The following is a 109,460-nucleotide window of genomic DNA, read 5'->3' as shown; positions in this document are numbered from 1 at the left end:
GTGGGGTCGTGAGTGTGCACTGTCAAATATTGATGTTTCAAAGTTACTGATATTTGCCTGTGTGATCTGCAGTACTTCAAAAAACATCCCAGCTGCTTGGTCTGGACTCTCAACCTTCAGGTCAGCTCTCTGCAGTGAGGAATCCTTTCTGGGCCTGCAGGTTTCAGGAAGCCTTCCCTTAGCCTGGGAATGGGAGCTGAACTCTCCAATGGAGGCAGCTCCTCTGAGGAGGAAGGGGGAGGAGGCCAGGAGTGCACATTCAGCCTCCAGGGGAGCCACCTTTAGGTGTCCAGGCGCAGGCACGGAGAGGTTGTCCAAGGCGGAAGGGGCTGCAGAAGACGCCACTATCCTGCTGCCAGGGTTTACAGGCAGTGAAGCAGCTACCTCAATATGTCTGAGGTGCAGTGCCAAAGGAGGCTCCGACTGTCAAGGGAAACAGTCAACTATATCTGTCAGATGATTGGCCCTGAGATCTCCGCTATCTGTGTGGATGGGCACCCCATGCCAGCGGCTCTAAAGGTCACAGCTGCCCTCAATTTCTATGCCTCTGGCTCCTTCCAGGGCTCGGTGGGTGATCTTTACGGTGTCTCCCAATCAGCTGTCCACACTTGTGTTAAGCAGGTTACAGATGCTCTGTTTAGATGGGCATTGACCTTCATCCACTTCCGCTGCAACCAGGCAAGCCAGACACAGCAAGCCAGAGGCTTCGCGGCCATTGCTGGCTTCCCCCGCGTCCAGGGTGCTATAGACTGTACGCATGTGGCCATCAAGGCACCACCAGGTGAGCCCGGTGCCTTCATCAACAGGAAGGGCTTCCACTCCATGAATGTGTAGATAGTGTGTGATCACAGGATGCTAATTCTACAAGTCTGTGCAAGGTACCCAGGCAGCTCCCACGACGCCTACATCCTCAGACACTCCCAGGTGCCGGGGCTCTTCAGTGCTCCAGCCCGGCCGGATGGATGGCTGCTGGGTGACAAGGGCTATCAGAAGGTGGCTCATGATGCCTCTCCGCCATCCAAGAACAGAAGCTGAGCAGCGCTACAATAGGAGCCACGGCACCACAAGGGCTGTGGTGGAGAGAGTCATCGGTCTTCTCATGATGCATTTCCAATGCCTGCACCACTCAGGGGGCGCACTCCAGTACCCCCCAGATCGTGTGTCGGTGATAGTGGTTGCATGCTGCGCTCTCCACAATCTTGCGCTGGAAAGGGGGGACACTCTGGACGATGAAGATGTTGATGCAGTGGCTGTAGCTGCACATGATGAGTCCAGCAGTGAGTCCGAGGATGAGCACACACAGGGAAATGCTGAGGGGGTAGACGCTGACCCAGGCATACTCCAGGGAGGCAGGGACACCCGGGAGGCTTTAATCCAAAAAACCTTCAGCTAGCACATCGCAGACAGACCTCCAGGACAAGCCTGTAGGTTCCATAGTCGAGACCTAAGTGCAAAATCTGCCTGGTTAAGAACATTAACTAAGGTCCTTGTTAATAAAGCTGAATGTCCCACAAAACACTCTTTACATTACTGGAAACCATCCACCTGCAGAACAAAAGTGGCACTCTCAGCTATGATGACATGTCTGAATTTAATATCACAACCAAAGAAACTTAATGTAACAAAATGAAAAAGGTGTTAAAAATCACACCAACTTATAAAGACCTCATTGCGGCCAACACAAAAGCACCAGTGATAAACCCGTGCTGTGCCTAAGGTGCCTTATGTTTAGGTTTCCGGGTGCTATGTCTTGGTGCTGCCCCCTCGCTGGGAGTGGCATCTGAGCCAGCCTGCTGACTCTGCTGTCCTGTTGGCCTCGATGACTTTGGCAGTCGTCCTCTGGCCCGTGGAGCCTGTGCTGGCCCTGCCTGGGAGGGAGCTGCCAGTTCCACAGTTGGCACCTCCCCAGTCATCGCAGCCTCACCAGATGATATGGTCAATGGCAGAGGAGTGGAGGAGCTGCCGCCCTCATCCGGAGCGCCCTGGGAGGAGCCCGCGGAGATCCAGGCAGCTGCTGCGCCAACGTGAGGTCGCTTCGGACCTCCCTGCTCACCGTGGATGGATGGGCACCGAGCTGGGAAACTTGATGTCCACACCATCTCCCACACTGACACTGACCAGCTGAGGTCAATGCCGATGTGAGGATTTGCTGGTCCGAGCACATCCCCAAGAAGCCCTGATGGGTTTCCTGGAGTAGCCTCTCCATGAGAGTCGCCACTCTCTCCATGGAGGATGCATGGCGCTCGGACATGAGGCTTATTGCTTCAGCGATAATCCGTGTAGACTCCTCCACCACGGGGACCAAGCCAAGCATAGCCTCATGTATCTCCCCCAGATACTCCCGCACACCCAGCCGCATTTCCTGCAGCTGCTGCATTGCGGATGACTCCAGAGGCAAATCATCAGGCACCAACTGAGCATGTGCCTGGTCCCCTGCAGTCCTCCAACTGCTGGTGCCATGGGCACTCTCTGTCTCTGCCAGCTCCTCCAGGAAATGTGAAGTGCCCTCACCGCTGTGCCCCGGGACACTAGCCAATGTTCTAATTCCCACTGAGGTGCTGGTATCTGCGCTGGTGCCTGCCTGGCAGAGATGGTGTGACGCTGGTGAGACTTCAGGGCCTCAGGTGTGAGAGGGGGTCTCTGCTGCTCCTCCTCCCGGCCCTGCTCCACTGATGCTGAAAGGAAGAACAAGGACATTGGATCAGTTAACGTGGAGACAATGTCAATGTGTATCCCTGTCCCCCGGATTATTATGCGCCCATCCTTCCATAAGCAATGGTCAAACCATTTTGCAAACTTCAATCACTGAACATTCAGCACTGCCATTGCTGTTGGGAGAACAATGGTGACCTCATTGCTGGGCAAACATACCTGCCCGTGGCACCCCAGCCTCACCGACACTGGTGGACCTGGGCACATGGCATCTCTCCAGAACTAGGGCCTCCTGCTCGAAGAGGCTGAGAATCACTAACTGTGCCGGCCCTCTGCCAGTCCTCACACGCTCTGCCACGTTATGAGCATTCTTCTCCTGAAAATGAGAGACGAGCATTGATTAGTGAAAATTACACATGGACTCTCTCCGCGCACGACCCACCCCAACCAGAGTGGGACATTGCAGGGCTCCAGTGTCTCCTCACCCCGCTGCTGCCGAACACTCACACAAAGATACTAGGTAGGCCTGCCCCCAGCCTCCCCGCCCCAACCCCCTTGGCCAAATGCTGCCCACATCACGTCAGGCACCACACGGTCCATAGCAAGGAGGCGCAAGCACGTGAAGCACAGAGGAGAGCAGATCGATCGGTGCCAACGCCACCTTGAAGCTCCCCTCCCAGCATCTCATCACCCTGACTTTGACATGTCCTGGAGTTCCAGCCCTGCGCCCAGGTGCAGCTCCTCCAGGTTGCCCCAAAACAGTCATGTGGGTCTCAGTGTACCACATGCTGCAGGGGCAGAACCCATCTCTTCACCACCCTCTCAGGGTGACCTCGGCATGGGCAATATCTGCTGGCCCACCCAGCGAAGGACACAGGCTATCAATGATTCAATGCAGTCACTACACTCAGACTTGGGTGGGGGGGGGGAACTGGGGGGAAAGCCTACCTGTTGGGTTAAGTGACCATTGACAACATGGTATGCACCCTTCCTGAGCGCAGCAGGTCATTGAAGCGCTTGCCACACTGGATCCAGGTGCGCTGCACCACATCGCGGGAGCTCACCACCTCCGCCACCTCCTCCCAGGCACGTTTGGTCATGTGGGGGGGGGGCCTCCTCCTCCCGTCCTGGGGAACCAGAACCTGCCATCATGCTGCTACCTCCTCGAGGAGGGCAACAAGGCAGTCATCCTAAAAACGAGGGGCACACTAGCCCCCCTGCCCTGCCCTCTGGCCTGGCCTGCTCACCAGCAGCGCCCTGGGGAGCCCTTCCACTGGACATGATTCACAGCCTTCGCAAGGCTGCCTGTGCGCTATTTGAACAGGCCCCCGGGTCGCCATTGGACCCGGTGGTCATTGCAGTCCCGCCGCCGCCCGCCCACTCCTGCTGTCCTCAGGAGCCGCGATTCGCACTGGGCGGGCCTCAGTTGCCCGCCTGCGAAAATGCCCACCCGTGCCCGCTCCACCTCCCCTCCCCCCCCACCCCGCCAGCCAGAAAATTCTGCCCTTAATGACCCTGTAAGGGGACGGGAGGGTGGTTGGGGGTGGGTGAAGAGCTGTTGGCAGCTCCATCGCTAACTGATAGAAAAAATCGCTTCAGTGCCCTCACTATCATTAATAGGGACGGCAATTAGAAAAAAAACTACTGCCCTCACCATATGTGAAATAGCTATAACAGTTGGTGTGCAGTATGTTAGGATGTAAAATTCACTTGTGGATTGAAATCATTATTTTAGGCTGCAGTTTTGGCAGTAAAATCACCGCTTAGGGTGCATTAATTTTAATACAGCAATGTCAAACATAGTTGATATGAGCCTTTGTTCCTTTCCAAAAATCCTGGTTATTTTGATTCTTTCATTGCCTGGATTTCAGGTCCACCCACTAGTGCCTGTTTTCGGTTGGTTGAAGGTGGGTTGTCCGGCGGGCATGTAAATATAACCTGGTTAGCCCACTGCCTTCCGACCCACCCCATAAAACAGTGGGCAGGCCAGCACCGAAATCGGCAGCCCGCCCGCCATTTTGTAAAAAAAAAAATTCAGGGTCAACTGAGCTTGTTAACGAGCCAATTGACCCAAATATTATGCTGCCCAGTTGTCATGGGCAGGCAGGGAGGAGCTGACAGGCTGTTTTTTTAACCCGACTGGTTAAAAGGCAGGAAGGAAGGGGGGCTACGTCCTCCAGGTGTTGGGGGGTGGTGGGGTGGGAGAGGTGCCCTGTTTGCATATTGGGGGCAGCCCCCAAATTGATACACCCCCAGACCCGCTTTGTGCTTCCCCGCCTGGTCTCCAAAACCAATTTCCCCTCTCCCCCGCCATCCCCCATCCCCCTCTCCCTAGGGGACCCGATCTCTTCCCCAGCCTAAAAGCCCGCGACTTATATTAGTCCGGATCCATTGCCGTTCTTTCCAGGGCCTGCTCACAATCCCAGCAGCATCCACAACGGAGTTCTGGCGCTGCTGGGAATGTTAGATGGCCAGCAGCTCTCAAGGGCGGGACTTCCTCTCAGTGAGGGGCGCAAGTCCCGCCGCTCTCTGCTCGTTCCGGCCACCCTCAGCATGTTATTTCTGCAGGGGCAGCCGTTTTTTTTTAATTGGTCAGTTTGAAAACAGCTTTTGTCATGGGGGGTTGGGGCGGGGGAGGGGCGCAAGCAATATGCCCCTCCCGTAAAATCCAGCCTTAAGTGTCAGCTGATAAACTTTTAACATCCATATGGTTCCAAACAACTAAATGCAAATAAAATCACCAGTAATACGCGTCCACCATTAGATTTGTCAATCAAAAATATAGTGTATTTATTTAAAGTTCTTTTCACAGAGTGATGCTCCTGCCAGGTTGCAGTGACTTACATTTCGGTATTAGACCCAAATCAACCCTAACATTCATGTAACGTGGTTCCTCTGACTTGCAAACTGGCCTTCAGCGAGCACAGAATTCGTTCGAATGAGGATCCAACATTGTGACAGGATTAACCTCTACTGGAACATTCACAACAGATTGTACCGAGCAGTTCCATTGGACTAAATATGTTCATGGGAATCTGGCAAAGCTGGATCCTGTTATATTGCAAAATGGAAGACAGATGAGTGAGCCCTCTAAACTGTGTAAGAATCACTGATTATATTAATCATTACATATAATAATTGCTATGCACCATAATTACCCTTTTATAATAATCAGAAACTATGTACAGGTATAATAATCATTGTGTGTAATTAATCACCATGTAGAAATATCATTACATATAATAGTCACTATGTTAATGGCATGTCATTGATCATATCCCTAGCCATCTGCACCTGGAATGCAAAATGATTGTTATTCAATTCCCAGAAGGAATTTTAGCTAAGCAGAAATGTAGTTGCTAATCTTGATTGAAAAAGAACTGGTGGACTGAGTTGCCAAACAGAGTTAAGAGAGACGGCAATTACCTTTGTCTCGCTATTCATCTCTGGAAAAGGCAGCCAGAGGATGACTGATGTAACCAGAAAGACATCGGCCAGAATTTTCCAGCACCCCCACGGCGGGGCCGACGAGCCATTGAAATCTCTGCTCGCATCGGCGGGACCGGAAGAGCGTGAGGGGCTGGAAAACTCCGGCCATAATAACATAAGAAGTAAGAGCAGAAGCAGGACACATGGCCTCTCGCGTATCTCCACCATTCACTACAATCATGGCTTCGCTTTCCTGTCCTATCCCCATGTCCCTTGATTCCCTTTTAGTGTCCAAAAATCTATCCATCTCGCTTTTGAATAAACTCAACAACTGAGCATCCACAGCACTCCGGATAGAGAATTCAAAAGAAGCGCAACTTTTGAGTGAAGAAATTTCTCCTCATCTCAGTCTCAAATGGCCAACTCCTTGTTCTGAGACTATGCCCCCTAGTTTGAGGTGCTCAAGTCATTTCATAAATATGAATTGTTATTGTTTTGAACCATCCAGATTACTTTGGATTGGTTTTGTCTCTTGTCTGTTGCTTGAACCCCACCCCCCCCCCCACCCACCCAAGTTTAAATGTAATCTGCAAAGTTAAATACAGCTTTATTTTAGCCAATACTAATAACAGAAATGCTCCAGCACTGACCCTGATAACACTTTGAAGGTGACTCCTCCCACATCGTATCTTCATTCACAACCAGAGTTTGTTTTCTCTGTATTGGCCAATTGTCAGCGCCCTGAGGTTTACCCCCTGTACCAGGCTTTACAGCATCATGCACTAATCCCCATGTGGCACAGGATGAAAAGCTGTGCTAAAATCTAAATACGTCACATCCACAGAATTTCTGTTGTCAACAAAGTCTGTAATTGCCTGGAAAAGCTCCAGTAAATCTGTCAGGCAAGACCTTCATCTCATAAATCCACGCTGGCTCCCTCACCATATAACACCTATTCGAGTGTCTTATTATCTCCTCTTTCACAATGTCTCCTAAAATTTCATCAAAAACACACAAGCTGTATGGCCTGTAGTTCCCTGGGTCATTCATGATCCCTGTTTAAAGATTAGTGTTCTCAGCTATATTACAATGATCAGGTGCCTAATTAATCTCACTCCCCGCTCCTTCTCCCATAATCCTGCACATTTTTTCCCTTCAGATATTTATCCAAATTTCTGTTTACATTCCATCAGGAGGTCTTTAATGTTTCGCCTAGAAAGGCAGCTTGCACACAACACTCTTTCAGTGGGGCTGCAAATTGAGTGTTAGCCTGCAACCTACTGCCCAATGGATCGGGCTCATGTACTGGGCCAGACCCACCAAGCAGGCCAGGGTCACCTCGCTGGGTGACAGGAGGATACATATGACAGCATTCATTAAGACTTTTTTTGTCCGGTACATTAAACAAAGGGTTTATTGTTATGATCCGTGAGGCATGTAAATATATGGCAGTAAACATGAGGTCCAGAACATTAAGAGCATGAGGTCCACTTAAGGGAGCGACTATTGACGCTCAAAGCAACAGAGTATTTTGTATAGATTCACAAATTGATAACAATCATTCAAAACTACCTTTGATGGGCAACTTTTTCACTGGCGTATTGTTTGAAGAAGGGCAGGGCAGTTATCCCTGGTGTCCCTTCAATATTTATCCTTCAATCTACACTTTTAAGATAAAAGATTATCTAGCAATTACCTCATTGTAGTTTGCAAATTAGCCACTGTGTTTCTTACAACAGCGACTACACTTATAAAAGTACTTTAGTGGCTGTGAAGCTGTTTGGAACATCCCAGGGATTTCAGGAGTCTTTCTTTCATGTCTGAGAACGATTTTACTACTGCATGTTTATAAGGAATGATAACTTAGTGGTCATGTTACTATATTAATAATCCAGAGACAGGAGTTCAAATCCCACCATGGCAGCTGAATTTAACTACTGATAAATAAAATCTGGTATAAAAGCTAATATCTGTATTGATGATGGTGAAACTAACAGATTGTTGCAAAAAACCAGCTGGTTTTCTAATGTGCCTTCATGGAAGGGAATCTGCTGCCCTTACCCAATCTGTCTTATATGTGACTCAAGGACCACAGTAATGTGATCGGCTCTTAAGTGCCCTCTAAAATGGCCTAGCAAGCTATTCTGTTAAAGGCAATTAGGGGTTTGCAATAAATGCTGGTCTTGCCAGTGACACCCACATCCTGTGAATAAATAAAGTCTTCTTCCCCTCAGTGCATCCCTATATCAGATTTGTAGGCTCTTGAGTGCAGACTTGCCGTCATCGGGTGCCTGATTCAGTGCGGCGCCCTCTACAGGGGATCTGTAATGAGTGCGAACCACTCTTCAACAAATCAGATTGAAGAATCTCACTGATTCAAACGCATCCACTTGCACAGAGTTAAAATCAGGCTTGCAGAGTCTAAATTAGGAAGTACAAATCAGAAAGTCTAAATCTGGAAGTATAAATTCTAAATTAAGAAATGTAAACACAAGTATAATATAATTTTTTTTTTAAAAAAAGAAAAGTTATGTAGTTTTGACATCTCATGCAAGGCTTTGTGACAATCAGGTCAGCAGATTATTAAGGTACCATTACATTGAGCATAAATAATACCAGGAATGCCCCCTTCAGAACTGTTACTGGTTTGCAAAAGTCAATAAGGAAGGAACATGCATTTATATAGCACCTTTCATGACCTCAGGACATTCCAAGGAATTTTGAAGTGTGGTCTCTGTTGTAATAGAGGAAGCATGGTAGCCAATTTATACACAGTAAGCTGCAGCAAATAGTAATATGATAATGGCCAGATAATCTGTTAGTTGAGGGATAAGAATTGGCCAGGGCTTCAGGAAGATTTCCCAGCTCCTCTTCAGAAGAGTACCAAGGGATCTTTTACCTCCTCCTGAGGAGCAGAGAGAGTCTCAGCTTAATGTCACACCCCAACTTTGGTACCTCAGACAGTGCAGCACTCTTAGTCTCTGGCGCTCATGCGCGAGGAATGGCCACCGTGGGGGACTGCACCCAAGGAACAGTGAGCAATTAAAGAATCAGAGTCTTCTGAGGGAAGGGGAGAGGAAGAAATGGATTGCTTAAAAACACTACATTTAATATGGTACAAAGGAAAGCAATCAGCAGAACATTATACTGAGACTTGAGACAACCAGAGTGACAATCCAGAAACAAAAATATGCCACAAAGCTGTTGGCAACAAGAATAAATACATGTAAACAGCAGAGAATAGAAAAATATACTGAGTTGTTAGATTGAAGATTTATATTTGCATTGTGCTTTTCATGACTTTGGTGTGTCCCAAAGTGTTTTACAGATAATGAAGTACTTTCCGAAATGTGCTGTTGTAATTTAGAAAATGTGCCAGTCGATTTGCGTACAGAAAGCTCCCACCAGCAGCAATGTGTTCATGACATACTAACCTATTTTCAAGATTTTGATTGAGAGATAAATATTGGCCAGAATACCAGGGTGAATTCCCCTGCTCTTATTTGAAGTAGTGACAGGGGATCACCCATGTCTACTTGTGAGAGCCTGAATTTAACATCTTATCTGAAAGGTGGAATCTTTTTCAACAGCGGTGCTCCCTTAGTACAGCACCGGAGTGTCAGCTCAGAGCTTTAAATTGAAGTCTCTGAAATGGGACTTCAACCCACAACCTTGTGACTCAGAGGCAAGAGTGCTACCCACTGAGCCACAGCTGATAGTATGTACCAAAGCCTACTCAATAGGCAACACAAGCCAAACAGCAAAGTTCATAAGTGAAGCAAAAACATGTAACAATAAGCAGTTTACAGATAAAATAATAATGAACAAAGCACTCAAAGTCCATGAATGAAACACAGAACATGAGCTGTTTTCTGTTTCTGAACAAAATAGGTGCACCCCCAGTGACATCCCTTTTAAATAAAGTGCCACTTTAAACCCACATTACATTTAACAGGGAAGCTGAATAAACACATGAAGGAGAAAGGAGTAGAAGGATATGCTGATGGAGTGGGATGAAGCAGAGTGGGAGGAAGCTTGTGTGCAGCATAAACATTGTCATGGACCTATTGAGCCAAATGGCCTATTGTGTATTGTAAATTCAATATAATTCAATCTAATTCCTCCTAGACTTTTATGTTGCATCATTACAGAAGTGTGCAGTGGACTCTGAGGCACAAACTACATGATGCCAGGAAAACATCAAACAGTTTCTTTACAAGCCAGCAGCAGAATATTATGAAACAAAGGGATCAAAGAATTCTCTTCACTCAAGGAGTTTTGAATGTCATTTTCAAACTCGAATGCACTGAAGGATTGATGTACTCCAGTCTTCAGTACAATCAGGATGTTAAGCCTTGTTTGACAGAATCATAAACATACATCAGTTTGGTCGGCACCTTCAATTTCAGCTCATATGATAGATCGCTACTGTAATGTCCCCATTCAGTATGAACAAATTTGCCTCTTCAAAATAGTTTCAACATTGCACTTGATTTCCGAGAGCCTTTAAGTTCCGTGGGCACTGGTCGCCTTCTTGCAACAGGCCCGAATCAGTTCAAAGAGTTATTAAAGAGTACTTACTGTACAATCATGAATGAATAAAGATCAGTTTCCAGTTACAACTGTGTTTTAACATCATTTCAGTTGGATTACTCTCTTCTCATTTTAAACATGGTGCACTGGTGTAGGGAAATGGGGGGGGGAGGGGGGTGCATGAAAGAGTTATTAAATCCAATGTATGAGAAGTTAATTAATATCAGCAGAGACATGGCCAGTAACCTAAAGTGTTTTGCAATCAAATCATTTGATTTTTGTGTGTCCCCTTTTCACTGAATTAAGGGGTTCTGATATTTTTTTCCCCCAAAACTGGCAAGTTCCAAAATCCAGCATGGACTCAGTCTCGAAGTTGCCCAGTGCTGAGGCACTCTACCTGTCGTGACTACAGGCCTTTTCTTCAGACAAAACAGCTTTGCTGAGCAGCATGAACAGGCAGAAAAGTTCATGCGATGATCCGTGTTTCCAAAGGCAGGTTTGCCAATTAGTTTGTACTGCAGCAAGGATGCCGCAGGTAAGGATGCTTTTGTGGGAAGTGCAGCAATTTGAGTCATGGCAACAGCAGATTTTACATGTGCGCTGGCATTATCCAGCACTACTACACCACCACCTCTCTTAACTCCTTTCGTTTAGTCACACTGTTTTTCTCGATAACTCCTACAAGTAGGATTTGACAGTAGTATATGTGTTTCAGGGTAAGCTAGATAAATACATGAACAACAACAATAACAACTTGCATTTATATAGCATCTTTAATGTAAGAAATAATGCACCAAAGCATCATAAAGCAAAACTTGACACTGAGCCAGATGAGGAGATATAGGAGTAGATGACCAAAAGCTGAGTTAAAGAAGTAGCTTTTATGGAGGAGAAATAGGAGGAAAGGCTCAGAGGTTTAGGGAGGGAGTTCTAGAGCTTAGCGTCTTGGCCACCAAGGCTGGAGAGATTAAAAACAGGGATGCTCAAGAGGCCAGAATTGGGCACAGATATCTCAAGGGTTGTGGGGCTGGAAGAGATTACAGAGTTAGGGACAGGCAAGGCTGTGGAGGGATTTGTAAACAAAGATGAATCATCAAATCATAGAATGGTTACAGCACAGAAGGGGGCCATTCAGCTGGTCATGTCTGTGCTGGCCCTCTGTAGGAGCAATTCACCTAGTGCCACTTCCCTGTAGCCCTGTAGACAGTGCATTCTAAATCCTATCACTCACTGCGTGAAGAAGATTTTCTGCATGTCGCCATTGCTTCTTTTGCCAATTATCTTAAATCTGTGTCCTCTGGTTCTTGATCTTTCCACCAATGGGAACAGTTTCTCCCTGTCTACTCTATCCAGACCCCTCATGATTTTGAATGCTTCTTACAAATCTCCGCTTAACCTTTTCATCTCCAAGGAAAACAGTCCAAACTTCTCCAATCTTTCTACATAACTAAAGTTCCTATGCAATGGAAGTCCCATTCTCGTGAATCTTTTCTGCACTCTCTTTAACGCCTTTACATCCTTTAAGAAGTGTGGAGCCAAACCAGTGTTTTATATATACAGTTTAACATAACTTCCTTGCTTTGTACTCTATGTCCCTATTGATAAAGCCTAGGATGCTGTATGCTTAATTAACCACTCTCTCAAACTGTCCTGTCACCTTTGATGACTTCTGCACATATAAATCCAGGACCCTCTGTTCTTGCACTTCCCCCTTAAGAATTGTATCCTTTAATCTACATAGGCCAGGGTTTTTAAGATGGCTAGGTTTCCCTTCCCGCCATCCAAAGAGTTGGAGGGGAACACATTCCCACCAACACTGCCAGCCCCACAGTGATTTCACACTCCAATGAGCATTAATTGGCTGTAGGCAGGACTTCCACCCCTCAATCTGATTAGCCAACAGCTCTCTAGTCCCTGCAGTGACAGAAGCTGCAGTGGACAGGACGGGGACTGCAAGAGAAGTCCTGCGGTTACCGGACCTTAAGGGGGGAAGCCCTAAGTTAAAAAGAGGCTGCTGATGGAGGCAACCCCCACCACCCACCAATAAAGGCCTCAACTGGAGCAAAGGCATTTAGGCTGAGTGAGGCCTCATCTGCCCCAGCATAAAATTGCAGAGAGGTTGGAGCGTGCAGAAACACAGCAGGAAGCCCATCCGTGGAATTTTTCGCTCATCCCCCGCCAGTAGAGGAGCGTAACATTCAGACAAGTCTCCCCCGTATTATTCTGACCAAAATGAAACACATTACACTTCTCTGCATTAAATTTCACCTGCCACTTGTCCGCCCATTCCACCAACTTGTCTATGTCCTTTTGAAGTTCTACATTATCTTCCTCATGGTTCACAATGCTTCCAAGTTTTGTATCATCCGAAAATTTTGAAATTGTGTCCTGTATACCAAGATTTAGGTCATTAATATATATCAGGAAAAGCAGGGGGTCCTAACACCAACTCCTGGGGAACTCCACCATAAATTTCCCTCCAGTCCAAAAAACAACTGTTCACTCAGCCAATTTTGTTTCCATGTTGCTCCTGTCCCTTTTATTTCATGAGCTCTAACTTTGCTCACAAGTCTGTTGTGTGGCACTTTATCAAATGCTTTTGAAGTCCATGTACACCACATCAATAGCATTACTCTCATCAACCCTCTCTGCTACCTCATCAAAAAAACACAAGAAAATTAGTCAAACACATTTTTCCCAAAACAAACCCATGTTGGATTTCCTTGATTAACCTTCAATCTCCCATGTGGCTATTAATTTTGACCCTAATTATTGTTTCAAAAAGCTTCCTCATCACCAAGGTTAAACTGACTGGCCTATAGTTGCTGGACTTATCTTTACCACTTTTTGAATAAGGGTGTAACATTCTCAATTTCCCAGACCTCTGGCACCACCCCTGAGTCTAAGGAAGATTGGAAAATTATGGCCAATGCCTCCACAATTTCTACCCTCACTTCCTTCAGTAACCTTGGATGCATCCCATCCAGTCCAGGTGCCTTTTCCAATACCTCCCTCCTTATCATTTTTAAACCCTTCAAGTGTCTGAACTACTTCCTCTTTCACCAAGATTTGGGCAGCATCTTCCTTGGTAAATGACAATTTAAAACCATAGCGTTGTTTAACTGGGACCCAATGTAGGTCAGTGTGCACAAGGGTGAAAGGTGAAGAAAACTTGGTACGAATTAAGACACGGGCAGTAGAGTTTAGAATAACCTCAAGTTTATGGAGAGTAGAACTCAAGTCGATTGATAATAAAAACATGTATATGGCTTTCAGCTGAGGCAGAGTGGAGTTGGGTGATGTTACGGAAGTGGATGACATGTCTTAGTGATGACATGACTAAATGTTCGGAAGATCATCTAGGGGTCAAATATGATGCCAAGGTTGTGAAAAGTCTGGTTCCGCCTAAGACAATTGCCAGGCAGAAGGAAGGAGTGTGTAGCTAAGGAACATAGTTTGCAGCAGGAACCAAAGACAATTACTTTGGTCTTCCCAATATTTAATTGGAGGATATTTCTGCTCATCCAGTACCAGATGTCACACAAGCAGTGAGAGAGACGACATTTAGAGACAGTGGAGAACTCAAGGGAGGTGTAGTGGGATAGTGCTGGTTGCCTCCAGCATACACGTGGAAACTGATGCTGGGTTTTCGGATGATGGCACCGCAAGGCAGCATGTAGATAAGAAATAAGGAGGAGGCTAAGGATAGATCCACAGAGGATATCAGAGGTGTAAGAATGGGAAGAGAAGCCAATGCAAGTGATACACTGGCTACGATTAGATTAATAAGAGTGGAGAGGCATTGGTGGAGAATGGTGAAGTCAGCTATATCAAGGGCTGCAAACAGGTCGAGAAGTACAAGGAGAGATGGTTTACCTTTTATGCAGTCACATGGGATACCGTTTGTGACTTCGATAGGAGCCTTTTTTGTCACTATGGCAGAGACGGAAACCTAACTGGAGAGATTCAAACACTTTTTAAAATGCATTCATGGAATGTGGCCATCACTGGCTAGGCCAGCATTTATTGCCCATCCCCTGGTTGCCCTTGAGAAGGTGGTGGTGAGCTGCCTTCTTGAACCGCTGCAGTCCCATGTGGTGTAGGTACACCCACAGTGCTGTTAGGGAGGGAGTTCTAGGATTTTGACCCAGCGACAGTGAATGAACAGCGATATATTTCCGAGTCAGGATGGTGAGTGACTTGGAGGGGAATTTCCAGGTGGTGGTGTTCCCTGTGTCTGCCGCCCTTGTCCTCCTAGATAGTGGTGGTCGTGGGTTTGGAAGGAGCTATCTAAGGAACCTTGGTGAGTTCCTGCAGTGCACCTTGTAGATGACATACACTGCTGCCAATGTGCGTTGGTGGTGGAGAGAGTGAATGTTTGTGGATGGGGTGCCATGGAGTTTGAGGAACATGAAGTTTGAGGAAAGATGGACACGGGTGTGAGGTGAACAGATGTTCATGAGGTAAAAAGGAATAAAGGTCATTCTGATGAACTGAGATGAAGAAGGATGTTAGGGAGTTTGAAGGGTGTTCATATGGGGTGTAAATGCCAGCAAAGGCCAGTGAGATCGACAGCCTGTATCTGTTATGTGTTATACTTGGGCCAATGCTATTCATCTGTGCCAGCTATATAAGGGACTGCCGCTCATGAATCGGCCTCTACAGCCACAGCTGATGTTCAATGCAGAGGTGGCATACACCTTGGGCGCTGTCCATCATCTCCCAAGAATCACAGAATTGTAACGGTGTAGAAGGAGGCCATTCGGCCCATCGTGTCTGCACCGGCTCTCTGAGCATTTTAACTTAATGCCAATCTCCTGCCTTTTCCCCGTAACCCTGCCCATTGTTTCTGTTTAAATAATCATCCAATGCCCTCTTGAATGTCTTAATTGAACCTGCCTCCACCACACTTCCAGGCAGTGCATTCCAACCCCTAACTACTCATTGTGTGAAAAAGTTTTTTCTCCCCTCACATTTGCATCATTTGGAAAACACTTTAAAACTGTGCCCTCTGGTTCTCGATCCGTTTATGAGCAGGAACAGTTTCTCCCTGTCTACTCTGTCCAGACCCCTCATGATTTTGAAAGCTTCTATCAAGTCTCCTCTTAGCCTTCTCCTCTCCAAGGAAAACAGTCCCAACTTCTCCAATCTTACCTCACATCTCAAGTGTCTCATCCCTGGAACCATTCTTGTAAACCTCTTCTGCACTCTCTCCAATGTGTTCCCATCCTTCCTATAGTATGGCACCCAGAACTGTGCACAATACCCCAGCTGAGGTCTAACCAGTGTCTTATATAAGTTCAGCATAACCTCCCTGCTCTTGTCCTCTATGCCCTTATTAATGAAGCCTAGAATACTGTATACTTTAGTAACAGCTCTCTACCTGTCCTGCCACCTTTAATGAGGAGGATGGATATCATCTCTGTGGTTAATATGATACAAAAGTTATGAAACCAAGCCAGATGGATAGGAGTTAAAGCACAAATCAGCCATGATCCCATTGAATGAGGAAACAGGGTTGAAGGGTTGGCTCGATACAGAAATCGAGGCTCCCATGATTGACATCTCAAGCAAACAATCACAGGAGACGCTGAGCAATTGTGACGTCACCACAGTGCTGCGGGTGATATCCAATCATGGAATGCTTGGAAGGCGGGACAAAAAAGAGAAAGGGGCGGGTTTAAGAGCGCAGCCCAACGGGAAGAGACCTGATCTTTAAACCCCGTCCCCTTCCCGAAACCGGGGAAGGGGGGGAGGTGCAAGAGCCTGAAGTATTTTGATTGACGTTCGAATCGACCAGACAGAAGGTGCGCCTGGCATGTCAGGACGTCCGGGGAGCCGGCGCACCAATAGACAGCGAGTAGGGGCGGACCATTGCAACGAGCTAGAGCGCAGCCTCGGCGGTGCTGGCTGAAGAGCTGACGGTTGTGGCAGCCGCTCAGTCGCGAGCGGAGCAGCAGCAGCGAAACCACGACGACTCCCCCCCCTTGCCCAGGCCTCCAACGCCTTCACCCGCCCCGGCTCCAAGCACTTGGTCTGTCGCTCTGCGAAAGGTCAATCAACGGTGTCCGGCTTCCAGTCTTGAGAGCGAGGTGAAAGGCTGAAGTTTAACGTTTCTCCCTCCTCTCCCCTCTCCTCTCCCCCCGACCCTCCCCCCCGTTGTCTTGCCGACTCGATCCGTACCTTGCAGCCCGGCCGTGCCTGCTTTCCGAATTCCCTCGAGACACGCAGCCGGCGGGAGAAGCGGGCCTCCGCTGCAGCTCGGCCACCCTCCCCTTTGTTGGGGGAGGGGGGGTGGGAGCTGGTGTTGGTGAAGAGGCGAAGGCGGCCGAAACAGTGATTAAAGAACAACAACCGTCAGCGGGGCCTCGCGCCGAATCGGCGCGTCATGGGTAAGTGCTGCGCGTTTGCGTGCGTGTCGCGCGCGTGAATATGAGCGCGCGCCCCCCCCGTAGCCCCTGGCGTTGCGGGGGTGAGGGTGGCGGAGAAAAGGGGGAGACATCGCTGCGCATGCGAGAGCCCCGGTTTCGCTCCATCCCCGCCGGGCATTGTCGCGCATGCGCTCTCTCTCTCCCCCCGGGGGGGTTTACCGCACATGCGTGAGACCCAGTTGCTGCTCCCCTTCTCCCTGGCCGGACACTGCCGCGCATGCGTGTCTGAGCCGCCTTCTCCCGGGGCGAGGCGGTGCCCGCGTGCTGCTGCAGGAAGCAATTTCCGCATTGCAATTATTAACAGGCTTTGCCATAAGTGATCCACGCTGATTTACTGATGTATCCAACCACCTGCACCCCGGGTGCAAGCGGATGCAGTCACCTTTAATGTGTGTACTTTAAATCTTTTAAATCTTAATGTAGTGCGAGGATTGCTGTCTCCAGTGACTGCTGCTTCCGCTTAAACTACCAAAGAACAAAATGTCAAGGTGGGAGAAATGCTCCTCCAGTGTTACATCTGAATTTCAAGGAGGGCAGCAAAATGCAAGCATCACTTTGCTTTGTCTCCGTTCCGTCCTCTCTCTCTTTCTCTCCTCTTCTGCCCCCGCCCCCTGGCTGTATGCAGTTGTCCTTTTCCGGGCAACGTGAAGATCAATCCATTGCCAGGATGAATAAACTGCACTGTTGTGTTGACTTGTGGAGTATTGACAGCAGTTTTTACACCCTGGCTTTGTGTAGTCTTCTCTGAAGTCGGAAGTGTTGGCACTGGCTTTCAGCACCCTTTGCTGAAGGTGGGGAGACCAACCAAAGATTTGGTTCTGATTTTTTTTCTCTTGTAAGAAAGTACCCAGGTGTGTTTGTTAGATAATGGAGTCAAACATGGTTGAGATGCTTGATGCTCCCCTCTCAACTCACATTGAATAGCTACTTTGGAGAGATTTTGGTGCTTGAAGTAGATGCTTGCAGTAGAAGGGGAAGGGTGGGGCAAATCCAAAAGAACCCCATAAAGTGACATTGGAAACTTAGAAATGAGAACATTTGCTTTTTTCCTATTGAGCTACGCATCAATGCACAAAGATGATTTTTGTTAATGAAGTTTTCAGTAACCCAGCTAACTGTATGAAGGTAAAAGTAAAAGCAAAAAACTGCGGATGCTGGAAATCCAAAACAAAAATAAAAATACCTGGAAAAACTCAGCAGGTCTGGCAGCATCCACCCTCACACCTTCCTCTCCCTCCCAGAACCATGATAGGGTCCCCCTTGTCCTCACTTATCACCCCACCAGCCTCTGCATTCAAAGGATCATCCAACGCCATTTCTGCCAACTCCAGCATGATGCCAGCGGCATTCCGCAGGGATCGTTCCCTCTGGGACACCCTGGTCAGAATTGACTGGGAGATGAGCCTAGCAGGAAAGACAGTGGAACAGCAATGGCAGGAGTTTCTGGGAGTAATTTGGGAGAAACAGCAAAAATTCATCCCTAGGAAGAAGAAGCATATTAAAGGGAGGACGAGGCAACCATGGCTGACAAGGGAAGTCCAGGGATAGCATAAAAGCTAAAGACAAAGCATACAATGCGACAAAGAGCAGTGGGAAACCAGGGTATTGGGAAGTCTACAAAGACCAACAGAGGACAACTAAAAAAGAAATAAGGAGGGAGAAGATTAAATATGAGGGTAAACTAGCCAGTAATATAAAAGAAGATTGCAAGAGTTTTTTTTAGATATATAAAGGGTAAGAGAGAGGCAAACGTGGACATTGGGCCACTGGAAAATGACGCTGGAGAAGGAGTAGTGGGGAACAAAGAAATGGCAGAGGAACTGAATAGGTACTTTGCGTCAGTCTTCACGGTGGAAGACACGAGTAACATCCCCAAAGTTCAAGAGAGTCGGGGGGCAGAGGTGAGTATGGTGGCCATTACCAAGGAGAAGGTGCTAGGAAAACTGAAAGGTCTGAAGGTGGATAAATCACCTGGACCAGATGGATTACACCCCAGAGTTCTGAAGGAGATAGCTGAAGAGATAGTGGAGGCGTTAGTGGTGATCTTTCAGGAATCACTGGAGTCAGGGAGGGTCCCAGAGGACTGGAAAATCGCTAATGTAACCCCCCTGTTTAAGAAGGGAGAGAGGCAAAAGGCGGGAAATTACAGGCCGATTAGCCTGACCTAGGTCGTTGGTAAGATTTTAGAGTCCATTATTAAGGATGAGATTTCAGAATACTTGGAAGTGCATGGTAAAATAGGGCAAAGTCAGCATGGTTTCATCAAGGGGAGATCATGCCTAACAAATCTGTTAGAATTCTTTGAGGAGGTAACGAGCAGATTAGACAAAGGAGAGCCAATGGATGTTATCTACTTGGACTTCCAGAAGGCCTTTGACAAGGTGCCACACAGGAGGCTGCTCAGTAAGATAAGAGCCCATGGTATTAGAGGCAAGGTACTAGCATGGATAGAAGATTGGCTGTCTGGCAGGAGGCAGAGAGTGGGGATAAGGGGGTCCTTCTCAGGATGGTGGCCGGTGACTAGTGGAGTTCCACAGGTGTCAGTGTTGGGACCACAACTTTTCACTTTATACGTTAATGATCTAGATGAAGGAACTGAGGGCATTCTGGCTAAATTTGCAGATGATACAAAGATAGGTGGAGGGACAGATAGTATTGAGGAGGCGGGGAGGTTGCAGAAGGATTTGGACAGGTTAGGAGAATGGGTAAAGAAGTGGCAGATGGAATACAACGTGGGCAAGTGTGAGGTCATGCACTTTGGTAGGAAGAATAGAGGCATATACTATTTTCTAAATGGGAAAAGAATTCAGAAATCTGTAGTGCAAAGGGACTTGGGAGTCCTAGTCCAGGATTCTCTTAATGTTAACTTGCAGGTTGAGTCGGTAGTTAGGAAGGCAAATGCAATGTTGGCATTTATTTTGAGAGGACTAGAATATAAAAGCAGGGATGTGCTGCTGAGGCTTTACAAGTCTCTGGTCAGACCACATTTAGAATATTGTGAGCAATTTTGGGCCCCGTATCTCAGGAAGGATGTTCTGGCCCTGGAGAGGGTCCAGAGGAGGTTCATGAGAACGATCCCAGGAATGAAAGGCTTAACATATGAGGAACGTTTGAGGACTCTGGGTCTATACTCGATGGAGTTTAGAAGGATGGGGGGGGATCTGATTGAAACTTACAGAATACTGAAAGGCCTGGATAGAGTGGATGTGGGGAAGATGTTTCCATTAGTAGGAGAGACTAGGACCCTAGGGCACAGCCTCAGAGTAAAGGGAAGACCTTTTAGAACAGAGATGAGGAGGAACTTCTTTCGCCAGAGAGTGGTGAATCTATGGAATTCATTGCCTCAGAAGGCTGTGGAGGCCAGGTCATTGAGTGTATTTAAGACCGAGATAGATAGGTTCTTGATTGGTATGGGGATCAAAGGTTACGGGGAGAATGGGGTTGAGAAACTTATCAGCCATGATTGAATGGCGGAGCAGACTCGATGGGCCGAAGGGCTAATTTCTGCTCCTATGTCTTATGGTCTTATATGAAAATATTTCCCAGTTCTACAATGTGAAGATTCTTAATTGTACTTTCAGATTGAATTCAAGACTTGAATCCCACACTTGTCAATTCTACATGTTATGTATTTGAAATTCTTTGTAAAATGTAACAATGTTATTTCAAGCACAGTGCCGTTAGTTTTAGCCAGGTGTTTCTTTAGTTAGGAAATGTAATAACTGGCCTGGATTTCATGGTCAGCAGCAAAATGGTGCTGCTGTCTATAAATCTCTGTGGCATGGATTTCCTGACTCCTGACATAAGTTAAAGTTTGGTGCCAAGTTTGAGGAGGGAGGGGGGGGGCGCCTTCCAGGCATCCAACAGCAGAAGTGTTATCATGCACGTTAAACAGCCAATCATAGTTAAGTATTCTGATAGACAGCAAACCAGGAAGTAAAATACACTTGATTTTTCCTCTAAGTTTTTTTTAAAAATTAGAATTTAAATAAATGATTGGCATATATGCATGGGGTTCAGGTAAAATATAAACACAACATTGTTTGAACTTTTTTAGCATAATTGAGAAATTTAACATTTCAAGGGTTTTTACCACGGAACACCCCCCCCCCCCCCCCCCCCAGCCCCCGCCCCCAGCAACAAACAGTTGATGAACACCCACCAGGAACATTTTTTTTAAAGCCAAATCTGCTACAGTCCTGGACCAATGTCATTAAGAAAACTTGGCTAAATCCTGTACCTTATTATAGAGATGAAAAATAATTGCATCAGTATTTTCTATTCATCTAAGCTGTAGACTACCACCACACTTTTTAAGTATTAAAAGCCAAGTAAGCTGATGAACTTTTTTAAATTCATTCATGGGACGTGAGCGCCACTGGCATGCCCATAGAGATTCAATTACATTACCACTGCTGAATCCCCCACTATCAGCATCCTGCAGTTATCATTGACCAGAAAATGGACTGGACTAGCTCTATAAATACTATGGCTACAAGACCAGATCAAAGACTAGGAATCACCACCTGGAAATTCCCCTCCAAGCCACTCACCATCCTGACTTGGAAATATATTGTCGTTCCTTCACAGGGACAAGATCATGAATTCATTCCCTAACAGCACTGTGGGTTTACCTACACCACATGTTCTGCAGCAGGAGGCAGTTCACCACCACCACCTCAAGGGCAATCATGGATGGGCAATAAATGCTGGCTGAGCCAGCGAAGCCCACATCCTGTGAATGAATTTTTTAAAAATTGTTGCCCATCTCCAATTGCCCTTGAAAGGGTGGTGATGTATCTGAGAGGACCATGAGTTGGGCCAAATTTCATCATGCTGCATGTAATTTAAATCAAGGGAAATGGTAAAAGCAAAAAAATAAATTTACTGTGCATTTAGCCATGGTATTTCCTGCAATATAATACTGCATCAGTAGCTTTTTTAAAATATTCCTTTCTGCTGTACAGACACCCAATTGCATTGAACGGTTTTAAACACAAATGAAATTTTGCCCTTTGTATGGTGAATTGTATGTTCCTAGTCGGGTGTTGCACGTCATGGAATTTAATCACATTTCTGCATTATTTTTTTAATAATACACAATAGACATGAATATGCTCTGGTCCTAACATGTTAAATGATGTATTTAATCAAGATTCTCTGTCTAAAGCAGTTTAATGCACCACTGATTCACTATTATGCCATATGGATCCAGCCCTGGTTGCAAAACGTTGCACACTGTGAACTGAGGGATGAAGATAGATGTGGAGAGAAAAAGGAATAGAAAAATTGGATCCCTTTCCAGTAAGATCAATAACCTAGCAAAATTGAGCAGGTAGCCAGTTTTGTGACACCTTTTGAGTTGGGACTTGGCTGTTTCCACGCTATACTTAGTATTCTGTTTATCTAGCAACATAGTGTGCAGGGCTAGGAGGGAATTTTGAGCACAGCTGGCCAGACCCTCCATTTTGACATTAAAGAAAAAAAGCAAATAATGACACTGACCAATTTTTTTAGCCTCTTAACATTTCAGTTCCAGTTAGTTGATTTAAAGAAAATGTTAGTTTCCTCAGGAAAAATCCTCCAGCTATTTTTAAACTATATTTTTCAGAGCAATCCACGTTATAATGCCATTTTTGCTTTAATGTTTTTCATTCAGGAGATAGCATGGCCACCTTGCATCAAGTAGCCTTTTAGCAAACTGTTTGGTTCATTTTAAAAACTTGGCCGTTGAAGTAAAAGTGAAATTGTTTATTCTTAATGGTTACATCTAAAGAACACAAGAAGGCTGCCTTATATACAGGATGAACTGAAACCATGATGATCCCTTTTGAATAATTGTTATAAATTGAGCTTCACAACATTGTTGGCAAAATGTTATTTCACTCCTTTCCCCTCCAAATTTTCTCCCTCCCTTTTTACCACTATTGCAATGTACCATTGTTCAACAAGAAGGTAGCTTTTCAGCATTAATGTTGCCTTATAGACTGTTGACATGAGATCTAAGGGTCAACTGATTATTGGATTGTGTAAAGGCACATTCTGTTTCTGACCCTGTCAATACAGGCTTGAATTTTCAAATTTGGTTGGTACCTTTCATGACAAAGTAGCAAAAATAATTTTGGAGCTTGGCAAAAGGCTTAGGAAAACATTGGACCTGTCTATTTTATTTAGAAGCTTTCCCTGGCATGCTTTTTTAAAATAAAGATTTACTTGTAGCATATGAATAACCACTTTCTTCCATTTAAAACGTTCTTTAAGAATATTTACCAAGTACTTCAGTAACGTTGGGAGATCACTTGCATCCAGAACAAGGGGAATGTGAAAAGGAATGGCCTCTATCATTGCCTCCTCTTTCTGTGTATGGCCATCCTCATCCTGTTTCTGGCAATTTAAGATTCAGTTAGGCTCGCAGTGTGGCGCATTTGCCTGTATTGGAAGTTACATACATTAATACACAGGGCCTTGTTCTTTGCAGACAGAAAAAACATGTACATTGTGCCTGTTTCAGTTAAACAAAATAAGTAACCGCCATTCACTGACTCATTCCTCCGGACAATGCCTTGACCAATCAGAATCAAGCTGCCTGGTTTAAATTTCAAACAATGCTTGGCAGTTAACTGTCAGTCACCATCACTGGTGCATTCTCCATGGCACTGCTCCTTGCCAACCAATCTGCACACTCTTAACATATAGTATAAATTGTTGTCCTCCCCTTATATTGGTATTTTTGCGAGTGTCCTGATGAGTGCAAGACAAAAATCTTAGACATGTTTTTTTTCCCGCAGTACTCAAGTTCTGTACTATCAAGCGACTACTGAGATTTTTGTTAAGCAAAGGCTTTAAGGGTTAAGGAACTGAGGCAGGTCATTGGAGTTGAGATGCAGATCAGTCATGATCTACTTTAGTGGTTCCCAAACTTGCCTCTGTGATGACTTTCTGGGGGGTTTTTGAAATGATGTGAAACTTACCAAGCATTTTTGTGCAGGAAGGCTTGGTACGCGCGCGAAGCAGGAGTAGAGTACATACGTGTAGTACAGAATCGACTCGTTGTCTCATCTAGGAGCGCTTTGTGCCGGGATAGACAAAGTCTACAGTGAGAAGCCAGCATACCCATCTCACTGATTATATAGGTAAATACCTGTTTTCTGAAAGGCGTTACATACAGGACTTTAATATTAAAGCAAAATACTGCACATGCTTGAAATCTGAAATTAAAACAAAATGCTGGACATACTCAGGCCCAGCAGCATCTGTGGAGAGAGAAACAGTTAACATTTCAAATTGTGACCTTTCGTCTGATGGATGGTCAAGACCTGAAACGTGGATGGAGGGGGGCGCAGGGTCGTATTACTAATTAATTTGAAAAGGCCAAAAAAAGTTTGAGAAGCATTGATCTAGAAGTTTGAGAAGCATTGAATGGAATAACAGGCTTTAGGGGCGAGTCCTGTTTCTATCTTAACCAAATGTGCTGAATCAGAATGAATGAAGCAATCAAAGCAAAAAAAACTGCAGACGCTGGAAATCAAAAACAAAAATACCTGGAAAAACTCAGCAGGTCTGGCAGCATCTGTGGAAGGGAGCACAGTTAACGTTTCGAGTCTGCATGACTCTTCAACAGAACTAAGGAAAAATAGAAAAGGGGTGAAATATAAGCTGGTTTAAGGGGGTGGTTGGGACAAGAGAGCTGGATAGAGGGCCAATGGTTGTGAATGAAGCAATAGTTTTTTTTAAAACGTTCATTAAATAGCCCTGCATAAATACTTGTAATATTTTGTATTTAGTGTAAAGTGTAGTTAAATCTAGTTTGTTTGCAGTTTCTTCAGAACCTATGGACATGGTCACTGTGTGGTCTCTGCCAATATTACCGTCATTTTCTGTGATTGTACAGCCATGCAAATAATTTTTCTCCATGTGATTTAGTGAATGTTTATTTGATCAGGTTATTAATAAATAATTAGGTGGACATAAAGGATCTCATCCTTTAATGTTTGCTGAAGAGAGACATGTTTCCGAAGCTTTTCATTTGCACTCAGAACAAATGCAAGACTGCAAATTGCTGGAGTTTTTTGTGGAACCTTGAAATGTGCAATTTTGACTAACTTTACAAAAGACTATGCTATAAAATATTTCATTGGCTGTAAAGTTCTTTGGAGCATCCTGGTATTGTTAAAGAGAGGGATACAAATGCATTATATATTAATCAATGAAATTTGAATTTTCCAAAAATCCTGAAATCAGCCAAATGTATACTGCTGTCGATGCTTAATTACAAAGGTGTGCTCCTAAGCATGAATTGGAGATTGTAATACTTTGCAAAATTATTAAAAGGGATATATCGAATTTCTGGGGTTCCCAGTTTTGTTATGGAGTGCACTCAATTTTTATAGTGTATAGCAATTGAAGGTACAGTGCATGATTGAAGTTAGAAACTCCAGGTCGATACAAACCTAACCTATCCAACCTTTCCTCATAGGACAACCTGCCCACTCCTGGTATTAGTCTAGTAAACCTGCTCTGAACTGCTAACGCATTTACATCCTTCCTTAAATAAGGAGACCAATACTGTACACAGTACCCCAGATGTGGCCTCACCAGTGGCCTGTATAACTGAGGCATAACCTCCCTACTTTTGTAATGAATTCCCTCACAATAAATGATAACATTCTATTAGCTTTCCTAATTACTTGCTGTACCTGCGTGCTAGCCTTTTGTGATTCATGCTCTAGGACACCCGGACCACTTTGAATCTCGGAGGTGAGTTTAGAAGAGTAAGAGGCAACTTGATTGAGACCATTACTATCTGGGGGGTCTTGACAGAGTGGAAGTGGAGAGGACGTTTCCTCTTGTGTGAAAATCTGGAATTAGGGGGTCACTATTTTTAAAAATAATGGGTTGCCCATTTGAGACAGATATGAGGAGAAATTTATTTGAGGAACTCTTCCTCAAAAGGCGGTAGAAGCAGAGTCTTTGAATATTTTTAAGACAAAGCTAGATAGATTCTTGATTAACAAGGAGGTGAAAGCTTATTTGGGGTAGACAGGAATGTGGAGTGGAAGTTACAATCAGCTCAGTCATGATCTTATTGAACGGCGGAGCAGGCTTGAGGGGCCATAGCCTGCTGTTGCTCCTAATTCGTATGTACATATGACATCAAAAGTGGTCTGCTGGGTAGCTTAACAAATTGGGCAAGTGATAGTTCACTGCCCTGAGGGAATGGTGATTTTTTTCGCATAAAGAGGTTTGCTCGTGCTTCTCAAAATCTGCCTCCCACATACACATGGGTGTATAAAATGCAGTGAATAGACTAATTAGTTCTAATGTGAAACACAAGGGAATTTGTATAATCAGACCAGAGACCTGAGTTGTCTATTGGTCTTTGTCTATTGGTTTTTATGGCCTTGGTTTTTTTTTAGTCCCTTATGCTGTCAAAGGTGTCTTGTGGATATACTGCAACAGACCAAGATGGCACTGTTACATAATCATTGATCGATGCAAGTTGCTATATTTCTCGTGATAATGCTACAATTTGTAATTTTTTTTTAGTATTATAAATTACCAAGGAAACTGCTAACTGACAAGTTATTCAATCCCACACAGTTCACTGTGAAGATGTTGGTGTGGCTGATCGAAATCTGGATCATTTGAAATACCAGATAATGAGAACAATTGTTGTTTTGCTTAGCCTACTTGTACAGTTTTAAAAAGGGTTACTTTTTAAGTGTTCATTTATATGAAAGGGGGAACCAGGAATGCAAAATTGATTTTTTTTTCTTTTAAAAATCACTTGTTGGGAGGAGTAAAGAAATTCGCTTTGTTATTTATTTGCCTTTTAATGACTGCTGTTGCAGTTTCTACATTGTTAGGATTCCAAAGAAAGAACTTGCATTTGTATGATGTCTTTTGCAATTGCAGGACGTCCCAAAACTGTTTATAGCCAATGAAGCACTTTTGAATTGTGGTCACTGTTGTAATGTAGAAAATGCGACAGCAATTTCTTCACAGCAAGGTCCCACAAACAATAATGGCCAATTAATCTGTTTAAGTGATACTATAATAAAGTATTAGTATTGTTAAAAATCATGTGTTTTGGGAAAGTATTGATTAATGGCGACGTTTGATAATTCATTAAGGTTCAAACTAAAATTAAATGGGAGTACAGTTCAGACATCTTGTGAATCAATAACAGCTCTTTTCCTCATTGTCTAATTCTCCAGCACCTTTACAATGTAACCTGAGGTCATATTATGATCCCTGTAGAAACCAATAACTTCTAAAAAGATATTTGAATTTCCAGTGACTGACTGGATCCAAGGACCACATAACAAGGTTTCAAATTATTAAGACTTTTACTGCAATAAACAATCTAAAACTGGAACAAAAATACCTGGAAAAACTCAGCAGATCTGGCAGCATCTGTGGAGAGGAGCACAGTTAACGTTTCGAGTCCGCATGACTCTTGAACAGAACTAAGGAAAAATAGAAAAGGGGTGAAATATAAGCTGGTTTAAGGTGGGGGGGTGGTGGTGGGACAAGTAGAGCTGGATAGAGGGCCAGTGATAGGTGGAGATAACCAAAAGATGTCTCAGACAAAAGGACAAAGTGTTGAAGGTGGTGATATTATCTAAAGGAATGTGCTAATTAAGGGTAGAAAGCAGGACAAGCAAGGTACAGATAGCCCTAGTGGGGTGGGGTGAAGGAATCGAAAAAGGCTAAAAGGTAGAAATAAAACAATGGATGGAAATCTAAAACTGGCATTGCCTAAATTCCCTGCAGTAGGCAACTTACTCTAAATTACAGAAACAATCCCCCATTTAACTTCTAAATGACCAAAAATCCCATTCTATGAGTTTACTTTGCTTTTTTTTCCTTAAGTGAACACTTCATTCCCAGGAACCATTTCAAAGCTATTCTCAGCTCCTGATGGCTTGCTTCCTTTTTCTTTTCCCAGCCAGATAACTTCTAATCCCCAAACTGGCATTCACAGTGAGGGTTACCCTGAAGATTCCTTCCTCTAGCCAAAGCTAGGTGAATCTTCCAGCCCTGTTTAAATCCTCACAAATTTAGTCACTTCAATCCGAGCACGAGCTTCCACCTGTATACTGCGTGACGAACAATAGAAACTAGCTGCCTCTATCTTTCCTCCCCCTCCCCCTCTCATATGTTTTTGCAGACTGACCATGTCTAAGGTTCAGGGATCTTTTTGGAAAACCTGCAACCCGATCCTACAAAGGCTTCCTATGGACTTCTCCCTTTCCAAAGTCTACCTCTATGGCAGCATGAATCACTTGGGCCTTGTATCCAGGGAGAAATGCTAATTAGCTACCCTTTAGACCCCCCCAAACTTCACTCTATCTTGAGGTAGCTTAACGTATAACCATTTACAAAATCTGACATTCCTAACACCTCCCTATGAGACTTGGAGACTAAGTTTACCCAGAGGCAGCACAGGTGCTCTTGCCATTGTCTGTAGGTGTGCATATGTTACACCTTTTCAATAAAACAATCAAGCCACTAACATTGTTCTCGAGCAGAATTCAGAGCAGGTCACATGACCCCCTTCATTCATCCATTTTGCCCTACAGTCCCAAAACATAACACTCATTCCTGGAATGAGCTTGTATCCAATGGAGTTTAGAAGAATTAGAGGCGATCTTTGTGAAACATATGAGAGGGCTTAACAGGATACTAAAAGGATCTTTCCCCTTGTGGGAGAGACCAGAACTATGGGACACAATTTAAGAATAAGGGCTCTCCCATTTAAGATGGAGATGAGAATTTTTTTTGAGGGGCATGTCTGTGGAACACTCTTCCCTGGAGGCACAGAGGTGAGGTCATTGAATATTTTTAAGGCATAGGTAGATTGACTTTCTTGTTAGTCAAGACTCTAAGGGTATCGGGGTGGGGCACGGTGGGTAGGCAGGAACATGGAGTTGAGGCCACAATTGGATCAGCCATTATCTTATTGAATGGCAGAGCAGGCTTGAGGGGCAGAATGGCCTACTCTTAATTCGTATGACTGTAACAATCTTATAAACTTTATTTGTAATGCCAATCATGCACGCACAATAGCTAGAGATCCCAGGCCCACCTGCCTGTTCTTGGACAGTCACCAGGCTATGTTCTCTTCAAGTGTCTTATGCCTCTTCAGCAACCCATGCCTCTGCCATTGGACACTATTCCCCAGCCAACCTCCTCTACCATTGTCCCACAATTGACTTCCTTTTGGTTACCTTCTTTAATCCCATTCTGGGGTCTTCCGCCCCCTTGATCACTTCCCATCCAACTTCACACTGTTATCCTTTTTAGTCCTTATGCTAATTTGAAAGCTCTTTCAAAGAATTGGCATATGCACAATGGGCTGAATGGCCTCCTGTGTTGTAATATGTTATGCTTTCCAGAATCTTTGATGGTTGCCTTTGCATTGAATCCATTCGTCACTTCAAAACCAGCATTGTCCCACACTTGACCCATGCATTCTCTCAATTTACTATGTTGTATCTAATCTCCCCTCATTTTCCAGGGCCTTTGAACTTCCAAATTCTCCACAGCTCCCTTTTTAAAAATTCTCCAACCAGTTTCATTGACCTGGTAAAAATTACTAACGATATCTCTGTCACTTGTGGTGCATTAACCCTCCTTGTCCTTCTCAGTGACATTCATTGGGTCGATCACGTCATTGTCCTTGACGCCACTTCTGAGCAGTCGTGTGGTTTTGTCCTTATTTATCCCAGTGCAATGCCAGTGACGCTTTCTCTTCTCTGCAGCAAAATTCCCTCTGAACTTTCCCATGGATCCAGCCTTGATTCTCTCCTCTACCTAATCCACAAGCTGCCCCTCAATGGTATCACCTATATACACAGGTTCACTGTCCAGCTTAACTCCCTGACCCTTGATCCATTGATCTTTTTGACATTATCATTGAGACAGAATCTACTCTTAATAAAATATTAAGCAAACTTGAATCCATTGTTTTCGGCCCTGCCAACAGCCGCACCTTCTTACCAGTAACTCCTGGCTCAAACGGCAGCTGATTATTTCAAACCTTGGTGTCTTCTTCAAACCAGAACTGAGATTGTAACTTTCATAATTTTGACATCACCAAAACCATTTAATCTCAGTATCACAGTATCTTCTGCCTCCACCTGTACCTAACCCCCATGGTTACTGAAACGCTTATCCACCTTTTTTGTCACCGATTCGAATGTTTTCTCCACTGCACCACTTACTGGTTTCTTGAGCTGCACCCTTCATGAGTTGCAACTTGTACAAAAATTCTACCCATGCTTCACATTCTGTCCTGTGCTAAATTCTCCTTGCCCACCAGCTCTGCCTTTGCTGAACTACACTGGCCCCCTGTTCCCCAGCATATCAAACGTTTAAATGCTCGTTCTTTGCAAATTGTCTCATTCCACCTGAATTCTCCAACTCTCTTCAGCTTTTTGCTGTCCATTTCCATGACCCTGGCTTTCATGCATTTCCCCCATCTGTTTGCTGAAGACTTCCTCAGAAATGGTGGAGCAATTTCAGTCCTGCTGTCTGGAATTCTTTTCCCAATCCCCTCTGCCACTCCATTTTTCTCCACTTTTTAAAAGAAAATCCTTCTGAAAAACACACTTTCAACCAAGTCTTGTCACCACATAGAATTTCCGCTTGCAGTCTTGATGCTGACAGTCTTGTCCAAAGGTATTTTACTAAGAAATTAAGTGCTATATAAATGAGTTGTTGTAATCTGACGGACATTGTTGCATGAATTATGCCACCTGTTCATAGTTCATATTCTAATATAAGACTACCATATGAAAATCACACTGTAAACATGATTTGTTGATATGCCATTGTCCTTAGACTCTTAAAAATGAATTTGATCAAAAATAATCGGTAATAATAATAATAATGTGGTTTTACTTCTACCTTAAACAAGTGGTGAAACAACTAATCAGCTTTCTTGCAAAGAGTATTTGAACAGCATTCAGAGATACTGATGCAAACAAAAGGATGTGTCATGAAAAAGGCTGCGAAAGTAGAAATATTAAAGCTAACCCCAAATGAGCTGGCTTTTTTAAGAAAACCTATCTTCAAATACTGTTCAAACTATGGTTCCATATGATTCATTCTTGAACAGGAAATGTCTTGTGGAACATTGCTACCATATTGAAGACTGTCTATGGTAACATTAACATTATTGGGGCGGGGGAGGAGTCAAATAATCAGCATGTTCTTTTTAAGTAGTTACAAGATTTGATCAAAATCAACTCACTTTTTGTTTTGTCTATCAAGCCTTGATAAACTATCTAAAATGATTTCTTGTTTTTTCCCATAGATAATCTAAATGATGCCCTACAAAAACTGAAGCTAACTGCTGCTGATGGTACATCAGATAATGTAGAGGGATGTCTTGACTGTTTACTCCAAGCCCTGGCTCAAAACAGTGAGTGGATTATGGGGTGTACTATTTATGCTAAGTACTGTAGCTGAATGATTTAAAGAAATATTGTACGTTCAAGCTGTTCAAAAGCTGGCTGTGCCATGGCTGACAGCTGATTATCTATGTCAGTCATGATCTCAGTTATCTTGAGAGTGTCCAGATTTACAGATTTTCCTATCAATGTTGCCCTTAGCTCATTTTTTAAAAAATGATTTAGTGTTGCTCTAATGCACATTGTGATAAGTAGGTTCATGTCTGGTTATCTCTATGGCAAGCTTCCACCTTGACTCTGATTCAGGTGGCATAGAAGTGGGTGTTTATTTCAGTTATTTCCCTGCAGGAAAAATCTAGGGCACTTGGCCAGGTTGCATTTGCAGAGACCCAAGACCAGTTCTTATGCCAGTCATCTTGAAGTATGGTTTGTAGCCTACAGAGAGAGTGCTTTTTGCCATCTGTTGTTCAGCCCTCGCTTTCTTTTACTTGAATTTTTAATAAATTCTCAGGAATAAAAATGGTCAGAGTATTTTTTTATTTTTGCATGGGATACGAGTGTCGCTAACGAGATCAACACCCCTAATTGCCCTTGAGAAGGTGGCGGTGAGCCGCCGCCTTGAATTGCTGCAGTCCATCTGATGTAGGTGCACCTGTTAGGGAAGGAGCTCCGGGTTTTTGATCCAGTGACAGTGAAGGATTGGAGATGTAGTTCCAAGTCAGGATGGTGTCTGTTTGGCAAGGAACTTGCAGGTGGTTGTTTTTCCATGCACCTGCCTCCCTTGTCCTTCTAGGTGGTTGAGGTCACAGGTTTGGAAGGTGCTGTTAAAGAAGGCTTGGCAAGTTGCTGCAGTGCGTCTTGTAAATGTGCTGGTGTCGAGTTTCTTGAGTGTTGTTGGAGCTGCAGTCATCCAGGCAAGTGGGAAGTATTCCATCACACTCCTGACTTGTACCTTGTAGATGGTGGACAGGCTTTTGGAGTCAGGAGGTGAGTCACTTACCACAGAATTCCCAGTCTCTGACCTGCTCTTGTAACCACAGTGTGACATGGCTGGTCCAGTTCAGTTTCTGGTCAGTGGTGACCCTGAGATTGTTGATGGTGGGGGATTCAGCACACGTACTGTATTTTCAATTCCTCAAAGTTTAGTTTCTGATAGTAACCTTGAAGTTACTGACTTTTTAAAGTTGCTGTTTTCTTAAGTTATCAAACACTCTGGAATCAATTATCTTAGCACCAAAACATTGTGGGCCCAAATTCTTGTTTCTGTATGCATATCTATTATCCTGCAGGCCCATGAATGGGAAAGAGGTACAAATATGAAAATGTCTGATAGGAAAATTGGTTCATTAAAACCTATCCCACGCCAAGATGGCTGGACCTTCATGGCTAAACACTTCACAATTCCCTCCATCCTCACTACTGCTCCTCAGCCATGTAATCACCTGGGATAGGTGAGAAAAAAAAGGGGGAAATACTCAAGTTCCTCTGTGGACCCCCATTAGGATAGCTGGTATTCTGCCATTCCTTCCTTTCTATTTAATGTCAGATAGAGGCACTTGTTTCTTTCTTGCTCCCCACTCTGGATAAGAATTTCGGGATATTCTATTTTAAGCTTTTGAACTTTAACTGTAATTTTTGAATATAATGAAAATATGTGTTGCTTTGAATATTTTTAACATGCATCATTTATTTATATTACTCTGCCCATGTTCTCTGTGGCGCTCACCCTCACTCAACTCCTTTCAATCTTGTCATTGTTTATATTTTGGCCTTGCCCTTGCCCACTGGTTCTCTGATCCATCTTTTGTGGTGCTACTCAGACCCTCAACTTCTTGAGTGACCTATCGGAATGTAACTCTTCCTTCAATTGCTTTCAGCATCCCAAAACATGGTATATCGCAAGCCCCTTAACTTACCCATATGTGCCAACCACCAACCTTTGGTTCCTCCAAGCTGCATTACCCCAGGTCTTTTTGTGTCTGCAACCCTCGTCTTCGTTTGTTCTGTTACAGCATTTGTTCCCACCAAGTCAATTCTTACAAATTTGACGAATGTCTATTTCATAGCTCATAGTGAGTTAGAGGTAATTTTTTAGTTCTGGAAAGATAAAGTTTAACTGTAGAAAATGTGATACATGCAACTAAAGCAGCTTGGAGTCTATTGCACCTAAAAGGTTCGGGTCAAGTTGGCTTGAGGGGTTAATTCATAGGACAGCTAGGTAGATAAGATCCTAAAACAGCAAGTGGGCTTACTTAACTAGAGAGCTGGAGATGTGATGTCTACACTGCAAAGAAGTACAGCCCAGAGAGATGCTTTGCTTTGGGGGGGCAGGGGGAGGTTTAGAGCTAAATTAGTTTAAAAACATTCAGTGAAGCCTGAAAGGATAGGTCGTCATGGAGATGGGTGGAGCTTAAGAAGGTTCTCTGATTTCAATTTTTTTCAGTGTGTTCTATAGCAGGGGAAGAGCCCATACCAAAAAGCTGCTGCTGTTAGGAGGGTCCAGGCAGTTACGGTTCAGAAAAGCCCCAGGAGCAGCTGGGAGGTGCAGTTTGGACCTTGTGTGGTTTGCAGCTCAGAAGCCCTGGGAGCTGTTTTGTGTAGTCAGGACTCAGAAGAAGTCCTTGGAGGCAGAGAAAGTGGTGGAATGTCGTTGGTTCCGTGCTGGAGACAGGGCTCTGAGAAGCTCGGAGAAGCCCTGGGAGCCATTTATAGCTCGATGCAACTGAGAGGCTGGAGTTTGGAGAAACCCAGGGGCAGTGCAAGTTTAGTGGAGCTAGCAGCCTGTGAAAGAATTGGAAATGAGCCAGTTATTAGAAGCGGGAGTGCAGCTTTGTGAATCCTGTGGAACGCGGTCTCAGGAGAGGAGATTTTATTTTTTATTCATCCATTGGGCATCGCTGGCTAGGTCAGCATTTATTGCCAATTCCTTGAGATGGTGGTGATGCGCTGTCGTCTTGAACCGCTGCAGTCCCTTTGTTGTAGGTACACCCACAGTGCTGTTAGGGAGTTCCAGGATTTGTTGTTGAGGTAGTCCGAATCGGAGCGGCTTTTGATGCAATTGAGAGGCTAGATCTTTGAAAGGGAGGAGTTGAAATCCCTCGAGGGAGACAGTTTTTTAACAAGATTTTGTAACTGGTCACTGAAGCCTGGTTGAGTTGTTGAGAAATCTATGGGATCTGTATTGGCTGTACAATGTGCTGTGTTTGACCACAGTTTGCCTGTTCATTCATATTTACTTTGTTAATTCTGAATGTTAGAGTAGAAGGTAGACATAAATTGTTTTACTTTTCTGACTTTTTGTAAAGTAAAACTTTTTGTAAAACCATGGAATATTGTGGTTTTATTCTCCTAGTGATTAACTAGGATTTCAAACTTTGTCTACCATAAATAAAAAGTTACTGGCCCCTAATTGGATTGTAACAAATATATGCAGCAGGTAATATTTTCCTGGAGTCGGGTAGCTCCAGATTAGCTGTTTGAAATTGTAGACCCATTTTACTTTGGGTGCTGCTGCTATGGAATGCCTGAATTTCCCATCACTGCTGTCACTGTACTTGCTTGGAAGCAAGGAGATCCTCCCAAATCCTTCTGTTTTGCTTCTTTCCATTTGACTTCTTGTAATGTTTTATGATAAACAGTACAGAATAATAAAGGTCTTGGGAAATGTTCAACTCCTGAGGGTTCCTCATCCGATACAGGAGTTCAAACCTTGACCTAGATTAACAAAAGCTGAACTTCAAAGTTCATCTTGGCAGTAACAGGTGTGAACATCTTAAGAGGGTTTTGTTGTTCATGTATAATGCTGCATACAAAACATTAATTTTGGAAAATTATTTTTCTGCCAGTTTTAAGAATTTGGGGGAATAATCTGATATGGAGAATACCTATGGATTGTTATCTTAAAGCATACCTAAAACAGTCAAATTAATTTCCCCAAAGTAACAAGAAACTACTAAAATGATGTAACAAATGGCCATCTTAGTTTCATTCCAGGTGGATAAATTCAGATTTCCCTACTTCAGTATCGATTAGATGGTTACATGAGTAGAATCATGGAGGTGAAACTCGAGATTGTCTTCCATGTGTTGATCACTCTGAAGAATTATCAGTCTAAAATTTCCCATTTACTGGTTTGACCCTGTGGTCCCTTGCCCTGTTGTCAATTTGAAGTAATTTGCCAGATTTGTCTTTTCCATATGGTTTACTGTCCTGTACACCTCTACAATCACATGTCAGATGCCTCCTTTCAACACAGAAACATTGCTCCAGCTCTTACTCATTCAGAGACTAAGACTCTAAGACTAGGAATCCTTAGTGCTGTTCTTTACACTGCTTCTAAAGCTCAAGGCTCAGTTTGACCATAGCCAAAAATTGAATACAAGTCAGAGGAGCTTTTGTAGTAGTTCATTCTTTTAATTTTGCTGCACTGCATTTATTGGGCCAGTAAGACCCCTAGATTTGGCAATTTCATCTTAGCTGTTTCAACTCTATATGGAATGTGCATTGGCAATTTTTCCTTCCTATAAGCAGGATTTTGTTTGTTTGAGCTGTATTACACTTCAGCTGCTATTGCTCTGGCCACTTACATATGTCACCCAACTTGGAGGAAAAGATCATTTGGAAAATCTTCTTTCTTTTATTCTTCCTGTTTCAGGCTGTTATATTTTCTACATCTCACCAGTTCAAATTGCACCCTTGAAGTATTGGAGTATTGAAAGAATTTCTTGCTGTTCAGTTTGGTGCCTGCTGCTGGGTTCTTTTTAGATCTCTTTCCTTTATTGATCAGTGTTTTAAAATATTTCTGCTTCCTATAATCATTCCAGTAACTCCAACCCCTGCCTTTTCTAGCTGGACTTTGAGGTTGTTTTTCCTCTACCTTGATTTGTAAATCCATTTAAGGTTATGCTCTTTTAAACCAAACTTGCTGCTTTTAATCTATCCTGCATGTGCAACATTATACTAACTTCTGTACTATATATTGTCTTCCTTGTAAAATTTAACAGTACTTTATTTTATGATTGTGAAGTAAATTTCTAGCCTCATCAGGCAGATAATGTATGGTATAAAGTGAGCTTAACTGCAGACTTGCTGATGAACTCCAAAACTGCTGATGAATTGCAAACTGGTGTATTTCTGATCTTATTTCCAAATTTGTTGAGACTTGCAAATCGGGCTTTGCAACACCACAAGAAACAAGTTGACTGCTGCAATTTCAAATATTGATTTCAAGTTGTACAATGTGCCTTGATTTTAAAAGTGCAAAATTAGCATTTTTGAAACAGGTTCAATAACCTGTCATAAGATTTCAGAAATGAAAAGGATGATGATTGTGGATGGTGTCATACAGCATACCAGAGGCTTGTACATAGGGTGAATAGCATGATGTAGTAGAATGTGTTTCAAGGCCCGTGGCGTATGCCATTAACATTTGTCTCACTGCAACAGGAATGTGTGGAGTGAAGGCCAAAAATTAGTGATATTGGGAAAATTAGATGTTCAAGAGCTTCTTTGAGACAAATGGATAGAGGCCTGGTTGCTGGCTGCTTGTCCATCAGGCTGCTTGTCCTATTGGCTGCAACTGATGATGTCCAGGGGGACACTTGTTTTTGACATAACCGAGGGAGGGTGAGTGGAAATACCTTTGCCAAACAATCCATTTTTCAACCTTTTTGAGTGACCATAAAAAACACATTTTTGTTGATTTTAAATGCAAAATAGGCATTGATTGACTTAAGGAAACAGCCCCCTTTGTAACCTTGAGTTGAGAAAAATCTTTGGCATTGAGATAATAGTGCATCTTTGAACATTTGAGGGCTGCAACATCAGCACTGCAATAGAATGTTAACTTAGCTTATGTGCTAGAAATCTGGAGTGCAGTTTGAATCCATAACATCCATAACACAGCTGAATGTGCCACTAAGTCAAGTTAATAGCAAGTGGTTAGAGAAACCGCACAAGCGCCGACAGCCAGAGTAGGAGCTGACTTTACAATTTTTACTTTTCCTGTTTGGTGATGTAATGAGTTACAGTGCTTCCAAAAATAGTGACTACACTTCAAGAAGTAATTCATTGGCTGTGATGTGCTCTGGGGCACCAAGTCTCTCTTTTTTAACACTGCCTCCTGCCAACACAAGTTGGCCACAAAGATGGCCGCCAGTACATTTCTACGCATTCATACTGGTCTATGCATATGCAGAAAACCAATAAATGCTGCACCCCAGTGCATGGCTTTGATTTATGGCCAGAGTGGGGAAGCAGGAACAAGAGATGGTGTTGCGAAACAGGAATACCTGGAAAAACTCAGCAGGTCTGGCAGCATCGGCGGAGAAGAACAAAGTTGACGTTTCGAGTCCTCATGACTCTTCAACAGAACTAAGTAAAAATAGGAGAGGGGTGAAATATAAGCTGGTTTACCCCTATTTATTTCACCCCTCTCCTATTTTTACTTAGTTCTGTTGAAGGGTCATGAGGACTCGAAACGTCAGCTTTGTTCTTCTCCGCCGATGCTGCCAGACCTGCTGAGTTTTTCCAGGTATTTCTGTTTTTGTTTTGGATTTCCAGCATCCGCAGATTTTTGTTTTTATAAGAGATGGTGTTGATTTATTGCATTGCCTGAGTATTTGCATATTCTGTACCAGGGTAATTAAAGCTTTCAAATACTGAAGAAAAAGAAACCCTCAATGCAATTGCATATTGAGTTTGTGGTGGAAAATTGCCCTGCATTCTGTCTTTGCTTGCTTTTTATTTATCAGCCTCTTGTGATGCAGAAGAGGGCAGCTTGCTGTATTGCTACAGCATTGCTGTAGGGAGTCCAATGAAAATTAGAATCCCCTAAGGGAATTGTATGAACTTGTGAACCAAGATTAGACAACTTAGGTTTGAATGGCTGCAAGTACAATAGGTCCCTTCACTGAAAAAGTGAAATCAGGAGTGTGGTGTACACAGACATCACCAGCAAATGGAACCTGTTGCTCGCAACGATGTCACGTCGGTACAACTGTGCATGCGTCACGTTGGCAGCAAACACAGCCTTTTTTATATGATAGAATTGCATTGTGGTTAGATACTTAAAATTTTTTTGTCAAATAAAGGAATGGTAGGGAGAATACGAGTTGCAGAATTTGGAGAAAGACAAATAACATGGGAGTGATTGGTAGCATAGTGGATTAGAGCGTTGCTTTAACTAGTTTCCAATTCAATTTAGATTATTGGGATGAAACTTTTGTCCCTTTTCATCGATAATGCTGTAAATTAATTGGACACTGAACTACCCACCAATTTGTCCAGATTTTTGTTGTTCTTGGACCAGAGGGATGCCTGATATGGGAAAAAAGCAGTTTTATTTTGTAGATTAGCAGTAAATGGGGATTTTTCTCTGCCATATCAATGCTGTATTTGACCAAGGAGCTTTCATTTTTTTTATTTTTTATTCGTTCATGGAATGTGGGCATTGCTGGCTAGGCCTGCATTTATTACCCTAATCGCCCTTGTTCAGGAGTTGCATGTAGGCCAGACCAGTTAAGGGCAGCAGATTTCCTTCCCTAAAGGACATTAGTGGACCAGATGGGTTTTTACAACAATCAGCAGAGGCTTCGTGGTCATCAGACTTTTAATTTCAGATGGGTTTTCCTTTAATTGAATTCAAATTTCGCCATCTGCCATGGTGGGATTCAAACCGGGTCCCCAGAGCATTACCCTGGGTCTCTGGAATACTAGTCCAGTGACAATACCGCCTCCCTCAGCTTAAGTATAAAGTTTACCAAGGAGCAGAAAAAAGACACGTATGCTTTTTTTTTCCCTTTCCAAACCGAAGGATTCAGTTGATTTCTAATGTGCCAAGTGAACTCATTTACTTGTCTGAAGGAAGCATCATGTAGCTCATAATCACTGGAAATGAACTACTAAGAATTCACAAAAGCAAGAATATTGAATGGTCAGAACGACGAGATAACGCTGCAAAAAGCTGCTTCACTGATGCAATCAACTCTTGTGCCTAGTGTATTGCTTAATTGCATGTTTGCAGTTTTAATAATTGGTGAAAGTTGAAATATAGGCATATTTTTAAAATACAAGTTGGAGAGTAGCTTTATAATGTAGTACTTTAAATTTAATTATGCTTGGCTGTGATTGCTGTACCATCTCTTAATAACCACAATGCAAAAGGCTTTCATTCTAGTAATTCAATTTTAAAGCAACAACAGCATCTTCTAAGTAGTACAGTAATGAGTTTATTGGCTCCCAATGACAAGCTACACTGAACATTGTACTGCATTACAGCAAATAACCTGGATATAGCAATTGAAATGCACCGCACAGCAATCAAAGTTGAATAACTGAAAGGTTAATATATTCTATTTTCACTTTCGTTGCCCCTCATGCTTGAAAATTGTGCAGCTTCAAGGTTGAAGCCCTTAGCTTTATCTGTGATCTTTCGAAGTGTCTGTGCACTAGTAGCTTTTTCTTAAGATAGTGCCTTCTGCATTTGCAATAATGCACAACTTTTTTTTTAAATGGAGCTAATGTTTCTAACAACATTAGCCTGGCATTCTAGTTGTCTAGCAATTGCAGCACTCCCAAAAATTGCAGGGTAAACGGGCAACTTGTTGATTCCAAAATCTCACTGAATGGTCAGACCTGTAGACTCCAGTTCTTATTAATGATTATAATCTTCATGTTTCCTACTGCATTTGCGTAATGGCTGAAAACAACTCAACAAATTGAAACAAAAAAAAGCGCTGGAAAAACTCAGCAGGTCTGACAGCACATGTGGAGAGAAAGACAGAGTTAACATTTCGAGTCCGTTTCACTCTTCAGTGTTCTGAAGAAGTCATACGGACTCGAAACGTTAACTCTGTCTTTCTCTCCACAGATGCTGTCAGACCTGCTGAGATTTTCCAGCACTTTTTTTGTTTCAGATTTCCAGCATCTCTGTATTTTGCCTTTATCAACAAATTGAAAATCTCCTTTGAAGGCATATACTGGCAAGAATGCCACTGGCTATATCTGAATAGTTCTCTTGCAGAACAAGAAGGCCCGAGTTCAATTGCAAGTGTTAATTAGCTATTTCAATTAGGTTGTGGTATAAATGTTACAGTTGAGGAAGGGAAATCTATCAGCATTGATGATTCTGAACCCCTTGTGACCAGAAATTTCACCGGCCTGCAGCCTTTGGCATTGGTGACCACACTATTTTCCTCCAGTCTCTATCCACTTTTGACTGACTGAGTGAGCCTCCCCTCATTTGGTTCTATTATCTGCCCAGAGAATTTCTTTCAAAGACTTGTTCCCACACCATTACCTTGAGCCCACCAAGGACCTATTCTGCAACCCCCATCCAATTTCTCAGCTTGATGTTACCCCTCGGCAGAACTTCCTAGACTCTGAGCACCTTGTTTTTAAAGTTCTTGTGCTTGTTTTCAAATGCCTTCATCGCCTCACCCCTCCTTATTTCAGGTCTTTTACATTCCCCGAACTCTTTATTGCTTTCTATCATTGGAACCTGTGCCTAAACTGCTGAAGCCCTACGTTATGGAGTTCCTTATCCACATTGCAACATTTGAAACCTACCACTTTGACTATGCTTTTGGCCACATGTACTAATGTTGTCTCCTTTGGCCCGGTGTTAATCTTTTTTTTGTCTGATTTATGTCTTGACAGTTTACTATGTAACTGTCACCTTTTGCGTCAGATTTGTTATGGCACCCCTTTGTGTGCCTCTTTGATTCAACTTCAAACTTTTTCCAATGTAAACCACCTTGCACCAAAATTGCTGTTGGACAAAATAATGTACTTTCCTTTTGAACCTTTTAGTATCTATGATCTGAGAATTTTTTTCTGGTAGACTGCACTGTTGCTTCCTGGTGAGCTATTCTGGCCCAAATTTCGAAGCAGATTATCCTTCCTGTTATGGCACTTCAATTATACACGCGAGGGAATTAGTGTAAGATGTGATGCATGTAATAGAGCTTTGAATGAGCTGAAGCTAATGAAGTATGGAGGCTAACTAGGCAAACATTGGAATAGCAAGTCTGGAGGTGACAAAGACATATGAAGTCTTGAGACTGATAGTAGGCAAGAGGAAGTCCCACTTGGCCTTCACCCTTGTCACTGATTTCAAAAATTTAACATTCGCATCCTAAAGTTTTGGCCCCTTCACTATATATATATATATATATATATATATATATATATTAGGGTTGCTGGTTGATTGGAAATCTGTATGGAAAATTGTGCTAGTGAGCTATTCAAAGCAGAAAAATTGCAACTTCAATCTACAGTAAGAACTTCACTGGTTCATACCAACCAGGATGGCACAGAGCTCCTGTGACCCATCTTGGCACTGCTCCTAGACTGGATCACAATGTGTTGATACTTAACTAGAAAATGTTTAAGTAGACTTTGGTTGAGGGCAGGATCAGGCTTGTCAAGGCTTCTTCGATACCAAACCCACAACCTCTGCCATCTAGAAGAACAAGGGCAGCAGGTGCATGGGAACACCACCACTTCAAGCTCCCCTCCAAGTCTCTCAACTATTGTGATCAGGAAATATATTGCAGACCCGGTGTCAGAATAAGGGTCAGGCTATTCAAGACTGATATGAGAAGGAATTTCTTCACTCGGAGGGTGGTGAATCTTTGGAATTCTCTAATCCTGAGGAAGCTCAATCATTGAGCATGTTCAAAACAGATTGATAGATTTCTGGATACTAATGATATCAACAGATGTGGGGATAATAAGGAAAAATGCTGCAAAGGTAGATGATCAGCCATGATCTGTTTGAATGCCCGAGTAGGCTTAATAGGCTGAATGGCCTACTCCTGCTATTTCCTATCTTCCTTCATCATTGTGGAGTCAAAACCCTGTCATTCTTTACCTAACATCACTTTGGTAGTATCTACACTTCACTGGCTGCAGTGGTTCAAGAAAGCAGCTCACCACTACCTTCTCAGACAATTAGGGATGGGCAGCAAATGCTGACCTTGCCAGTGACACACTAATTCCATGAATTAATAAATAAAAAGGCTCTTATGTATCCAAAGTTAAATAGTGTAATATTCAGTTTCTACATTCACACAGGAAGAATGGTCACTTGAATAGTATACTAGGCAGTATGCTGGACCAGTACCTGGGTCTCGTGCCTGCAAGAGGCTGGGAGAAGAGGAAAAATTTGTAATGTCCATGGTGGCTAGCTTGCACTCATGATATTTTAGATTAAAGGGCGGCCTCATGGATTAGACTAAATTTTCACATGTATAGAAACCATCTACAGTTTTCCCAATTTTTTTTAGGAATACTTGTAATCTAGTAATTTAAGGAAATTGTTTTGAGTCAGATTTCGCTCATGCAGGATGCTCCTCTGAATTTCTGAGTAATTTAAAAAAGTGAGCTCTTGCAGTCGCTATACAGGTTGTATAAGATTTACATCTGTGTCAATTCATTAAAAATTAGGAAGCAGAAGTGATCTGTATTCCTATCTAGCTTTTCATAATCCAGTCTAACCTGTCAAAGGTTGCCACTGAGAGAAACTACCTAGCTTACTGTTGCAAATCCTATGTCGTCCTCTGTTTTTTGCATGCAGTGCTCAGAGCAAGCATAAAGCTAGCATGCTCATATCTAATGCTGTTTAGAATTAACTGCAAAGAGCAACTAATTGAATGTATGTTTCTCCTAATCCCTTTCACTAGCTCTAATGGTGTTCTCTATCTGGATGTACAAATATAATGTATTCTTAATTCAAAGTTGTTTAACTTCTATTGAAATTATGCAAAAACCCTGTGCTGTTATATTTGAAATGATTTAATTCAAATTACCGATGATGCAGTGAAGTGCTGCAACTTAATAGCAATAGCTGCAGTGGCTAGGAATGTGAACTCATCCTTTCCTGGTTTCTAGAACCAGTAACCTGTCCTTTTAAAGGTGAAGCCATTTCCAAGAGAGGTGAGCTGATGGATGCAGAAGATTTCAGCCATTAAATCCTCTTGTAATTTAACACACGTGACATTTTATTTCTGTACATAATCCTAATTGCTCAACTATCTTGCTTAAACAGACTCTGGATTCCTTAATATGGTAAAAATAGCTCTAAAGTTTATTGGAACAACTTGAATTGCCTATTTGATTCCCTAACCAGTAGTTCCCTAAAACACATTTTGTTTCCATCTCTTTACACCTCAAAAACATTGGCAGCACTTTTACTTTCTCTCGCAGCCAGCTCCCAAGAACTTTTACAGTTATGAAGTTATGAACAATATTTTTCCTTCAAGATTGTTGAATATGAATAGTCCTTTTTCTGTGTTCCACCCCCACCCCCACACCTCCAATACTGTTAGCCATGCACAAAAAATTAGAACTAAAGATCCCAATATGTTTCTTGATCTTCCACGAGGCTTGGATTTCCAGCTGCTTCCTAGTGTTTTATATGAATGCATTTCGTATTGAGGATTTTCAGTGTACTGGTGCACCGATGTATTATGCTTCTGAGGGATACAGATGGGATGTGATATTCCACATCCCACTTTAAATTGCCAATCTCAATTGGACTGCACTGGGGAGCTGATCGGAAAGTGGGAAAAAAATCAGAGGATGATTGCCTTTAGGGCCCTTTCCCTTATGTATCTTGGATGCCAGCTTGTTTTTCCAGAGGTTGGAGAGGATGTCACCCACTCTGGCGCACCAACCAGGGCTGCAAGTCTGCTGAGAATTTGAAGGAAACTAGAGATTCTTATCCTCATCATTAGCGAGCTCCAAGTGCTGAATCACGTTTATCCACCTTTTGTTAAAATTAATAGATCCCCTTTCCCCACCACCTCAGATTGGAGCATGACTGGAACAATGATGAGGCTCAAAGTGAACAGTTTAAGAAGGACTTTCTTTTTCAGGGTACAGCTAGAGGATTGAAGAACAAAAGACAAAACCTCATGTGCTCTTAAGTGTAGCTATTGAAAGACAGTTGCAAATGTCGAAATTTAGTCGCAGATCTAGAATAATCTGTTAATCATTCTCTCAGATTCAATGAGTAGGGAGCTTCAGTTTAAACAATTGGTTTGTACAATCATCAATCCAGACTATTGCCAGTAAACTCTGCCTTGATTTCTATGGGATTTATACCTTGAGGCTTTTATAATTAATTCATTGTAACAGCAATGTTGTAGCTAATTTTCAGTGATTTTTTTATAACTTGATTCACAATATCGAATTTAAAACTAAATGAAATGATAGATATTTAGTGAAGAAAAATGGACCTGTAATTTAAGAGAATTTTTTGCTGTATGAAAGGATTAAAACTAATGACATCTATAAATCCCAAATCTCCTTGATTTGTAATTTACTTTCTCTTACCATCCCTGATTCTGATTCCAATGTAATATAATCTGGAAATATTAATGAAGCAGGTTTTGTGAAGATCATTGTTTTGAAATGAGTAATATATCTTGGTTGCTTTGACAGTACAACCACTAAAGATTGTGATTCTACTTAAGCACAAATGATGCCAATATTTTTGAGGTGTAAAGAGATGGAAACAAAATTTAAGTTACAGCAAAATGTGTTTTAGGGAGCCACTGGTTAGGGAATCAAACAGGCAATTCCAGTTGTTCCAGTAAACTCTAGAGCTATTTGTACCATATTGAGGAATCCAAAGAGCCTTTTTTAAAAAAAGGAAAGCAGAGGGACAATAATTATTGATGTGAAAGAACCGCACTTCCATTTGAAATCTGACCCTATTTACCAGACACATGCTCTAAAGACCCATACAGAAAATGTTACAATAATTTGAAGCTAACATAGTTAGCCTTTGACCTTCTAATTAGCCACATTAACTCTACAGCTGTTGATTTGCTCAAACACTTCCTCATCTCCACCTTTCATCCTTGTCATAGCAAACCCTCAGTCTTCTATACTGTCATTTCTCCAAGTATTTTTGCAGCCTCAAGTTCAAGAAGCACAAAAATGAGCTCACACCTGACAAAGCCATTCATCACCATGCATCTAGCAGGCCCAAATCAAGCATTACTGGGCCTCTCTTCTAACAAAACTACTCTAGGGTCATTCTGGAAAGCAATGATAAATCCCTGACCTCTCCACTCCACACAGCCTCCAAAGGGTTTCTCCCCTTCTCACCTAACAAATGCAAGGAGCTGAGGGATTTCTTTTTCACCAAAATAGAAGGAATTCTTATAGCTTACTCTCTCTTGTTTTCCAAGCCAAACCAACCTCCACACGCTTAAATCCCACATACTGCACCCCCTTCTGTCTAGTTTTTCTACCATTTTCTATATGCCTACTCTGAATAGATCTCCTTGCTCTGTCAATCCCAATCCAGAAACACAACACCCAACTTGTCTGGCAAATGCAAATTGACATAATAGTTTGCTGTCCTCAGATACTGTCCCCTGCAACCCCTCCCCTCCAACAGCCCTAATTTCTTCCTCAAAAGCAACACTCTTGAAATCTGTCCTCTTGAAGCTACCAATTGTTGTCCCTTTCCTTCAAGTTCTTCAGTGTCTTGTCACCTCCCAGATCTGTGTCCATGTCTCCTGCAACATCAGTCAGGTTTCTGTTCTTTGTAGTGCTGGAACAGCCCTAACTAAAGTCACAGCGCATATTACTTGTAATTATAACAGTGGTGTATTATCCTTTTCTCATCAGTTTCACTCTTTCAGCATCTTCTGAAATAGTCGACCAGACCATCCTCCTCTATCTCTTCTGTTATCCAGCTTTGTGAATCCCTTCACTTGGTTCCTTTTTTAGCAATTCAATTGCCGCAGAGCATTTTCACCAGTGGAGTTGTCTTTGTTCTTGCATGAATCAGCAGTGCCTCAAGGATCCACATTTGGCTTCCTTTCTCTTCCTCATCTATGGGCCTCCCCTTAGTGACATCAGATTCAGCATTGTATACTAATGACACTCTTGTTCCCACCGCTCTTTGATCCATCTGTGCTTTCAGCCATTGTTATCACCACTTCCCCTGCCCTAGCCACTGTTTTTGACATCCTATTCATCCCAAATCCTTTCTATCACAACGACCACTTTGTTTTACCTGTGTAACATTTTCCACTTTTGTCCTTATCTCAACCCATCTGTTGATAAAACTCACCCATTCCTGTCATTTCCAGTCATAACTGTTCCGGTGCTGTCCCGGGTAGTGTCTCATTTTCCATCTTTCAGCTGAGCCAGCACTCTGCAACCCATATCCCATCATGTATCAAGTCCTACCCGCCCATCATCCCTGCCTTTGCCTGCTTACTGTTCCTGTTTTTCAGCACCCTATGTTAAGTTTTCGTTCTTGTATATAATTAATTCCTTCCGTGAGTTTGCTCCTCCCTATCTGTAACTTACTCCAGCGCTGTATGCTGCACCATTGGTGGCTATCTTAATTTGTCTATACCCCATGCTCTGTAACTCTCTCCCTAAACCTCAGCACCACCTCCTTTTGTTAAGATTTTCCTTAAGATAAGGGGAGAAGGCGGGAGAATGGGGTTGAGAAACTTATCAGCCATGATTGAACAGTGGAGCAGACTCGATGGGCCAAATGGCCTAATTTCTGCTCCTATGTCTTATGGTCTTAAAAGGCACATCTAGATGTGAGCTTTTGGCCACCTATCCTAATCTGCCCTTTGATTTGCAGCTTTCCTTCCTCACACCTTCTTGAAGCATGTTGAGAAATTGTCTCATATTAAAAGCAACTTGTTGGTATAACTGATAGTTACCTATTTTTTTTTCAAAAAAGGTACAACTGGTTTACGAATTACTTAATTGTCATATAAGCCATGTGTAGATGTATAATTTGTAATCCTGTTTCCCAACAGATCTAAAGCTTCGCACATAAGAAATACATTTCTCAGCTAATTCTTTGTTGTTTACCATGGTTAAGAACATATACTATTGTATGCTATGACTTTGATTAGATTTGCTTTAATTAGTTATTGCTGTGTTTATTGCAGATGCGGAAACCAGTTTAAAGGTCCAGGAGAGTGGAATCCTTCAAGTTTTCCCACGTCTGTTGTCTCCACATTGTTCCTGTGTAGCAAAAGTAGCAAACATCATAGCAGAAATAGCCAAAAATGGTGAGGTTTTCAACAAGAACTTTCTCTGCTGGAACATCTTCAGTTTTGCACCTCATCTGTCAGTATGTTTTTGTTTTGTTTTATTTTTTTTAAACAGCAGCCTTTTATAGTTGCATAAAACAAACCCTGCAGTGAACATTTTGTTGGCTGTTCAGTGTAACAAAATAATAAATCTGCAATTTATCATTGATAACTGGACCCATTTTATTTCAAAGGCCTTTAATTAGAATAATTATTTGATGTGTAGAGTTACACACAGGAAGTCCAGAGTAAGTGTTTGCCTTCTAGTTAATTTAAATGGGTTGGAAGGCAGAAGATAACTGGTGAACATATGTAGATGTTGTTTAATGCACATTTTAAGTTGTACACCTTATTAGTGTTTTGCTTAGGTTCACATGACTAATACTTGAAATTTGGTGGGGGGTGAGGGGGAGGAAAAGTTGGACAAGCTGTGCCTGTATCCATTGGAGTTCAGAAGAATGAGAGGTGATCTTATTGGAACATATTAAGATCCTGAGATGACTTGACAGGGTGGATGCTGAAAGGATGTTTCCCCCTGTGCAGAGCCTAGAACTAGAGGACATGGCTTAAAAATAAGGGGTCTCCCATTTAAGACTAAGCTGAGGAGAAATTTTTCTTTTTAGGGTTGAGAGTCTTTGGAACTCTCTTCCCTAGAGAGCGGTGGAGGCAGGGTCATTGAATATTTTTAAGGCAGAGTTAGATTGACTCCCCCGTTAGTCAAGAATCTAAGGTTACTGGAAGTGGAGTTGAGGCCACAATCTGACCAACCGTGATCACATTAAATGGTGGAGCAGGCTCAAGGGACCGATTGACCTGCTCCTGGTTCATGTTACTTCAATTTCTTTCTCTTTGTTAAAGAGCAAAATTTATGGCAATTTGGAGAACAAGGAAGTACAGTTATTTGGAGTGTAGGGCTATCTCTGCACTGCAGGCTGCAGGGGTAAATGATGCAGAGCTTGGGTGCTAAATGTTACCACTGACAGGTGTAATTCCCAAAGACGCAAGTTTGTGGGCAGTATGCAATATGTGTTTTTGTTTATTTTAATGTGGAAATGTGACAGGAAGTTAGACAGGAAATGTGTGTGGTTAAAATTTTCAATATATACTTTATTTATTATACCATTATGACATGGCTTAGCCATCTTTATGTTCTCCTGTTGGTAATAAAAGGTACTTCAGTGACTATTTTCTGTCATGTTTTGTATTGACAGTACAGTGCAAGCTATGATAGCAACAAATGTAATAAGCGTCATGATGTACTATTGTTTTATTTTCTTTTAAAGTTAATTTGTACATTTTTTTTTCAATGTGAGGAGGAATGAACTGTAGCACTTGAAAGAGTAACATCAAAATCATTAAATATTGGGTCTTATCACTTTCTTTAGTTCTGTCATGAATTTCTAATCCTACATCATTAGTTGTATAGTAAAATGTATTTAATTTGTTGATCATTTGGTTTTTACTTTTATTTCATGTTTTTCCTGTCTAGTTTGACTGACTTCATTAAGGTTTTCCTTTTGTGGATTCTGAATTCTCTCCTGCCTGTGATCCATGTCATGCCTTCACACAGTATTCAGATTATTTCTTTTAAAAGCTCTCATCCACACACACATCTCAGTGTGGGAGGAACAGGTTCAGTCTGCACTGTCAGACATTGCGCTGGTATTGTAATTCTCTGAAAGGTTCCCAGATGAGCTGATGTGTGTATTGAACAGCAGAAATAGGAGAGGAATTGGTCTTAACAATATTAACCCTTTGGATTTCACAGAACAATGCTTTAAGATTCCTGTAAATATTGAGATTATGTAGACCTTCTGGTTAGTGTTCTAATAACTCCAAACTCACTCGCTTTGTTCATTTAAATGACTGTGGATATAGCTTTCTGTGTCCTTTTCATACATTACTAGAAGAATGTTACTATACCTGGGCTAAATTTTGGCAGAGATTTTGTGACGGTGAATCTTAATACACATTCCATCATTTTGCTTTACTTGTTTCCTGGGTATGTGAGAGGCTATGCTCACTGAAGCAAAGACTACACATTGTGATTTTCTTTTCATCTAAAAAGCCATGTGGAAAGAAGACAGAATATCAGAAGTGATGAAGTATGAATGTGTTGTTTTGAGGTTTTGCAAATATAACCGTTTTCCTGCATTCTTGCTCACTTTAATCCCTTTGCTCTTGTATATCCTTGACTCTATCATCACCCAGCTTTATGCTCACCCCTCATTGATCTTTCCCTTTTCAAATCCCGTAAACCTGATTTCCCCCAAACTACAGCACTGAAGCTCTCTTGTTCACTGTCACTCACGACATCTTTCCTAATTGAAACTGTTGACACATGCCCCTCATCATTCTCTTAACTTTTTATGGTGTTTAACATAGTTAACCACTCCTCTTCCCCCAGTATTTGCTTCATTACCTACCTCCTTGCTGCCCTGCTCCATTCCATTTCTAACTGGTAACCTAACAAAGCCTGTTGATCTTCTGCAATCACAGGAATCCTCCACAGTTACATCTCTTCTCCTCTCCCTTTCCCCTCTGACATGATGTATAGATATGAGGTTAGCTTCTTTTTGCATGCTGACAACACTCCATTCTCCTCCACAACAATTCATTCTGCAAGGATCACTCTGCTATCTGGCATCATTGCTTTTGTCGAAAAGCTGTCTCATTTGCAATGCTGTTGAGTTCCTGCCCAAAAAAAGCTTCAAATGCTCATTATACCCCACCAGAATTTCTCCAGCTGCTAGCTTAGGTTGAAGCTAACATTTGACAGCTTTGGTCTTCTGTTTGTCCCTGAGATCTGCTTCAAACCCATATCCTGTATTTCACCAAGACTGCCCTTTTCCAGTTCTGCAGTAGAATTGAATTCCATTTTTACTTCATCTCTATTGCCAATGATGAAATTATCTAGGCTTTCTCAGTGCTCAACATTGCCAGCCTGCCATGCACTACTATGAGAAATGGATTTTTTTTAAAATACTTTTGAGAATATTGTGGTGTTCTGTGAAAAAGTGTGTTTGTTTTTTAGGTAAGTTGAGAGTTTGTTTGAATCAAAGGGAATTCAGAGGTGATGAGTTCCATAGGTAAATAGAAATGGGGATATTATATTGTATTGACCCAAAAGCAACAAGATGAAAACATGAAAGATCTGCTATTTGGAAGGATTTGAGTTTCAAAGAGGTGTGAGAACAATGGAACTGGAGATGAAAGGGAATAAAGGTCTTTTAGAGTTACTGTGGGGAGCTGTTTGAGCTGCATTGGCAGGAGCTGAGAGATGTAGCAGCAGAGCTATAGCTGGAGCTGTGGGCAGGGAGAAGATGCATTTTGAATCACTATCCAGTCAAGCCAGAAAAGCCTTAGGCTGCATAAAAAGCAGTTTTATTCTGAAGTTTGGATTTTCACAGCAGAGTGGATGAGTGTTACAGGTCATGTGGTGTGCTTTTATTAAAGCTACAGCAGTTTGCCTTGGGTAATATTAGATTTTTATAGTTAAACATCTATAAGGGCGTGTCGCCTGGAAAGTGTTTACATGTGGGTCTGACCAAGTAGTGTTGTTTTGGGGGAATGTATTTTAAGACTAATACTATCTGTGTAACTGTAATCTTGTGTGCTTAAGTTTAGTTTTATTCTTGTTAATAAAACTTCTACTTTTAATTTTTAAAATCCCAAATGTGTTACTGGGCAACTTGCTGCTGAGATCAGTACGACTTCTCATTTTCAGAATACAGAAAAAAGGGTATGGCCCGTAAGCCAAATTTCCTTCTAGGATTTGGTTTGCACAGAATTAACGTAGCTGTTATGACCACAGCCAACACTGTCTGAACTCGTAACTTGTGAAAACCACCTTCATCATATGCTGCACCATGTCCTGCTCCCCTTTTGTTCTAGTTCCCATTGGTTCCCTACCCATTCAACCTAACAAATTCAATCCTGACCCTAGTTTACAGTGACTACTCTCCACTATACCTCTACCACCTCACCCTATCATTTCTGCCAATACATGCTCGCCACTCTTTCACCTCTGGCCTTAATTTGCATCTCTTCCATGCCCTCAACCAATACTATAATTACTGACTGATCCTTGAGCTGGCAGCACTCCTTCACTATCTCTCAAACTCTTGTGTATTTCTAGCTCTGTTCCTGCCTTCGATAATTTCTTCAAAACTTGTTAGGTCATGCCTTTGTAAACAGTAGAATTAGACTCTGAACAATCAGTTTCTATTTTAGAGACATTTTAATGCTTCTATGTTAAAGGTACTATATAAATACTAGTAATAGTGTTGGGGGCTTTGTTTATTGTGGAGGTCCCTTGAGAAAAGTGTGGAAATTTAGTGGAAAATTGTCTGTTCGTGCTCATCAGTATCTGTTGAGAGTTGCATTAGGAGTAGATTGCCTGCTCTTTTGGCCAGGAAATAGTGCATATCACAGATGGACTTAAAGGGAAAAAAAAGAAAATTTTTTTTGTTAAATGTCACTTTTGGCAGGATTGTGCACTGCTGCTTTTGGTTGATTACAGTAGATATGTCCAATGAAGCATTCCAGAGATCAATTATATTTGTAGCTGCAATTTTTATGAACACATTTTGTCAAATCACTTGCAGAGGAAGTTTGTTTTGGATTGCCCATTTAGCAATTCCTTAAAAATTTGCATGTCCAACTGGTTTCTACCAGCGTTACTTCCATATAAATATAAGGTTGGTCATAAGCCAGTATTGTAGATTGCCACATATGTACTCATTTTTGTATTTGAAGTGGCAGTATAATTTTTTGTTTTCAATCAAAATGTTGAAATGTGATTTATGGTTTCTGTCCAAGCCAGAACTACTTTCAAATGGAATGGGTGGGTTTAGAAGAAATTTAAAAAATTTACACTAATCTTTCAACATAAGCATTGTCTTGAAATCTTGAAACCTAGAAATTAATATCCACATCAAATATTCAGTTAAGAACTGCAATCAGTTTGCTTGGAGCAACTGCTTGATTTGCTGTCCATACTGTTTACAGAATTCATGCGAAACCCATGTGTGGACACAGCATTGATACCACCTTTGGTTCAGCTATTGAACAACAGAGATCAAGAAGTGCTTCTTCAAACGGGACGTGCCCTGGGGAACATTTGCTATGATAGCCGTAAGTCCAGAATGAAAATGCTTTTGCGATGATACGATATTCACGACCATATTTAGGACTCTTTAACAAATCCTTTTTAATAGCAGACAATCAATGATACTAATACTTTACTGCCAAGATAAAATCCATGAATCGTCCAGTCATTATCCCTCTATTTTAAATACAAACCATATTAAGCAACATGTGCGTGAATGTGTCAGGAAGCACCAGGAGGTTTTGAATCCTTGTAAAATTAATATACACATTCGCTTTAGGTGTGATCATAATAACTTCATAAGTGTTATTTTTTGAAAGACATTCTAATTTTAATTAAAAACACCTGCCGCAAGTAGCCTGAGTATGCTCTAGGGCTGATGTATTAATAATGCTGGGTGTTGTTATCAGAGCCTTATGGTAGTTTTGTTTCTCAGTATTTTATTTGCTCTTGTGTTGAATTGCTAATACAAGGGGCATAACTTTGCTCCTTTCAGTTTTGCTACTGTTGAATCATACACAATTTAAGATGTGAATTATATAGGACTGGTACAAAAGTACTGTTGGTTTTATTGATGCATCAGTTTTAAACTAATAGATGTTGAGCAAAATAAATATTTTAATCCTTTTGTATGATCTGTGTGCCATTCATTTATGTTTAGATTACCTTCCCCATAACCCTCTTCAACTGCTCTCCCTCTTCCCCTGTATGATGTGAAAGATTTGCCCTCCGCCATGTGCTCCTTATGTACCACTTCCTGGTACAGAGTGGTTAGGACCACGTGCTGGTATATAGGCAAAATTTATATAATGGGTAAATACTCTTGAATAATGAATTAAACCATGATACTGAAGTGAATGATGTCATGTCTTGAGCTTGTCAGTCGAGAATTGTGAAGATGTTGGCAGGAATGAAAGTGTGGAATTGGCAACATTCATGTTCCACATACCTAATGTTTTGAATTCTCTATTGCTGCTAAAATGCAAATTTAATAATCCCTAAGTAATTGCACTTAAATTGTATATTTGACAGTAACCTCTAATACATGACAATGCATCTAAACTTTTGCCTACAGGTCTGTAATTCTGAGAATTTTGTTTTTAGTCATTCATTATTCTTATGAAGTAATCACTTTATAGCCAATTTGGTTAATATATAGATGTCGCGCTTCATTTATCCCATCCGATCCTTTGTATTACTTTGGATCCATTACGTATGCAGGCCCATGAAGACGTTGCAAATTCCATAAACACTAGAATATTGAACAAAATTGTACTGTTTGGCAGATAAGTAACTATTATCTTTAGATAAATTTTGTGGAATGTTCTGTTTTTAACCTGTTTCTTCTAGCTTGTTTTCATGCTAAAATGCCAAATGCTTTTCTGTTAATCATTCCAATATGGTGATATATATACTGACTAAAGGCCTCTGCAGGTATTAACATCCATTTGTGTGGAATCAAGTTAAATTGTATTCAGTATTGTTACATATGTAAATGCATGGTGAATACAGAAGATCAAAGCAATGTGTCTTATTTGAATAATTTAGGGAGGTGACTAAAATACCATGAGGTGGTAAATTATCAAAAAATGCCCTGGTGCAGAGAAGAACAGAATAGAACTATTTCTTGCAGCAGTTTAAAAAAATACAAGATGTGGTCTAAACTTCAATCTCTAGCACCACCACATCCATATCTTTGTGACAATTTTTATACTTAGCTTGTTAGTTGAGTACATTTTCAGTAACCCCCCCACCTGCCATGCACTGTTGGAGAGAGACCACACCTTGTGTGTATTACAAGGAAAGTTAGGATAGATAACATCCCAGTGTTGTTGGATATCCTGCGCCATGCTATATCTTTCAACCTCCAAAACTTCAGTTTCCCTTGCTTCAACTCGGGGAAAACACTAGGCTTATGTTATCATGTTGTATGACTTATCCACTTATTTTCCTCTATAGACTATTGGCACCTGCTCGTTCTGGCTAAAAATTCATTGTTTTATTTAAGTTTTAAAGGATGTCTTATGTCTTCAGACAAATGTACAATTGGGTCTTCACAGTTTTACAGATTGTCATAATCACTGATTCAGCAGCCAGCAAAATTGCCTTGGGAATCTCCACTTGGACTCTGGAATTGTGTCCGCCTTCAGAGAACTAACAGCAGGTCCAAAAGTGTGAGTATGTGGAGCCATAGGGGTCCTTTTAGATGGTGAGAACACTACTGGAGAGGATATGTCATCTCCCAATAGTTATAACTTTTCCTACATCCACTCTTCCAGGTACTTAAGGGATGCCTTTTTCTACTTTGAGTCTATGGGGATATTCAGGTTCCCTAAATATGCACAGAGTAGATTAGTTTCATCTTCAGTGATAGAAGCTTATATCTAAAGAATTTTAAATCATCAGTCCCTCTTTGTCACATTGTCACTGCACTTATCTCTGCAACTGGAGTTGCAGCAGTTGCTGGTTGTGTCTGAGCAACTCACTCCTAAAAGTTAATTGATGTTTTGGATTTGACGATGAGCAATGGCCCAAAACTTCTGATCAGAGTTTTAATTCCTGTGTCGACTCTGATCAGACAAAAACCGTACCCACTTAACCTGCATACATTGGAAAGGCTCTGACTTCCGATGGAGGATCCTGCAGAACTCCCTCAGCACAGGAATTCTAGCAGAGAGCAATGAGGAGAATCTGCGCAGAAGCCACACCCCCTTTTTACAGCACTAGCTGCTGTATGCTAGTAAGTGTTTAAAGGTCCCCAAGCTTCTCGGTGTGCTGGTGGGTGAGCAGGTGGGTGGGTCAGGTTAAGACAGTTTCAGGTTGGAGGGTAGGAGGTTGTTGGGTTGGGGGGTGGTGGGGTAGTCTGGGGGGTTTCAGTTGTATAGTTACGCAGGAGTTAGACTAGCATTTTTCTGTCTCTCATTTCCTGGGTAAGAATCCACTTCAGTAAGTCGGAACTGTCCAAAGTCTCCCAACTCTAACCTGGGGTCGGAGACTTTTTCGGGGGGTCTGGGGAACAGGAGAACTTCCCATCAACAGCTCAAATTTCCTGGGCAATTCCCACAGGATCATTGCATCGAGACTACTGCAGGGTCCTGAAGTGCATTTGGGGGGACGGGTATGTCTGGCCACTGCCAATCTGGAGATGGAAGATCTGGGCCAATATCTCATCCCAATCTGAGCCTGGAGCCCTCTGCATCTTCATTATTCTCTGGTGGCCCAAAATCGGAATATTAGTAGCAGAAACATCCACCTTTGGGGTGAAGCTATAGCTCACATTTGTCTTCCCTGTCAGTTCCTGATTGCCTGGAGAACATAACCCTTTCAGTGTACTCTTTGTCAGAGGTAAACAGCCTGACAGCTAATGCACTCAAGTCAAATCACATTGATGTTCATGTAGGGACTAATGCAGTCTTGTGATCTTTCAGGAGCATTCCTTGGAGATTATCCTTTGATAATTTTATGGAGACTTATTCTTCAGATTTCATTGAAGTGGTTTGGAAGTGTGATCCTCTTTGCTTTGAGTATTTCCTTCATGGAATTCTACTGCAGTTCTTCATCGGCTCAATTATTTTCACTTTGAACCCCTGGGCTCTAAGCACCCGAGAGGTGATGTTACACAGTGAATCATGGAAACAGTTCATGGTAATGCTATGTTAAAATACACAGTTGGAATAGGATAAGGGGACAGAAGGTCATTTTGGGCTAGTACCAAAAGCAGCTGCTTCACATGGAATGAACTTCCAGGTAGAATGGTGGAGATGTAAATCATGGAATAATTTAAGAAAAAATTAGCTGCACTGTTGTAGTGAAGAGTTATTCTGGTTGAATGGATTAAGGTGGGCGAAATGACCTTATCACAAGTAAATATGTAACCTTGTATTCTGATCAAGCTGTACTTGGAGCACACCTAAAGTTTCTACTAAAGGTTATGGCCAGGATTCTGTCAGACTGATGGGGGTTTTGCTTGCTTGCTGGAGAACCAGTGAGAACTGGTGGGGGAGGCTCTTAAGTGGCCACGATTGAGGCTCCCAGCAGTGAAAGTCCTGCCCACCAAGAGCTTCCGACCCATCAGAGGCCTCATGTCCCCAGCAGCAGTGGTGACATCTACTGGCAATATACCCACCAAGGCCCAGGATCATCATGGGAACCCAGGCAAAAGGTGAGTGAGGGTGGGATGGGATGGGGGAGTGGGTTCTTCCTTCCTGATGCCAGTCTCTGCCGTGCCCCCCCCCAAGGCTGTTGGCAAACTCAAAAGTGAGAGCTGTGCGCCATACCATTTAATCCCTGAGGCACCCCGAAATTGCAGTGGTCTCAGATAATGGGTGTCAAGTTGCCAGAAGCCAGGAAAACCGCATCAGGGCTTTCCACCCTTCAACTTAATTAGGGCAAGTTTTGCTGTGACCGAGAGATTGATGTGGGGCCTCTCCCTCAAGTAAATGGACCTGGCTGCCATGTTTCCTGCCATGATGGGCTGAATTAAATCTGGATGCGCTCTTTGTCTCAATTTCATTTGCACCAGAAGATTATATCTTTATTCTGTTCCCTAGCACATCCATCAGAATTGGAATGCAATTTTCGTGTACTAAAATTTCCTGTTGATCTTGTCAGCTCTTCATGGCACAAGCCTAAAGGAAATCAATTTCCAAACAGACTGGTAAACGTCTACTCAAGCACTTCACTTGTATCATATCTCTGGAAGGAAATTTGGCATTCTACCAAATCTCTTCCTTCCACAGGAATCTTTCATTTGCTTACAAGTATCTGAAAAATTGTGACTTGGATCTATCTGCATACCTTACACCAAATGTTAGATTAATTTAGTCTAGCTGCTTGCTTTTGTAGGTCAATCTGGTGATGGGAGACTGGTCTCCTTGGGCCCCACCTTGTTGGTATCTGGTCGTGTATGAAAGATGAGGATCTTAGGAAATAGGAGCAGGAGTAAGCCTGCTCCACCATTCAACTAGATCATGGCTGATTTTCTACCTCAATGCCATTTTCCCACCCTATCCCCATATCTTTCAATAGATTTTTAGATATTAAAGATATCAATCTCTGTCTTGAATAGGCTCAATGACTGAGTCTCCGCAGCCCTCTGGGGTAGAGAATTTCAAAGATTTACCACCCTCTGAATGAAGAATTTTCTTCTTATTTAGTAATTTAAGAAAGATTGATCATATAAAGGTAGGCGTTTTTTCAATAAAAGACAAGCTCAAAACTCTGCGCTAATATCACACTCTTACCTATTTGGGACAAGAGATGCCTATAATTTTCTAGGATGGGACAAAACAAATTGAAACCTCAGTGCATGACGTAAGTAAATAATGCATGAGCATTGTCCTGTCTGATTCTTCCCTGCAGAATAGCATAAAGGCATGGCCTTTCTCCAGTAGCGTGATATGTTGATAGGGTGAGATGAAGTAAGGTTGGAGCAGACACTTGTTGGACCGCATAACCTATTCCTGTGGCGTACACCTTCTGATCTTAAAATTTTAAAAAGTCCTTAGAAGCTAAGTAATCTCACTTAACTAGAAAGTTAGATAACTTATGTTAAATGTACAGGTTTACCAGTGAAATAGTAGCATTTCTTACCTTGACCACAGCTACCTAAGATTGAAATGCTTTATTATAAATGTATTGTATATTGTATACTAATAGAATGGACTTCCAATACGTACACTCAAAGTTGGCAGGATTATCTTCATCTACAATGTAAAGGAGAAAGGCTGTAAAAATACTTTGTATATCAAGTACTCTGCAGTCTCTTTTTTTAAAAAGTTAAGTTTTAATCGGTCCTCAATGGCAAGGAATGCAGTGAACAAGATCATTATCACATTCAATAATCACAATGTAGAAAAACATTTTAAAAAATAGATTTAATCTGTCAAGAATGGAAAACACTTTAAACAGCACAGACCAAATTTAATTTAAGCCAGCTGTTTGGCTTTCAAGTTTATTGTGATTTAACTTTTGACCCAAATGTTGAATGTATGAAATAATTAAATTGTACAGTCTGGAGCGTTGACTTGAATCCAGGACACATTTGAGAGAACATTTTTTCCCTCAATGAGTAACATTTCAGGTACAGCACCTTAACAAAGACTCTTTGTAGCCCTCCTGCAAAACTTGCTCAAAAAATGATCAAAAAGTTATGGACACAGATTTCTTCTTAATGATTTCCCTTTAAGTGGTTTACTTTAGATGACCTCATCCATAACTTCCATTAGACAAATTGCTCTATAGCACAAGGCTAAAAGATTGAGCACTGAAAGCCCTATTTTGATAAGGATGAAGCAATGTTATTGATGAAATTTTCAGTTGATGTGATAGGTAGCTGACGAATAGTTGGCATTAGGTATGGTCAATAGCCATTTGCAAAACCAAGTGAAGTTCACTTGTATTTATTTCTGTTTTTCCAATGTGTTCACTTGAGTTTTCAAAACATTATTGTCGTCACCTTATGCATTTCAGTGATATCTTGTCCATTTTAACTTGTGTTGATTTGTGAAGAAAAGAAAATTGGTTTATAAAAATCCAAAAATTGAAATCAATTTTTTTAAGTAATTCATGTGTAAAGGTTACAGGTTCAATTCCGGAGGCTATTTCATGCCCTATTTTGCTACCTTCATTTGTAAGTTTAGTCTTCTGACAGTTGAACCATTGAGTAGTGCATCTGCACAAAATAGTACAGCTTTTCACTTTAGACAGACCTTGTATTACTATGTTTCTGCCAACAATGGGGAGAGGTAAAACTATAGAATCTATATTATGACTTTGTAATGAATATGATCTTGAAAAATGTCCTGCAACTGTTCAGCAAATTAGTTGAGTGCTTTAGAGTCCCAGTGAAATTAACTTATTCCTGAAGATTGTTGCTTTGTTTATTTTGTCAAGCATTGGTTCAAAAATTGTATCAATTTTATTCTATTTGAATATCTTTGTAGGTTTGCCTAGAGCACAACCCATGTGACTCTCTTGGTTTTATGAATATTGCTTAGTTTTTTATTTTAAAGCATTTTAATTTATTTTCACAATGTCTTATTTGAATTTATCTTTATGTTGTAGATTTTTTAATTTAATTCTTTGTTTTGCAGATGAGGGCAGGAGTGCAGTTGACCTATCTGGTGGCGCACAGATAGTAGTTGACCACTTACAGACACTATGCAGTAATATTGATGCGGCCAATCAGAAGCTCTTGACTGTCTTTTGTGGCTTCCTGTTGAACTATAGCAATGATAATGGTAAACTAAAAAGAAAAATGTTTATAGTTTGCATACGTACTTGACATCTTAAAGCAAACTTAATTTATATTCAATAGTTAATATAACTCGATTGTTTTAAAATTCAGCATAAAACCATTGACCTTTGACATGAATGTTTTGTCTTGTCCTCTATTTCCCTACCTTTATCACCTTATTTTTGTAATCTATTGCTTTTTATCACTACAATAAGATCCTTGACTGGCATAAAAAAATTATCCCAAAAGTTGATGCTTATTGGTCAAAGGAAAGGCCAATTTAATTTTAAGTTCTTTAAGTTGCATTGGTTTGTTTAAAATAACCCCATCTTGTAGAGGGAAAAGAGGAGGGGAAAAAAACTTCCCATTTATGAATTCCAAACTATCTAATTAGTGTCCCATGAAATTATTCCATTTTGAACAGTCAAGAGGTTTTCTGCACAGTGTCAAGACGGTTACTCTCTCTCTTGCTATCTGCTTCTTCATCTTGTGTCAGTAATACTATTGCATAGCATTATATTTGAAAATCATTTTATGTACTGATTTACGGTGACTACTGTATATTCAAAAGGATATTTTTCAATGCAATCTCATTGTTCGCCTTATTTAGTTAAGAGTTTTGGTAACTTATCTAAAATGGTATTTAGTTCCATTTGAGTTTATCCCTTAGGCCCTTAAGAAATAAAAAGCAAAATATGGTTGGGACATTTCCTAATGTCCCGACCTTTGCAGAATTGCAGGGCATGTACATATTATAGTGTACTTTAATAAATCAAAGACACTTATGAATTTGTTGTTTTTTTTGTTTTAACTTTTCATCTGTTAGAAAGCAGTTGCAAGGCTTATTTCTGCTTCATAGGACCAGTGCAACAGCTAAGGCTAATAGAATTCGATCATGCCCACCAGCTGATCAAAGTTGGTAGCTATTTTTATTGGTTGACTGTACTTCAGTCAGCTTTTGTGGCATCTTGATTAAGCAAACAAAAGTGAATGTTAAATTTATTATGATAAAACCTGATTTTGTAGATTGCATTTTAGTTCGAGCCATTGTGGAGGCATGTTGTGAACGTTTTTGCAAACTACATTGTATTAGGGGTCTGATACCCAATTAAAGGAATTAGGCTCTAAGTTATATTGACGTACCACAATTGTATTTAAGTATTGCTGAAAAAAGTGACATGTCTAAGCTTTTCGTCTTGCACTCATCAGGACACTCGCAAGAATACCAATATAAGGGGAGAACAACAATTTATACTGTATGTGAAGAGAGTGCTGATTGGTTGGCAAGTGGAGTTGCCATGGAGAAGGCATCAGTGATGGTGACTGACAGTTAACTGCTAAGCATTGTTTGAAATTTAAACCAGGCAGCTTGACCCTGATTTCCTCTGGGCAATGCCTTGACCAATGAATCAGTGAATGGCTGTCACTTACTTTGTGCTTATTTCAGCTAAACAAAATATGTACATGTTCTTTGTCTGCAAAGAACAGGGCCCTGTGCATTAATATATGTAGCTTGATGAAGCTAGTTAGCAGGTGAAGCTAGCTGTTTCACACTGCTACTATACAGTAGCAACACGAGTGGTATTCACCACTAACATTCATGGGATGTGGGCAATAAATGCTGGCCGGCCAGCGAAGCTCTCATCCCATGAATGTTTTTATATAAAAAAAACAGCATGCTGCTGTCAAGCCAAAAAGACATTCTGCCTATCACACAAAAGAGTAATATGGTATATGAATTTAAGTGCCAGTGTGATGCTAGGTATGTGGGCTGTATGTCCCAAAGACTGGCTGCTGGCGGATCATATCAAACAGCATCTCCCAGCTGCTGTTCGCAATGGGCAGGGTTCAGACCATACCGAACCAGCCCATGCTTAAAACTCAAAACAGTGTCCAACATTAGATGTGATTCTGCGTTTGGACATTTGCTAAATAATCCTCAATATGCTAAGAATTACGCTGATAACCAATTTGATTTCCAGTTGGGCTCATAGTATGGTGCATTTACATGTACTTGGAAGCTACATGTTTGCCAGAACTATCCACACCCCTAGCCAAGCTGATTCCATTTAGCTACACACTGGCACTAACTGATTGTGGAAAGTTGTCCAGGTATGTTCGATACCAAAAATAAACCAGGATAAATCCGTTCTGGCCAATTCCACCCCATCAGTCTACTCTCCAGCAAAATAGTGGACGGTGTCCTCAATATATCAATAGTGAAATCAATCACACTTCTCAGAAACAACTTGCTCACCAATGCTCAGTTTGGTTACCACTAGGGCTACTCTGCTGTAGATCCCATTACAGTCTTGGTCCAAAATGGACAAAAGAGGTGAACTCCATAAGTGAGGTGAGAGTAATTGCCCTTGACATCAAAGCAGCATTTGACAAAGTTTGGCATCAAGGAGCTCTGGTAAAATTGAAGTCAGTGGAAAGTTGAGTCATACCTGGATCGGAGGGTGGTTGTTGGAAGCCAATCATCTCAGTCTCAGCACATCACTGCAGGAGTTTCAGGAAAATGTCCAAGGCACAACAATCTTCAGCTGCTTCATCAATGACCTTCATAAGTTTGCTGATGATTGAACAGTGTTCAGTATCATTCGCAACTCCTCAGATACAGAAGCAGCCTGTGCCTGTATGCAGCTAGACCTGGACAACATTTTGAGGCTTGGCCTGATATAGGCAAGTAACATTGGCATCACACAAGTGCCAGGCAATGACCATCTCCAACAAGAGAGAATCTAACCATTGCCTCATCATTCAACATTGGTACCATTGGTGAAACCACCACCATCCACATCCCAGTGATTACAATTGATCAGAAATTGAACCAGATATCCATATAAATATCGTGGCTACAAAAGCAGGTCAGAGGCTGGGAATTGTGCGGAGAGTAACTCGATCCCTGACTCCTCAAAGCCTGTTCACCATCAAAATGGCACAGGAATGTGTTGGAATACTCCACTTGCCTGGATGAGTGCAACTCCAACAACACTCAAAGCTCGACACCATCCTGGACAAAGCAGCGCACTTGTTCAGTACCCCATTGACCAACTTAAACATTCACTCCCTCCATCACTGGCATACAGTGACAGCAGTGTGTACCATCTATAAGATGTACCACAGCAGCTTTCCATGCTTCCTTCGACAGCACCTTTCAAACCCACAACCTGTACCGAAGGGCAGCATACGCATGGGAGCACCATCTCCTTCAAATTCTCCTCTAAGCCATGTAGCATTGTGAAGTGAAACTGTTCTCTGTTCTGGAACCGCCTTCCAATAGCACTGTGGTATATCTACACCAGATGAACTACATTGGGTTCAAGAAGGCAGCTCACTACCACCTTCTGTAAGGCAATTGGAGATGGGCAATAAATGCTGGCCTTGCCAGCAATGCTCATGTCCTATAAATGGAAGGGAGGGGGGAGGCTACTTGTTCATTGGTGGATTTCCTGTCAAATTATTTTTTACTTGTTGAACCAAATAGTTGCATATGTGACATAAGTGTTGCATTTGGGATGCTTCTAAATGTAATAAATGCCAGATAGAAAAAATTTGTCCTTGGGAACCTATGCTGAATGATTCGAATTCTACTTGATTAACGTTAGAAATCCATTTGCTTTTAAGACAATTGAGTTTGTTAATATCCCATTGTTAATTAAACAAACTCAGGCATCAGAAAATGCTATTTAATATCCTCAATTCTAATTCTGTTCCTTTCATGCATTGGATCTGTTGGTTCTCTCAGCCAACACTGCAATAATCATAATTTGCTAATAATTAAACCAAAATATTCAAATATGCATTCATTATTTTTTTTCCTGTTACTAGAATTTTACATTATTTCTACTTTTTGTTCCTGGTTTGAAATTGATCTTTGTAGGGACTATTAACTGTTAGTTGAAGATTTTGGTGTAGTAATTGGACCTTGATCTCCCAATTTCTGTCTGGGTCTTGGCTACACTAGTTACCAACCTCAGCTCAGTATCAATTCACAGGCAACAATGTTTACACTACTTGGCTGCAGCCAGGAGAAAGCTTATGTATGCAAAAACCCTGTATGCAGTCACAGAATTGTAACTTCATTGTAAGTGCTTGTGGGAGTGTTTCTTTTTCAGCGTGCATATACATTTATACATCCGTTTATACAGCTAGCATACATGCACCATTTCATCTAGAAGCCTGCCCTGCACATTTCTCCAATATAAAGCTTTAAAAATGAACTTGCAGCCAATCCCTGATTTGAAATCTGGTTAAGTGATATTGATTATTTTAATGTGTGTATATGAAATTCCCCCCTCCGTTATTTTTAGCAAAAATATGATCCACATAAAATAGGTGAACACCTTAGTTAAAACACTAGAGACATCCCATGCTAATATATTCATTCATCTGTTACTAATATTGCAGACTACTTTCAACCTTTGAAAGAATTAACTCATTACTATTCCAGAATTAATTGACAAAAGATTTTATAAAGCTATTTTTATAAGTGATTTGCAAACGGGTACTGTAGTTTGCCATTGAAGTTTGGTAGCACTTTCATCACTCAAGTATGTAGCTAGCTGTGTCCCTGTGGTCATTTATTCTGGGAGATTTATCCTTTTTCTCAAGTTACAATTACAAGTAGCACATCAACAAAAACAATGATTTATTTAACTAAATCAGTTGAAGGCTTGCATTTAGTCTATTGTAATAGCATTGGTATGGTCTCCAGGTTAAAGACCTTCAATATAAATGATGCCCATATCTTGTGTTTCTAATTTAGTCCTATAACCTGCTTTCCATGATATGCCGTGGAGTGCCAGTATAAATGGTTTCTTGTCCGTGCTACTTTATTTGACATCTTATAATTGCACTGACTTTGGCCTGAGGACTGATTCATATTGACTTGTGTAAGTATAAAAGATGGCTGGCTTGAAACTCATGTTCCCCTGTCTGGCATCCTTTTGCACTCTTGTGTTGTGATATGTAGTGCAGTTGATACCTAAAGCTGCATGTTAATAATGGTGAATACTGGAGAAAAAAAATTGAGTAGTGATGACAGATCGTTACTGTGGATATCATAGCATAAAATTTGCTTTGTACATGAAAGATCAAGCAAATACAGATATCCTACTCTGTAAATAGATGCCAGCACTTGTAAATATAAATTATGAGAATGAGAAAATGTGAGACTTTTAATAGTGTATTTGTTTAACCATTGTAGATGCCTGTTTTTACCTAATATAAAGTGAAATTGATTTCAAAATGACTTAGGGCTGTTTTTGTAACTTATACTAAATTAGTCTTGCTTAAGTAGTTTGGACACAGCAGTTATTTAGCAAAATAACAGGCATACCAAATTACACAGCCAGGCTACACATCATAAAAAATGCCATATCCAGTTGTGTAACCAGTTTAATAGTATATTGTATTACATTTTCCATTTAAGATGCAAAAGTTTTATAGTTTTAATATATTTTCCACAATTTATTACCAAGTCCACTAGCACAATAATGAATGCTACAGGCATGCACCATCCTGCAACAGGACTTGGAGTAAGATTGGGAAATTGCATCTTGTATACTTATCCTTTTGAAGTTTGTGACTACTTGTCAGGGTTCCACTCCACATTCACGGATAGTGGCAGACCTTTGACATCTTATCAAAGTGACTATTTTTGTGAAACTTGACCATGAGTTTTAGCAGACTATTTGAGGACACTAAAGTTTAACACTTGCATACGCGCGCACACCTTTTCTAGGAGGGAGTCGGTGGGTTGCGACTATTGGGAATTAGACTGATTTCCCCACAGGAGCACTTAAGTAGTTCTAGTCCCTAGGCACAAGTCCCCTATTAATATATTTTAATAAGTTGTTGCCGTATGCCATTAAGTGATTTTTTTTTAAAGTAATGGTGTTACTTCAAATCTTTAAAATTGGCCCTCATATGTTAGTGTCTCTCCCAGAAAGTAACAGAGAAAATGGGCTGCAGCATTTATCATTCTATTTGTAGACTTACCTTCACTTCGAACAAACTAGCTCTTCCAACTTCAGAGTTTGTTTCATCCATTTTGGTTCAGTGCATTTACAAACTCTCCAACATATTAGGGCTGATAAATCCAGCATGGTTTAGCTGTTCAAATTCATCAAGTCTTTAATCATTCCAAGCAACTTAATCTCTCTCCTTTCAGTGCATTGCTTTCAGATGGTATATGTTTTGCCATCTTGTTACTTTTCTAACTGTTTGTTTATAATGTCAAGGGGTAGATTTTGTGTGTTGGTCTTTAAGAATTAAATGTTAACTTGATATTGATGTATTTTATTATTTTGCAGATGCCCTGCAGGCCCAGCTGATAAACATGGGAGTCATTCCTACTTTGGTTCAGTTATTAGGAATACATTCTCAGCATACAGCACTGACAGAAATGTGCTTGGTTGCATTTGGTAACCTAGCAGAGATAGGTAAGCAAGGATACGTCTGGAGACCCAGTAGGCTTGTGACTGCTGAAAACTTCTGTTTTGTAGCAAAGTGTTCATATTTGACCTGATATCTTTTCAGTTTTCCAAAATGCCCTTCTTTCAATTTGCTTTGTTTCCATCATTTTAGGGGCAGTTTAGAGGGGATTTCAGACTTGTTTTTGAAACAAGTTTACAGGGTTTTTATTTAATTATTTGTAAGTGATCCATCAGTTGCCAAGTTCTTGTACTGTTGATTAGGTGCATAGTTAGAGATACGCTCAGTGTAATTTACAAAAACACTTTGCGTTCAGCAAAGTGACTTTTGTCATATTTAATTTTCATTATTAATATAGGGCAAAAATGTAATCACATAACTGATAAACCTGAAACACTATCTTGAAGGATGGTCTATCCTTGTTAATGTATTTTTTTAACATTTTTAATTGCCTTTTGTTTCAATATATTTCTAACTTTTAATTTAATAGAGTCCAGTAAAGAGCAGTTCGCATCAACTAAGATTGCGGATGAACTTGTAAAACTCTTCAAAAAGCAAACTGAACATGAGAAGAAAGAGATGATTTTTGAAGTCCTCGCTCCATTGGCAGAACATGGTGCGTACTGTTTTAATTCATGAGAACATTATTGGTGACACATTCTTTTTAAAAGTATAACCATTAATTTATATTCAAGTTATTTAACAGCCATTATTAGGTATTACTGTGGTGCTGTTAATTCTAACATATTGGCTTCTTGCTGTCTAAGGCACGCCCCAGTGTAAGTCTCATGATCAAATTTTTCCAGTAACTTGGAGACCCACTTCTTCACAACTCTGAATACTTCCATTGTTACCTACCTTAAGTGGAACACTAGTCCTGATGTCGATGTCCTGATCCCAGAATGCACATCCAACCTCCCAGAATGAAAATCCAACCCAAAGTCTTCGCTGAACCATGTATAAGTGCTGTTAGTCAAACTACTGTATAATTTGCTTGTACAAAAATTATCTTTAATTATGGTTGTGCACTTTTTCGTTTGTTTGGAATTTGTCAGGTTAAAAATCATAGTTCAGCACTTTGCTGATTTGTTGAACTGATTTATCTACATTTGTATCCTCAAAAACAAATATGACACACCAGGTGATTGGCATCTAAGGTTCACTTCCGAGACTTGGGATTTGGTGATTCAAGCATCTTGCTGTATGTGATGATCTCTCCCAGCCTATTCAACCTCTTAGACATTCTCTGCCCAATGTTTCAACTGAAATGGTTAATTATATTGGCATCTGTCTTTATAAGGGTCAGGACATGATTTCCATTTGTCCCAATTAATTGTGATTCTTGGTGCCATTTATATGAAAAGTTAAAGATGTGACCAAGATGAGCATTTGTAACTAGATCATCATTGGAAATGTAAATATTTTTTATATTAATTGAGATAACTAACTCATAACCAGGGTTCAAAGCTAGGACTTTCTAATAATATGGGCTGCATTTATTAAGCCTTGGAATCACTTGAGATTTTTATTAAGATTCCGTGGACAAGCTCTGTCCTGTTGCATGATCCTTACGAGCTTGTATCTTAGCAGTATGTTTTTTGATGGTTCCCTAATGAAAAAGTTGTATGTTTGGAAGATTCTCCTGAAATAAATAGGAATTTGTATGTGGTGGTGGTGTGTTACAGTTCACTTGGAGTCAGAGTTGCTGTGACAAAATGCACTTTTGCATGTTATTGTAATCTGGAGCTATGGTGATGGTGGAGGATCCAACCTTCTTTCCATCACATGGCACACCTGGAATATCTCCCTCCCTTTGCCTGCCGTTGGTGTGTGTTATGAAGGTTTTCGGGTTGATGCTCAACTTGCTTGGCCACGTTATGAACGCAGCTTCCTTGGCCATCAGGTTCTGGAGTGGGACTAAAGCCCAGAGCTTCTGACTCAGAGGCAGGGATGCTACCCACTGGGCCACATGGTTTGGGGGGGGTGGGGTGGTGGTGGGGGAGAGGGGTTGGAATTTATCTTATCCTTCAGACCTGATGAACCACCCCAATGTATTTAGAAAATTACCTGTGCCATACTGGAAAGAATAAAGCAACTTGTACGTTAATGAAAATTATTGAACAAATGAAATGGAAGATAATCAAACATGCTGACTGGCCTGATTTATTGCAGGAGCCACAAGTAGCTTGTTCTTTTTTAATTCACCTTACGAGATGTGGGCTTCACTGGCTAGGCCAGCATTTATTGTCCATTCCTAATTGCCCTTGAGAAGGTGGTGGTGAGCTGCTGCCTTGAACCCCTGAAGTCCCTGTGGTGTAGGTACACCCACAGTGCTGTTAGGGAAGGTGTTCCAGGATTTTGACCCAGTGACAGTGAAGGAATGGCGATTATACTTCCAAGTCAGGATGGTGAGTGGTTTGTAGGGGAATTTTCAGGTGATGTTCCCATGTACCTGGTGCCCTTGTCCTTCTAGATAGTAGCAGTTGTGGGTTTGGAAGGTGCTGCCTAAGGAGCCTTGCTGAGTTTCTGCAGTGCATCTTGTAGATGTACACATTTCTGTCACTGTTCGTCAGTGGTGGCAGGAGTGAATGTTTGTGGAAGAGGTGCCAATCAAGCAGGCTGCTTTGTCCTTGATGTTGTCGAGCTTCTTGAGATGTTTTTGGAGCTGCACTCATCCAGGCAAGTGTAGAGTATTCAATCACACTCCTGATTTATGCCTTGTGGATGGTGAATAGGCTTTTGGGAGTCAGCAAGCGAGTTACTTGCTGCAGGATTGCTAGCCTCTGACCTGCTCTTGTAACCATAGTATTTATATGGCTAGTCCAGTTCAGTTTCTGATCAATGGTAACCCCCCCCCAGGATGTTGATAGCGGGCAATTCAGCGATGGTAATGCCATTGAATGTCAAGGGGTTAGACTCTCTTGTTGACAATGGCCATTGTCTGGCACTTGAGCTGACAAGTGGCAAGTACCAGTCATGCCACACAAGCTGGATATTGTCCAGGTCTTGCTGCATTTAAGCATCGACTGCTTCAGTATCTGAGGAGTCGTGAATTGTGCTGAACATTGTGCAATCATCAGCGACCATCCCCATTTCTGACCTTATGATGAAAGGTCATTGATGAAGCAGCTGAAGATGGTTGGGCCTAGGACACTACCCTGAGGAGCTCCTGCAGTGATGTCCTGTAACTGAGGTGATTGACCTCCAACAACCACAACCATCCTCCTTTGTGCTAGGTATGATTCCAACCAGCAGAGTTTTTCCCCAAATTCCATTGATTCCAATTTTTTTTGCCAGGGCTCCTTGATGCCACATGCGGTCGAATGCTACCTTGACGTCAAGAGCAGTCACTCACCTCACCTCTGGAGTTCAACTCTATTTTTTGTCCATGTTTGAACCAAGCCTGTAATAAGATCAGAAGCTGAGTAATCCTGAAGGAACCCAAACTGAGTGTCAGTAAGCAGGTTATTGCTAAGCAAGTGCTGCTTGATAGCACTGTTGATGACCCCTTCCATCACTTTACTGATGATTAAGAGCAGACTGATGGGGTGGTAATTGGCCAGGTTGGATTTGTCCTGTTTTTTTATGTGCAGGACATACCTGGGCAATTTTCCACATTGCTGTGTAGATGCCAGTGTTGTAGCTATACTGGAACAGCTTGGCTAGGAGCATGGCAAGTTCTGGAGCACCAGTCTTCAACACAGCTGCTGGAATATTGTCAGGCTCCATAGCCTTTGCAGTATCCGGTGCCTTCAGCCATTTCATGATATCACGTGGAGTGAATCAAATTGGCTGAAGACTGGCATCTGTGATGCTGGGGACCTCCGTAGGAGGCCGCAATGGATCATCCACTCAGAACTTCTGGCTGAAGGTTGTTGCGAATGTTTCAGCCTTATCTTTTGCACTGATGTGCTGGGCTCCCCCATTATTAAGGATGGGGATATTTGTGGAGCCGCCTGCTCCATGAATTGTTTAATTGTCCACCACCATTCAAGACTGAATGTGGCAGGACTGGAGAGATCAGATCTGAATTGTTGGTTGTGAAATCACTTAACTCTATCACTTGCTGCTTATGCTATTTGGTACACAAGTAGTCCTGTGTTACAGCTTCAAGTTGACACCTCATTTTTAGGTATGCCTGGTGCTGCTCCTGCACTCTTTATTGAACCAGGGTTGATCCCGTAGCTTGGTAATGGTAGAGTGGGGGATATGCTGAGCCTTGTGGTTACAGATCGTAGTCAAGTACAATTCTGCTGCTGCTGATGGCCCACAGCACCTCATGGATGCCCAGTCTTGAGTTGCTAGATCTGTTCGAAATCTATCCCATTTAGCACAGCGGTAGTGCCACACAACACGATGGAGGGTGTCCTCACTGTGAAAATGGGACTTTGTCTCCACAAGGACTGTGCGGTGGTCACTCCTACTGTTACTGTCATGGACAGATGCATCTGCAGCAGGCAGATTGGTGAGGATGAGGTCAAGTATTTCTTTTCCCCCTCTTGGTTCCCTCACCACCTGCTGCAGACCCAGTCTAGCAGCTATGTCCTTTAGAACTTGTCCAGCTTGATCTGTGGTGGTGCTACTGAGCCATTCTTGGAGATGGACATTGAAGTCCCCCAACCAGAGTACATGCTGCACCCTTGCCACCTTCTGTGCTTCCTCCAAGTGGTGTTCAACATGGAGTAGTACTAATTCATCAGCTGGTGGGGAGGTGGTGGTGTTGGTACATGGTAATCAGGAGGCTCCCTTGCCCTTGTTTGACCTGATGCCATGTGACTTCATGGGGGCCAGGGTCAATGTTGAGGACTCCCAGGGGCAGCTCCCTCCTGATTTGTATACCACTGTGCCGCCATCTTGGGCTGTGTCAGACTGTTGCTTGACTAGTCTGTGAGACATCTCCCTCAATTTTGACTAGTCTGTGAGACATCTCCCTCAATTTTGATTAGTCTGTGAGACATCTCCCTCAATTTTGGCACAAACCCTAGATGTTCGTAAGGAGGACTTTGCAGGGTCGGCAGGACTGTTTTTGCCATTAGGTCTGGCAGCATCGGCGGAGAAGAAAAGAGTTGACGTTTCGAGTCCTCATGACCCTTCAACAGAACTGAGTAAAGTTAGGAGAGGGGTGAAATATAAGCTGGTTTAAGGTGGCGGGGGGGGTGGAGAGAAGTTGAGGGGGGGTGTGGTTGTAGGGACAAGCAAGCAGTGATAGGAGCAGATAATCAAAAGATGTCACACAAAAGGATCAAAGAGGTGTTGAAGGTGGTGATATTATCTAAGAAAATGTGCTAATTAAGAATGGATGGCAGGACACTCAAGGTACAGCTCTAGTGGGGGTGGGGTGGAAAGACTGACAGGGCATTACAGGTTTAGATTTAAAAATAATGGAAATAGGTGGGAAAAGAAAAATCTATATAAATTATTGGAAAAAACAAAAGGGAGGGGGAAGAAACGGAAAGGGGTGGGGATGGAAGAGGGGGTTCAAGATCTAAAGTTGTTGAATTCAATATTCAGTCCGGAAGGCTGTAAAGTGCCTAGTCGGAAGATGAGGTGCTGTTCCTCCGGTTTGCGTTGGGCTTCACTGGAACAATGCGGCAAGCCAAGGACAGACATGTGGGCAAGAGAGCAGGGTGGAGTGTTAAAATGGCAAGCGACAGGGAGGTTTGGGTCTTTCTTGCAAAGCGGTCGCCCAGTTTGCGTTTGGTCTCTCCAATGTAGAGGAGACCGCATTGGGAGCAATGAATGCAGTAGACTAAGTTAGGGGAAATGCAAGTGAAATGCTGCTTCACTTGAAAGGAGTGTTTGGGCCCTTGGACGGTGAGGAGAGAGGAAGTGAAGGGGCAGGTGTTGCATCTTCTGCGTGGGCATGGGGTGGTGCCATAGGTGGGGGTTGAGGAGTAGGGGGTGATGGAGGAGTGGACCAGGGTGTCCCGGAGGGAACGATCCCTACAGAATGCCGCCGGGGGGGTGAAGGGAAGATGTGTTTGGTGGTGGCATCATGCTGGAGTTGGCGGAAATGGCGGAGGATGATCCTTTGAATGCTGAGGCTGGTGGGGTGATAAGTGAGGACAAGGGGGACCCTATCATGTTCCTGGGAGGGAGGAGAAGGCGTGAGGGCGGATGCGCAGGAGATGGGCCGGACACGGTTGAGGGCCCTGTCAACGACCGTGGGTGGAAAACCTCGGTTAAGGAAGAAGGAGGACATGTCAGAGGAACTGTTTTTGAAGGTAGCATCATCAGAACAGATGCGATGGAGGCGAAGGAACTGAGAGAATGGGATGGAGTCCTTACAGGAAGCGGGGTGTGAGGAGCTGTAGTCGAGGTAGCTGTGGGAGTTGGTAGGCTTGTAATGGATATTGGTGGACAGTCTATCACCAGAAATTGAGACAGAGAGGTCAAGGAAGGGAAGGGCAGTGTCAGAGATGAACCATGTGAAAATGATGGAGGGGTGGAGATTGGAAGCAAAATTAATACATTTTTCCAGGCCCCGGCGAGAGCATGAAGCAGCACCGAAGTAATCATCGATGTCTGTCCTTGACTTGCTGCATTGTTCCAGTGAAGCCCAACGCAAACTGGAGGAACAACACCTCATCTTCCGACTAGGCACTTTACACCCATAACCAGCACTGCCAAGACTAGAAATAATACCTTCATTCAGCTGATGTAAAGAGAAAGGACTGGTTACATCATTACAGGTGTGCTCCTTTCATTAGAACTGTAGCCTGAAAAATAAACAAGCATTTCAGTATGAGAAATGGAATTCTGCTTTTTTGCCTTTGTTTGGACCAAGGCTGTAATGAGGTCAGGAGCCGAGTAGCCCTGGTGGAACCCAAACTGGGCATCGGTGAGCAGATTATTGCTGTGTAAGTGCCACTTGATAGCACTATCGATAACACCTTTCATCACTTTGCAGGCGATTGAGGGGAGGATGATGAGATGGTAATTGGCTGGATTAGATTTGTCTTTTTTTGTGGGCATTTTGTGGAGTTAGGGTTTGTGCAGCAGAGTTTTGAATGGCCTCAAGTTTGTGAAGGATGGAACATGGGAGACTGGCCAGGAATGTATCGGAAAAATCAGGCCTAGACATAAAAGGATTAGGGTTTCGGCAGTGGATAAACTGAGGCAGATAGAAGTCGGGCAATCTTACATAGGCGGAAATAGGCAGTCTTAACGATGGTGTAATAGGAAACTAATCTACCCCACGTATAATACCAAGGTTGCAAACAGTCTAGTTTCAGATAATTGCTAGGGAGAGGGATGAAGTTGGTGGTGAGGGAACGGAGTTTGTGCTGGGGACTGAAAACGATGCTTTCTGCCTTCCCAATATTTAATAACCCTACATGGATAATACTTCGTGGGAAAAAATTGCTGATCTATTGGGAAAAGAGCAGGTCAGTGGGGCTTATTGGGTAATTGTTTCAAAGAGCCAGCACAGACAGTGGGTCAAATGACTGTTCTATATGATTATACATCATGAAAACCTGCTTCTGTGGAGAAAATAGAGCTAAGATCTGAAGTTACTAAAGCCTGTTGAGAGCAGAGTGTTAGAACGTTCAGCAAAAAAAGACATAGTTCTTGAAGCTTATTTTGACCTTTGTTGGAACAGCCTGGAAGATCAAATATGAAGAGATCAATTTGTGTGTTTGGCAAGCTGCAGGAAGGTCAGAGCAACATTTGCAAATTAAATGAAGATGTACACTAAAGCTTTCAATTAATCTGTGTTCTGTCTCTCCCATGTACAGCAGATTGCACAGTGAACAACACATGCAGTCTGTTATGTCTGCAAAAATAGATTTATTGGTCATTTGCCTGACCACTGATTTTGTGTACAAAATAGCTGCCCTTTTTTGCCTAAGTCATATATAATTCACTGTGTGAAGTGCTTTTAAATATTTAAGGCATGTTATAAATGCACATCTTTACATTTTTCCCTCAAATGTAATTAACTTAGTAATGCAAATGTGAAGTAAAAGAAATTGGTTAATTTTTGCAGAATGATTAAACATATGCTTGTACGAAAGACTCTGTTAAATCTGCAGTATAGTTGACAGATGTGCTGACTACTTCAGTTAAGACTCTAAAGGAGAATTTAATGTGCAATTTCATCCTAGCCTCTGAATGAACCAGAAATTCATCAGCATTTTTGTAGCTAGTACCTGATTTCCAAAATGTGACCAGTGCAACTGCCTATCCTAATTTGCTGATTTGGATTTTCTTAAATCTGTGGTTCTTCATTATTGTAAGCTGACAGTTTTTCAGTTCTGAGAAAATTGATGCAAAGCCTGTTGCCATAGAAATAATGTAATCCAAGCATGGGACTTGCTGTTTTTGCTAATGAATGAGAATAGATAACTTCCATTTTTTAACAAAAGCATGGTTTAGCAAAATATTATTTCTTCCCAAGTTTTTGCATACAAACCTAACCCCACAAAGCTCCATTTTGCATCACTTCTCTTATCTGATCATATCTCTCAGATCCATGTTTTATCCTTCACATGGAATAATGAGCCCATATGCAATTATTGTTAGGTGAGTAAATCCTGTTGCACTTAAGAATCTGCAAACAGTAAGCAGTTAAATGATCAGTTTTTGGTGATATTGGAGATTGAAAAAAGAGTATTGGCCAGGACACCTGGAAAACTAACTCCCTGCTGAATGACTACATCAGGTGGAAGTAGTTTGTCTCATCTGAAGAGAATTTTTTTTAGACACTTTTTAGACAATGCGGCACTGCATCAGTACTGCACTGCAGTGTCAAGCCCTAGATTAGGGCTTGAATTACCTTGAGACAGCGAGAGGGCAGTCAGGTAAGAGGTTATAACCGTAAAAGATGCAAATAGACTTGGAACAGAGGGCGAGCACAAAATGCTGAATATTCTGAATGGCTATTTCCTCCAGCTATTGACTAGAGAAGACGTGAGGAAGGTGCCCTCTCCAAACTGAGATAACCAAAATAAAATCAATCACTTTGACATAAATCAGGCCACCCCTTAAACTGTATTCAAGCACATTCAAGAGCTGGAGGCAGCACTGAACCACAACAAAGCTAATTACTAGTGTCCAGAGCTGTGAGGAAACAACTTGAGAGGCATGAGCTTTTCAGCCTACATAAGAGATGTTGGAGAACTAACCTTGGAGACAGTTAATGGAACTGAAAAAAAATTACTTTCTTAAATTGAGAGTAGAGTAAAAAGACACAGGCTTAAACTAGTAAAAGATAAGTTTAGAGCTGATATCAGGAAATGTACATTTGCAGGTATAGTTGGATGCTGCATTGGGCTGGGGCAAAGAAGGGAACTTGAGTATCTTTCTGGATAAATTACATTAGATGGGTTAAAATGACCTACCTCGTACATCATTCTCTTGTAATCTCTGAACTAACTAATGCTGGCATCAGCAATAAAGCTAATTGATCATTGTTTGGAAAAGGAAAAAAAGTCAAATGTGGCACATTACCTAACATTAAAGGGAATTTTAATATTAAGAAATACTTGAGCCATTTTTAAAAAATAAACGCTACTTACATATCTTAAAAGACTGCTCTCACCTGTCACCAAAATATTGCAGAACTTAATTCATCTTCCTTACCATCAATGTTAAGTAAAAATGCTCAGTGTCAAATCATTTGGGGGGAAAAAATTAGAAAGTAAATAGCTGAAGAAATTTGCTTGGCGGGTGTTTTAAATGAAGGCAGATAGATTAAAGTTGAAATAGTGTGCGAGAAGATATACTTAGAACTTCATCTCAGTCGAATCACTGTTGCTGAAAACTGAGTGGAGATTATTTTAAAAATTGCTTCCTTTTCACTGACATTCTGGTGCATGTCATAGATACTGCAGGGTTTCTAAAGCCAGCAGGCACCAGAACTACCTTTCTGCAAATCTTTTCCATTCAGTATCTTAGAATGCACCTGAAAATTGAAATGTATAGTGAAATGGAAGCAATTTTAAGTGAACTGCTAGTTTCAGTAATAGCCATTTGATTGAAATAGCACACTCATTTCTCAATTATTTCAACTTTAATTTTCTAATGTCCTTCTTTCCATTTCTTAAACCTCTGTCAGTTAAAGACATTCAGTTATTCATTTTCCTCTCTTGCAGGTGCTGAGACACTTAGGGACTCTCCTGGGAATTTGCAATAAGACCTCATGTCCATTGTTAAGGCTGCGCTGGCAGTGGGTGGTATTGCCCTAGTAAATGAATAAAAAAGAACTTTGAATCCTAAAGACACAGAAATTAATGGTAGTGGGGGTAGTGTTGTTTCCATTGCCACTAATACTTGCCTTGCTGCTGTGACTGAACCTGAAAGGTAGATAGTTATATTGAAGTGAAGCTTGCATTTTCAATTATTGATGAATAGTTTTCCATTCTACATTTAGAAGCAAACAATGGCAGAACCCTTGAGCTGAAGATGATTTAGTGACCCAAAACTGAGGAGGGTCTAAAAACTATCAAATGAGATTTGAAATCACTGCTATCCAGAGCTATAAGTTAACATGTGTTTCTTTGTTTTATGGTTCAGATGTCATCAAACTACAGCTGGTTGATGCAGGATTAGTAGACTGTCTGCTGGAACTTGTCCAAGAGACTGTGGACAGTAATAAAGATGATGATATCTCTGAGCTTAAAACAGCTTCTGATCTCATGGTATTACTGCTTTTGGGTGGTGAGTTTGATTCATCAGTTTATTATAAACAGTTGCACTTTGTCAATAAGCTATGTCTGTTAAATAACTTGGATTTCAATGTCGTTTGTTCTGTTGGGAAGTGAGAATTGTGAAGAGCAGAAGATTCTGTTTCACTTCTCCCATACACTGAAGAATCTATTGTAACATTTTTGTATTGTTTGTTTGGAAAGTATTTATTTGGAAATTGACCCAGGTAACCCTGGGGCGTATGGCATGATTTTTACATCAATCATTGAATGGAAAAGACAATATGAAGTATGAACAAAAGGTAAAAATCATGAGCTTTACAGTGGATCACTTGCTAGCAAAATAAAGTGGTATTTTCACAGTCCATGATCCAGTGTAGGATTTACCTGCTTACAGCACATTACGTCAACTTACACTGATCTGGCATTTATATCTAGGTAAAAGTGCTGTTGGGGAGGGTTTAACTAGATTCAGGGGAGTGGGAATCTGAGGGAAAATTCAGAGTGGCGTGGAGGAAAACTAGCAGTGGGAAATAGAGAAGTATTAACTGGTAAGGACCATATCAGAGTAGTATCAAGGTAAATAGAGTACTTGGAGAGTTTGATAGAATTAGAGCAGGCATTAGTAAATCATTAACACAAAATGGGGAGCAAGCTCGAAAACATTGCGAACCAGTGCACTTGCTCTTTGCTATTCCACCACCGAATACGCCTGCCCTGCATGGGAAAGATCTACTCATGCTAAGAAGATGGATGCCGTTCTGAATGCAAGCTGCCGACTTATCACAGGTTGTTTAAAACCAAGAAACACCAACAGCCTATATATCCAGGTGGGTATCACTTCCCCTGATATAAGAAGAACGGTAGCCAGCAAGAAAGAGCGACTCCGTCAAACATCAGATGAGAGGCACCCTCTACATGGTCATACACCTACACCCAGCTGCCTAAAGTCAAGGAAGAGCTTCATGAACAGTGTTGTTCCATTACAATCAACCCCATCTGAAGCCCGCATCGCCTAGTGGAAAGACCGGCTCGCCAGTCTCAAACAACCCCCAGCGATGGAAATTCTACCGGATGAAAGCCTTTCCCCAGGAGCTAATTGCAACTGGGCAACCTGGAAGTGCCTTAACAGACTTAGGAATGTTGTAGGTCGTTCAAAGGTGTCACTAAGCAAATGGGGATATACAACCAGCCTGACAACTTGTGAATGTGGAACTGAGCCACAGACTATGCAACATCTCCTGCAATGCCTATCGCTAGTAGAACCCTGCACTGTTGCAGATCTTGCCGAATTCAACAACAAGGCGCAAAAATGTGTCCAGTTCTGGCTGGGCCATGTATAGACAGTCCGTGGACACGATAAGAAGTAGTAAATCATTAGATGGGGTCAGAGTAAGGGGTAAAGTAACCCTGATTCAGCCGTTTTTTTTTAGGATGCATGTATGTGAATGCATGGAGTGTGGTTAATATGGTTGGTGAACTACAGGCACGGGTTAACAAGTGGAATTATGATACTGCTATAATAGAGACCTGGCTCAAAGAAGGGCAGGATTGGTGTTAACCGTTCCTGGGTACAAGGTATTTAGGAGATACAGGAAAGGGAGAAAAGTGGGGAGGTGGGTGTGGAGTAGTAGTATTGATTTAAAGATGGCATTACAGTACTGGAGAGAGAGGATGTTCGAGACTGGTCAAGGATGGAAGCACTCTGGCTAGAGGTAGGTAATGTTAAAAGGTATGTGACATTTAGGAAGGACAGGAAGCTAGGAAAAAGTGGAGGGTTGACTCTGTTAATTAATGATGGTATTGGCACATTAGAGAGGTATGACCTAGATAAAGGAAACCAGGATGTCGAAGCAGGTTGGGTTGAGACGAGAAACGATATAAGCTAAGAAGTCACTTGTGGGAATGGTGTACAGGCCACCTAATTGTAACTACATGGTAGGACAGATTATAAAGGAAGAAGTAATGGGAGCTTGTCAGAAAGGTACAGCGATAATCATGGGGGATTTTAATCTACAGAGACTGGAAAAATCAGGTGGGCAAAGGTATCCTGGATGAGGAGTTCATAGAATGTTTTCAGAATAGTTTCTTCAAACAGCACGTTCTGGAGCCAACCAGATATAGCTGGCTATACTAGGCCTGAAACTGTGTAGTGTGATGAGATTAATTGATAACCTCCTAGCGAAGGCACCCCGAGGTAGCTGAAATCATAATATGATTGAATGTTACATTCAGTTTGAGGGACAGAAGAGTGGGTCCAAAACTATTTTAAACTTAAATAAGGACAGTTATGAGTGCATGAAAGCAGAGCTAGCTAGATTGAATTGACAAATGAGGTTAAGGGATAGGTCCATAGAGATACAGTGGCAGACTTTTTTAAAGGGATATTTCAGAATACACAGAATAGACACATTCCAATGAGAGAAAAATTCCAAGGGGACCCACCATCTGTGGCTAACTAAAAATGTGAAAGACAGTATCAAGCTTAAAGAAAAAGCATATAATTGCGCAAAGATGGGTGGCAGATCAGAAGATTGGTCAGAATATAAAGAGTAGCAAAGAATGACAAAAAGATTAAGGAGGAAAAAATTAGTCTACGAGAGAGAGCTAGCTGAAAATATCAAGACTGATAGAGTTTCTATAGATATTTTTTCAAAAGTTAACAAAGTGAACATTGTTCCTATAGAAAGTGAGTCTGGGGAATTAATAATGGAAAGTAAGGAGATGGCAGATGAATTGAAGTTATTTTGCATTGGTTTTCACTATACAGGATAGAAGTAATGTTCCAGAAATAGTTGTAAATCAGGAAATGGAAGGGAGGGAGGAACTCAGGGAAATTACAATCACCAGAGAAGTGGTATTGAGCAAATTGCTGGAGACGTGGGCTGACAAACCCCTGAATCCAGATGGATTTCATCCTAGGGTTTTGAAAGAAGTCGCTAGTGAAATAGTTGCTGTGTTGGTTTTAATTTTCCAAAATTCCCTAAATTCGGGGAAGGTTCCATTAGATTAGAAAATAGCAAATGTAACTCCTTTATTCAAAAAGGGAAGGAGACAGAAAGCAGGAAATGATTGGCAAGTTAACTTAATATCTGTCATAGGGAAAATGTTAGCTATTACTAAAGAAGTTATAGCAGGGCACTTAAAGTTTAAAGCAACCAGGCAGAGTCAACATGGTTTCGTGAAAGGGAAATCATGTTTAACCAGTTTATTGGAGTGCTTTGAAGGAGTCACATGTGCTGTGGATAAAGAGAAACTGGTGGATGTACTGTACTTAGATTTCCAGAAGGCATTTGATAGGGAGCCGCATCAAAGGTTAATGCAGAAAATAAAAGCTCATGGTGTAGGGGATAATATATTGGCATGGATAGAAGATAGCTAGCTAACAGGAAACAGAGGGTAGCCATAAATGTGTCTGTTTTTGATTGGCAAGATGTAACGAGTGGTGTGCCACAGGCATTGTTGCTGGGGCCTCAACTTTTTATAATTTATATAAATGACTTGGACAAAGGGACAGATGGTATGGTTGCTTAATTTGCTGACAACACAAATATAGATAGGAAAGTAAGTTGTGAAGAGAATGTAAGGAGGATATGAAGTAACATAGGTTAAGTGAGTAGGCAAAGACCTGGCAGATGGAGTATGATGTAGGCAAATGTGAAATTGTCCATTTTGGCAGAAAGAATAAAGAAGATTCATTATTTAAATGGTGAGAGATTGCAGAGCTCTGAAATTGAGATCTGGGTGTCCTAGTGCATGAACTGCAACAGGCTAGTATGTAAGTACAGCAAGTAATTGGGAAAACTAATAGAATGCTGTTGTTTATTGCAAGGGGAATTGAATACAAAAGTAGTGAGGTTATGCTTCAGTTGTACAGGGCACTGGTGAGACCACATCTGGAGTACTGTGTACAATATTGGTCTCCTTATTTAAGGAAAGATGTAAATGTGTTAGAAGTTCAGAAGGTTCACTAGGCTAATACCAGGAATGGACAGATTGATTTATGAGGAAAGGTTGGACAGGGTTGGGCTGGTATTCACTGGAGCTTAGAGTAAGAAGTGATTTGAATGAGACCTTTAAGATCCTGAGGGGTCTTGACAGAGTGGATGTGGAGAGGATGTTTCCTCTAGTGGTAGAATCTAGAACTAGGGGTCATGGCTTAAAAATGAGTCACTTATTTAGGACAGATGAGGAGAACCTTTTGAGGGCTGAGAGTCTTTGGAACTCCCTTGCTCAAAAGGCAGTGAAGCAGGGTCTTGAATATTTTTACAGCAGAGCTAGAGAGCCTTTCACCCCCTTGTTAATCAAGAATCTAACGGGGGTAGGCGGGAGGTTTAAATCAGATCAACCATAGTCATTGAATGGCAGAGCAGGCTTGAAGGGCTGAGTGGCCTACTCCTGCTCCTAATTTGTATGTTCGTATGTGTGCATGTTTGTATAGAAAAAGTGCAATAACATTGATCTTCTATAAGCATATAAATAATAAGTTATAAAGAAGGGATTAGGGCCAATTAGAGATTTTTAAACAAAAAAAAGGGACTCGCACAGAGGTATTAAACAAATACTTTGCATCTGCCTTTACAAAGGAAAGAGATGCTACCCAGGTTGAGGTGAGAGGAAGCAACTGGTACACTAGAAGAATTTGCAATTGAGAAGGAGATGGTTTTGGAAAGGTTATCTTTTCTTAAAATAGATGAGGTGCCAGGACTGGATGAGATGCTTCCAAGGGTACTGAGAAAAGTGAGTGGAAATTGCAGAGGCACTAGTGAATATCTTCCAATCTTCCTTAGACACATGGGTGATGCCAGAGGACTGGAGAATTGTGATTGTTACACCCTTGTTCAAAAAGGGGTGCAGGGATAAAGCGAGTAATTATAGGCCAGTCAGTTTGACTCCAGTGGTAGGAAAACTTTTGGAAACTATAGCCTGGGACAAAATCGATGGTCACTTAGACTAGTGCAGGATAATTAAGGAAAACCAGCATGGATTCATTAGGGGAAATCATGTTTAACCAATTTGAGGTTTTTTGAGGAGGTAACTGAGAAGGTTGATACAGTGGCACACAATAGACTTGAGCAAAATTCTAGCTCATAGAATATAAAGTAGGCATTTTTCAGATTGGAGAAAAGCTTGTAGTGGAGTTTCCCAGGTGTAAGTGTTGGGACCCTTGCTCTTCCTGATGTATATTAATGACCTAGACTGGTGTTCAGGGTATGATTTCAAAATTTGCAGATGATACGAAGATTGGAAATGTTGTCAACTGTGATGAGTATAGTCTTGAACTTCAAAAGGACATAGACATGTTAGTGGATTGGGCAGAAAAGTGGCAAATGAAGTTCGATGCAGAAAAGTATGAAGTGATTCATTTTGGCAGGAAGAATATGGAGAGACAGTATAAAACAAAGAGAAACTCCTAAAGGAGGAGCAGAAACAAAGGGACCCTGGTGTTTATGTACATAAGCCATTAAAGATGGCAGGGCACGTTGAGAGAGCAGTTAATAAAGTGCATAGTATTTTAGGCTTTATTAATAGGGGCATTGAGTACAAGGTTAAGGAGGTCATGTTGAACTTGTTTAAGACACTAGTTAGGCCTCGCCTGGAGTACTGCGTCCAGTCCTGGGCACCATACTTGAGGAAGGATGTGAAGACAATGGAGACAGTACAGAGAAGATTCACAAGAATGATTCCAGGGATGAAGAAATGCAGCTATAAGGATAAATTGGAGAGGTTATGACTGTTTTCCTTGGAGAAAAGAAGGCTGAGAGGAGACTTAATAGAGGTATTCAAGATCCAGAGGGGTATGGACAGGGTAAATAGTGAGAAACTGTTCCCACTCAAGGGAGAATCAAGAACTAGAGGGCACAGATTTAAAATAATTGACAAAAGGAGTAAAAGTGATTAGGAAAATTTTTTTCACCCAGAGGGTGGTTGGAGTCTGGAACAAACTTCCTGAGGGTGGTGGAGGCAGGTTCGATCAAAAGGGACGTGGATGGCTATCTGAAAAGAGTGTGCAAGGTTACGGGGGAGTCGGACTCGGTAGCATACTCTTTCAGAAAGCCATTGCAGACTCGATGGTCCAAATGGCCTCCTTCTGCATTGTAAAGATTCTGTGAAAATGCACTATTTCCAATCATCAGTGAACTTCAGGCAATGTTGCTGCAAAAACAAAATAGTGGACAAGTAATTACCTGAATGGTCATTTTTATAATTCAACTATTAAACCGTAGGAAATAGTTGAAAGTCAGGACAAAAATGGAAATAGTTTCTTTTGGATTAACATTCTAATAAATGCATCTATAAAACTAATAGACTGAAACAGTGGCATAATGGCTAGGAAATTGTTATCCACATCTGTACATTTGTTACCCACATGTTTAATTTGCTAAATTTCGAAAGCCACTCCGAGGGAGTTGGGGTGGGGGAGGAGTCAAAAGTAACAATTTTTAATCAACAATAAATGTAATATTGACAACAGAAATGCAGCAAGGATGGGATGGTGGGGAATAGTTAGGAATAATTATAGCTTACACAAAATACTTGGTGTTCCACCACTAAACCTAGGCTGCAGTCTTTCCCATTCGACAGGCGGCTAAACCTGTCCAATCAAAATTTGAATTGGAACAAAATAGCCAATAATATTCCATCCTTCCAGGTCCATAATTCTTCCCTGGAAACACTGCTCCAAAATCAGGCCCCAGTAAACAGTGGGGCCTGTGGGTCTGCAGTGCCGAGTGGGGGATTATAACTTGGTACACATGTTTCCCCAAACAACGTTTCGTCTAAGTGCCAAGCCACTGTTTGAAATTCAGAAAAGCACAGGTGCTTTCAAAGTGCAAAGTAAGAAAAGCTGAACAATGAATAACTTCCAACCATTCTAGTAAATCTTTAATAGTTGGATGTCATCAGGAAGAACCTTTGCACACAAAAGCTAGTGAAAATCTGGAACTCTTACAAAACCCTGTTGAGACTAGGTCAATTGAAAATGACAAGACTGATAAGTTTTTGGTAGGTAAGGGTATTAAAGGATATAGATGAATGTGGGTCAATGGAGTTAAGATGCAGTTCAGCACAATGTAATTAAATGGTGGAATAATCTTGAGGGGACGAATGACCTCCTGTTCTTATGTTCCAATCAATAATAAAAGCCTGCATTTCTCCCTCTCTCTCTATCTCCTCCTCAGCCGCCGCCCCCCCGCCCTCCGGGCCCGGTCATAATAAAAAAAAATTCAGAACCCTAGAAGTGTAGTAACATTCCAGAAGTATACCAGATTTATGTAAGTTACCTTCACTTTATGTAGATGTTTCTCCTTTCTTGCAGATGAATCTATGCAGAAGCTGTTTGATGCTGGTAAAGGCAGTGTCTTTCAAAAAGTGCTGTCATGGCTTCCTTCAAATAACCATCAGCTGCAACTCGCTGGAGCACTGGCCATTGCAAACTTTGCAAGGAATGGTGAGTTTCCTATTTTAAAAAAGAATAGCATTAAATCTTCTGCGATTCTCCAGCTTTCTGTACTTTAAACTTTAGTGTTCAACAACATTTTTTGCTTCTTCCTCTCTACTTAAAGGAAAAGAACTTGCTTTTCTGTAGTGCCTTTCATGTCCTGGGAACCCCAAAGACCTTTGCAACCAATAAGTTACTTTTGATGTGTAGACAAATATATCTGATTTGCATACAGTATGGTTCCACAAACAGCAGTGAGATAAATGACTGATCTGTTTTTAATGGCATTGGTTGAGGAATAAATGTTGGCAGGACACCAGGACAGCTTCTGTTCTTTGAATAGCACTATGGGATCTTTTGCAATCAGATTAGATTGTGCGCTCAAATCCTGTTGTATGACTTGAACCTCTAACTCCTGAGATGAAATACTGCCACTGAGTTGAGCTGACACTATTGTTGATGTATTATCAGATGTATTTCCTGGGGAAACCTCTAATCTCGCCATGCAAACCAGCACGTATGCATATTATGCTGCATACGTGATCTAAGGGGATCAAACATGGCTGTTCCCAAGCAATAATCGATCATGCTGCATCCCATCTTAACAAAATAGCTCAATTTTTTACACTAACGTTATCTAAAATGCATCATCCTTCTTTAAATCTCTTAGATTATATAAATATACATAAAAACTCTCCTTGATTTCCCCATTCTCAGCTGTAATTGTCAAAACCCTGGAACTCCCATCCGAACAGCACTGTGGGTGTACCTACGCCACATGGACTGCAGCGGTTCAAGAAGGCAGCTCACCACCACCTACTTGACGGCAACTAGGGATGGGCAACAAATGCTGGCCTATCCAGTGACACCCACATCCCATGAATGAATTTTTAAAAATTATCTTTAACCAATGTTTTCAGATCAATAGGCTATGAATGTTTTCTTATAACTTCGCAGTGCATCACATGTAGAGCAAAAAGGATATTGTGTTCATAACTGAGTGAGTTTAAATTTTTTTTCGCAGCATTTATTTGCTAGTTGTACCCAGAGAACTGAAAAGTTATAGTTATGAGAAAAGATTGAACAGTCTGCTCTTTTCTCTAGAAAAGGGAGATGACCTAAATACAGATTTTTAACATTATGAGCAGTATCAGAAGGGTAGTGTAGAGAAATGTTTCTGCTTGTTGGAGCCAAAACTAGGGACCATAAATATAAAATCACTAACAAATCCAATAAGAAATTTACAAGTATATGAGGGGGAACGAAATAGAAAATTAAATGGGAGAAGGCTCGTTTGGTGCCCAAAACTGGCCTGGTCCAAAATGGCCTGCAGTATACTGTGCTGTAAGTTCAATATCATTTTTAAAAGATCCAAAATTCAAACATTCAAATGGTAAAGCTGTATAACATTTGATGCATAAAATCTTTAGATATTAGATAACAGGTGTAAATATTAGATGGCAGGTGGGAAACAAAATCCTATAGTACATATGGAGGTGAATAAAAAGGATTATTGATTGCATTTCTGTGTGGTTCAATTCTCTCTTTCTGTGTAATGGTTAATTCTCCTTATGAAAGTAGAATAGCAGCTGTATCACTGAAGACATGTACACACTGAATTGCATGGTGGGCAGACAGATGGAGGTTTGCTTTGTGTTGAGAACAATAGCTTGAAGATGATGAACTGATATTTGTCCACCCAATTCCACTTAAGGGGTGCAAATTATCTTCAGTTTATGTTCAGATCCTTGGCCTAATAATTGCTGTTGATCTATACTGTAGCAAGGCAAAATATGTCAGAAAAGCTAGTAGAAGAGAGAGATTCTTTGATACTATTTGTTACTGTTAGGGACAGGTGCATATTGTAGCTTGCTTGTCATGCTGCCCACAAACATCCTCTTGCTCCAAAATAGTCAGTGTAGTCCAAGTCAATTCAGATTAATGAATTTGGTGAGGTTAACCCACTGAGTGCCTTATTATCATCAGCCCTCTATGCTACAATGTTGAGTGGAGCAGGACCTTAAGAGTTGACACTGATTAGATGCTACTGTTGAAATTGAATGCAGAGTTAACAGCTACTTGTTAAGCCATGGTAGGTAGAACTTGCTTTAGGTTGAGAAATCTTGTTTCTTAGGATTAGGGCTGACAAGTGGCAAGTAACATTCGTGCCACACAAGTGTCAGGCAATGACCATCTCCAACAAGAGAGAATCCGACCATTGCCCCTTGATGTTCAATGGCATTACCATCACTGAAGCCCCTGCTATCAACACCCTGGGGGTTACCATTGACCAGAAACTAAACTTGACTAGCATATAAATACTGTGGCTACAAGAGCAGATCAGAGACTAGGAATTGTGTGATGAGTATCTCCCCTCCTGACTCCCCCAAAGCCTGTCCACCATCTACAAGGCACAAGTCAGGAGTGTGATGGAATACTCCCCACTTGCCTAGATAAGTGCAGCTCCCACAGCACTCGAGAAGCTTGACATCGTCCAGGACAAAGCAGCCCGCTTGATTGGCACCACATCCACAAACATTCACTCCCTCCACCACTGACGCAGAGTAGCCAGCAGTGTGTACCATCTACAAGATGCAGTGCAGGAATTCACCAAGGCTCCTTTGGCACCTTCCAGACCCACGACCACTACCATCTAGAAGGACAAGGGCAGCAGATAGACAGGAACACCACCACCTGGAAGTTCCCTTCCATCCTGACTTGGAAATATATAGCCGTCCTTCACTGTCGCTGGGTCAAAATCCTGGAACTCGCTCCCTAACAGCACTGTGGGTGCACCTACACCACTGCAACAGTTCAAAAAGGCAGCTCACCACCACCTTCTGAAGGGCAATTGGGGATGGGCAATAAATGCTGGCCCGGCCAGCAAAGCCCACATCCCGTGAATGTTTTTTTTTAAGAAGTCAATTTGAGAGTCAGTTGGGCAATTTTTTTCCCAAGTAGCTTTCTCTCTTTTTAAATTGAAGACTGTAATATGTAGCTAACTTCCACTGAATAATGTACAAACACAAAGGTGTACCATTGCTCTTAACTGCTCGGCAACGTAGAAACCTTTATGCAGTGTGCAAGTTTGCTGTCCTCAAGTTTTTGATTACACACAAAAACAGAAAATGCTGGAAAAGCTCAAGTCTAGCAGCATCTGTGGCGAGAGAAACAGAGTTCACGTTTCGAGTCTGTATGACCCTTCATACGGACTCAAAACGTTAGCTCCGTTTCTCTCTCCACAGATGCTGCTGGACCTGTGAGTTTTACCAGCATTTTCAGTTTTTGTTTCAGATTTCCAGCATCTATAGTATTTTGCTTTTGACTACATATGTCGGCTGCAATTTTTTGTCAAAAAATTGGTTGAGAAAAAGCTCTAATTCCTATGTTCAGCCCTGTGGCAAGTTCCACTAACCCAGCACTCCTGTCCTTGCTAGTCTTCATTGGTTGTGTCCCCCACTGCATTGAATTTAAAACTCTTGTCCTTGCATTAAGTTACCTCCATCTCTCTGCAACCTGCTCCATTTTTGTGCCTGGCTAAACACTTTTTACTCTAATAAGTCTAGCCCTTTTTGGTGCATTATCTCCACTTTTGATTGCTCAGCCATCATGTGCCTCAGCCCTAATCTTAAGATTTTTTTCCCCAGAAAACCCTCACTTCACTTTTTAAAAACCATCTCAAAATCCTTCTTTTCCACTAAGTTTTCAGACACCTTGACAGCCTAACTCTTGTCACATGACAATTGGCTGAATGCTTTTGTTAATGTATTTCTTCTCCTTTCTGTCCTCCACCCCACCCTGGGTAGAGCACCTGGAATATTTTTAACATTACATGTGCAAAACAGAATGAAGCTGGTGTTGAGATATTCTTAAATCCCTTAATGCTGTATTGTGCAATTAGGTGTCAAGTTTCCCTCCGAACCACACTCTGGCACGTCACTGCAGCATTGTAAATTCACAGTAATCCAAGAATATTGTAAACCGTTATATAAAATTTGACATGAGCCTCCTCACCTTCCGTTCGTCCAACAGCATTCCGTTTTCAGCTGTCTAACAAATTTAAAATATTCAATAGCATGCGTTGCCAGGAATAGGAAATCACTGCAGCTGAGATCATTGGATTTTTCACCAGTGGGAAATAATCAGGAAAAAATTCTTGCTAAGCCTTTTTTGGTTAATTCAGTCCAATGATGAGGTAAATATAAAGTAATATTCTCTATCTTTGCTGATCTTGAAGGTTGCGCTATTCATTAATCCAATATTGATGGCCTAAAGTGAACCAGTAATATTAATTAGCAGTCCCAAAAGCCTTTCTGATGTTGAAGTGAAAACCATTGTAAGCAATACTACATGGTCAATTAATTACCTTTTTAATCAGTTGTTTCTTTTTTTACCCTCTAGTTTAGTCTGTTGCTCATTTTATTTTCCACTTGGAAGTAAGTTCTGTATCATTGACTAGCAACCACAAATTAACGTCACATCCAACAGTTGGTGGGAGATATGATTTGTAAACACTTCACCATGGCTATCACAACAAATACAATTGTCATTGTGTATCCTGCTTTTTAACACTTTTTTTACCCCCATAGATGCTCTGGACTCAAAGATGGTTCAGTACTATACACCCTTGATGCAAGTAACATGTTTTTCCTCCCACCCTCAGATGGAAACTGTATTCATATGGTGGAAATTGGAATTGTGCAGAAGCTATTAGATTTACTGGATGGGCACGTGGAGGAGGGGAATGTGACAGTACAACATGCTGCACTTAGTGCACTCAGAAATCTGGCTATTCCTGGTAAGTTTTAGTAGTTGTTAAAGTCTAAATAGAAAATGCATATGTGAAACTATTATTTTATATTTTGTTGGGTAATATAACGAACATCATCTAGAGAATTATTTGAATTTTTTGTAGACTGAACCTATTGTTTGTTTTTATTAGATTTGAACCATTAGTCTCATTCTCTCTTCTGTGGAAACTTAACACTTGCAAACAAATCCTACTTATAGTTTTAGTTTGAATAATACTGTCTAACCATGTGGTGTTTTTATAGAATCATAGCATAGTACAGCGCAGAAGGAAGCCATGTCTTCCTATTGGAAAAAACAGGTCAGATGATACACTACCTGTGCAGTTTCCAGTGTGAAATAACCCAATAGAAAATAATTGTTGGCACATAACTGCTATTCTTGGCATGCTTATGAATTCCAGGCCTGCACTGGATATTTTAATGGAATCAATATAATCAGCCACTCCCAACCTCACAGGAGTATATCCATGTCCTCTATGATCTGCAGAGTACCATTCCCACTTCATATCTAGTTACAAGATAGCATAGCTCAGGGTCATAACAGTATTCAGTACATACAAGAAGTTTTGCTGTGATTTTTATGTGCTCCTCATTTCTCCTTTATTCTGGAAGGCATGTTGATAATCATTCATTGGCCCATACTTGTGACATTGGCCACCTCCTAGCTGCAGGCATTAAGTAACTGTCATTACTTTTTAAAAAAACAAGAATGAAACAGGGTAGAATATTTATAAATGGACTTGGGGAGCAATGGACTTAGGGAAGGGCAGTTAGGGATGGGCAATAAATGCTGGCCGAGCCAGCGAAGACTACATCCCTTGAATAAGAAAAAAGTAGGATGTCTTTCTTTCTATCCATCTATTCATTTTGGGTAAAAATCAACAGCTGTAATAAAGGGATTCACTTTGGAATTGTTACCTGCTTATTGAAAATTGATTCACTCATTCATGTAAGAAACTGAATGCAGGGTAAGATCATAATGTAGATTTTATTTTTAAAGGCAAATGTGCAAAAATAAGTAACTGCTTGATTTGATCACATTTCATTCTAGTGGGACTCAACAGAACAGGATTTTGATGTTTGGCCTTTAATATACAAAAAGCAGAGCTTACTGAATTTATTACACTAATGTAATCAACTGTCAGATACATTGCACAGCCACCAATCCAGACAGCATGGCTTATGTCTGACAGCCTAGACCATTTTGAGTTTCTGGTTTAATCCTTCTACTTATATTTCAGAACTAGTAATGAATTTAATGCACTGAAAATCATGTAAGGAGGATATTGAATCCTAATATATTGTAATTTAGCTTCATTTTATTGAGGATACATAAGTGATCTAGAATATTCTCCCCATCTGTTTCCCTTGCCAACTTCTGACCCACAGGGCTAAGGAAAATCTTTTACTTCTATTTGGTTCAGTGTCTCTTGATTTTTGATTGATGTGAACCAGACATGGAGTTCCAATGAACTATGAACCTGGACCAGTGCAACCCCTTAAATGAAGGAAAAAATTGATTTAATTTACTGCTAATTATTTTAAGTGCTACACTGGTTCCCGTGAGCCTTTTAACAGTCCTCCTTCCCAGTTCCTTTGCACTTTCAACACAAACCTGCTTAAAATACTACTATTTTTTTCCAGGCTGCCCTTTGATCTTTATATGCCAGTTTTACCATGCTTTTAAAATTTAAACCAAATTCCAGGTATCTGAGCTCAAATAGGAACCTGACAAAGTTAGCAGAGCTCATAGTGAATCATTGGGTTTGGCATTCTAGCATGGTTGGTAGTAACTGCTTTCTCCCCTCTTTCCTGTAAACAGACTCTTTCACTTTGGAGAGCTCTTCAAAAAGTGATGGTTAAGTGAATAAATACAACTACGTACATGATCTTTTTTTAATTCATTTATGGGATGTGGGCATTGCTGTCTAGGCCAGCATTTATTGCCCATCCCTAATTGCCCTTGAGAAGGTGGTGGTGAGCTACCTTCTTGAACCGCTGCAGTCCATGTGGTGTAGGTACATCCACAGTGCTGTTAGGGAGGGAGTTCCAGGATTTTGATCCAGTGACAGTGAAGGAATGGCAATATATTTCCAAGTTAGGATGGTGAGTGACCTTGGAGGGAAACTTCCAGGTGGTTGTGTTCCCATGTGTCTGCTGCCCTTGTCCTTCTAGATGGTAGTGGTCGTGGGTTTGGAAGGTGCTGTCGAAGGAGTCTTGGTGAATTTATACAGTGCATCTTGTAGATGGTACACACTGCTGCTGTGCATCGGTGGTGCCCTTGTTCTTCTAGATGGTAGCGGCCGTGGGTCTAGTACCACTTCTTAATCACAACTTGCAGCAACCTTGACGATGCTTTAGAGTGAAAATACATATTATTCCTATGTGTATTAAATAGTATGGTATGTGTGTTCTGCCCAAAGGCAAGTCTCTGGCTCATTGTCTGCTGATGCCTCATCCTGAGCTGTTTGGCAGTTTTTATCAGTGTGGTTTGCCATTACCTTCACAATCGGGCAGGGCGAGGTCCCAAGTGTGCCTCAGTCTGAACAGTAATCAAACTTCCGTCATTGGCATTGTTCTGAACCACACTCTAGCCAACTGAGCTAACTGGCCACCTGTGTATTAACTAAATATGTATAAAGGTTAAGAAATTAAGGAGCATATATTTGTGCAGTTAAGGAGCACCTGGAGACCTGAACTTTGGGTTCGGAGGGTAGATCCTAATGTATAACAGTGCTGTAGTGGGTCTCAAGATTTTGCATCCTAGGGAAGGATCTTAGATTTGGAGGCGCTGCAGCAATGTTCTTGGGATTTGTTGTTACTGGAAAAAACAAACCTGGGATTTTGTAGAATTGAGTGGGGGTGTTCCTGGTCTAAGGCAGCACTGGAGGAGTTGGTCCTGGGCTGTAGCAATACTACAGTAGGGGATCCCAAGTTATGATTCGAGATGAGGATTTTGGGCTCTGGTTGAGGCTCAGCACTGCAACTTGCCATGAGAGACTATTTTTTGTGTTGTTTCTCCCCCACCATCCCCTGCCAATAGACCTTCCTCGTGTAAGTAAATGGGCGTGTTGTTTACATGTAGCCTCAATACTCAAATATCAGTAAATGTCTGCTAATGTTTCACTAACTCATGGGTCCTCAGATCTGTTTAATATGAATTGTAAGATTCAGCTGACTGACTAGCTCTGGGAAGAATATCCTACCCTGAGCCAAGTTTTTGAGGGTTAAGGACTCAAATCTAAAATGTTGATGAAGACAACTGTTGTGAATCCGTCATTAATTAGATAGGAATTTGTATGGGGATGGCAAGTTGCACATAGATGTACGTTCAGACCTGGAGTCCTGGATTAGAGAGGAAAAAAAGCAAGGAATCCAATTTGAAAGCCATGCAGGCCCATTACTTTAAAATGAAGCATATTGCTTCAATGATGAGTCTTTCCGGCTAAAATAAAACCATGTGGTGGAAATATCATGACGCAACCACAGAGATCCAAAAATATCATTATAGTTGTCAAGTCTTGTCTTTATTTTCTGCCATTACTGCCTACTTTCTGTTCTGACCAGGTAACATCTGAAAATCACACTCAATTGAATTCCTTATTTTCCCCAGTATCAAATAAAGCTAAGATGCTGTCAGCAGGAGTTGCAGAGCAAGTGCTGAAATTTCTCAAGTCTGAGATGCCACCCGTCCAATTCAAACTACTTGGAACATTACGCATGCTAATTGATGCACAAGGTATTGTGGTTGTGTATAAAATATTTGTTCATGGTGAAATTGTATTTTTGAGAAATTTTAATTACTTGTTAAAAAACAACCTGTATGACAGGCCTGTGCTTTAAAATGGCAAGCTCTCCCTTGCCAAATAGCTATGGTAAAGATAGAGATGAATCATCTTGTAAAGGAGAAGGAAATTTGGTTAACAATTGTTTGTCCTGTTCTCGTAACCAGTTGCTAGCAGGTTCTAAAATTCTCGGGAATAGAAACTTCAGCTTTTTCTGATTCAGGGTGTGTAGAGGGCACCTGAAAAACAAAATAACTTGTTCTAACATTTAAGCAAATTCTCTGGTCAGTGCTTTGATCATTTCAGCAATGGGGACTCTACAGTTGGCATAACTCCTTATGCTTGGGAGGAGTAAAATCAACAGAGATTCTTGTGGCAAATTCTGTTGGAAACCATGGATGTGGGTGTACCAACAAGATCAGACTTAAATAGTGCCCCCCATGTGGTCTCACAGCTGCTAAAGCAATTCTGTTGTCATGAGGTGCCAGGGCTCACTTGCCTGAACCCCACCCCCTACCCAAATCCTGACCGCAACCCAAAACCTGTCAGAGTTTTCGGACTGTTTCAACTCAAATTCTGAGTCTTCACTCACCTAATGTTAATTTGTTCTTTTGAGACTTTAACCATTCAGACAGTAAGGGATAGTCTAGTGACCTACTTTCAGGAAACATTTATTAAGTAACAAAGTTAGGCATTGACTTTACTGGCTCAATGCAGTTCTTGCTTCCTGATTCAGCTGAGGGCACAATGTGACATGTGGCCTTCTCTCCCCCTCACTTTGGCCTTCTGTTCTCAGCTGTAAAGCAGTCTGTTGTCTGTATACTACTTCAGTTTTCAAACTCTATCTTGCTGCTGAAAGCTGGTGCTTATTAACCCCTTTGAGACGCAGCTGAACTATGGGCCCCATATATGCTCCATCGCAAAGGCCCTTTACTTCCACACTCAACATTGTCTATCGCTACCCCCATCTTGGCCCGTCGGCTGCTGAAAACCACCTCAAACTCAACCATTACCCCTGGCCAACTTCCAATCCTCAATTGTCTGACATTTAGCTCATCCAAAACTCTATTGCCTGTTCCTACCCCACACCAAGTCCATCACCCAATCCCTCTGTCATAAAAAAAGAGGACCAGCAGCAGGTCTCCTAATTTCTCTTTCAGCTCAATATTAATTCTTGTCTGATCACACCTCTCATGAAGTGCCTTGGGATGTTTTTCTACATGCACTTTATAAAAGCAGTTTTTTTTGTTGCAGTGGTCACTTATGTCAGAAGAAGATTTGAGTTATCCCAAAATCCCACCCCCATTTGCTATTTTGACTCTCCTGAGCTGATGCCAGTGTTAAATCACGGGTATGTTTGTTCATTATTACAGCCATCCAGATATCTAATGCAATCCTCCTCTAGTTGATGTTAATTGCTTCCAACCACGCTCTTCACACAAAAATAATGGGGAAAAATAAAATTGTATTATGTAAAAAAAATACCTATTGTGTGCATGTGGTGTCATTTAAAAAGAGAAATGGGGTGCACACTTTGATTTAAATCATGCAGCAGTACAAATAGAGCAGTTTCAATAAATCTGCCCAGAAAAGCTCAGTGCTGAATTTGATACGTTCAGCTTAGAAACTGATGATTTGTGGAGGAACTGTATTCTGAAGTGTTCTTCCATATGTTTTAATTCTCTTTGTTTATTTTCCAATGTAGCTGAAGCAGCTGATAAGCTGGGGAAGAACATTAAACTGGTGGAGCGTTTGGTAGAATGGTGTGATGCGAAGGATCATGCAGGTGTCATGGGTGAATCAAACAGGCTGCTATCTGCACTTATCAGACACAGTAAATCAAAGGTCTGTTTTCAGGATTGCTACTTCCTAAAATCTAGCATCCTTGTGTGGTAAACTGTAAACTTGGGAATCTGCACGTCTGAGGTGTTAGAATGCTTCTATATACAGTACTGAATGAACGGGTCAAAGTGTGAGAGAACTAGGACCAGAGGGCATAATCTGAGTAAGGGAGCATCCATTTAAAACAGATGAAGAGGAATTTCTTCTCTGAGGGTAGTCAGTGGAATTCTTTATCGCAAACGGCTGTAGAGGCTGGGTCGTTAAGTGTATTCAAGGCTGAGATACAGATTTTTAATCAGTAAGGATTATGGAGGGAAAGGCAGGAAAGTGGAATTGAGGATTTTCAGATCAGCCATGATTTCATTGAATGGCAGAGCAGACTTGATGGACCGAATGGCCTACTTCTCCTACATCTTATGGTCTAACAAGTATAACAAAAAGGTGCAGAATGGCTAAATTTATACAGTTATTCCGTGGAAAAACAAGCTCCACCAAAATTAATTAATTGCAAAGTGACTAAAGTAGAAAGTAGGAGCTGAACTTTGCATCAACACCTAGGGTGGGGGGGTGTTGTGGTAGCATAGTAATATATAATTGCATGGAAATACCTCCATTAAGGAATTTGTAAAAGAGTTATGACGTGCATAAGTATTTTCAGGGGCCATTGTAATGTTTGTTCTAAAATATCGTAGCAAGTGTAATGTTCTGTGGTTGAGAATCTTTGCAATAAAAATTTCATATTTGATTCTTGGAGATAGAGCAGTGTGCTCACATTGTTGTATGCACTATCTGCTGCTTTATTTTCTTGCAGCTTTACTTAAAAGAACTAATTCTGAGAGATTTTGGCATGTTGTCCAGAATAACTTCATACTTGCTTCTCTGATGGATATCTAAATGGTAGCACCAAGAACCTGTTACTGATTTTTTTTTTAAAAAGTCAAATTTAATGGAAACTCATAGCAATTAGAAGTATCTCCTTATTGCTATCGGAATGTACTTGCTTTCTTCCCCTCATAAATATATAGTAATATATTTACATAATAGAAAACACTCTCTGCCTACTTACTAATGTACAGATCATCTCCAATGAAGTGCATAAATGCCCATAAATAAAAGCTGATGTTGAAAGGGCTGTGTATAACATTGAGTCTTATTCGATATAAAAATAAGTGACACTTCTAAAATGGAAGTAGAAGCTGTAACCTTTGGTGATAAATTGTTCTATCTAATGTAGAAACTACTGTCTATTTTAACTACAAAAAGTGGGTACAGGACTAATGTTGGAATTCCCAGTGAAAGTTGAAGTTAACCTTCATTTAAGTGCAAGGACTACACTAGTTTCAATTGGGAAATGCTGTGTTTCAAAGGGTAAAACAACAAAATAAGCAACCATAGCTCTTATTTCAATAAAATTGCATGTAAATATTTGTGAGTAACTAAATGAATCAAATTCCCTGACGCCACATATTGACCCTGGCTCATTAATGATAATTCCTAGTGCTGTATATTTTTCTGAGTATGCTCAGCCCTTGTGTGACAAAGTATTATTTTACTAACAGACCTGAAGCATCTATAGCTTATTCTGGTGCACAGCCTCTACAAAGTTCAGACCTGTTGGCCCAAAATTTATTGTCAAAATAACACTAAAAAATAAAGCTAATAGAACATGCAGTTATTTATGCGCAAAAGCGGCAGCAACTTCAGGGAAGGGGAGATGAGGTTAAACATAGGGGAGAATTTTCTCCCCGTCGGGGTGGGTTGTGCAGGGGTGGGCACGGACCCAATCAGCGCCCCTGATTGGGTCTGCACCGCCATTTTATATGGGCGGGCCAATTAAGGCCCACTCAACATGATGCGCACCCGGAAGCACTGTGCGCTCCCTGTGCGGGCGGTGTTGGGGGGGAGGGTTCCCTGAATCAGGAGTGCGCTCCTTCACACATGTGCGCGAAAGAGTGCAAATATCTCCGAGGCACAGAGGTGCCTCAGGGAGACGAGTTTTAAGTTTGAAAAATTTTAATAAAGAAGAAAAATGTAAGACACACCCCCTCATCCGATAGTCACACGAGCTGGGACATGTCAATGAACTTCAATGAAAAAATGTATTTAATTTATAAACCCTTCATGAAACCTCATCCCGCCCGTGGATGAGGTTCCATGAAAAATGCAAAGGCTGCCTGGGCTCATCGTCTGCCTGCCAACGTTAAGGTTGGACGGGCAGCTTTCTCAATAGGGTTGATAAGTTAATTAATGGCCTTAATGGGCCTTTGACAGTTTGGCAGGCACACAGCCAACTCGGCTGCGCGCCCACCGAACTGAAAATCTAACTGACGCGCGGTGACGTCAGGATGCACGCCCGACGTCACCCTGTGTCATTTTACGCCTCGGCGCCGAGCCGAAAATTCTCCCCATAGAAATAAAAAGGTTGCTGTTGGAGAAGTGGTGCTCAACAATTAACTTTGTGAAAACGGCTGTCTGGCTCCCCATTCAAATACATCAAACGGTAGATATGAACTAAATTTGCCATGAAAGTCATTATTTCAAGTACCATTTTAATGACGTGATAAGTTTTAATTACTGTCAGTTAATCCCTCTGGCACTGAAAATTAACTGTTACAAGTATTCAGGTTTTGATTGGAGATTTAAAAACGATACATTTTTAAAAAATTATTTATTTTTTATTCCCTCACCCCCCAATTCAATCCTCCTTTCCTTCTCTTCTCTTTCTGTACCTGATTTGACATTGAGTTTGTTTATGCATCCCAACTTGCACTTCCTTCTCAGTCTCTGCAATGTTAATTTCACAAAACTTCAATCTGACTGTTTAAGATGGTGCATGGTTGGTTGTCCTGTTCACTCAGCACCCAGATACCCTGTGGAGGGCACCATATGTTTCCACCTCTCCCTCCCAGCAACCTGCAGTGCAAAATATTATATATATAAAAAAATAAAATTCCAAGGACAAGTCAAACAAACAATGGGCACCTCTTGTTGCCTTGCCAAATAAAATTTTGACCCATAGAGATCTGAACAAAATGTGTGCAACTATGGGGTCCTCCATATTTCTATGTAAATATTCAGTTTTTATTATTGTTTAAGTTGTGGTTTAGCTGTTGCATAACAGATGTGTTCGGGTGCAATAGCACATTAATATATCTCTTGCACCTCGATAACAGTCGAGTTTAACTGCATAAATGTTGTGTGGCACCAGAATGTATTGAAAGGAAACGGCAGAATTTGATTTGTAAATTTGTCAGTTAAGTGACCCTAGAGTGGTAAAATTACAAAAATTATACTTGGTTGGCCACAGCCTTTTAGTGAAAATAATGATTTTGAGTCGTGTCTGTGCTTATTGGGACAAGACATGCTACTTTGTCAGCTTTGTGCTTGCATATTAAAGTGAGTTTAATATTGCTGAAAAGAGAGGCATGTTGCTGAAGCTTTTTGTCTTGCAATCATCAGGGCAAATGCAAGAATGCCAAATTTCAAATGATCTCAACAATTTATACTACAGAAGAAAATGCGTGCTGATTGGTCAGTAAGTATACTCCAACTGGCCAAGAAAGTGTGGGGAACTATAGGCTCCCCAAGTGGAATCACATCTAACACTAGACGTTTTGTTTTGGGTTTTGCAAGCGTGGGCTGGTTGAGTATGGTATGTACTCTGCCTATTATGAACAGCCAAAGAGGAGTATTTACTATTCATTTACTGTTGGATGTGATTCTGTGATTGGGCAGCACTTGCTGAACAACCCTGAGTGCAATAATAGCTACACTAACAACCAATTTAAGATGACCACTTGAGCTCCTAAAGTGGCTCATTTACATTTTCTGGAAGTGACATACATACAGGGATCTGTTCTCTGCAAGCAAAAGGAAAATGTTCAAGCCTTGTGACTTTATTGAATTACCCAAAGCTTTGGGAGCCTTTGGTTGGCAAGTTAACTCAATCAGCACTCCTTTCTTTTGTGGCATAAAATTTTGATTGAGATTTGGCATTTTTGCGTTTGTCCTGATGGGTGCTAGATGAAAAGCTTCAGCAAAATGCCTCCTTTCAGAAACTTAGTTTGGTTAGCTATGCCCTGCCTTCATGTTAGTGCACAAATGCTTTGTGGAGGTATTTGCATCCTACATTACCAGGCTATTGAAGGGACCATTTTCTCTGATTAAAGAGGTGCAGCAACATGTTAAATTTTCTGAGTGGATTAAAAGAACATTTGAATGTTAACTTATTTTAAGGTTTGTGTGCTCTTTACCACTAATTTAAATTAATGCCAGAGCCAATAAACCATAAATGTTAATCACTTATAACCTCACTAGTAATATGAAACTCTTCGATTCATATATATTCATGTTCATTGCTCTTCAAAATACTAACTGTTATCTCCTGTCTTCTCTGTTTCATAAGGATGTTGTCAAGACCATTGTTCAAAGTGGTGGTGTTAAGCATTTGGTCACTATGGCAACCAGCGAACATGTTATAATGCAGAATGAAGCTCTTGTTGCTTTGGGACTGATTGCTGCTCTGGAACTTGGTGAGTGGTGACCAAAAATTGTAGGGCTTATTTTAGGCAATTTGTTACAACTTTGTTAGTTTTGTGGGACAAGTTAAGTGTGTTGAACATCACCCCTTAGTTAATGGTGCTTATGACTAGAACCCTTTTCTCATCACTTTTGACTGATATCCATATTGTCACTAAACTGTGGGTTCCTGAATGGCAGTGAAAACCAGGTAAAATTGTTATTTAGGACTTGGACATTTAAATGGACTAGAATGGTGCACCAAGTATTCAATCCCAGTGCAAAGAATTGTGCTGTGCAGTAATGAGTATTTTAGGCTTTTGCTTTAGGTTTGCAGTTGAAATGAGCGGAAGTCTATTTATCAAACACTTTTTCTGCAGTTATGTAGCACGAATCCTAAAAAGAAATGTGAACCAATTCCCCCTCCCCATTCACCTGCACAGAATTGTATGGTGCAATGTTCATCTGTTTTGTAGCAGAGAGAACATAATACAAAAAGAATAGTGCGATTTTAAAAAGCAACCGCCAGTCATTCACATTCACTGTCTCTCCAGCATTGACAAATTTGCTATTAGGACAAGAAGCACCTCTTCATAAAGCTGGACATGGGAGACAAACCACAGTTACCCCACAGTACAAGGGAGAGAGTTTTCAGAACTCCATTGCCAAGGAAATTTTGATCCTAGAAATGCAAAAGCTCTGGTATCAGGGCAAGACCAGGAAACTGCAGGTTCCAGTGCTGATTTGGAGTTTCTGGAATTATTAATTCATCTTGCCCACTCTTTTTAGCCTTGGTGTTGCCTCGCATTATGGCCTTGGCTCATCAACTAGGTTTCTCCGCTTTTTTAAAAAAAAGAAAAAGCTTTGAATTTCCTGTCCTTCGTGTCCCAATGTGTCCTGATGCATTCTGGTTCAGAGGGAAAATATTCAATGTCTTTGCCTTGAAATCTTCATGATCTAACAAGTTTATTTGTTATTGTGGCAATTAGCCCACTGAGTATCAAAACATTCTTCTAAAATCAATATGTGCATACTATTCACTGAAAAGTTTTTTTACATTTCTATATTTCAACATCTCTTTGGTTTTCAACTCTTCATGGACAACCTTTTACAAGATCATAAAGAAAACCTATACCAGTTATTTTTAGAACACTATTAGTGTATTTATGACAAAAGATCAGCAGACCATTCTTTCAGGAAAAGGTTTAGTACATTGCAAATTATCTTCAATATCACTGTGAATAAACTGATGCTAAATTTAAGCAAATTTCCACTTGATATTCATTTCGTACCATAGTTGACAGATACAAGAACCATTTCATTTTCTTAGGCCAGAATGAAACTGAATCAAATGGTGAAAAGATCATCACCTAATTACTGTGTGATATAGACTTGGTTACCAAAAACTAATCCGTTCCTTGGTATGTCAGTCCCGTCTGTCTGGTTATAAGATTCCAAGAGCATGAAGTATTTCATGCTGACTTCTTTATTTTAAAGTAGGGCTCAACTATTGCATTGGTTTAGTGAGTGAAGACACTCTGATGTATCTTAACTCGGCTGCACACAATTCTTTCCTCCTTTTATACTGAGCTAACTGACCTTCTGTCAAATTGGCACGACCACAGTTGATTCCATAGGCCCTGGGCTAGAGGGGGTGAATACCTGCAAGGATTCTCAATAGCTACGCAGTCTCCCTTTCTGCACGTGTTATGGGAGGGCAAGTTCAAACTGGCCAGTGATTCTTTGATGCAATAACTTAACTGAGCTTACTGTTAGATGCTTTGTGAATTGTGGCCACTCGGACAAGCTGCCCACTGTCATTGAACTCTCCCTAGCCAGTGCTGGAGGCGAAAGGAGAGGATTTTTTTTTTGTTCTTGATTTGAATGGGTTTTTCCAGTGTGCTGATTCAGGGGATACAGCAGTTTGACAAGCTGGTGTTTCATTTTATAAGCAATAGAACAAAAGTTGAAATAGGGTTTTTTTTAAAACAAAAATGAAGTACTCCCAATAGGAAATGCCTGCTGATAATCACAGTATTATATCTTTAGAAATAATTAATACTCTGCCTTTGGGAAAAAAAATCGGCTTCTGTCCTGGTGTGATGTGTTGCTCAGTATTTTCTCCTGACGGTGTCAGTGAGAATAACTCAAATGTGGGAAAAGTGCTGACATAACACACAACATTAATGCACCAAAGTACCTCATTGCTTTCTGATCTATTACATTGAAGTTGTACAGATTCTGCAGTTATCAGCTGATTTCCACCCCCATTTAATGATAGATGCATTTACAAAGGAAATACCAAACCGTCACAGTGGAAACATCATCCCCCAAAGTATTCAGCAGAGCAAATGTCAAGGCCAATAACTAACATTTCACTCTGTCTGAGTACTTCTTTATAGGATTTGGGTTTGAATTTTACAGTTTGAGAAAATCAGCTGATTTTCCCAATGTCAGTTTATTATTTTTGATGTCTGTCATGCCTTTGAAGTTTCTGCAGTGTTTTTAAAAAATGCACATTACAGACTAATTTCAACACTTTATCCCCAGGCATATTCAATTAAACATTCTCAACTAAGTAGCAAGTTCATTATAGGTTAGGCTTGAGTTCACTTATTATAAATATAATCCAAGCAGATTCTCAACATGGTTTCAGTTTAGGAAAATTAATGTGATTAAAAATGAGGCTTGAAATGATTTTATATTTGAGTACATCAGAAGTTATTCATTGGTCACTGTTTACAAGGGAAATGTTTAGCATGGGATTTATTATTGTGAGTACGAAGAGAAGCAGATTCATGAACAGTGAGTCAACCTGTATCCATTAGAAATGGTGCAGTTTAGAACTCGCATTTTGTTTTGAATGCTTAGTTTTGATACGCTGTTGTTGTTTTCTCCCTTGCTTAGGTACAGCTGAACAAGATCTGGAGAATGCGAAACTTGTGGAAATTCTGCATAAATTACTTTCTGATGATACCAGTGCACCTGAAATAAAGTACAACTCAATGATAATGATTTGTACCATAATGGGATCAGGTAAGGTTAATGGACAGAAGTGGTCCCTGTTAAATTCAAAACACACTACAAATCCAAATAGTGCAATTGATATAAAGTATCAGCAACATAAAAGCAGGCCATTCAGTCCTTATGAGCCTCTTTCCACCTCACTTCATCTAACTCCATCATATCTTGTTTACCTAGCTTCCCAACAAGTTCTACGTTCTAAGTGCTCTCTGGGTAGAAGAGTTTTTGAATCCCTTCTCCAATTTATTAGTAACTATCTTATATTTATGACCCCTAACTCTGGTTTCACCCTCAAATGAAAACAATATCTCCATGTTTAACCTATCAAACCCTTTCTTAATCTTGAAGGGCCCTATTCAGCCATTTCACAATCTTCCCTTTGCTGGAGAAGAGAGTCCCAGCCTGTTCAATCTTCCTGAAGCTGAATAAACAATGTAGTGCAGCAAAAAGTAATAGTTTTTCAGCAATACATTAAAAGATCTTTCAAAGCTAGTGAGAACACGCCAAAAGGATCTTTGGGAGTCTTGGTGGCCGTGCAATAGATTTTGCCCACACAACCATTAAAACCCATACCTCTATCTGGCTGACAGGTCAGTGGTTGGCTGATGGACTGCTTGCTGCTGTCTAATTAAACTCTATCTTTAGCAATCCTTTAGTGTCTGTGTAGATTCTTGTACTTGATATGAATGCCTGATGAAGCTTAGCAGACTAGGCTGACTTCCCTGCGTACCACTAGTAATTTACTTGCCAGTCTGAACTTGGAACATATGATCAGATGTTATCACTTCATTGACAAGTATTTGTGATCACTTTGTTTATTCCTGCATACAGAGATTTGTTAAGACCTGGAATTCTATCAGTATCATTAATATAATCAAACAGTTGGAAATTACTTCAACAAAATGGGGATCAAGAAAGAAGCGAATGTCAGCAATATTGATGAAAATTGCCTTGGAGGAGTTACTGTGACAGAGCTGAATTACAATGTTCAGTTATAATTAGAGTTGCCTGAAAGGTTTTGAAAGTCCTTTATTAAATTTCTACAATTAGATTAAGCAACTCCTTCTAACCCAGTTTCCCCTGTTGTAATATTAACATACTGCTTAATGACTGATTCTTGACTGCAGCCTCCTTTTGGGGGCATGGGTTGGAGAAGAGAGAATTATATAAAATTGGGATTCGTATCTTTTTTTTCTGAACCATTTCAATACGGGTGATATTAATCTCTTTGCAAGGATTATTGAGTGCAAGGTTGTGAAGGAAACTTCATGGTTGATGCTGACTCATCCTGGACATTTTGACTGTATTTGAACTAATAATTATTACTGATATTGCTAATTGGCCTCAGCTGTTTAAACAAGTACCCATCCCAACAGCGGTATCTTTTTTATTAACCAATCCTTAGACAAAATTCTGCTCCTTTAAAATGTACTTTTATTAAATTAGGTAAAATTAAGTTATCTGGATGGAAATAAAATAAGGCATGAATATATTCTTGCAGTAATAAGAAAGAGTTCTCAACTTCTACATGTGTACACTTCATACGTGCCTTTATGCATTATACATCTCTGTAATGTTCAGGGCTCTGTCTGACCATATTTGCAGCGTTGGTTGATTGGAAAATTCTCTGCAATCAGTATATCCTTCAGAACAGTTTCCTTTTTCACGATTGACTATCAGGATTTCTCATTTACTTTCCCTAATTTTAATTTTGTCCTTCCCCTAACACTTCTATGATGCACCTGGTGAAAACAAAAGTTCATCAAATATTTCCTGTGTGCTTCTCTCCAAAGTTTACAGTTAAGTGCCAGGAAAATTGTTCTGCTTTATTCAATGATCTGTGGAATATAGTCGTCACTATTTGTGGTTAACTGGTTGGAGCTTCTCTCTCCCCTTTGTTCTCACTGCAGACCATTTTTGCTGCTTTATAATTCAGTGTGCAATGATTGTGTGGAGGGTTATTTTGGTATCATTCATGTCCTATGACTGCCAAATTTAATTATAGTGATAAATAGTGCAAACCTGATCATGTCAAGTTGGTGATCAATAAGTCTCTTGTTTTATTCAACTTTGATTTGTAGATTTTGTGAATGTACCATTATGACCATAAGTTTGCATCAACCAGAGTTTTTTGTAACATTCTGCATGTAGTCATGTATTGTAAGTGTGTTTTGGTTTCGTGTCTTTCAGACCTTCTGAGGAAGGAAGCACAAAATATGCCATTCAAAGAGGTCATGTCAAAGCTTCGTCGCCACGAGAATAAACTTGTAGCCCAGCAGGCATTAGTGACGGAGCAAAGATTGATTATTGAAAGCTGAGATTTGTTCCTGTTTTCCTGTTCTTCAGTGTCTTGTCACTGGGTCACCTTTGTCTGCTGTGAAATGCTCCAGCAGCACCCTTGCTTCTCACTTGTCGTGCATGCATTAGATTGGTCCAGTCTTGACAAACAAACTGGGACCAAGGTACTTTCAGCTGTAAGCTGTGGTTTTAAAAAAAAAACTTAGCCATTTGTCATGCCATGTCCATTTAATGTCCCTTATTGCCTGAAGCAATGTGGTAGAACTTGCATGTTGTAGTAAAATAACAATGTGACAATGTTTATAGAAAAAAATGCACACCACCCATACAGCTATCCCATTCCGTACAGCACTGTAAAACTTATCAACTGGGGATAATGCAGGATGCAGAAATTAAACCCGAGTTTTCCTTTATATTCAGATGTTGAAGCTTGCTTCGTTCTTAACGCTTCCAAAAGCCTCAAAAAAAAGTGGAAAAATAAACTAGCGTGCATCATCAGTCCTTCCAAGTGTCCAGATGTTGGTTGTTAATGATGTAAAATCATGGTACCTAGAATTAATAAATTAAATCTCGAGTTCCCAACTGTGTATGAGTTGTATTTTAAGAGCAGGATTAATTGAATGAATGAATTCCAGTTACTTCTGGTGAACTATTTGCCTGACCATCTTTATAATTAGTTTTGTTCACATTTCCCTTTCACAAACAGGGTCTTTCAAAATCATTTGTGTGATTGCAGTAACTTCATGGCTTTTGTCTGAAATGTGGCTCGTGCATCATGCCCCTTTACAAAAGCCTTATCTGGTTATAATTTCTGCCACTTTCCTAACCAAACACCACAATGGTGATGTGGCCTAGATCATCAAATTGCACCTTGTTCTCTCTCCCTTTTCCCCATCCCAACTTTTGCTAGCATCTTCTTCAAATATTGCATCTGTTGCACTCCTGTAATTTCTCCACAACCTCTTAAGGGTCAATGGAATTAGGTTGATTTCTCATCCAACCTTCTGTTGATATTCTGGTCAGAGTTGGAAAACTATGGTTAAATTTCACTCAAATAGAATGTTGGATACTGCAATTCTAGATGATACTTGACCTCTGAAAGTGTATAGCCCCTATTTTTGTTGGTATTACACCTTGAGCCAGGTCTTCTGGCCAGTCACAGCTGACCCCATGATAAATAGCAGTCAGCCTATTCAAATAGCCTTTGGCAATTCAGTAACACATCTCACAGCAATGAATATGGCCTGAAAATAGAAATGCAGCCTTTAAAAGCCAACAAGTTACTGCAATATTCTGTCAAAGTATCTAGGGCAAGACAGTGCATGGTGACAGAAAAGAGTATAGAATTTCAATTAGACCAACCTTCAAATACTCAATACAGCATAGGAGAGAGACTCCTGGGTGCCTATGGAAAGAAACTGGAACAATGTCTCATGTCATGTGGAGGGTGGTGGCACTGGTGTCGAGTGCCACTCTGCTGACCATGGCCAGAAAAAGTCCAGTCACCTAATAATGCAAGATGACATCTCAAGCAAGAAATGTAATATTTGCTAAGAACCAATGTACTCTTCCTCTTAAAATTAGTAACTGCAGAAGTAAAATTAGTAACTACAGAAGTGCACACTGCATTAAGTGGGGTGAGGAGGCAATGTTATGTGCTGCTATTGCCCCTAAAATCAATTACTTGGAGGAGCAAAATCTTGCCCATGTTCCTTTGCCACAACTCCCTCAGTCTCTCACTGGTGCAATAGCTTTGATTCCTGCATACCAGCTCAGATATATCTCAGCCACAAGGAATTACCATCAATGCAGTCTTGGTTACCAGGTGATCCACTCTTGCTCCTGTTCAGCGAGAATGTGTTATCTTTCTATTAGGGCCAGATGGCTAAACTGCTGTGGCTTTGGAGCCAGGAACCATATCTTGTCTGTACTCACCTGAAAGAAAAGATGTTTCGGGAGCATCAGCAACAACATGCATTTATGTAGCACCTTTTAATGTAGTAAAACCTCTCAGATGCTTCATAGGAGCGTTAGCAAATTTTACACCAAGGCAATAGATAACCAAAAGCTTGGTTGAAGTAGTTTTTAAGGAATGGATGTTTTCCTACATTTATAAGCAATTCAATAGACATAGGAATTAAGCATATAATGCTAACCATTACTGCCAACAATTACACATACAGGAAAGGTCATCGATGTGAAACGATGTGTTTCTCACAATCATTTTGCCTTTCACAGGGGAGGATGTCTGCCTCAGAGAGCTGCCAGCCAATCTGGCTGGCAACTCAGTAGCCCCTGTAGCACAGTGGCTGGTACTGGGACTACTAGCAGTTCCCAGGACCAAGTAAGTGGACATGATCTCAAGGAGGGGGAGGTGAGGCCCTAGGGGCTGGGGAGATGGGTGGGCTGGGGTGGTGTTTGCAGGGAGTAACTACAGGGTCCAGATCTTGTGAGGGGGCTGCTCAACATGGAAAAGGAGGCACAGCTCCCCTTTGAGCAGCCTTTCTGGGCTTCCTGGCTCCATTTAAGGGCCTCAACTGGAGCAAGGATGGGCAAGCCGGCTTAAGCCTCCCCTATCCCACTGTAAAATTGCAGACATGCAAGAGGGTGGTGGGAAGACCCTTTCCCCCACACCCCCCAACTGCAAACCTGCCAATGGGAAAGTGTAAAATGCAGCCCAAGTAAACATATATATGGAAGCAATATAGTACATGGCAGCATACAAACAAGTTCAATAAAACAATTTTAATAGTTTACATGTTAAAGAAGTGTCTTAAAATTATTGTAGGCATTTATTGTAAAGCCAAGGATTTTGATAAGAGTGATCAGTGTTTTGGTCATTTCCACTTGGACATATCTTCAAAAACATTCTGCTGCACCTTCATTAGAATTTGCTACCAAGCAAATTTAAACAACTCTTAAATGTAATTGTAACGAGCAAAGTAAAATTGCCTATCGTGAATTGCTGTACACTCAACCATTAAGCAGTATTTTAAGTAAGATTTTATCAGAGTTAAAAACTTGGGTATTTGGCAAGAAGAGAAATATTCAAACTGCACTGACCAGTGCTTAAAGTCAAATGTGAGCTGCACAAAAATATAACACACAGCCACACGGTTTGCGTTTGAGGGGCCATTCAAGCTAGAACGTCTGTCAGGCTTAATATTAAAGACATACAAACACAAATCTTCAAAATGTGAACATTGACAGCAATTCTCCAGCAACACTGTTAACTGAGGGGTGAGGGAAATACTTAATTACAGTTTTGTCCAACTGAGAAATTTGGCCAATAACCTAGCAATTGGTAGTTTAGCTAATTGGTTTAAAAATGAATTTTTATCCCTCTTTTATAGAATTTGTCATAACTTTCAAAATGACAACATAAAGCTATGAAAAGCATTACAGCTTTACATAGTATTGTTATTTTTTAATTGCAAGTAATCAAAAGCCACTGGCATGATGTATGATAATATTCTGCTGAATATCTTTTCAATAATATCTATGCTACATTGACTGATAGAAACAATACTGTGGGAAAAGGGAGGAGGCAGACAGGGTGGAGAGTAGGAGTGGTTGTTGAATGGAGTTGGAGGAGGTACAGCTCAGTTAATCAGCCCCTCATTCTTAATAAACGTGCTGTTACCAGATTGCAGTCAACCTCATAGGTCTAACATGGCCAAAAATCATCTCCTTCACTTGGTCCTGTTTTCTCAAATCTCAAATGGCTAACGTTCCAGGGAAGTACAAAGGAATCAAAAACACTCGAGCTCCCATCGGAGCGCAGTAGCATTGACATTAGTGACTGGGATTTTCTTACTACCAATTACTCAAACTGGAACCATTAAGCTGCATCACGCTTCAAACCCCAACGCCTTATTAATGGGGCCAGAGTGGCTTCAGAGAAGGAAAGAAAAGGAAGCAAATCCTGCACTCTGGATCCCAGGGTCTCGTGGGATGTCCTGTCCCATGTACCCAAAAATGTAAGGGTCAAAAATCAGCCTGCTTAGCCACTTGAAGACCCAAAGCAGAAACTCGTGATCCCAAGTAGACGTTATCCACGAATCGAGGGACAGCTGACAACGATCGGCCCTGCCACAAAGCAGTGATCCTGGGCACTAGAGGGCAGCCAAGGCAAGGCTAGTTGAGGATGGGACTCAAACCCAAACATTCAGATAAGCACTCCATTGTATTATTGACAAAGCTGCTAGGCGTCCTCTCTTCACAGTGATTTGGTAAACTTATTCACTGCTATAAGTCAATGTTTTTAGTATTCTAGGCAAAATAGAAAAAGGATTTAAATGCAGATGTAATATGGGATTTTACACATTGCATTTTCTGAGGAATACCTAGCAAAATTTCCTGCCACTGGTGGTCACGCACCCCATCACTCAGGACCTTTTCATAGCCCTGACCTCTCAGAGAAGCACTCAGCAGGTCAGGCAGCATCTACAGAGGGAGAAACGGAGATAATATTTCAGGTTGATGAGCTTTCATCAGAACAGAGTACTTTCAGCATTTTTTGTTTTTATTTCAGATTTCCAGCATCCGTAGTATTTTACCTCAAATATCGCTAGTGAGTCGAGACTCAGGTCGAGAAATTAGGAAGAGAAGGTGTCAGGCAGAGTGAACAAGCCTCTTGTACATTTATTGTCCATAATTACTGATGGATCAATCAGAGATGTGTATTGATCCTAGGCTTTTTCGTGTCCTTCATACATTCGACTAAAATCAACTAAAATAAAATGGCAGAATTT

At 41.2% G+C, this 109,460-nt stretch overlaps 1 protein-coding gene and 1 non-coding gene across 4 annotated transcripts; both read left to right on the top strand.

Annotated features, from left to right (window-relative positions):
• The first annotated feature begins 16,492 nt into the window (after positions 1-16,492).
• Positions 16,493-105,288, top strand: rap1gds1 (RAP1, GTP-GDP dissociation stimulator 1). Of its 3 annotated transcripts, XM_078569620.1 has the most exons (15): positions 16,513-17,006; positions 31,369-31,476; positions 47,407-47,529; positions 52,561-52,686; positions 59,755-59,901; positions 66,218-66,346; positions 66,829-66,954; positions 76,857-77,000; positions 84,306-84,437; positions 89,092-89,226; positions 92,853-92,978; positions 94,730-94,869; positions 99,272-99,398; positions 102,292-102,420; positions 104,599-105,288. In XM_078569620.1, exons 1-15 carry the CDS (start codon positions 17,003-17,005, stop codon positions 104,724-104,726), a joined length of 1,824 nt encoding a protein of 607 aa, XP_078425746.1. In that variant the 5' UTR covers positions 16,513-17,002; the 3' UTR covers positions 104,727-105,288. The 3 variants fall into 3 exon arrangements, with proteins under 3 accessions (XP_078425796.1, XP_078425746.1, XP_078425841.1); XM_078569670.1 differs by lacking the exon at positions 59,755-59,901 and having other exon boundaries at positions 16,493-17,006; XM_078569715.1 differs by lacking the exons at positions 16,513-17,006; positions 31,369-31,476 and having other exon boundaries at positions 47,472-47,587.
• On the top strand, positions 35,116-35,279 carry LOC144688864 (small Cajal body-specific RNA 16). Its single transcript, XR_013578497.1, has one exon.
• Positions 105,289-109,460: the final 4,172 nt, after the last annotated feature.

This window comes from Cetorhinus maximus, chromosome 1 (genome assembly GCF_964194155.1).
Source record: "Cetorhinus maximus chromosome 1, sCetMax3.hap1.1, whole genome shotgun sequence".
Lineage (NCBI taxonomy): Eukaryota > Metazoa > Chordata > Chondrichthyes > Lamniformes > Cetorhinidae > Cetorhinus > Cetorhinus maximus.
Note: the sequence above shows the minus strand (reverse complement) of the source record. Positions and strands in the feature narration are given on the sequence as shown.

Bases quoted from the DNA above. Each gene is read 5' to 3' on its own strand.
- rap1gds1 (XM_078569620.1), top strand. The intron at 52,687-59,754 runs GTAAGTCCAGAA...TTTGTTTTGCAG, and splicing joins GAACATTTGCTATGATAGCC to ATGAGGGCAGGAGTGCAGTT. The intron at 102,421-104,598 runs GTAAGGTTAATG...CGTGTCTTTCAG, and splicing joins TTGTACCATAATGGGATCAG to ACCTTCTGAGGAAGGAAGCA.